Raw genomic sequence first — 108,997 nt, 5'->3', positions numbered from 1 at the left:
TGGCACAGTTCAGGCAATGACATTGATTAAGAGACTTTGTACAAAACAATAATGGCGTTGCTGTTATGCAAAATGTGTAAAATAAGGAGTAACATTTTTTTTTTGTCATTCTAATATGTAACAAAGTATTTAAAGCATTTAAACTGTCTTTATCGCTTTTATTTTTTAAAATATATATATATTAAAAATAAGAATGTATCTCCATTAAACCCTATGGAGCTCAACATGTATCTCCTCTCAAAGTGTTTAAACTAGACAATCCAAGCTCCATTATAGAAGATATAGACCTCTTGTTCTGTATCTAATTTGCTACAAATTATAAGTATAGTTTAAAAACAACAACCTCAAAGCCATTTTTCTGCTTTTGGTCTTCCTGGTCTCCTTTTTTTGTAATAATGCATGTACAACCTCAACACTGTAATACACAATCATGTTATTTACAATCTCCTTTTTTCATGACAAACTGAATACGTAATGTGAGTGACTGGACCACTGGGGTAGAGGTACCATAAAGATGGACAGAGCCTGATGAGTGATGAGATGCAGGTGCGTTCAATCAGACAGTAACCAGGAACAGGAGTGGGGCCACGCCCACACACACACACACACACACACACACACACACACACACACACACACACACACACACACGGAGAGGGAAAGACATAGGGAAAAAACACGGGCAAAACAAAGTAGCTTCCCAAAACACTGCCTGCATCATTACCATAATTATTATATTATGGTAACCTGTGGTAGAAAGTCAAAGTCGAAATAATAAAAATAAGAGAATGACCCCCCCCCCCCTTCCGTCTGGAAATAGAACTGGTAGCTGCATCGTGTTGAATGTTGTCAGAAACACAGCAGCAGCAGAAGCAGTCTGCTATTCCTGGACCTGAGTGTCTGTCAGTCACGCTGGACAGCGCGAGGAGCAGAGTCCTCGTGCGACGCTCGTGTCTCTTCCCGCGTTACAGATATTACACCTGGATCGATATCACACACAAGTAAGTAGGCTCCTCCCTCTAATGTTGTTGAGTATTTATTGTGTAGTATTTCCAAGTCTCATCGTTAAGGCCAAACGCGTGTCCTGAACATATTAGTGTAGCACTAGAGACTTAAACCTTCACAATAAAACTATATTTGAATCTGTGTCGCTGAGGGAGCAAAAAAAGCAACAGAAGTAAATTAATAAATAACAGGTTGCATTTTATCACACAAGAGAGGTAAATGTTAATAGACTTGGCTTTGTAACTATCAAACAGCACAGAAGAATGTAAAACGTTTAGCTCGCCGTAGGCCTACGTCTGTAAAGTGTTTTGAATTGTAGACAAACGCACTCTTAACAACTGGAAAAGTAAAAACAAAGCTATCTTCCATGAGTATTCATTAGGTTCAGTTGCACTTCCTGCCCTCAGGCCCAACAGCACTTCACCCAGCCATGTTGTCCCAGTACAAGCCAGTACTTTCCTAATTATAAGCTCGATATACTTCATTAACCTCAACAAAAGTAATTGCCAGAACCAGATGTCCCTCGAAAAAGCATGTTTTAACATGAATTTCCAGCCGTTCATGTTTACAACTGTGGCGGCTAGGCCAATGCAATATCAGGAAGAGTTCAGTTGCAGCTGGACCAGTGCAGGAGCTATTTACGTTGACATGCCACTCATCCAGCTAAAAATAAACGCACATGTACACTGCCTCTTTAAAATGTCCTAGAAAACAACCTCCCCGCAATCAGTGACTTAAAGCACAAACTAGCTGCCGGACCCGAACAGCTGGTGAACTCTTGTTTCAAATATGTAAGCACCATTGAAGAACTCAGTCCATTTTTGAAAGTATGCTTCTTTTTGTTGTTGTTGTTGTTGTTGTTGTTGTTGTTGCAGCTTTCACCCTGAGCGCTGCTGCCATCCGGGCCCATCTTCAGCTGTGCTCGGACTCTTCCTGCCCCCATTAAACATGTCATCTTCATATGCCGCCGCTATTACGGCCCTTCATTCCGCCAGCTCTTCCAATCCGCCCGACAAACCGAGGCCTCCCCCCTCCCCAGACACGGGAGGGAGACCTAAACCTTCCCCCACCTCCCACTGCTCTCCAGCCGCACAGACGCGTCCTCGTTCACCGGAGCCTCTGGGACCCTATGAGGAGCAGGAGAACCCTGCAGACTATGGCGTTGGTAGGCGGCACCCCAACACCAAACTCAAACACACTGGTGGAGATGTTTTCGGCTGATGCCGGGGCGGTACATTGTGTTGCAGGCGGATACTACCCTGTAGAGATCGGAGAGATATTCGTTGACCGTTACCAAGTGGTTAAAAAGTTGGGATGGGGTCACTTCTCTACTGTATGGCTCTGCTGGGATATGGTGTGAGTACATGTTTGATCTTTTGACTTTCCATGTATGACATAATAATGTAGAGATATTCTAATACGATGTAACCGTAATAGTAGCTGACTGCCATAATTGTTTGCATGCAGGAAGGGGCGCTTTGTGGCTCTGAAGGTGGTGAAGAGCGCTGAAACGTTCACGGAGACGGCACTGGACGAAATCAAGCTTCTGAAATGTGTCAGTGTTACCGCGTTGCTTTTGTTTCAAATGCGTTTGTGAGTGTCTGATCAACACAAAGAAAAAAACTGTCTATTCTGATTATATTAGAGATGAGGGGAGAAATAATGCACCGTATAGTTCTCAGTCTTGGTCAAATTCACAGTGGTAGCTTTTTTATAAACGCCAGTACGATTGTCTTCATACATTTTTTGGGGGGATATTGTAACGTGTTCTGAAAATCAGGTGAGGGACAGCGACCCCAGAGATCCAAAACGCGAGGCAATCGTGCACCTTATTGAAGACTTCAGGATCACTGGAGCGAATGGAGAGCGTATCCTTTACAATAACATCTGTAATCGCCAACTTGTTGCGCAGGTGTGTCTTTTCTCGCAGGTGTTATTAAATTGTTGTTTATACACAGTCAGACTGATGCCACCATGACAACATCCTTATATCAAGGTGGACTATGAGACGTAAAGATTGTGTCAATGTGTTTTTGTCTCCTCCAAATACCACAAAAAAACCCCTCTATGTTCCCAAGCTGTACAGCATGAGACAAGGTCCTTAATTGCTCCCCAGATGTGTGCATGGTCCTGGAGGTGCTGGGCCACCAGTTGCTCCGGTGGATAATCAAATCCAACTACTCTGGCCTCCCGCTGCCCTGCGTCAAGAGCATCCTCAGACAGGTGCCGTGCAACCCTTCATTCCGTCTTCAATCATCTTTCCCTCTCTTTCACCACGGACTGAGCTCTGTTTTTTTCCGAGCGACCACCTTCTATTTTTGCTCCTTCGCTGACATGCACTGCCTTGACAGTGACTGTATTTTCATTCCTTATCACAGGTTCTGCAGGGTTTAGATTACTTGCACACCAAATGCAAAATTATCCACACCGACATCAAGCCGGAGAACATCCTCCTGAGAGTGGACGAGGTTTACATTCAGAACCTGGCGGCCGACACCAAGCTGTGGCAGCTGCCCGTGTCCTCCGCTTTCACCGGCTCCACAGGTTAGTGACGCCTGCATAAAGCAGTCACGCGTATGTCTATTTAAAAAGTGTCACGAGGAATCTGCGAGTAAACTGAGGCTGATGTTTTATCACTTATTTTCACAATGTGTGCCTCTTCTCCCCGCTGATGTTTTTGCTTCCTGCCAGTGAACAGAAGCTCCCGAGAAAAACAGGTGCGCAACCGGAAATGTCTTCTTCTGTTCAATATATATTCACTTGTTTCATTAGGATGGTTGTGTTTTGTTATAGTTGTAATTATGACGTCCGTATTTCTGCTATGACTTCCTTTAGAGTTTGTCCAACTTGTTGGGGAAGCTGACTGGGGTTTTCCACACTCTTGGGGAGTGGGTAAGACGCATGTCGTGTTTTGCTTTTACACTTTTACATCTACAGCCTGAAACTCCCTGTAGGACAATGTCATAGACAAGCACAGTGCGTTGATTCGGATTGAAATAATCGTGACTGTGATGCTCAAAAAGGATACAGATTTATGGCGTTAATATTACAGCTATTTCACCCTATTTCCTGCAGTTATACGAGCAACACGACTCATTTTGACAAATCATTTTGTTGTCTAATCAGGAAAGGATTGGGTGACTGTGGCGAAGTGGAGAGCAGGGCTGCCTTTCAATCAGAGGGTCGGCGGTTCGATCCCCAGCTCCAGCTAGTCTCATGTCAATGAGCAAGACACTTAACCCCAAAATTGCTCCCGTAGCTGCGTCTACCGTAGATAGATACTGAATTGTAAGTCGCTTTGGATGAAAGCGTCAGCTAAATGACTGTCATGTAATGTAATATAATGTAATGGATTTGTGTGTACAGGGAACTCCTGGATGTGCACTTTAGGAGTTTGGGTGACATAGTAGTTGTCCACCATTCTCATTCTGCTGTACTTTGACCCTAAAGAGACAGTGGAAATCCCTCAACAATATTGTACAGTTTGCAACTCAACTTAAAACTTTTTAAAAGCACCTTCTTTGTGGTCAAGACGAGGGAAGACATTTCCAGGGTAGAAACAAACTTTGTTAATTGTACTGGATGGCTCTCACTGTATATCTCAGGATAAACAAGTATCTATACGTATCACAGTTTTGAGTTGTCACTAACAGGCTCCTGTAGCTCAAAGGGAACGGACAAAGTAAGGTGCTGGTTGTTCTTCTGTAAGAGGATATAACTGCAGATTTTGATGTCCTTCCAACTACCGCTGTTGTGGTTTCAAAATAGCTTGTTGTTAGCAACTTAATGTTTACTACATGTAGAGGAACGGCTTCACAATATATTCTTAAGATATTAATACATATACGTGTTATTGGTTTATGGCAGCTACAGACGATATGCATACAGATATATTGGTAAAAGCAGTTGATAAAAGCTCACAGAATATGGAATGTTCCTTTAATATATGAACTGTTATGTCGAGGGTTCAAAGTCAGATATTTTAAAGTCCTACACATAGTGGCTTTAGTTCCCAAAACAGGCATGAAGTTGTGATAATGCACTCAAGAATTCTTTCATTGTTTAACTCGGTGCTCGCCTCTGATTGTTTCCCACAACTGGTTGCACCCCCCTGCAGTCCAGCAAGGTCTCCAAGAGCCCCATTAAGCGACTCACAAGAAAAGACAGGGGTCGACGAGGACAGGACCACAATCCGAAAGACAAACTTCATGTGTCCTTCTCTGATGTCGCTGCTCCCTCTAGCACCCGTAGCTCCACCTGTCCCTCTAAGCTCACAGGTCCTAACCTCGCGTTGAGGAGGCGGACGCTGCTGTTGGAAGACGGACTGGACTGGACTCCGCACAGCCCCAGAGAGTCCATCTGCTCGTGGCCAGACCTCAACACAGATGCTCCTGTTTCTGGCTCTAGATCAGTGTTATTACATCAGACTGCAGACAAAGAGCCGCCTCCTCCTTCACCATCCTCTCCCCGTGGTCAGTTAATGTTTACAGTTTGCCACAAATCTGCGCTGTTGTTAGTATCATCGGTACACTCAGTCTATCCCGGTCTGATCTACTTAACGATCACATTATTTTATGTTAATTTAGGCATCAGTGACTCGGATGTACTTCTGGACCTACTAAAACCCCAGAATGCTGATAAAATCCTCATCAAGATTGCTGACCTGGGCAATGCCTGTTGGGTGGTGAGTGATTATTCCAGGCAAACTAAACCTGAAAACCTACAAGATTACAACTAAATAGTTTCATCTTCAAACTAGAAAGCTGTCAGTAAGTGCGCACCTCCCTCGTGGCCTCATCATTTATTTTGGTAATAGAGCTTTTTAGCCAATCTTCATTTGGATCTTGATTTTATGCATTGAAATACACATAGTGAGAATCATGCTGATTGGCCAAGACTTTGGGGAATACCTGAATGAATCTCGCTTTAGACTCTTAAGTTACATTTGTTTATATTTATCATTAAAAAAAAAAAAAAATGCTTTGAAAGAAAACAGCAACATGCTTATAACTAAAATGATTTTAAGTTCAGTGATTTATGGAAAAGTGATGGGGAGCAAGTCGGAACTGGAGTTACTGAGGTTCAGTGTTCCAGTACAGATAACAGGTACAAATGGCTGGAAAGGCAAGGCACGAAGCAACATTCACAACCTAGATGGGGTTGGGTGGAAATGGGCCGGTAAATATACTGCAGGGCTGATGGGGGAGCAGGTGGTAGTGAGAGTCAGGTGACCAGGTCAGGTGGGAGAGGGCGTCTGGTGGATGGTTGGGCTGGAGGAGTCCCCAACGGGAGGGACTGAGGGACAGAATAGATAAAACGGGACTGAGGCAGTCGTTAAGATGTCTAGTTTGAAAAACACATCCAATCTATCGTTTTTACTGAACCAAATGAGACGGTTGCTTTCTGCAGAGCACAGTAGCCATGTGCACCGTGCCCTCCAGTGGAAAGCACAACTGCCATGTGTTTCCAATGTGGGCTGATTTTAAATATAGCTTGGTGGAGTCAAAGAAAGAGACAATGATGTCATATCCTCTGACGACATTTCCCTTTTAAAAAAAAAAATGTTTATCCTCATCTTGCAGCTTAGTTCTATGTTTGGCAATCTCCATCACTAGTGGATGGATTGCCATGAATTTGTGTGCAACATTCATGGTCCCCAGAGGATGAATCCTAGAAAAATACAGATACTTTTTTTTTTTTTCTCTACTCATAGATGCAGGTCATTTAATAGTGGAACATTAAAATCTCGTCTCTTGTCGTCAGCACAAACACTTCACCGAAGACATCCAGACGTGTCAGTACCGCTCTGTGGAGGTTCTGATCGGCGCTGACTACGACACACCGGCTGACATCTGGAGCACCGCCTGCATGGTGAGAGGAGCACCGAGATGTGTATTTAAAATAAAAATAAAAAAGCAATTCTTCATCTGTCAGAGCCTCTTTATTTCTTCATGTGTACTGTAGGCTTTTGAGCTGGCCACAGGGGACTATCTGTTCGACCCCCAATCAGGAGCCTCATTCACCCGCGAGGAAGGTGAGTGTTGTTCACAGCATCCCTTCTGTCCTTGATTAAACTACATGGGCTTGACATGCAGTGTGCTTCGTGTTCTCTCAGATCACATCGCCCACATCATTGAGCTGCTGGGATCCCTTCCATCCCAGTTCGTCTTGTCAGGGAGAAACTCCAAACAGTACTTCAACCATAAAGGTATACCAGTATACTAAATTATTCACAAATACAGTAATATTTTAGAAATGCTTATTTGCTCATTATACTGCCAAATTACCTGCATCTGAGATTTGGACATAATAGTCTACAACTTGTAGTCAGACTCATATTTGTGCATGCTTGAAAAGGATTTTGTTTCATGAAGTTTCAGATAAATGAACAATTTATACAGTGTACAATAACTGGAAGTAGACAAAAGCATTGCATCAGTCCACTTCTTTACCCTGTGCAGGACAACTGCGACACATCTCAAAGCTGAAGCCGTGGACCTTGTTTGAGATCCTGCTGGAGAAGTACGAGTGGCCGCGGGAGGAAGCCACCAACTTCAGCTCGTTCCTGTTGACCATGTTGGAGCTGCTGCCGGAGGAAAGAGCCACGGCTGCCCGGTGTCTGAAACACCCCTGGATCACCTCCTAGTCGCACCAGTTCTGTCTTGTTCAGAGCCCAGCGGACTATACTCTCTGTTCAGGTGCAGGCTGGCACACATTGCACCCGACACGGGACACCGGGCAGCTGTGGGATATGCAGCAGTAGTCTAGTGCTGGCATCGTGAGCTCATAGATATTTATTAGCCTGAAGAAGAGCCGTTTCCCACTGGGGTTGCTTGGTCTTTTAGTATTTTAATGACAGTTACATCCAATTCAGGCATTGCAATGACCAAAGAGAATTTTTGTCTTACTGGAAAAAAGTTCTTGAATTTCAATAAATTGACAAAAGATTGCTTTTGTTCTCCATTAGTTATTCACAAGACGGCTAAATGAAGGCCTCACCTTGAAGAATTGCCAGTTTAAGTACTGAGGAGTTAGTGGAATACCAGTCTGAGGTTTGAGATGGATTTACTCAGACAGCACTCGGTCTCAGAAATGTCAACTTGAAGGAGTACCGTGACTCACCACAAGAAAAAGCCGTACAGGTTGTAATATTATAAGCAACAAAAACTGCAGGATGTGATAGTAGCCTCATTTCAGGTAATACAAATAGAAATGAGATACATAGAGTTTGGAGGTATTCATTGAAAACAAACATCTACACGTAACGGATAGTAGTGGATGTAACAACACCCAAAGTGAACCAGAGGAAATCATCAAATGCCAAGCAGGAATAACCCCCTTTCTTCTTGCATATCCCCGAGCGTGTGCATGTAAGCATGTGTGTGTGTATGTGTGTGTGTGTGTGTGTGTGTGTGTGTGTGTGCGCATGAGAGCGCATGGGGGATTTGGTGTGATGCGCATTCCTCACATTCGGCAGGGGGTTTAGGGGTGGGGGTGGAAGGAAAAGAGGGAAGGAGGAGTCAGAATAAACAGGCATATGTCCGCCTGCTAGAAAACCCAGATTTTCCTCTAGCAGCAGCGAGAGGAGGTGCGAAGAGCACAGGGAGCGCCGCCTGCCCGCACATGTAAGTCTCCTGTTTTCCGTTAGATTTTAATGAGAGACCCTTTAAGAATGCATGAGGTGTTATTTCGGTGCCTAACAAGTGTTTGTTCCTGTGTTGCCCAAGAGAGACCATGGCTCAGTCTGCTTTTAATTCCTGTTTTGGACTGAAGAGTGTGTGTGCAGGTGGTTTAGCAAAATAGGGGAGATTAGATTTATTGTGTCAACCTGACAGTTCCGGTGATGCTCCTCAGTTATTCCGTTTTTCACAACAAATAATGTGCCATGTCTCCAGTAATGAACATTCATCTTCCGGCTTGTCCTTTCTGTTCTTGCATTTAAAAACTTTACACGATGTGATTTGAATAATGCTCCTTAGTATTGTGCAAGTGAGTGAGTGACTCGTGACACAATGATACGAGTGATAAAGAGGAAGTGTGTTTACCTCGGCCGTGCCAGAACTATTCTGCTTTTCTCTTGGTTGTGTGTATGTTAGGAGGAAGACAAAGTAAAGGTTAAGGTCCCGGTGCGCTGCCTTTTGCGACACAGCTCTTAACCCCCAGCCAGTTGCCATGCAACTCAAACTCCGAATCAAAAGGAATTACCTCAACCACCACTGGTCTCTTTCACAGTCGCATTATTAGAGCAAGGTGAAGCTGTTTCCAGTCTCTGCTTTCCCACAGAAGGAGCCCTTGTTTAGGATTTTGGCTGTGCTTCTCTCCTTTTTTTTTTTTTTTTTAAATTGCTCTGTTCTTCCCAATTCATCTGTGCTCAACATATCTGAAAACAGTAATTGGTTGTGTGAATGGAAAAAGCTGATCACACAAAAGGACTGTGTTGTGCATTCACCAAGTGTGTATTGCGGTTGATATTAAATGATATCCTCCAGTGATATCGGCACATTGAGATGCCAGTGGGTGTGCAGCTTGGACCTGGCGGCAGCAGCAGCAGCAGCTGATAATGAAAACAGGAGCAGGAACAGTATTGTACCCTGCATAGTAAACACCCATCTCATTAGTCCTGCTCAAAGGGGAGAGGTAGAGTAAGGGGGAGATTTGAGAGCTCTCGTTTATCGCATGTAGATTGTATTGTTGTTGCGCAGAGTGTGTGTGTGTGTGTGTGTGTGTGGTTAATTTCTCTCTGCCTCTTTATATATATATATGTATATATATATATATATATATATACATATATATATGTATATATATATGTATGTATATATATGTATATATGTATGTATATATGTATATATGTATGTGTATATATATGTATGTATATATGTGTGTGTGTGTGTGTGTGTGTGTGTGTGTGTGTGTGTATATATATATATATATATATATATATATATATATATATATATATATATATATATATATATATAAATAAATAAATAAATAAATAAATAAATAAATAAAACCATGCTGCACTGATTGTCTCTGCGCTCCCTGTCTTGGTTGCAGGATGTGGCTGACTCTTCTTTACAGCTGCAGCGGTGGAGCAGCTCTTCTGTATGCTCTGTACAGATGGGTGATCCCCGCCGCTGTGCAGTATCATGGAGGACTGGCGCTGATCTGGCATGATGTCATCGTGGAGCGGATGCTGGACACGGTGACCCAGTCCACACGTCCTCAGGTGTGCCTCCCCATACGCAGTATTCACCTCTTAGAGTAACACACGAATGACCAGGATGAGTGTGGCGCAGTCCTGCAGGTGTGAGAGACTGAGAAAATAATGCATATAAATAATAAAACAAAAAAATGACATGCACATTGGTATAATCATAAACTTAGCATGTTCATACATGCTCTAATACAGATTAAATGAAACTTTAATTATGTATGCAAATCAGCTATGTGAGCCTTTATTAAGGCACAGCAGTGCTTTAGCACTAATTGCTATAACTTCAGCGCACTTAAAGTGACAATGTTAACATTCTGATGTTCAGCAGGTGTAACGCTACCATGTTCACCATCTTAAGTTAGGGTGTTGGCATGCTAACGTTGGTTAATTAGCACTAAACACAAAGCACATCCGAGGCTATATCTTTTTTTCATTATCAATACATAAATAAACTGGAAAAACTAAATGTTTTTTTTTTTCTTCTTTTAAATCATGACCTCATCATGTTGCACATTGAAAACACTGTTGAACAAGTCAGGTGCAGGTCAGGAGGAGATTGGCCTGACGTGAAACAATAGAAGTGGTACTAATAATCAGGTGTCCCACTGCTCTACTACTGTGCATGCTGGTCCTCTGGGACACCGTAGCAGACGGCCATCGTTAACAATATTAGTGACACCTGTGCGTCTTAACACACTGATGGGCACAAAAAAAAAATCCTCTTTTGTCATTAACACTGGCTGCTAAAGTAGATGGTCAAAACATGCAGTTCAATTTAGCATTTTATATCTATTGATGACATTTTGCCAAGGTGGTGGGAAGAAAAAAAAGGACAATGCAATTGCAAAGTTTCATGGGTAGATGTCCCAACATTCATGATAGATGTACTTTGCCTTATACTGCGGGTCTAATAAAGGATTATCTTATCTTATCTTAAATACTGACAATATTCATATACATAAATGATCTATTATCTCTGTACATTGCACTTATTTATTTCATACTGTGAACTATATTAATATTTCTTGGCTTATGTAGCACTAAAGCGCTTTTATTTTTATATTCTCTTACTCTGCTTATTGCCAACACCAAACGACGAAGCACATGCCTTGTATGTGAAAATCTACTTGGCAACAAACTTTCTGATACAATACATTTTATAAAAGGGAGCCAGATAACAAATATCTTTTTTTATTAAGTACATGAAGCCTTTTATATAGTTAGATCAGACACATTCACACAATAGGCGTGCATGCGTGTGTACAAATGTGTGAATCCACACTTGTTCATTGTTTCCTGGGAAGAGCTCTTTTTGTGCTAATTAACAAGGGCTGATGCTTCTTCATCTGTCCCTAATTAAAGCAACCACACACACACACACACACACACACACACACACACACACACACACACACACACACACACACACACACACACACACACACACACACACACACACACACACACACACACACAGAGGCATGCGCACACTCACACAATAGATTGTTCTTTCATTTACTGAATTGCAAGGGGCTTGCATACACACACACACACACACACACTCACACACCATTTCAACGTGTTTTAGGTCTTGTTATCTTTGGAGCACAACGTGTTCACAATGTGTTTTAGTAAATTAACAGGTGATAACAGCAGAAAATGTACAAACCTTAACTTTAAATATTGTAACCTGCTCACATTTTCTACGCACACTTAGCCGGGTTGCTTACAGCCAAGAAGCAAACAGTTTACACTATTTCCCATGAAACAGTTTTCTGTTTTTGGATTCCTAGATGAAGGGCAGGATGTAGCTCACATGTTGCTAGTTGAAATCCCTGGAATAATGCGCAAAACTTTTTGTATTTTCATCTACCTAGAAGGGCTTGAACTCTAAAACAACTTTGAGAAGGTGCTGCTTATGAAGTACAGATTACTGAGGTAACAAGAGACGGCTGTACAGGCGGGCAGCAGGTCACGGCGGTGATGAGCTGATTGCAGCCAGGAGTGCAGAAGCAGAGGACAGGACTAGTCAGACAAATACATATACACTACTCTGAAACTACTGGCCTCTTGAAATCTTGATCACCACTGCAGATCACGTTAAATCAACAAAACTGACTTGCAGCAGCCTTTTTCTACCAAAAACTTTTTCTAATTCTGATTTCTATTTTGTTGAATCTTCTCAAGAAAATCCCAATTAAAAGAATTTGAAGTCAAAGAGGATGGACACCAACAAATGGGGACTGTCGCTTGAATGCGTGGTCACAACGTGGCAACTCAGGAGTTTAAATGCTTATTGATCATTTAAAAGCTATAATGGGTGAATAATTAATGACACTTAGAAGACTGAACATTAAAAAACAAAGCCCAACTGTACAGTTTTTGTAATCCCTTCAGCGGCTCCTGGGTGCAGTACAGAAGAACGCCACTAGAGGGGACCCTTGCAGCGTGGTCCAGGCCATAGATCACTTCTGCAGAAACAAGGAGTGGGCTATGAATGTGGGGGATGAGAAAGGTACTGACTTCTCATTATATGAAGTGTGTTTTATGTAGAATCCTTACCTTATGTGACTCAGCTGTGTCTGTTTGTGTCTTTCTTTTTTATTTCCACAGGCTGCATTCTGGACTCAGTGGTGTCTGAGGTAAACCCAGCCACGGTGCTGGAGTTGGGAACCTACTGTGGTTACTCCACGGTGCGGATCGCCAGGCTGCTTCCACCTAACGCCAAGCTCATCACTCTAGAGTTCAACCCGGACTTCGCCGCAATTGCTCGTCAAGTCATTGCTTGGGCAGGATTGGAGGAGAAGGTAAAGCCAGCTGTCTCCACGCAAACTGAAAACCAATCATTTGCTCAGTGTGTACGGGTCAGAAGACAATATGTTTCTTCTCTCTAGGTCCAGTTAGTTGAAGGTGCATCTGGTGACTGGATCCCCAGAATGAAGGAGCAGTTCGGGGTGAAAACATTTGATTTGGTTTTCCTGGATCACTGGAAGGACCGTTACCTTCCCGACACAAAACTGATGGAGGCAAGTGTGTTATGCTCGTTTTTATATTGATCAATCTCTTTTCTTTTTCTGCCGTGATGCTCTTTGCTTTTTTTTTCACCAGGAGTGTGGCCTCCTCAGGAAAGGCAGCGTCCTGCTGGCAGACAACGTCGTCTGCCCCGGAACTCCCGACTACCTGGAATTTGTCCGGAGCAGCCCGCGATACGAGAGCCAGTACTTCAAATCGCACCTGGAGTACACCAAAGTGGAGGACGGCTTGGAGAAGTCCGTCTTCTTAGGGTAGTTTTTCACAAAAAAAATGTATTGTTTTACACAAGTACTAGCCGACCTCTGACCTCTGTTGTCTTGGGTTCACTGAGCAGACTTAAAATCAGGAGTTAAATCTGTTTTTTCTAATAGGTCTACAAACTTGAAATTAAAAGTATGTTGAAGGATTTCATGTTGTGTGCTGTATTTTATTATAACACCACATAATGTAAGTCTCAGTACTTGATGCGTTGTTGGTACAGCAGGAGGCAGTAGTGCTACTATATTCAAGCATCTAATTGACAGAAGATGAGCTGCAAACTGCTTTTCCCAGAGCTTCAACTCAAATCAATAATAAATCTAATCCAGCTGCATTCTGTGGTGACGAAAGCTATTTTCTGCTCTGATATTCTTCACCATTGTGCCAGTGTTAGACAGGTGTGTGAGAAGAGAGAGCGTGTGAGTCATGTTAGTGTGTGTGTGTGTGTGTGTTTGTGTGTGTGTGTGAGTGTGTGAATCAAATCACTGCTCATCTAATCTCTCAAAGTGAGTTTCATCATACTGGGGGGGGGGGTTCTGCATTTGGTTCAGCTGTATAAAAAAAAAGTGGGCTAGTCCACCTAGTGCTTTCTTCACAGACTGCTGCATGATAATCCCAATCTGTGGCCATTAGTGCACTGAGAGAACGAGCAAGGATAGAGTTCAACAGAGAAAGCGAGAGAGAGAGAGAGAGAGAGAGAGAGAGAGAGAGAGAGAGAGGGAGTGGGGGGGGAGTGCCTGGACAGAGATGCACACAGAGGGAAAAGAACGAGAGAGAGAGAGAGAGAGAGAGAGAGAGAGCTTTTAAGGGATTTGGCAGTGATTTGTAGAATCTCACTGCTGTAATGTTGCTCTTTTCCTCCACTTTTCTCTGGTTCTGCCATGATACTGCACACTGAAGCCTCAGAAGTCAGTGTTTTCATTTAGTCCTTTACGAATCACAACTACTTCTCTTTTCGACCATCGTTTTTTAGCGTGTTCTGCTTATTTCTGAGAGTGCACTGCGGCCGTCTGAGATGATAGAGGATTTACCTTTGGTGAGGAGAGGAGAGCCTTGCCTCTAGAAATTTAATCCCATTTCGGACCGTGGATGGAGGCCTGTTTGGAAGAGCTCATGTGATGGATAAAATCCAGACTGGTCAATGAAGAATGGGCAGGTAAGAAGTGACTTTACAGGAAGAAATGTCTTTACTTGCAGGTTGCCTGTAGTGTATATAAAAGGGGAAATTGTCTGCAGCTGTTTTGTGATTTTTACAAATTTACATTCTGCTCTTATTTTGAGAATCTTCTCATTTCCATCCATCCAACTTCAATTTGCAGGACAGAAAAATAGAAAGATTCAGCATCATAAATATGAGTTTAATTATGTATGTATTGTGTGTGTGTGTGTGTGTGTGTGTATATATATATATATGTATATGTATATAGATATATATATGTATGTATATGTATATATATATATATGTATGTATATATGTATATATATATATATATATATATATATATATATATATATATATATATATATATATATATGTATATATATGTATTGCAATTTGAAATAGCATGCAAACTGACATATATAAGGTTTTATTTGCATTAGACACTAAAATTAAGTTATCCCATAATAAATATTTTCTATTGTTCAAATTATGCCTTGCAAAATTAAATATGTTTACACTTTTAACCCAGATGTGGGTTGTGTCAATGAGCGTCATGCAGATAAAATGAACCTGCTCCAACTTTTGGAGCATGAAATGCTGCGACGGTCCAGTTGATGTTTTCTGTTTTGCAAAATTTATAGAGTTTTCCATCATCGGCTCTCAGCTCTCTGTGATAAAAGCTATTCACTCTGTGTCATCCTGCATGCGGTCTAAAATCGTGTCCTCAGCTACAGCTCTTGTTCAATGGTGTATACATGTAAAGCTTGTATTTTGTATTTTTCCCAGCTTGGATTAAATACAACAACAACAGATTGAAAGCAGAACATTTGCATATAAAAATGTGCATATATGTATATATTAAAAAAAAAAAAATTGCATATATATTTGCATATACAAAATTGCATGTTGTATTTAAATATTTCACAGTCACATACAGTAGCTTCCCTGATTTGACAGAGCAAACCTATATTGGAGACTGATTCAAGAAGGTAATCAGTTTGCAGCCTTCTTCTTCTCTGAAAGGAGACTGAGACCACATAGTGTCATTACGAGGAGATGCTAATCGGACCTCTCTGACCGCCCTCAGGTGTCAAAGGTAGAGGGAGTGGCCCGGTGTTGTCAGTACCTCTGCTGGTCCTCATCATGACATCAGAGGCCCGCTCCTCACGTCGGTGCTGCTGGCTCACTTCGCCTTTCAGATACCAAACATGGCTTTGGCTGACGTTGACGCTGCTGGTGGGTACTGGCCCGGGCTCCTGGGCCCAGCAGGGCACCCTGCCTCAGTCCATCAAAATCGAGGGGGACATCACCTTGGGCGGGCTGTTCCCCATGCACTCTCGGGGCCCTGCCGGCGTGCCCTGCGGGGATATCAAGAGAGAAAAGGGGATCCATCGATTGGAGGCCATGCTGTACGCCATGGACCAGATCAACAGCGACCCGGACCTGCTGCCTAACATCACTCTGGGGGCCCGGATCCTGGACACCTGCTCCAGAGACACCTACGCCCTGGAGCAGTCGCTCCTCTTTGTCCAGGCCCTCATCCAGAAGGACACCTCAGATGTGCGCTGCTCAAACGGAGAGCCTCCCATCATCCCCAAACCAGAGAGGGTGGTCGGCGTGATCGGGGCGTCTGGCAGCTCGGTGTCCATCATGGTGGCCAATGTGCTCCGATTGTTTTCGGTGAGTTTTTATGTCTCTTTAGAGAATTCTTTTCTTCTGTAAGTAAGCAGATGGGATCCACCCAGGTGAAAGCCGTGTATTCCTGACTGTCTTCTTGTTTTAATCTATTCAGGAAGGAGAACATACTTGCATATGAGCTAAAGCACTGGTTCCCAACCTGGGGGTTGGATCTCCCGGTCCAGTCCCATATATCTAAGGGGTCTTCATTTTTTTTTAGATTAAGTTACTTCCTCTTATCTTTGTTTCTAACTTTGAATTGCTGTTGGTTGAGTAGTTAAGACATAATTCACATGACTGCAACTTTACCAGTTTGATTACAGCCAGGAACCCCCCCCCCCCCCCCCCGTGTTTCCTGTCTCTCTGTTCAGTAATGCCATAAATCTTAAATAATATATATATTTTCTGGATACTTTCACGTCTTTGTGTCTCAAAAATCCTTTAACCGAAATAAGTGATTGGGGGTCACAAGTAGCATTGCGTCATTTTAAGGGGCCACAAACCCAAAATGTTAGCCGATGACTTTTAAACTAAGAGGGACTGAGCCAAAAAGTGTGCAACTCTCAGCAATACACCCCTAATTTTTTGTGCGTTTAGTTTTGAAAATCTTTTCGTGACATCAGTGACTCAGAAAGCAAACTTCCCATGTGTCCGCTGTTCATGTAGAATTATGGCTCAAACTAGCTGATTACTCTGATTTAATGAACGCACGTATCCATGCTTGTACTGTTAAATTAGCTCACGGCTGATCTAGTTAAGATGTACCGAAGCGCACAATGGTCCTACTCATTTAGTCACTTTATCCACTCTTAGATGATGAATGGGGCAATCATTAAATTTGGATTTCATTCTGCATCATGAACACTGTGACTTTTAATTGCAGTTCACCTGTGAATTTCACAAACCTAATTAAGAGTACTCCTCACATTTAATAGCATCTTCTCATTGGATATTTTGATTGATTTTATTGCACATATCCCCGTATTGCTGATCTATAGACAAATATTCAGCACATATATCACCCAATATGATTTTGAAACAAGTCATTTAATGGATGAATAATTTGAATGAGCCTCTCTGTACACGTCACAGGATTTTGAATCCATTGTCATGCGTCGCCTCCGCAGGCTAATCCCTGTTATGTGTTCATTGTTGTTTTTATTTCATTATTTTACAGATGATTGACCTTTGATGATTGATTACACTGCTCATAGCGATGATGGGACATTGAGGCTGTGTAAATCCCACATTATGTCATGTTCTCATTGACTTAGCGACATAGTCTGCCAGAAATCTATGAATATCTAAAAATAGGCACCAGTCTGGGTTTAAATTGGCCACAAAATTGGCCAAAAAAAAAAAAAAAAGAAGAAGTTTCTACTTGTTGCTGTATTCTTTATAGTGAGGATGTTGATTTGAGAGCCAAGGAAGGGCAGCTTTCATAAAGGGCAGATGTTAACTACAGAATTATAGATCCCACCCTCCACTAAGCCCCTCTCAGCAGCTCAGGACCCTGCGCTGAAAATAGAGCATCGGGGCAGCGGGATGACAGCAACGCCTGGACGGCGTGGAGTAGATTTAGTTAAATGGTATGTTTCCTCCCGCTGTGGATACTTCTGTACATTGAACATCTGCTCTTAGCCAGAGCAGGAGATGTTTCAGCATCTACCACACATGCTGTTTTAACCTATTTTCTTTTTCTGCAATAAATGACAACTGGAGGTGTAGAGCATTTTATATGATAGAATATATAATTTATGATGTGGGTATCATCTCAATTTGTATTGTAGTCAGCACTTCAGCTTGTTAAATAACAGGATGTACAGTACATCCAAGAGTAGATTCACTCTTTTCTGTACAAAACCTTTAATAAATTACCTTTCAGGGCTGAGATGTTAAATCGATCAACAGATTATTAACTGACTAGTACTCCAACATTTTAAAATGTGAGGCTTTATTGCTTTTCTCCCCTTCTACATTATGTAAATGTAATATCTTTGGGGTTTTGAACCATTGGTCACCTAAAATGAGCAATTTAAAAACGTTGGTGATAGCAGTGGACATTTTTCACTATTTTTGACATTCCATAAAGTATACAATTTCTTAAAAAAGGAGCTTTACAGTATATTAAGATATTAAAATCGGTTTTAGTTTTACCTCTATTTATAATGATGCAATTTATTTAGTATCATTCAATATTTCAACCCACTGTCATAACCTGAATCATCAGTCTAAAGACTGAAACCTCAAAGCGATAATAATTAAAATTGTTACAAAAGAAAAATTTAATCCATCTATTAAATTTCCCTGCACCTTTAAGAGCACATTTTAGAATTAGAATAAAACTTTGATCATTCTCTAACTCACATAAAGTTAGAGAATGATCAAATGACCCCTGCATATCATACTCATCTTGTACCTGCGTACACTTCTGTTTAGCATTTGGTAGAGCTTATTCAGACCATTAGGTCCGGGCTAAACCACAATCCTATTCCCTTTGCTTGGATCCTGGAACATCTTGGACTGTTTCAAGCATTTACTGATAGTTAGAAGATTTCAGCGGTACGGGATTGTAAGTGGATACTGACAGGGCTCATTGATTTTGAAAAGTGAATTGGTGCAGATGCTTCTGTGGGAGTAATTGGAGAGGATTACGTCTTCTTCACTACCAATTTGTATGCAAACAATTGAATCATCTTTCTGACACTGACACGTTCTCCTCTGGCCACTTGTGTCAAACAGCAATTTCTTTGGGGAGAAAGTTCACATCTGGTTGAGGATGCGGTCTGTAAAAAAAAGGTTGACAAGTAAATTTGAGTTTGACAGGGTTAACACACAGCAGCAAACTGAAGCTGCATGTGGCCATCAGAATTAAATATATTGTATGGCTTACAGCTGAGAAATGCTAACCTTTTTCTAGTCTCTTGATCTCTGTCTCTCCCTCTGTGCTTAACATAATTTGGCTAAAACCCCTATAATCCTTCTAGATAATCTGTGAAATGGTTCTCTCGGTCCGCTCTCCTTCACTACCCCTTGTGTCTACCTTTCTCTACTCGTCCCCTCCAGAGGGCCCTACGTTAAGCCACGCTGGGGGACCCGCATTAGCAGGGTTGGGGTTGAGATAAACTGTCAACATCAACTATGTCATTAAAGAAGTAGCACACCAGTAAATTAATCTTCTCATCCTTTTTTTTTTTTTTTTTTTCAAACAAATGCTTTTTACAGCTGTGGTTTTTACCATCTGTATTTCTCTGTGACGTTGTCCATATCCTCAGCACAGACCAGCTCTGGACAGATCGCACTGTAAAGTTGCGTCAGTTCTGAGAATTGCTGAGAACACGGGCTGTTCAAGAGATGATCGCTCTCTGTGATAGCCCAATTTTGGGATTTTAATGCACTACAACTTGTTTAGTATCAATGTGGAAGGCCTCCATTTAGACACTGTTAAGGTTCTGTCTGTGAGGAAGTGGTGCATCATCCTCTGATATGGTTCACTGCTTCTTCTAGTCATTCCTTTCTATCACATATTGGCCTCATTGCGCTGCTCATGTTTTCCCCTTGACCCGACCCTTTCGTCATCGCTGACCCATCCCCGTGTCTCAGATCCCCCAGATCAGCTATGCCTCCACTGCCCCGGAGTTGAGCGACAAGAGCCGCTACGAGTTCTTCTCCCGTGTGGTGCCTCCTGACTCCTACCAGGCCCAGGCAATGGTGGACATAGTCAAAGCCATGGGCTGGAACTACGTCTCCACGCTGGCCTCCGAGGGCAACTATGGAGAGAGCGGCGTCGACGCCTTCCTCCAGATATCCAGAGAAGCAGGTTGTGTTTCTGGCTGTGTGGTTGTGAATTCATCGCCGGGACAATAAGGGATTACTCACGTATCAAGCCGTGTTGTTCTCACTCATTAAAAGGCTAAAATAGGAAACAAAAATCCTCTAAAACACATGAACTAACAGGGCAAACAGAAGTCACCGCCTCATATGGGTTTAAAAGCTCAAATGATGTTACTCGGGTTCAGATTTCATATCATTATGGTTTCACATAATGCATCAACAATTGACAATGCTGGACCGCTCACTGCTATAGCAGCATGCTGACCGCGGTCGGTCCATACTTAAATATCTTAACAGCTACTTGATGGATTGCCATTCAAATTTGTACAGACATTCATGGTCCCCAGAGGATGAAACCTAATGAATTCGGTGATCCCCTGACCTTTCCCCTAGTGCCATCATGAGGTTGACATTTGTAGTTTTGAGAAATATGCCTCTATTATAATTATTGTTATTATCTAGTATTTGATGAATTGCCATGTCTTTGGCACAGACATTCATGTTCCCCTCAGACAGACATGTAACTCCTGACTTTTCATCCGACACAATCATTAGTTTAAAAATTTTATTTTCTCTTTGGTTTAGACCAAATTCCTGCAAAACTGACATTCCCATCAGCTCCAGCTGTACTTTCTGTTTAGTGCTGATTTGCACTAAATGATAGCGTGTTGACACACTAAACTAAGATGTTGAACGTGGTCAGCATTAAACCTGCTAAACATCAGCATGTTAGCAATGCCATAGTTAGCATAGCATGCTGACATTCACGAGTCTAAAAGCTGCTTGCATGTCTGTAGACTCTTAGTCTTGTTTTATTTTTGTATTAATCAATTTTATTAATGTTCCACGCAGTTATTTAGACATGTTTCCTACTTTAAATATCAGCTTAGATGCTTTTCATCTAGAAACTAACAAGACTGAGTCCTCAGCCATGCTAGCAGCTCTGTGAGGGGCTGTACTTATGCACAGCGGTGCTTTGAGCTAAATGCTAACATCAGCAGGACAACATGCTCACACTGACAATGCTGATGTCCAGCAGGTATAATGTTTATCATGTTAACCATCTTAGTTTAGTGTGTTAGCATGATGCTAACATCTGCTAACTAGGCAGATAGGAAGGGAAATGTGAAGTTTTTGTATTATCAATGCTATATCTCAATTTTCATAATCTAAAATAACATTTCTAAGATTCAGTTGTGAAATTAATTATTAGTATTATACATACCTAATTGATGGGAGAAAACAGCAATGTACAGCGATGCCAATGCATTTCCAATATGATCTCTGACACAGGTGGGCTGTGTATTGCCCAATCCATAAAGATTCCCAGAGAGCCCAGACCGGGCGAGTTTGAGAAGATCATCAAGAGACTGATGGAGACCTCCAATGCTCGGGGCGTCATCATCTTTGCCAACGAGGACGACATCAAGTGAGTCAAGTTTTGCTGCACGTTATATTAGAGAAAGGAAATCAGTCAGATGATGCTGTTTTATATTGAGTTTGATGATAACACAGAGGAGTGAAGTGGAAAGTGTGTGATAACGATAATCTGTTCTCTTTCAGACGGGTGTTGCAGTCTGCCAAAAAGGCCAACCTCACCGGCCACTTCCTGTTCGTTGGCTCCGACAGTTGGGGGGCCAAAAGCTCCCCCATTCAAGACCAGGAGGATGTGGCTGAGGGCGCTGTCACCATCCTGCCCAAAAGAGCCTCTATTGATGGTTGGGCAAATTTATTAAATCAAAATATTAAATCTTACTCTAACCAACTGGATGCAATATGAATTGCGACAGTTGACATTGATGGATGAGTTTTAATACCAACGCAACAAATAAAGGAAATTAATGATGTTTGATAAGTCTGCTACTGATATTTCCAACCTGTCACAAAACATTGTAAATGAGCAAAAGAATTAGATTTTTTTTGCTGATTTCAGCACCATGTTATTATTGGAACACTGATATCAATCACTGTGGTTTTAATACATACATGGCATTTTTATGAAACATTAAACAAAATCTGGTTTGCAAAATGATTCAGGGTTCGACCAGTACTTCACTTCGAGATCTCTAGAAAACAACAGAAGAAACATCTGGTTTGCAGAATTCTGGGAGGACGACTTCAAGTGCAAACTAACCCGCCCGGGCATAAAGTATGAACTTGGTAGAAGAAAATGTACAGGTAAGCAGGCTGCAGTTCAACATAAAGGCAAGTCCTTGATAATGAAATGTGAGATAATGTATCTTAGTATCATAATGTATCATAATGTGCTTGTGAGCAGTTTTGTCTTTTCATTATTTTGTGAGTTACGTTGTATTCATCACTTTTTGACACTTCTGTCATCTGTCAGGCGAGGAAAGAATCAGTCACCACTCTCAGTACGAACAAGAGGGCAAGGTGCAGTTTGTGATTGATGCCGTGTACGCCATGGCCCACGCATTGCACAGCATGCACATAGACCTGTGCCCTGGCTACATGGGTGTCTGCGAGAAGATGGACCCTGTGGAAGGACAGATGCTGCTCCAATACATTCGTGCCGTCAGCTTCAATGGTGAGCTTTTGATCGTCAATCTCTGTTTTTGCCTCCTGTCTCATGCAATGTGTTATGATTTAGATATATATATATAAAAAAAAGTTTCACTTCTTTCATCAAACCGGACGAGAAACCTTGAGTGAGATCTGACATTTTCGCTGGCAAAAAACATTGTGTTCGAACCGCTGCTCCTCATCACTGCAGGTTTGAAAAGAAACACATTTTGAAAAGAAAACAGTAAAATGGAGGTCAGCTCTAAGTCAGAAGCCTTGAGATGTTTCTGCTAATGTACCTATAGCTACAGTACACAGCACATTTCTTTAGAGCACGCCCACCCCCCTCTCCCGAGGGCTGCCTCCTCGCTCTTTCCTTTACACTCTTTTCATCCTGGTCTTTCATAAAAAAAAAAAAAGAAGTCACAGTTTGGATAAAGAAAAGAAAAATGTTCTATGAGAGCATCCTATTTACTGCCCTCCTCTTGCTGGATAACCTTGGCTTGTATGGAAGACTTTCTGATTGAGCGCCTACAGGGACCTGAGAGGAACATTCAATCATGTTAGGCCAGCGGAGCAGAGTGCACTGAAAGACTGAACTCGTGGAGGAGAGCCTTCACTAAAGAGCACTCAGCTTTCACATGATTGCACAAGACTGAAGAAATCAAACATAAGCTGTATTCAACAGCGTGTGGGTGTTTTCTCGGACACTAAAAATGAGGGTTATGTCTCCAGCTTTAGAAACCTGGAAGTCCTTTTTCGCCTTTGACTCGCTAATATACTTTTTTTGATCATTAAAAGTCTGTCTCCATCTAACAGGCAGCGCAGGAACTGGAGTGATGTTCAATGAGAATGGAGACGCTCCTGGTCGTTACGACATCTTCCAGTACCAACTGTCTAATGTCAGCAACCCCGGCTACAAGTGTATCGGCCAGTGGACAAACCACCTTCGCCTCAATGTAAATATTTGCTCTGTTCCTTTTGAGGAAGAACTTGAGCTTGAACATATTATATCTTCTTTGTTCAATCCGTAGAATAACCAAAGTGTTAAGACATTGCGGACTGTTTTCAATGGCCAGGTGCCGTAGCTTCCTTGAATTAGCAGCTCACGGTTTCCTTGTTTCCAGTCTTTATGCTAAGCTAAGCTAAGCTAAGTAGCTGCTGGCTCTAGCTACATGGTTAGCATACAGACATGACAGTCGTACTGATCTTCTCACCTAACTCTCAGCAAAAAAGCACATTTTACCAAAATATCGAACTACTTATAATTAATTAATGTGTGAGTCATGTCCCTTCTTCTCTTAGATTGTGGTTCCTCTATAACAGAGCAGACACTGTGCGTCTTACTCTTAATCACCTTTTAACGGCCTTTCTGCATGTCAAGACCCTGCACTGATCAATTGACATGGAACCCCTGCTTAGTTTTATCCACCAAGAACTGTAATAAAGTTAATTAAAACAGGACTATGGCGTCTTTAACGATGTTGAAAAAAAGTTACAAAATTAAAAATAGAGCTGTTTGGTTTTATATCGTGTCAGTCTTAAGACCACCATTTCAAAAAGCTCACTATAGTTTACAACAAATCTTTTGACAGCAGCCATTTGGGAATATGGACCGTTGATGGAATGATAACCAATTTGGGCCCATTTCTAAAATTAGTCGTGGACGACCAATTAGTGGCTCTGTGCTTAATCAGAGCAGTGTCTCTCCGGCTTAATGACAGCAGTTTTTTTTGGGTTTTTTACATTTTACAAAGTCTTAGCGAGTTCTTACAATACATCAGACATAGTCAGACAATGTTTTTGTGTTTGTACATCCACCCTAGTCGGAGGAGATGCAGTGGTCGGGTGGTGACCGTAAGATCCCAGAGTCGGTGTGCAGTTTCCCTTGCGAGTCCGGAGAGAGGAAAAAGATGGTGAAGGGCGTTCCCTGCTGCTGGCACTGTGAGCTCTGCGATGGCTACCAGTACCTGCTGGATGAGTTCTCCTGCGACATGTGCCCCTTCGACATGAGGCCCTTTAAGAACCGCACGGGCTGCCGGTCGACGCCCATCATCAAGCTGGAGTGGAGCTCTCCCTGGGCCATCATCCCCGTCTTCCTGGCCATCCTGGGCATCCTGGCCACCACCGGATGCATCGTCACCTTCATCCGCTTCAACGACACGCCCATCGTCCGGGCCTCCGGCAGAGAGCTCAGCTACGTGTTGCTGACGGGCATCTTCCTCATCTACCTCATCACCTTCCTCATGATAGCCGAGCCCAGCACGGCCGTGTGCGCCTTCCGTAGGCTGCTGCTGGGCCTCGGCATGTGCATCAGCTACTCTGCCATGCTCACCAAGACCAACCGGATCTACCGCATCTTCGAACAGGGCAAGAAGTCGGTCACGCCCCCGAAATTCATCAGTCCTGGCTCTCAGCTGATTATCACCTTTATACTCATTGGGGTGCAGGTATGCATGGGGATGCTTCTTTCACACACACACCCCATAATTCTTTCCAGCACTCTGACTCACGCTGCTTTCTCTGCAGTTACTTGGGGTGTTCATCTGGTTTGGTGTGATGCCCCCCCACACCATCATCGACTACGAGGAGCAGAAGCCCCCAAACCCAGAGTTCGCCCGCGGAGTCCTCAAGTGCGACATGTCCGACCTGTCCCTCATCTTGTGTCTGAGCTACAGTATCGTACTGATGATCACCTGCACCGTGTACGCCATCAAGAGCAGAGGAGTTCCCGAGACCTTCAACGAGGCCAAACCCATCGGCTTCACCATGTACACGACCTGCATCGTCTGGCTGGCCTTTGTGCCAATCTTCTTTGGCACAGCGCAGTCTACGGAGAAGGTGGGCAATTTAACATGTTTTTAGTTCACTTCTCCTGGGACTGGAGGGTACTTGTACTTTACTTAAATACTTTCATGCCCCTTTATGCTTCTACTCGACTGAATTTTAGAGGGAAATTACCAGTTACCTTAAAGATCCATATTTTGCATACAAAAAATGGTCAACTTCTAGATGTATTTACAGACTGAACTACCCAAAAGCATACAGAGTAGTTCAAACTGGCTCCACCTCAACCAGCTAAACTGTCGCTTGCTTCCACATGACTGTATCAGTCTTAAATATTCCATAATATAATAACATTTAATGTTGGCCTGTCTATGATGTGTTGACAAAAACACTTTCTCCTACAATAATTTAAATGTTACATACTTCAAGTATTTTTTCCCGCTAACATTATCATCTATACCTGCAGCACATTTACTTGGAGTATAATTGAGTATTTTACTGTGTGATACTATTGCTTTTACTTAAAAATACATTGCTGCCCAAACTAGGAAAAGTGGACTCAGTAGAGTGCAGATCTCCACCAGGTGTGTCTGCAGCAACCACTGCTGTTATGTCTGATTGAATGAATACAAACAGCAATTGTCTAATCATCTCCATTCTAGACCATAAGCATTTTATATAAATCAAGAGAGGAACAATTCATAATCTGTGACTTCATTTTCTGCTCAGGTAGACAGGTAGCTAATCGTTGTTTGCTGCTGTATTATTGCTCTGAATTGTTGTATATTGCTGCTTTAAATATAAAATGGCAGAAAATTGTGGGAAAAAAAAAATTCCCAAAGCCTAATGTGATTTAAAAGACTCATTTCCATTAAAGACTCACAACCAGGAAATGTTTTGCCGGACTGGTTTTGAGAAAGTTCTCATTTCATTCATCACCTCAATGTGTTGGTCATGTTACCACATGTGTCTGCCCAAACAACTTTAAAGAAGGTAGAAATGAATTATCATCCATTCTGCCTAATGTGCAATTACCAATGACATAACTATTGGCTTTATGGTATAATCTATTAATTAATCGGTTAATAGATTCTTTTGTCAAGTTTAGTCCCTCATTTTGTTATACAATTAGTTATCAAATGAACGTCATTTAAGCAGAAGTGCTTTATTAATCCCTCTTGAGGAAATTCAGTTTTCCCTTAAGGCTCTTTACTGTGGAGCCTTCATTTTATTGGCAGCAATTTAAATCAAACTTTGAATCCAAATTATGCAATACACTGTAACACGCACTAATAGTTAAGAGAGTAAATGAATCCCTCGGATGTTTAAAGTGAAATCTGAGTTTGTTGCCTGTCATGTTACGTTTGCTTCCTGCCGCACTCGCAGGACATCCTGCCTCCACTGTACGGAGAGTTTAATTTAGCTTGTGGGCTACTTCTGTCGTCACAAAGTACGAGGCTGTTGGGGGGGGGGGGGGGGATATTTGAAAAACAGAGATAGGCTTTGACTAATAGAGAGCAGTATTATGAAGCAGTCAGGCTGAAACAATTAAAGCCCGAGGTGCTTTCAGTCTTTTCACCTCCTCCGAATGGAAATGCAGTGAATTAAGAAAAAGGGAGCGAGGGAAAGAAAGGAGGTCAGATGAGCTGAGGGATGGTAGGGACCCCTCGTAGACCAATTCAACCATCCGGTTCAATTAATCATCACTTAGAAAAAAGAGCTAAATATAGACGCTAACTTTTGTCTGGCTTGGGGGAAATGGCGGCTGTTATCCTCCCGTCGTGTGTACGACCTCGTGTAAGAGGAGGTGATTTACCTGCTTGATGTCTGTATTTACATACGGAACAACCATTCACTGTTCCCGGGCCGCTCTCGCCTCGGGCCGAGCACATGAACACAGTCACAGCAGCTCTTTGTGCGAATGGAGAGAGGTCACCGTGAGAAACGCGGTGAAAAAGACAGAGATGATAAAAGAAGCCATACTGTTTGAACATCCCCCTGAGAGAAACCAGGATGTTCTGCTGCTGCTGAGGATAGCGTACAATTTCTGACTTATTTATGGCACAGATATATCTTATTTATGGCACATGTGTCTTTATTTATTGATGACTTATACAGTTTGCTTGAATAATGAGTTCATAATTTATTGGAGTACGATCCAAGGAGAAGTTACTTCTCATTATTACTGTTGGATTTGAAACAAGAGGAAGAGCAGCGAGGAGAAGACATGGCTAAAGAAAGCCCGTAAATAGAGCCTCCTTTCCTGACTACATATCCCAGGTCATACATCATTTATCAGGGAAAAGACACTGCCTGCTGTGCTTTGACATGAACATTATAAAGACTGCATTGTGACAAGCTATGAGATGACATAGTGCATTTTATTGAACTTGTGCAAGATGATATAATCAGGTATTAGGTATACTGAATCATTCCTAAGAAATTAGACAAAATGAATTGATTTTGTGAACACAGGCGTGTGTGTGTGTGTGTGTGTGTGTGTGTGTGTGTGTGTGTGTGTGTGTGTATAGATCTTTCTGATCTGCCGTGTCTCTGTTGCAGATGTTCATCCAGACTACTACCCTGACAGTGTCCATGAGCCTGAGCGCCACCGTGTCCCTGGGCATGCTCTACATCCCCAAGGTCTACGTCATCATCTGCCACCCGGAGCAGAACGTCCAGAAGAGGAAGCGCAGCTTCAAAGCCGTGGTGCAGGCGGCCACTGTGTCCACACACCTGTCCCAGAAGTCCAACGACAAGTCAAACGGGGAGTCCAAGATCGTGCCGGACAGATCACAGTGAAAACAAACCTGGATCCGTGTTTTCTGTCCCCTAATGTCACAAGCACACACTGAAACAGCTGATGGGGGAAAAAGAATCAGCATTTACATTAGCTTTGGCTGGATTGCCCCCCCCACAACACCCCTCCCACCCTTTTACTATGGAAAGAAAGACCAGCAAAGACGTTCCTGGATGTTTTTTCTTCTCACACTTATTTAGATAACTCAGATACACTAAAGCTGGAATGGGGCACAAAAGGAAAAACAGAAATGCTCACCCTTAAAATGGACAGAGTAGCACACTTAAAGGAGAACTGGAAGGACCTTCACAATTCCACATCTCAACCTGACAAGGAGGTGTTTGTTTTTACTTTCCCTGGGAATGCCGTTTAGGAAAAAAAAACAAAAAAAGAAGTTTAAATGGCGACCTTTGCCCTACAGGAAGATGTACATTGATGTGGAATCCCTTGGGGTCAATGAAGGCTTGTTTTACTGGCTCGACAAGCACTGCATGGATTGTGTTTTTATCTGTACATGAATGTTTTAAATTGAAATATTGTTCGTATGGGGTGTCGTGACTATTTCTGCTGATTGCACTGGAAGGAACCGGCTTTTAAAATGCACCATGTCCTGTTTCTATTTCTGATAGAGCCCCCCCTCGGGGAGGCGTAATGAATCACTTTACTATAATCACTCCTAGCAGAGTCATACAATGTCCAAACACTAATGCAACAAAGTGTTTTATTTAAATTAGTGTTATGTATGCAATTATAAAGGCGAACGCTGGCTTTCATCGTGTGAACTGTAGATCCACGAGTGCAGACAGGATACAAGTGATTGTGAGCAGGATACTTATGTTCTATGTGGTACTTTTACTTCTCCACAGAGGAAAACAACGTTTGGTATTTCCCCATATTGTTTGTCACAATATCAAGCGATCTCGTTCATGCATGGGAACCTCGTCAGAAAGCTTCCGATCATCAGTTGCATTAGATTTTGTGCCACTTAAGGTCCTCTGTCATGACAACTTCTCCTTTCTGCAAACCTAATCTATCTAATGAGGTAACTCCTAAAAATGAACAGTCCCTTATTTGCCAGGATATGATTTGCAGTGTACTTTTTGTTACTTGATCTCAGTGTACAACTCAGGTTTTACTGAAGGTTTTTCTTAAAATAACGTTTTTTGCTTAAAGATTTCCTTCTGTACTGGCACAGCCTTTTGAATACAAATGGAGTCGGCGACTCTCACGGTGCAGGGCTGAGACTCATGTCTGCATGTGGGAAAAACACAGTTTGTAGCGCCCTCTGCAGGGGAGCACACCTCAGTGAAATGTTTGTGGATGAAAGCACAAGTCAAGAGGGAATTGTTTGTAGACCCCACACAATCCTTAATAAAAAAAAATATTGTTTATTATTTGAGTTGGTTTACATCTGGCAGGACCAGTAAAACTAAAAAAATACCTCAGGTATATATATATATATATATATATATATCCACATGTTGGTGTTGATGGGTTTTAAATAAGTGCAAAGAAAAAATGTGAAATATTTTTTGGAGTATAGAGAAGAGACATAAAACAGAGCGCTGACATTAGAATGGGCCATAAAGAAGTCACTTTGTCTCACACACATACAGACACCATAACAAGAAGAAAAGGCTCCGACACAAAGCTGCTCTCCACAGTCAAGTCAACAAAAAAACTAAATGTACAGCAGGTTGGCTGACGTCCTCGAAAGCTCAGCATCCGTTGTCATGCAGGAAGTCAGTTACTGCTTTCAAATCAAGTTTCGATCAGAGAGTCCCGTTTGGTGCCGAGCGGCAGAACCGCTGCCAGGCTGGTTCTGTGTGCCGGAGCGGCACCAACAATGGTCCGTCCCACACCAGCTGCAGCATCCCGACCGTAGAGTCCACATCCCGGGGGGGGGAGAAGGAGAGCTCGTCCGTTACTCGAGGAAGCCGTCCAGAGTCAGGCAAGTTGCAATCTTGGGTTGAGGCCTGGTTACCTTCTTCCTCTTAGCTTTCATCAGCGGGCGAATCTCTGATAACGGAGACTGGAAGGAGCGCTCGGTGAAGGAACGATGCAACATTAGTCATGTTTATGGCCATCCGACGAATATTTCAAATATCTGGCTGTGATCTCTAGCTAGAAGCTTATTGTGTCTGTCGACTGATTGGTGCTGGGCAGGTTCATCTACTTTAGTAGTTTGGTTTAGCTCGTCCAAACAAAGCCGAGATAGTCAACACCAAAAAAAAAGGATACAGGTTGGATGAATTTAGTACGTCCTCCTAAGCCATCATAACCAGTTCTCACCTGAAACGAGAAACACCTTTTCATTAAACCACTAAAAGGACAAAGGACACATAAAAAACAGTGGACCTGAAGTGCAGGAGATTAGTGATGTTGTACGTACGGCGCCGAGCTTCCTCTGAGGGTCCAACATGCTACCGAAAGTCTTCTTTCTGAAGAGGATGGAGTTCCTCAAAAAAGGATCCAGGGATCCATCCTCGTCCCGAGCCTGAGGTAAGAAAAACTAACGTCAGACATGTGCAATACATTTCAAAATGAACCGCGTTGAGTGACATTAACAAAGCTTACCTTGCTTACAGATGAACTTTTCTCGTATTGTTTGGACACGGACGACCTGAAAAATAAAGGATTTTACTTAAAACGTTTGAAGGCATTACTACTTGATTCTCTAGTACACAACAACGCAGATTAAACTATGTCATGAACACAATGGAAACAGAACACACACGATCCCACAACGAGCTGCACTAAACGTACGCCTGAGGATCAAGCCGCATCTTCTTGGATTGGAACTGCGTCCGTCTCTTGGACAAATCCTCTGGCGTAGTGACGTCGTACGTCATGTTGAGGTCGATGTCCACGCTGTCTGCCGGCTGGTGGAGGCGAGGCTGCTTCAGCTCCACTGGGGCCGGGCTGAGAATATGGATTCAGAACCCTCATCGGTAAAAATCACAGATGGTTTAAATGTCGAAGCACGTGGGAGACTTCAGTCCGGCGGCCGAGTGTTACACACCTTTCAAAGACGAGCCGACTGAGCGCTTCATTTGTCCGCGTCGGGGTGCTCAGAGTCCTCTGAAGAAACTCCACTTTCTTCTTAAGACTCTGTGGACAGACACACATGCAGGAATCACAACCTCCACTTTCTCCGATACTGAGAATAAAAATGCAGATTTGGCGGATTTGCCTTACAGAGATCTCCTTGTCGGCATTGGCCAAATCGTTCTGCAGAGACTTCATGTCCTCTTTGGTCCGATTCACCTCCACTGTGGCTTTGTGTAACTGAAACAAAACACTTCTGATTTAGAGAGACTCCGCATTCAAGAATGTCTTCCTCCAAATGTGTTGACTTACTGACAACGTTACCTTGTTGTTTGACGTGAGCACTTCTCTCTTCAGCTTCTCACACATGTCATGCGTAGACTTCAGGCTTCCTTTGAGATTATCGTACTCTCTTTAAAAAAGGAAAAGGGGGGGGGGGGGGGGGGGAATGAATGCTTAGTGAGTGAAGACCAGTGAGTTGCACTCATTAGGACCGAGCCTCTAAACGATGTGGTGTCCGTAACGCCGATCAGCTGCTGTTGGGCTCCTTACTTTTTGAGCGAGATGCAGTAGATGGAGAGCTGCTCCACTGCCGCCTGGCTGACACCCATATCTGTGATCATGGACTCCACCTCTGCTCTCTGGCCCTGCAACAACACGTCCAGGCTGGAGCAAACCACCAGCAGCAGCAGTGCAACAGGGTGAGTATGACTTTCTTTTACAAACAAACAAGACAGTTTGATAAATGAATATTGTCATATTAGACTAAATATTAAGAACTCTGACACCCGGCTGTTTTGAGGGAAATGAGCAATGAATTCTTTCTTGCTTGTTTTACAAACTACTAATAATGATTTCATCAAATATTTATCATTTATAGTGTGTGATATTGAAATGTCTCCCCCCCCCACACATGCAGAATAGCTAATCTTGTGGTTAATATATAGTGTGAGCCGACTTTAAAGCCAGCATTTGTATGAATGCAGATACCTCTCGAAGGTTTTCATTCTGGTCCTGAGTCTCCGGGCTTCGTCCTTGGCAGCCTGAGTTTCATTCTGTATCGTCTCAAGGTACGTCATCTGTTTCTGTCAAAAAAAATAAATAAAAAAATTAAACAGATAAACAAAAAGAATCCACAGAGACAAAATGATTCAGTTGAAACAATAGCGAACAGACAGCTTACTCTGAGGGTAGAACAGAGCATCTCCTTCTCCATAATCTCTTTCCGCACACCGTCCAGGTCTCTCCTCTGCTTGTCCACAGTGACTTTCAAATTGTCCATCGTCTTCTGCTTGTCCCGCCAGTCTCGCTCTGCAAAAATCGATCAGATAAGGACGATGAATCGCTGCCGTCTGCTGCTTTCAACAATCGAGCATCGCCGGATCACAACATAGTGACGTTTCTCACCTTTGGTGCTTAAAAGCGACTTCATTCGATCAAGCTCATTCTAAGTTGGGGGGGGGGGGGCACAAGCAAAACAAAATATGAGACGTTATATTAAATCTTGATGACAAGAAGGAGCATCAAGTACAAGATTCTCTGTAAAACAACAACAACAACAACAACAACAACAACAACAACGCAACAGATGCTCCAGGTGTGGTACCTGCAAGCTTTCGGGGTCCGTTGTGCCCTCCTGCTCTTCACCGATGTCAAAGTACAGCTTGTTGATGATGTGTCTGGTGCTGACCTGCGCATACATGGAGGACACAACAGTATTTAAGTTGACGTCTTCCTTCTGTTTGGCAAGTGTAGTCTTCAGTAAAGTACTGCACCTGTTTTCTACACTGTGGACAGGTTTTCGTAGGGGCTGTCTGAAACCACTGGAGAAGACTGAGAAGAGAAGGCGAAAGTGAACAGTTAGACATTCATAACAGAAATGTGAGTGCTGGAGATTTGACACTCTATATCAGATTACCATTCATAGTGGAACGTGTGTCCGCAGTGGATGGCAGCAACATCTTTGGAGTGATCGAAGAAATCCGAGCAAATGGTGCAATACGCTCGGATCGGCATCTTGCTGTCACACGGATCACCCTGTTATGAACGGTGTGCAAAAACCGTTTTACTTGACGTGCGAACAGTATTCTGCTATTCTCTAAGCATAGCTGTATTCGTGTGTGCGAAAACTGCCTCGCTAAAGCTGTGCTGTTAATGCTAACGTTAGCTGTTGTCAGCTGACACGTTACGGGCCCTGCTAACGTTAGCTAGCTTTGGTAAACGTTGGCTGCCTTATCATCAGTCGCCATACTTACGAAAACAAAAAGGAAGACGTTACGTTACTGCGTAGTATTGGAATCACACATCCCTAATGTTGTGTGGGAAATGACATTTTAGTCGAGCTGAACTTAGCTATATCAGGCTTATTCAACACAAACACAATGACGACGGCCCCGTTTCCGCGCTGTACGTTCAAACATAAGCCCCGCCTCTTCACGCTGCATTCAGGTGTTACTCGTATACTTTGGTTGTATTCAATTTAATAATTCTACAACCATTTTATTTGAATTCAAGAAAAAAAGTCTAAAGACAGGAGAAGCTAAAATGTATCAGGCTCTAACAAATAAACTAATCACCCACCACTCTTTGTGCTATACATTATTTTTGGGGGGTTTCATCCGAATAGCACACATGTACATGTGAAAAAATATCACTTTTACTGATGTTTAGGCCAAATCCATTTTTCCCTTCAAATCACATTTTGAGCCCGTTATGAACCCTTTCCGTAAGTCAGCATGGAATGCTGATTTAGCCTAAGGGAATTACCCACAAATCATTGCAATGTGACGTTAAACACGGGGTAACTAGTGGACGCATGGAGACGTAAAAAAAAGGTAAACAAAGAGGACGGCTCACGTGTGTTCAGTCTGTCTTATTAAATTCACTCAGAAACATTAAGGGTTAAAGCTGGAACAAAAATAACTTGAAATCAGAGGATTTATTTATTTATTTATCCATCAAATATTGGATTTTGTCAACGAAGATGTTTTGACAAAAATAAGTAAATAGATTATATGAAATGACCTCATCTTGTGAGGAAAGAGTCTGGAAGACGTTCAAATCAGGGAGTACTAAGTATAAAATAAATACACACAATTATACATCATATTTTTTGTTGTTTTCATGGTAACGTGATATGTTGCAGCAAAGTGCTGTCCCATTCATATTTACACCATTTCGAGCCCTTGCAGCCTCTCACACTCAACCACTTACCAGGTCAATTAAGTCCTTGAGGGTTCAGGACTTAGGGTTTAGGGAGGACATTGGGATTTGGCCTTAGTTACTTTTTTACACCAAGGGTCTATTTTCCTACTTCGAGTATCTTCTAAATGAGCAAGCATGGTTGTCTGATGTCCTACGTGCTTTAAATGCACCATCGATATCAACTAACAACTCTGCTAACGTTACAAATAACGGACCCAGTCATAATAGAATATGCAACATTGAGCTACCAGACTAATCTACAAATATTTCAAAATTAACTTGTAATGTTTTTTTTACTCAAACAGGCCTGTTTACTGCTCCCACAGACTGTATGACTGCTCCATAGTATTTCTCTAGACTTCATTTCCCACAATTCCTGCTTCCTGTAACCTAACCTCAACTGTTAGCGGGGCTTGATGACTAGCAAGAAGAAGTAACGTTACTTCTCTCTGGTCTTGTCCCTGCGTGTTAGCTGGCGTAAAAGTTGCGGTGTGGCAAGCGAATTGTGCTGGAGCACAACGATCAAATGCAGACAGCCCCGGAAATGAAAGGTAATCATTTGGAAGTAACTAAAAACGAGTCACGAGAGCACTTTGAAAGCAGAGCCAGCTAGCTGCAGATACTGTGGAATATCCCGCTAAAGTTAGCTACAAAAGTAGCCTTTAGAAGTTCTCCATCAGCATTACAATCTCTCTGGAACTAAAGGGCGTGGTCAACAAGCGAATAAGTTATTGTAAACACGAAGGAGATATGTCAAAAAGTCTCTTATTTTGAAAAAATATAATTTTAATGACTCGTCATAACAGTAGCACATCGAAACCAGCTCGATCTTCAATCAGTAATCTCAGTCTCACAGTGCTATGTCTGTCTGTCTGTCCTACCAGGTGTGTGTCCACTGCCATAAGTAGCAGTGATGGATGGAGAAGCCCAAAGGTCCAGTGCGTCGTGGGAGAATGCTACTCTGGCTCCCGGGGACCGTGTTCGCTCCGAGAGGGCGGAGAGCCCCATGCCAGGTCTGGTGGAGGGTACGGAACCAGGTGAGGCTGAGCAATTAGCCACTATCAATGGGTTTTTTACTTCTTCTGCCATTTGTTCTCTCGTGCCTATTTAAACCACTGTAGGTCTATCTGGACTTCTTGTATAAGTGGGTATATGTATTTCTCCATCTCCTCCTCCATGGGATTACGAAACATTAAAATTAAAACATTAAAAAATGTTTACAGTACAACAGTGTACGCTACACAAAGAAACGGCTTCAAGTTGGGCCAATCATGCATCAGTTCATAAATAAGTATTGACAAAAACATGCATAAAACACGAGAGTAATTATTGTGTAAAACGACGCACACACACACACACACACACACACACACACACACACACACACACACACACACACACACACACACACACTCTCGAAGAATGAGAATGCACATCCTGTTTTTGCAAAGAAATTTTTAACATGTGATTGCGGTGATCTGTCTTTTGCAATCTGCCCGCTTGTTTGCTGGGAACGCTCTTGTGATAAACATCGCAAGTAATGAATTGAATTGGAGCTCCTGAATGCATCTTTAGTTTTTTTTGGCTCTGTGAGACTAGAGGTTATTAATAGTAATAATCTCTATAAGATTATGTGTCAAAAAACTCCCAACACTTTAGGAATACCTTCCCATACCAACAGTGTAAGAAGTGACATATCCTCTCATAAGAACTATAATAAAAGAGTCGTCTCCAGCAGCACAGATGTGTCACATCCGGCTTGAACAAATCCAAATCTGATTTGCTCTTCTGGTCTAGTCTAGATAAACATGACATTTGTGTAATGTTATCTAGCTGACTCATTATCAGACTTGTCGTATTCTCTATTCTCTATTCTCTATTCCCTATTCTATTTTTTTTTCTTCTCTGACTTAGATAGCTGGTACCAGAGTTTATTCATTTCTCTTACTGTGAATGCTTTGAAACTACCCAAATCAAACATCTGTTATTGAGGCTTTTGCTGAATTCTGGCTTATGTCAGTCAGTGTTATTTCCTTGTGGGTAGTTTTTTCTGTTTTTGTTTCAGCAAAAGGATTAACTCCTACTTTGTAAACTGACATGTCATAATATAGAGTCATCTAAAGCCTTTTTTGGCCGTCATTTCCCCCCCACTTTGGGTCCGTCTCCGCCACTGCGTGGGAGACGGACCTGGATGGTTCCCATAGAAAAGCTTGGGAAAGCAGCTGTGACCTGCTGTGCCGAGGTGGGAGAGTCAAACCTGACACCGAAAACACACTCGTACAAATCTCCCCTTTTGTGAGATGACTCCACACTCTGACGTGGACAAGCCAGTCAAAGGGGAGATGTGTTCGTGGTCGGAAGTGTTCTCAAACAATATATATTTTTTTTACGTTCACAAGAGGAAGATGAGGATGTGGATTAAGGAATTGGTTTTGTAAATGTATAGCGGGTTAACCTCCGCACCTCCATCAAAGAATAGCCACTTCCCTGAGCTTTTCTATAGGAACTCATCAACAGATGCAAAACAACAACAAAAGCAGCCTCCAAAAGGGCTTCATTGTTCTATCGGTGCTCGCTTATGTATTCCTTACACATCCACACAACATACTGAGAAACATTTGACAATCATTTATCCCTACGTTAACACAGGTGCCGGTCAGCAGAGTGCCATGTTCGTCCATGCGCAGTCTTTCGAGGATCTGACCGCTGAGGGAGAGGATCGGAGGGAGGACAAACAGGACAAGTCGGGAGAGTGTGTGGACGAGCTCAAGGTGCTGGTGGGAGAGAAAAGCGTAGAGGAGCAGCACAACGACGACATCCCACCGGAGAGTAGGACCAAGGAGGAGGACGTGTGCAGCGAGGCGTGGAGGAGCCACAGAAAGCACGTGTTTGTGCTGAGCGAGGCCGGAAAGCCGATCTACAGCCGCTACGGCACCGAGGAGGCTCTGTCCAGCACCATGGGGGTGATGATGGCGCTCGTGTCCGTCGTCGAGGCCGAGAAGAACGTCATTCGTTCCATCCATGCGGGTCGGGATGCACTTTTTGGTCCGTGAGTCAAAAAATAAATGTGTCAAAAGTGCATGTTTTAACCTGTGTCGAACGTTTTTGTGTCAGATGGCTGTAAAGTGGTTTTCCTCACCAAGAGCCCTCTGGTCCTGGTGGGCGTGTCTCGGACCTCTCAGACCGACAAGGAGCTGCTGCGGGAGCTGCAGTACATCTACTACCAGATCGTCAGCCTGCTGACCCTCACCCAGCTCAACCACATCTTCCAGCACAAGCAGAACTTTGACCTGCGCCGCCTGCTCGCCGGCTCCGAGTACCTCACCGACAACCTGCTGCATCGGCTGGACCGAGACCCCGGGCTGCTGCTCAGCGCCGTCACCTGCCTGCCTCTGGCCAGCTCCGCCAGGGACGTGGTGTCGTCGGGCCTGCAGGCCGCCAAATCCGAGAGCCTGGTGTTCTCCATCCTGCTGGCAGGCGACCGCCTGGTCACTCTGGTGAGGAAAAAGGACCAGTTCCTGCACCACATAGACTTGCACCTGGTCTTCAACCTCGTCGGCTCCTCCTCGTCCTTCCGAGAGGGCGAAGGCTGGACGCCGATCTGTCTGCCAAAGTTCAACACCGCAGGGTTTTTCCACGCTCACATCTCATACCTGGAGCCCGCGTCCCAGCTCTGCCTCATCCTGGTCTCGACCGACCGAGAGGACTTTTTTAACATGTCCAACTGTAAGCAGCGGTTCCTGGAGAGGCTGAGCAAGCGCAGTGCCTACCAGGCCCTGAAAGAAGCCCTTAAATGTCCCAGCTATTCTGTGGAGCAGGTCGGCATCCCGGAGCTCAGGCACTTCCTGTACAAATCAAAGAGCTCAGGGCTGTACACCAGGTTGGCAGGACGTGTGCTTAAACAGTCTCAAACACGCTTCACAAATCATGTGATGGTTTTCTTGGTGTGGCACTTGACACGATGCTCTTATTCCTTTTCCTCCAGTCCAGAGTTCCCTGAAGTGTACCAGTCTGATGGAGAGCAGGAAAGGCTGATGGGACTGTACCAGGACCTCCACAGCAGCTTGCATCATCCAACCAGACCCCTCCGCTCCTTCTACCGCTGTGGGGAAACTGAAAACCTGCTGGCATGGGTAAGCCCGGCGTTGCGAGATGAGATGCTTGTACTGTCTTTCACCGTATTTTTGTACTGTCTTTCACCGTATAAAAAAAAAATACTGCAGTACTCATTGAGACGGCCTCGTGCTGCTGTGCCTCCTCTCCTGCAGGTGACGAGTGGCTTCGAGCTCTACCTCTGCTTCAGTCCGCTGGGGACCAAGGCCCTGGCCGTCTCTGCTGTCAACAAACTGCTGAAGTGGATCAGGAAGGAGGAGGATCGCCTCTTCATCCTGAGTCCTCTGACATACTGAGCCCCTCGCTGCCGGCCGACCCGCCGAAGCACAATTCATCATCCTGAATCACCGCTGCGGATGATGCAGTAGTTCAGTATTCGCTTCATGATTGTTAGAGCTTTCTTTTCTTGCTTCGGATTCCTCTGATCTAAATCACGGGTTTGTGATGAACTAGATTGAGCAATGACGGTGATTTAATGCTGTATTTTATCTGGCTCGCTTTTTATACAACTTAAAATCTGAATAACAACAGATGAAGCGGCATCATCGACGATGACGCAACAACAACATGAACGCTGTGTTTACATGCTCTCGAAGTTGTTTCATGAACGTCTGTTTTACCGTGACAGGCCTGTAATGCCTCTAAGACTATGAAAGATGCTGTTTTTTTGCTGTTTTAGAAATGCTTTCTCCTCAGTTATTAAAAATCAGGAATAACATTTTAATTTAAAAAAGCTGGAACTTTACTGAGAACCTGCGGTAGAATGTATTATCGTGTTATAAAACAGCTGTTAAAATATGCGTTCAGCACATTCCTGTTGTGTTTTTATCTTTACATGACGACCAATAACTGTAATTGTCATTTTACCTCTATGCACTTTCTTTATGCAAAAGGCGCTCCTGAGACAAATGTGTTCACGAGTCTGTAACCTGACTACTGCTGTCTTTTGTTTGTGTTAATGTTAAGGAATCTTAATTTCACTCGCTTGATCTTCCAGTGTCAATTGGAATTTCCCTTAACTTATCATAATATGTGTATTAGTTAAGAGACGTTTTGTATGAAATTGTACCTGCTGGTGTCTTATCGCAAAGGTTTACTGTGATTCAAGGGGTCCTGCTTTGCTTCAGGAAAACATCGCCACATCTGCCTCCACTAATCATGCCTTAACTAATGGTCCTTGTTCAAAGCCAAAACCAGGTTGTGACAGCGCAGATTTATGGCTGCATTACAACTCTAGAATCATTAGATATAAATAAATCGCTGGTAAAAAAAAAACTGATCATGTGTCTTGCGTGACTTTTATGTTTTCTTTCTTTTAATAGTAGGCATATTAGTTAGTAATAGAAGAAATATTTATGTTAACTAAGTAAAAAATACTATAGCTCTACAAGTCTTTCATTCAAGACTTCACTGATGTAAAAGTGCAAAAATATTAGCAGAAGAAGAATAAAATTCAACTACTCAGATTAAAAGCTACTTTGGTAGTACTTAAGTAAATTAACGTATTTCAACCACTGGTATATATTAGTAGGTTAATATTACCTTGTTTTAAAAACCCTACTTTATGCTCTCATATACAGTATATTACATAATTGCTTCTATTATACACATATCTACAGTATATATATATATATATATATATATATATATATATATATATATATATATATATATATATTAACTGTACCATCATGATTACCGTCATGATTCAGGAGACCAACGTAAGACCAGTAGACATGCTGGTCTGTTGCCTAAACACCAAAGGAACAAACACAAAACCAGTACATGTCGCTCTGATGTCTCGTGCTGTGGAACAGGGGTTACATCTACACTAGATAATCCTCAATTGGTTGCAAGTTAGAAGACAACAACATTGAAAAGGCAAATTAGTTGTAAACAATGTACTGTGCATTAACTGACGGCACATGCACGTCGCCGTTCAATGAGGGTTAATTGGGTTTACTGCTGCTGACTGTCAGAGGAGGGGAGGAGCTAAACCCCATCTGAGGAAAAGAGGACCGACTCAAGCTGCGTGTCGAAGTTAAATCCGAAACCGGCGCAGTTGACGTGTTCCAGCGCCTCGCGAGGACGGAAGCTTTTCAAATTTAAGGGTGGAATCTTGAATCTACCTGAGCGAAAAAAAATAAAAATCATCTCTGCGCTGCTTCCTAGAGTCAGACGAGGAGCAAAGCTGGCAGTAAGAGGACAGTAACTTACCTGCACAGGTGAGCGTTTTTATAACATTTATGTACCAGAGACATTTTCAAACTAGTCACCTGACACTGATAAATATTCAAGTAGGCGCTTGTTCAGATATCATAGCACACCAACAATGATGTTATAACATGTCATACAGCGTGTTAAAGTCATTTTAAAGGTGTTACTGTACGCTGCTTACATTCAAACCAATCTTAGTGTTTAAATAAATAAGAGTTTTAACTGTAATATAGGCTTAGGGGCTGAAACTGTGGCATGCTGTGCTTGTGTGATGGTGAGTGAAGAAGGTGTGCTGAGCTGAGCAGGGATAATAGAAGGCTTTCATTTGCTATTCCATGTCTAATTTTAGAGTGACATCATGAAATATGACAATTACCCTTGTAATTGGATTTATTCTCAGTACAGTTTGTGTAGAAGACCACAGTGCCCGACTATAACCATTCCTAAAGATCACATAGAAAGGTGTTTCCTTGTAATCAAATATGTGGAATGAAGCCAGAATGCACTGGCACGATTTCACTAAACTTAAGATAGACACTGCTAGGATAAGAAACAGGAGCATGAACACGGAGATAAGTCAATAAATGGTAATAATAATAAATAATAAAAATGGTGCAGCTTCTGTGCAATTTTCCAAATTGATTTGATGTCGACTTGACCACTTGGAGGAATCATTTATGAAGAATAAACTTATAGAAATCATCCTTACATGTTTCAGAACAGAGCTGTGTGTCGCTCCACACTGGTGGGTTTTGGCGGATCTGTACTGGTTTGGGAAACATTTCTTGCCGCTGAATCAATACACGTGTCCTTGGGGTACCATGTGTTATTCCCCATTGATTGTTTGCATAGCAGATTGCCTCCTCAACTCCCCATGGATATCTGCGCAGTTATCAATCAAAGAGAGATGCTCTCATTAACTGCCGCCAAAGTGCCCGTGAGCAAGGCACTGATCCGATAAAGCTGTTGCGTACTGCAGCCAACGCCATTGTCCGCATCCCTCTCACTGCAGCCTCACAGGCCATAAGTAAGTGACGGTATAAGGACAACTTGTATATTTGGAAAATTAATATTTATATATTCATATTGATGCTAAGATAAAAAGACATAAAATAGAAGATAGAGTTAATTTAACACTCAGACACTATAAATCAGAATCCTGCATCTTTGATTCACCTGTAAGGGAATGCACTGAGGCAGCCGTCAGCAAAAAACGGCCTGTAAATAGCACAACAGTACAATGAATGGAAACTCAATTTCAACCATTTGCTTTATTAACCATGAAGATGAAGAAAGTCAATCAGTGCCATTACTATGTATGCCCATGTCCTCTCACCTTAACCTCAGTTTCACATGGAGCTGCCAATGTTAAAATGTAACACCACTTTAGTGGGATTCCATGAATTATTGATGCGAAGACAACGCACTTTACTTGGAACTTTTCCGTACGACTCCTTATAGCAACGCTAAGTGACGTTTTTCTTGATAGGGTTTTGGTGAAAACGGAGTTTTCTGTGCCGCTAAATAAAATAATCAGAGTTCATTCAAATTCTCTGGCACGAGCAGATGAGCCGTTTCTTCTTCACCTGGGGCTTAAAAAGGCGCATGACGTCCTTATGACCATCAGACCGTGCACATCTTTCCCCCTGAAAGGCACGTAGCGGTTGTGACAGGAATGCAAAGTGGAGAGGCCGGGGTTCTTTGACACAGCCTTAGCCTGATGTGTCGAGTTAATGATCCACCCAGCAACGTCTGTCCAGAATGAAGACAAAGCTCACAGTTTGAAACGTGGTTCCACTCGGTTTGCTTGTTGTTTGGAGACTGATGAAGATGCTACATTTTTTTGTTGTTGATAGATTTGGTGAGTTTTCTTGGTTTATTACTACCAGTTCTCCTAAATATAAGACCGTGACTCATAATTGGGGGAGAAACAGATGGGATGTTGGATTAACCACAATAAACATCTCCAGACAGATGTAAATGACTTGTGCAGGAAGTCACATTAGGAAAAACCGTTCTATCCACTGTCTACAATGTTGAGCACCAACAACACAGCTCTCTGTTTTATTATGTAAACAGTGAGTCAGAGGAAGCTTTTATCTTTATGACCACATGTGCTTTTATCATCATCTGGCTCAACCAAGATGATGATATTTATCACCTCAGATCTGTCTAGATTCAGTGCAGAACATAATTACGCAGAGTGATTTTTTCTTTTTTTTTCTTTCAGACTAGTGGAAAGAAATCATCCAAAATACACATTAAGGTCTTTATTCTAATACATTTTTTCTATTTACGTCTGTAGACGTCTCCTGAATTCACCAAAAGCTAGCTTTACATAATGCCTTGTCTGCATATTTAAACAAACATTTTCAGAAAACTAGTAATACAAAAAATACTTTGTTTAATGTAAATAATCAACTGGGAAAGATGGTGATATCTATTATAACATTATTACACATGCACGTTATTAAACACTATTCACCTATAGGGTCATATCTTACATATACATATCTTTAAAGGCCTGTTGAGTTTTTGTCATTTTCGGAGCCAGAAATCTTTACTTCAGCAGCATATACATACACCAAACTTTCCAATTTCAGATTTCTGTTCTGAAAATGCAAACTAGCACAATAAGATAAAGCTCATTAGCATATTTAAACATAACATTTGAAAGCTGTGATACAGAAATTGATTGCCTTAATTTAATTAACTGTGGAAGCTTCATGGTGACATCAATTAGTTCAAAAGTTTACCCTATTCAACTGCAGTGTCTCCCCTTAATGATTTAATGACCTATTCTACTTTCTTCCTTCAGATATCAGCGGCTGGTGTTAAGGATGCTTTTGTCCCGACATCTGACCTGGAGGTAACCCCACGTTGTCTGTGCTGAGATGGTCCACTGGACCACACAGTGGGGGACATGTGTCTGTGTCCAGACTCTGCTGGCCTTTGCCCTGGCCAACTGTCCCTCGCTTGCCCCCAGCCCTGTCAACTTCTCTGTGCTTTACACCATGCCCTTCTTCCAGGCTCGGGGCGCCATCCAGAACATAGTCAATAACTCGCTCTACCAGGAGGTGTATGTTGCCTCTCAGAATGTGATCGAAGCTGTCAACAGAAGCTTGGAGAAGGCGTGGGAGCTCCGCACTGGGCCGGTGGGAAGCCCCGAGTGTCACTTGTGCGATTTGTGCGACATTGACAAGGATCCCAACTTCCCGGAGGACACAAACAATCAGGTCTTGCTGTTGGACACTCTCTTCATGTCTTTATACTCTTGTGGAAGTTCTCAGTACGGTGTATGCTATTTCCACCAACTAAACTCAAATGGAAAGTTGCCTTCCCTTTCTAAGTGTTTGTTCAGAAAGGATTCGAACTCTGCTGCCTACTGTCCCGACTGTTTGGCTAGCCCTCTTGGTACCAAAGTCACAATGGTCGAAGAGGGTCAGACCGTCTACTTCTTTGTTGCCACCACTGTCAACGACAGCGTGACCCAGCGTTACGCAAGGAAGTCTATATCAGTACGTCGACCACTGGCCACAGAAGACGGCTTCTACAGCGACGTGCGTGGCCTGACTGTCCTTCCGGGCTTGCGGCGGACATACCATATTGAATACGTCTACAGCTTCTTCACTCAGGAGTTCGTCTACTTCCTCTCAGTTCAGAGAGAGATCCCCGATCAGGACTCCTCTCCGTTTCAGACTCGCTTGGGCCGTCTCCCACGGAATGAATGGGAGATGAAGAGGTACCGCGAGGTGATCCTGGAGTGTCGGTTTGAACCGAAGCGCCGGAGGAGGAACGTAGCCAGCGAGCCCTACAAGGACGTGGTGTACAACGTGGTCCAGGCAGCCCACTTTGGCAAGGCAGGCAGGGAGCTGGCAGAGGAGTTGGGGGCCGAGGAGGAGGATGACATCCTCTACGGGGTTTTTGCCGTCACCGATGACAACGGGGTGACGGAGCATGACTCGGCCCTGTGCGCCTTCCCGATTGACAACGTGAACAAAGCCATCGTGGATGGGGTGGATGACTGCTGCGAGTCTGGACCGGAGCAGCTCTCCAGAGGGCTCTGCCACTTCCAGCCCTGTGAGAGCTGTCCACATGAGGTGAGGCCGTCAGTCCACTAACGCACTGCATTATTCCATAATATGGATGAGCTGATCCATGGGTTTCCAGTAACTCTTCTTTTATAGAATTCCCAGAAAACATCTGAGGTGTCTTCCTAAATGCACCCATTCATATGGATAACTATTTATCCATATTTATCTGACTCAGGGTGCAGGTTTCTTGACAGGGCCTGTTAGAAAATCTCATCACGTGGGTTGTGGAGCTACAAATTACGTCTTCTCTCTTAACATGTGCGTACGTATTGAAGAGATAGTGAGATATCTGGGCACTTGTTGTGACTGGATGAAATCATTGGGAAACCTAATTTGCTTGCGTTGTACTTGAGGATGGCTGCTAGTGGGAGTGGAAAAGCAAGTAGACGTTTATTTTCCAGATAAAAAATGGATTCAGATCAGCCACAAAAAGGAGAAACATGGTGAGAAAATAACCTTTCGTTAATAATCTTTCGTTTTCCTGAAGCTTGACAAACACAAACCAACGAGTTTGCTGTCTTCTAAAAACCATTTCATAACATCTCACCTGCTGTCTGTAACCAGGGAGGATCTCTGGAATTAGAGCCACAGGTGGCATCAATGGATAAATGGTACTCAATTGTACAGAAATGAACCAAATGTATCCCCTCAACAGGCATAATCACACATAAATCACACATATATATTGTTAGTGAAGTTGAAAAACAAGTTAACATTCCCTTCCTTGGAACTGGCTAACATTACAGCAGAAAAAAAACTCAACTTGTGCACACGCCTCCTGTTCAACACTCAAACCTGCACAGTCAGTACACCACCAGGCAGTCAAGGTACTTGACAGGAAGCCAAACAGCCATCGCCATTGTTAATGCCTCATGATTGACTGAGCTGGGACATTCTTATCAAATTTAAAGACGCTTGTCTTGTCTGTGCAATTCTGTGGGGCTTGTCTCTTCTTCTCTCAGTCTGCCAACACCTATTTAAAATCATGGTTAAAAGGCAATCAAGAGTTTGACATGTGTATTTAATGTGTCTTTTGTTGCTGTTATTACACCTGCGCAGAAACTGCAGTTACAAAATGAAAAGAACTGTCTATTGATAATATGCTCTGTCCCTTTAACTGTATAAATAAATAATAACAGGGGAAGTGCAGGCCTTCTTAAAGGTTCAGGCAAGTCAGGGAATAAAGTCCCTCTGCAGAAAACCTGTGTGAGCAGAACGATTAAACACAACGGAGGCGGTTCACGGCTCATATAAATGTCAATCAAAGGAACCTGAGGAATGTGCAGGTTCCTCTCGGCATACATTCCAACACTGACTCGGGGAAATGATGTAATGGGAGTGGAGAAAAGGCTCCATGGCAGCTTGTTTGCACATGAACAAGGACAGATGATATGCAAATAGAAACATCAAATCAGTAGTGTACTTGGATAAAATGGTTTTGGGTAAAAAATGATGACAAGAACTCAACCTTTGTCAAGTATTTTTTTCTTCTGATTATTATGGAAAGATATGATGAAATGATGTAAACCCCAAACCAAAGCAATACTTTAGTCACAATACTGGCAGACACAATGACTAAGGAAATGACAAAATTAAACTTTCATTTTCATCGTAGCATAGAGCTCACTCCAGCTGCATGCGGTCATCATGTGACTCACTGTTATGATTTAAATGAAATCTGTCTGCAGATTATTGTGCAAGCTGAAAGTGAAACCATTGTCATCAGAAATGGGAGTTAAATGTGCCTTTGAGAGATTATTCATACCTTACAAAAAATGCAAACAGCATTTAACTTTTCCTCTTAAGAAATAATTTGACGTTCCGGGAAAACCATTTACTGCTTCATCACCGATTGACCCCACTCTCTCAGTCAGAGAGTGGGATCAATCTTCTCATCTTACTCTCAGCAAGAAAGAAAGCCAAAAGCATATTTCCCCAAAAGTGGAATTATCACTTCATTGACACAGTGTCATGGTGGGGAGGTTTTGAAAGTGATGAGAATTGCTGATAGCTGACACATGGAAATATAACTGAATCTCTCTGGTCATATGGGCTTTTTTATTTCCTTTTTGATTGGACTAATCCTCTTCATCATGTGTCGGATTTTCTAGATTACATGCCCATGAAAAATAAACTTTTTGGGTTTCCTATTAGGTACCATTAAGGCCATTTGCATCCCAGCCGACAGAGGAATGCAACCAGAACCACTCGCATCATCATTCAGTGAGCACTCACTGTTAAATCCAAGAAATCAGGGATACAAATTGCTTTTTGGATGGAAGAATAAGGACGGAAGAAGTCTGTTGGAATGAAAATTGGAGAGGGGCCAGGTGGGAGTGAGGTTTGAGGGCTGCGTCAGTCGAGTGAATTTCTCAGGCCAGACAGGAAGAGGGTATTTCAAAAAAAAAAAGATAAAAAAAAGATTTGATCTCATATCATAAATGTCATGGTGTGAGTGTATTCAGTAGCCAGTTAAGGTCATAGTGAGCATTTGGATACATATTTTTAAACATCTCAGATTAGGACTGCAGTGGTTTCTTGTGTTAATACTCTTGGGAAAACAGTTTTTTTTTATTTCCAGAACCCATGCATATTTCCCATAATGTTATTTTTTTTAAATATTAAGTTATTCTGCGTTGGCAGATGGGGAAGGACTTCTTATTCCCCATGTAGCAGCCGAGAATTAAGTCGAAATCCCAGAACTGAGTTGCTGTTATTGCAGCAGTGATTTCATAGTTTGGATGCGGAGTCGTAGAACTTGTGGCAAGAAAACCACCGAGTTGTGACTCAGAAGCAACACTGTTAGGTGACGCCAGTTGTTCAAGGATAAGAAAAGCTGAAAAATTCCCAACTTGTGAACTGTTCTCCTGAGCCCTCTTCTGTTTTGCTGCGTTTGTGAGTGACATGCCAGCAGGATTGTCCAACATTCTGAAATCCTGGTTCTTCCATTTATCTGCAGATCAAAACACACTTTGGAGAATGATTACATTTAGTAATCTAGAATAATACATTATTCAGTATGTGAGCATGTGATTCTGTTGATCACTTTCAGCTTCTGGGCTCTCACTGAAATATGAAAATGTGTTTTAGTTTGGTTATAATATATTATAAATATTTTCTTGTCCTTCTCTATGTCATTGTCATGGGATCTGTGATTTAGAGTTCAGAAAAACAAATTATAATCAAGGTTTTATGCTCCTCTGGGGTTCGGAGGTCAATGATTTCAGCCAATACCATTGCTGTTTGTGTGGAGCATGGAGGATGCATGTCTCCCAATATTTTTTTGCATCCAATTAATTTATAAATAAATGTATTTCCCAATTACCTGCTTTCCCTTTTATATGACAAGAACACGATTAGAAAGTGTAATATCTTTGTTGTCATATCACGCCCCGATGATATTAACCAGTGTTTACCCGACGACTCCCTCTAATCAAACAGTGATCTGCCCTGCTGTGTGTCTATAGCTACAAGGCAATCCTGCTGTCAGTAGCGCAGCACATAATCACTTATCATGGCCTCTTAAATTACAAAATGATGATATTATAACGACAGATTCACCTTGTGCTTCTGGTGTGCCGGGGACTGGTGATTTCCCTGGTGACCAGTGCGGCTCGTAGCTCGTCCTCCTCGCAAGCAAACAGCTGGGCCTGTCTCACTACATCTGCACGCTTTTAGAAGAAGAAATATTATCGTCTGAGAATGTGGAACTCTTCGAAGAGCAAGCTAATTTGGACGGAAAAAAAAATAAGATCCATCTCCATGACATCTGAGCATGCAGTTGAAAGATTGTTGATTATTTTTTGCTTTTCTGTACCTAAAAGCCTTTAAAAGCTGTTGTAGAGCCTGATGTCAGCCTAGTTCAAACATGTCTGATAATGCTCACTTTCTTCCTCATTGGCTCATTTTCATGTCCTCTGCTGCCTGTTGCCTTGGTACTAGAGCATGGAGAACAATGCCACTTGCAGAGACCATCCTACCATGATGTCGAAGCCCTACTACAGAGTGGACCTCTTCAACAGGCAGATGACAGACGTCCTGCTCACATCTTTGCTGGTCACAACCATAGAGAACAAGACCGTAGCCCATATTGGCACCTCGACTGGACGCCTGCTGCAGGTACACCAACATTTTGGATATTTGTCCTCATTTGACTATTGTATATGATCCATTACTAATGATCATACGTTGTGTCTGTGTTGACAGCTTGTATTGACAAGATCCAGCCCTATTATCTTTGCCAATTACTCTTTGGTAGAGAACCAGAGGGTCTCATCCATTGCCGCTGTTTACTCAACAGAGTATCTTCTCTTTGTGGTTGGAGACAAGGTACAAGAGCACTCCCATGAAATGAGAGTGAAACACTTTCATTTTTATCAATGTAAATGTGTACAATGGCTCTGTGGATATTACTGTCATCTGATCAGGAGGCTCTCAGGGTCAAATTTACTCCCACAGACCAAACACGCAGCTCAGATGACATTACGATACCAAATGAGTTGGGACTGTCACTGGCCCTATGATGTTTTACTGCCCTCTGCTCAGTGCATGCTGGGATAGGTTCCAACCTCTGCAACCCTGAGAATGAACAACGGGCTGAAGCCTAAAGCCAATCGATAAACTTGATGTGACAGTTTGCAGCATTGTCAATATTAGAAGCTGGTGCTGGATCAGTAATCACATGGGTTTTAGGACTACCTTGTGTTATTTGGATTAGAGTAGCGTGTTGGATTTAGCACCAGGAGCTGCCTGCTGAACGAGGCCCAGTATCAGTTTACACGTCATAGTAATAGCCACATTAATAATGAAGGAGTACAAGGCCATACGATTGAATATGTGACCTTTAAATCTCTCTGTTTCAGATGATCCAGGTGCCCCAGAGAGGGCCGGGCTGTCAACACTTCCTGACTTGTGCCATGTGCCTGACAGCCCCGAAGTTCATGGGCTGTGGCTGGTGCTCCGGAGTGTGCTCCTGGGAGAGCGAGTGTCACAGTCGCTGGAGGAACGAGTCCTGCCCGCCGGGGATCACTGGGGTGAGGTTTGTTCTGTAATCCAGGATACACACGTCTCTTCGTGCAACTAATGAAAACATTTAATATCAAGGTGACACTGTGTATTTTGCTTTATTGACTTAGTTCTTTCCACGGACTGCTCCTCCTGATGGTCAAACAGAGCTAACGGTGTGCGGATGGGAGTTCCAGTCTCCCATAAGACCCGCCATCACCTCCAGAACCCACCAGATCCGACTGGGACAGACTGCGTGTACTGTGCTTCCGGTCAAAAGCAACAACACACAGTGAGTATCCGTGCAGGTCTTCTTCTGGTTCCAAGTCCAATCCGTTATAGAAATGTTGTGGAAAATGTACCCTGAGGATTTTGTAAAAATAAAAAGCTAGTATTTTTTTTTTTCCAGACGCCTTCTGACAAATTGAGAAAGCACTAACAGACCATGACTTTTCTGCACTGGGATCTATTGAGGCTACTGTTTGTGAGGAAAAATTAGTCTAGACTTGGAGGGACTGACAAAACTTGCTATGTGCCCTATGACGTTTACTGATGTTACTGATGTGTTGAAATATCTCTGTGTGACACAAGGCCAATAGGTGTAGTTAACCACTACGAGTCTACAGCCTGTCAACTCTGTGAGGCTGTACTAAGACGCTTAAGGCAGCATGCTAACCTTTTCACAGTAATAATGTTAACATGCTGATGTTTATCAGGTTATTTTTGACAATTTTTACAATCTTAGTTTAGCATTTTAGCATGCTAACATTGGCTAATTAGCACAAAACACAGCTGAGGCTGATGGGAATATCATGAGCTTTGTTGAAATTTAACTTTTGAACTTAGTAGTGTGGCTAAAAAGTGTAGTAGTAGCAGTAGCAGTTGGTTGATTGAACTTGAAAGCTGTATTTCAGCAGCACAGCTAACACATTTAACAACTTTAGTCTCCTGACAGAGTTTAAAATCCAACAATTTGTATTTGTCACTGGTGCTGCAGATACTGTCACTCACATACGTGTTTTGTGGTGCTGCTCTTCAGCTTGGTGTGTAAGATTCGCTCTGGGTCCACTGAGCTGTCCAAACCAGTTAACATTACAGTGGAGGTGCATGAGGGCAAGGTGGAGGGACGCTACTCTATTGACGGGAAGGCAGAAATGCCAGGATTCACATTTGTGGTAATCTTTGCTGCTATCATCTACTAATATCCTCTTTACAACATACACGCTGTAAATTATTTGAAATGCTATTTAATCTCGGGAACCGCTTACGTCCCTCCAGATTCCCAACATCTCAGAAATCCAGCCCAACTATGGGCCTCGTGTTGGGGGCACACTCATCACAGTGACTGGGCCGCACTTGGATGCTGGGAGGACCAGGAAAGTCACTCTCAACGACATGCCCTGTCCTATAAAGAGGTTCGAAACACATCTCTCCCTTTCTGTTTTCATCCCATTACCCTCAAATTGTGCGTGGATTAATTATGGCTTGGGAAACCACAGGCTAACCCCTAGACCGGACTTGGCATCCAAAGACTATGTTATCGTATTGAACATGCAACATCAAAAAGCTTTGAAAGCTCTTTGATCCTCTACAGTTTAGCTGTTATGGCATGTAATTCTCATATCTCTGTCTCCCTACAGAGTCACAGAGCCCAGAGGCAATGTGTCTTCCATCATCTGTCTGTCCCAGCCCATCTCAGAGGTGAGGGACGTCCCCCTGAGTGTTTTCATCGACAAGTCTCCAGTCCTCACCACAAAGGTGTTTTACTACAAGGAAAACCCGACGATTACAGCCGTCCTGCCTGACTGTAGCTTTGACAGGTCAGCCAGTGAGACCCCCACCTTTTGTCATCTTTCTTTCTCATCTTTATTGTATAGCAAATTCAAGCTGCAACCAGAATCGATCTTATCTCCCCTGACGTTATGAAAATGTAAACATGTCTCACGTTTGTCTGAATCGCAGGGGGTCGAAGATTGTCATCGGGGGGGAGAACCTGGATTCTGTTTACCGCACCATCATCCGCTTTAAACCCAATGAGAGTCACTTGAAACCTGTGACAAGGGTACGGTGTTCATTGTAATGTACAGTAGATTCATTCAAAAGCATAATTCTGTTAAGTCAGTCTCCAGTTTTTAGAATTTCTTGATTCCCCTCCAAGGTCATTGTCATGACATTTTACTGTGCGGGCCTTCCAGTGATCACACCATCTCGTTTCAGGAGTGCATAGGTAAGTCCTTGCCCACGAGGATGGAGTGTGTCTCTCCTGCGTTCCCCAGGGATGAGACCGAGGAAGGAGAGCTTTCTTTTGACATGGACGGAGCGTTGGGACTTTGGAACAAAGAGTTCTCCTACCACCCCTATGGCGAGCCCATTCCTTTTGAAACAGAGGGACACGTGCTGAATTTGTACCCCGGGTTTGACGAAGTGTCACTACATGTAAGAGATTGCTCTGAGGGTATTCTCCTTTGATTTTAGGACAAAATATATGTGGATTTGTCATATTCATTGTAGCTTTTTCCCCAGAAAACTCATATTTGTCCCATGTCTTGATTTGACCCCCCTGTACACAGCATCAAAAGCTGAATCTGGTGAGCTCCTGTATGACTATCATAATGACGGTGGCGGGAGTTGATTGTGATGCTAAAGTCCTGGATAATGAGATCACCTGCAGGATCCCCAAGAACATGACAATCCCCGGTGAGGGCCTGCCGGTGAAGGTAAATCAGGCCGGAGGTTTAGATCATGATTTACTGACTGGCTTGTACATTGTCAAGCAGCCATCAGATGGGATAGGCTGATAATGCAAAAAAGCTCCACATGTTTTGTCGCAAAATAAATTGCACATTTTATTATTTTCAATGCATAAACCTAGGAAATTCTGACACTTTGGCATGTCTGCATGCAAACTGTTTATGTTACTGTAGCACTCAATGTCAGTAGAACTCTTAAACCATGCTTTAATGAATAGTAATCACTGTGTATGTTGAACTCTGTTCTTTAGATCTCCATCAACGGGCAGGTCCACAACGTCGGTACGGTGGTGAGGGTCAGCAACCACTACATGGTGGGCATTGTCCTGGGGATCCTGGCGGCTCTGGTGGCCGGGGCGGTGCTGGCCTTCGCTGTTATGAAACACTTGAGGAAGAAAAAGAAAGGTGGGCTCCTCTCTGTTAGGTGGACCTTGGTCAGACCTGTTTGTGCAAGTGGAACCAGCTGGTGGGAATTTGGGATGAATTACATAAGTCTTTCAACCAGAACATCTCTGGTGTTGCATGGGATGTACATGTCCTCGGGTTGATGATTAAAAAGTCTTGTGAAATGTTTTTCAGCCTCCATGGTGGAGAGCCGTTTGACCCACAGTGTTAGTCACTCTGGTACAAATAACGTGGAGCTGTCGCCCGTTGGGGACTACAGGAGAGGTGACAGTCTAGCTGAGTACTTATCATACTGCACTGTAATGCTGTATAGCTAGTTTGCTTCTGACACACTCTCAATAATAATAATAAACCCCTCTCTCTGGACTTTTACAAGTAGCAACCCTGAGTACTCCCGTCCAGCTGGGGGGGCCGGTGGTCTTCCCCTGCCGGAGCTACGCTGCAGGCAGCATAGATCCTACCCTGACTCCCCTCATGCCTCCAGAGAAGATCTCCATCTCCAGTTTTAGGCCAGAGCTGCTAGAGGAGGTGAAGGATGTTCTCATTCCTGCTGAAATGCTCATTGTGCAGCACCACCGGATCATAGGGAAGGGTGAGGAGCCCCACTGCCTCTATGTGAAACAAAAAATACTTGTTATGGAGCCTTTTGTGAGCTTTGTCCTACTTGGTAATATAATTCCTGTGTCACTTTGTACCCCCCCTCTCCAGGTCATTTTGGCACTGTCTATCATGGCTACTTCAAAGATCACAACAACAGAGAAATCCACTGTGCTGTCAAGTCTTTGAACAGTGAGTAACATCTATATATTTGCTCCAGAAAGTCTACCTTTAAAAGCGGCATAATAATAATAATTGTGATTCCAGTAGCTTTCGTCCTTTAGATCTGAGTCCATAATTTGTGTGTGTGTGTGTGTGTGTGTGTGTGTGTGTGTGTGTGTCTGTGTGTGTGTGTCATCAGGAATAACAGATGTCGAGGAGGTGGAGCAGTTTCTGAAGGAAGGTATCATAATGAAGGGTTTCCACCACATTAATGTGCTGTCTCTGCTGGGCATCCTCCTGCCACAGGAGGGGCTCCCTCTAGTGGTGCTACCGTACATGAAACATGGTGACCTGCGACACTTCATACGCTGCGAGAAGAGGGTGTGACACCGACATTAAAACAGTGCAAATGAATCATCTGATTTATGTACAGCCATCTGTTTAAAAACTATGTGTTTCTTTTTTTTATGTTTCTCCAACTGTTTAAAATCTGTGTATCTGGGATTTGTTCAGAACCCCACCGTCAAGGATCTGATTGGCTTCGGGCTGCAGGTTACCAAGGGGATGGAGTATTTGGCTCAGAAGAAGTTTGTGCACCGAGATCTCGCTGCACGCAATTGCATGTGAGTCACCGAGACGCGCAGAGAAATCAGCAGTTTATTCATCGCCATAAGGCCTGAATTTCTCTTGGATTTAGTGTGGGGAGATGTTTCATGGTACAAATTTGGTTGAGCTTGATTCATTGTTACATCACAATTCAACAAAACTATAATGTTGTCTTTTCTGTCTTTAGGCTGGACGAGTCATATACAGTCAAGGTGGCCGACTTTGGCATGGCCAGAGATGTGTTTGATAAGGAGTACTATAGTGTTCAGGACCACAGGAAGGCTAAGCTGCCTGTCAAATGGATGGCCATCGAGAGTCTGCAGACACAGAAATTCACCTCCAAATCCGATGTGGTGAGCAAATTAACATCTACCTTATTATAATCAAGATCTGCTGCAGGGCCTTGTTAATGATTCTAGGGGTGGAAATAAATGTTTGATGAATGACACATGTCTCATATGTAGATTGCGAAAAATATCATTATCTGACGGAAGTGTGTCTGGTTCACTAAATTTCAAACATGTTTGTGGTGTTCTCTTTTGTCAATTATCACCATGTTAATATATGTCAATACTAGCCTACATGTGCTGTCATCTGCTGACCTCTACATCATCCCAAAGGGTTGCAATTTAAATGTTAGTGGTCACACAATGATTAACAGGATAGGAAAGCAGAAAAACAAACATTTTTAATCTTTGATTATTTTCCTTGTCAATACTGGATAATTTATCCTTTTTAGGCCTTTAAAATGATTCAATTAGAACAAGAGGAAATGGATGAAATGGTCACAAACAGTAGATCTCTGTAATGATGTAGAGTCGCATGTAGACATGGCTTTGGGCTAAGGGGTCACAAGCCAATGAGTTTGGTAAACACTGCTCCAGCATTTTTATTGATTGCCTTTTGGTTGTGTTATGCACTAAATCTTCTGTATTGCTTTACAGCACAATACTGTACCACTGCATACACTACAATAATAGGAAACATTAGTGTTTCACAAATTGATTCCGCTTCCACCGTCGTAGTTTCGATTCAACATTGACCAACCTCCTGGTCTGTGTTTAAGGCTGTACCGCTGTTCTTGCTCATCTCACAGAGTGAGACACAAATCGCTCCAATTAGCACCTTTAAAAAGCTGTTGTGCATTTATGCTTTTCTCAACACGTGTGCAAGTGTCCTGGTACTCTTTGTGTAACCTTTGCCGCTCCTGATGCAGTGGTCCTTTGGCGTGCTGATGTGGGAGATGCTGACCAGAGGAGCGAGCCCCTACCCGGAGGTGGACCCTTATGACATAACACATTACTTACTGAAGGGCAGGAGGCTTCCCCAGCCTCAGTACTGCCCTGACCCTTTGTAAGTAGTGGGAGTAATAGCATTATGTTGCATCAGTCCATTCTAAAACTTCACATAATTGAGGTCTGCATTGGTACGAATACTGCAATAAAACTAACACAGATTTACAACTACAAGACGGAAGGACAAAGTCCAAGTAGTAATAACATGATGTTCGTATGGTCACTCAGTAGTGTGAGACCCGTAAATTGTCCACTACTTGGTATTCCAACACAGTTAAACAATGCAGTTTGGAAGTTAATGTGTATGTCTACAAAACACCTCTTCTTTCTTCACAAAACCACATAAACACACACACACACACACACACACACACACACACACACACACACACACACAGTGGTCTGACTTTACAGCGAAAAGCTGTAAAGTCAGACCACTGTGTGGTTTTGCTGTTTTAATGATACATCCCTTGGACTGTAGGCTTTTGCACAACGACTTAAAGATTGATGGAGAATAAATCAACTATTCTGTCCTCGTGGAACAAAGCGCTCATGGAAACGTCTTACATGTAGAGGACCATTATAGGATGTTAAAAAGGTAGTTAGAAGGTTTGGGAAATCTGGTTTTTGCTTTCTTGACGAAAGTTAGATGAGAAGATTGATACTACTTTCATGACTGTACACTAAATATGAAGCTACAGCCAACAGCTTAGCTTAGCACAAAGACTGTGAATGGGGGGAGCTAACGTGGCTCTGCTCAAAGTTAATAAAATCCACCTTCCAGATCCTCTACAGCTCACTAGTTAACATGTTAAACGTTATTTGTTTAATACGTACAAATCAAGTGTAAAAACATCAATTTGATATTGTACAGGGAGTTGTCAGTGCCAGACTGTTCCTACTTCTGAAATTTGTAGATATCCCACTAAATCAATTTGCATATAATCCATGTAAGCATGAACCAGGAAGTATAAAGACGGCACTTCCGTAGTTATTTAAATCCAAAACCCAAACCACAATTTATTCCCTAAACCTTACCAAGTACTTTTGTTGCCTAAACCTAAGTAAGTTGTTTCCTGTTAAGATAGAAGTTTATTTATAAAAGACTGTATGCATGTAATGAGTGTTGCCGGACTTTTGTAGGAAAACGCACGAGAAATGAGGAGTAACTTTTTCTTAAGGTGTATTAAACTTATGAGGATACATTAGGCTGCTGGAAGGACACAAAAATGTGTTTATAAAGTGTCTGGAATTTCAGAATTTTGTAACAATGATAACTAAATGTGAAAGTAATTATCAATTATTTTAATGCTAACTGATAATAAAGTGGACTGAGTTGCTTTGCTTGGACTCAGACTCTGTCCGTGTTTTTTCCAGGTATAGCATTATCCTCCAGTGCTGGGACCCTGATCCAGAGTTGAGGCCCAGCTTTGCTACGTTGGTGTTGGCTGTCTCCACCATCCTGTCCGGCCTGGAGGGAGAGCACTACATCAGTCTGAATGTCACCTACGTCAACCTGGACCAGCCGCGGCCCTACCCTGCCCTCACAGAGTCTGCTGACGAAAACGACTCCACGGATGTTGAAGACTCAGGCTCAATCTCTTCCTGATCCGCTCCTCTCTCGACTTTTAAATGGTATTGGTGCTAACGGCAAGAGCACAAAAAACCTCGGCCAAGTCGCGACCGTGTTTCTTACCGCAAAGCATCTGAAACAGAGGCGCTGCCTACTGTTCATTACTGGGCATTTAAAGGGGCAGTAAGACGCTTTCGGCTGGCATATAGCACACCCTCGGGCAGTCATACTGGAGGCCTGTCACTTTTGCAACAATAGCAGGGTAAAGTTTGAGCTTCCAGTCTTAAAAGTATTTCATAGACATTTAGTTATGTTATTTTCCACTGCTAACAGATGTCACTGATGATACAACTAATCAGTTTTGTACTAGATTGTTAGCTAGAGAAAATAAAAACAATTTGTTACATGTCCATTAGAAGCTAAAAGGCATCACGCTGGATTGTTAAATCTGCTTTAAGAGTTTGTTCACATTAACTGAAGTTAAGGTTTTCAATCAGCAAAGTATTGTGCAACTAAAGGCACAGGCTAGGGCTGAATAGATAACCAAGTCTTAGTTGTGCTGAACTGAACTGTTCCCACACAACAGGAGTTTGTTTTTATTTGCTTAGCTGGTATTTATGTAGACATTATAAATTCAAAGTCAGTTCTTCCATGCCCAAGTCTTACAGTGTTGGCTTACGGTGCTGAGGAAAGGTGTCACATTCATGTAATTCATTGACACAATAGCTTTCTTTTACTACCTACATTATAGTGTACTGTTACAGCAGCAGAGCCCATGTGTTCATACGTTTAGGTATAGCGTTCCCACATTTGCTTTTAATCTTTTTGCAATGCAGTGATTGTTCTGTATATTCTGGATCACACTTCTGTCAGGCACAATGACGACCGCAATGTCCTCAAGGCAATCTGACATCACCCCGTTGCTTGCATTGCATTGTATTTCTGACACAATGTCTTTGAGATAGTGTTATAAATTAAAATATTTATTTGTTTATAGAATTGTTCTCATGCTGTGGACTTCAAGTAAATATGAGAATTCATGCAAACTCCGCTATTTACTGTTGATTTTTACACATACATATTTTGCCTTATAGCTGCTACGTCTTTTGTTGCATTCTCCACTAGAGGTCAGCATTCTGTTAGAAGTGCTCTGCGTTGCCACTGATCAGCTCCTGAGGATGGTCCCAGCAACATGGATGCAGCATTCTTTATGTGTGCATCATTTTTGCCGTAGCATAGCAACATGAATGACCCAGGTCTTTCCCCCCCCCCATCTCTGAAAACCAACCAATAAGCCCTCTGGGTGCCACATAAGATATTAAAAGCAGGCAAGAACAGCACAGCAGACAAAGCAGGCGTGTTTTCCTCTTTTATTGCCCTCTTTCATATATTCTGACTTCAGCCGTTTGGCAAAGGGGCAAATGACTGCATTTTCAGTGAAATAAGTTGAAGAAAGAGTCAGCGTAGACAAGCAAACAATCTGTCAATCAAACAAATAAACCAAACAAACGTTTCACCAACATACAGTAGCAACTCCCAGTGCTGTAAACAGACGTCACACACAGCGAGCTCACTTCCCCCACAACAAAAATCCGGAGTCAAATAAAACCAGAGGGAAATAAACATCATAAAGTTTTCTCTTTTTTCATGCAGCCAAGAACAAAAGTTAATCCCCGCGTGGTGGGGCCTTTGATATAGAGAGAGTGAGCCCAGCTTACGTTGTCAAAATGTGTGTGTGAGTGTGTGTGTGTGTGTGTGTGTGTGTGTGTGTGAGGCCACATTTTGCAGAGCAGAGCCCACAGAATCAAGGCAGCCATGATCCCCCCCCCCCCTCTCTCTCTCCCTTTCTCTTGTTCCCTGTTGTATTATCTGGGCTATAAAAAGTGCAGAACCTGCGAAGAGTGCTGCTGTCAGCTGTGTGACCACCTCAAGCTTTACAGCTTTTCTCCTGTGCTGGGTTCACCGTCAGGTCCCACACCATAGGACTTTTGTAATATGTCTCATACACATTAACATTCATTTTCCCCGTCCACTCTTCCATTAGGAGTATTTGTGTGGACTTCAAACCAATACAGAGATGAGACAGTTGATGCTGGTTCATCTCGGTGCAGGGAGCGTGCGCGGCTTATGTCTGTATACTGCACATTTTATATGGCAGCCTCATTAGAGGGAACATGAATAACCAGTGCTCGAGTGCTGTGTCAAGTTTGGAAAGAGGGAAAGCAATCTGTGAGATTGGCCATCTGAACAAGTATTTTTTTGAAAGCGATAGGCTAATTATTTCCATTGCTAAGGGATGATGGCAGACCCTCACAAATAAGTACTGGGGCCGGACTAGGAGCTCTTGGATTCTGTTCCAGTATAGGATCTGGCATAAAAGAAGTCCTGTGAAAAACCCTATGTGGAACCAGTGAAGCAAGACTCCTATCATATCATATTTTTTTTATTACACATTCAGCTTATTTTGCCCTTGTGGTATTAACCTCATGTACCCTAGAAACCCAGCATGAATACTGTCAGAGTCTCTTTTCTTTTACAATTCATACTGAATTCATCCATCCTGTGCAGCAAAGTGCCAGAGTGACATTACTGTTAAATTTTGCAACGTTGCACTTTCGGCCTCAAACGACTGACCGAATTTACGAGAGACTCACAGAAATCATTCAACATAATTAAACTGCACAGCCTTTGGGCCTTCGTTTTTTTTGTAGTGGCTGTTCGAGGTAGACATGAAGGGGAAAATAGTTTTTGTACAATGTTCAACCATAATTGGTGCATCCAGCTCTCTCTGCTCTCAGCACGTCCTGCTATATTTCAATGCGTTACTTCCTGTGTGCTGAGAGAGACCATCAACTACACAGCATCAATTACACTTAACAAGGTTAATGTATGTCTAAGTATGCGGTCATGGCTGTTCCTTTCAGTAGCAGCATATTTATAGTTTCGAGCACTATTTAATCGTTGCACTTTGCATACATTTTAATTTCAAAGCTCCTCTCATAATGCGGCTAAAAGGGCTTCACATCAAATTATTTAAAGATATAATAAACAAACAGGCAGTGGCTTTGAGTATAAAGGGAGAGCTGGAAAGCTGGCTTGGCTCCGTCAGAGTTTTAAGACTTCTTAGAATTTTGTCTATTTCAGCAGCTACTGGAGTTGTTCCAATACCAGTACCAGAAATGCCTAAAATGCTGGATCAGGCGAGTCAATGCACCAATCCGATATCACGTTATCATATAATTTATCAGCTCATATACGTTACACAGGAACACAACTACACATTTTCACTTGATCCATACTGTGGATGTATAAAGAGAACTGGATACAACGGACGCGGGGCCTCGTTCATTCCTTTGAAAGTTGCTCAGTGGCACATGAAGATAAAAAAGTTTGACTTCCGAGTATAAAATTCATATGAAATTACTCAGGTCTTTCGGCAATCTTCCGCATCCAGGGCCCCGTAAGGCAAAGGGCCCCCACATTTCCTTTAACTCCGCCTCCCAGCCAGTGGTCAAGTCTATCCAAATGATGGAAGTAGCTAAAGAGTGAGCATTGTCAAGCGGAAGCATTTAATAAATAAAAAGCAGTGGACTAAGTAAGTAACCCTGTGGAACACCCTATGAAATGGGTATTTGAATGATGCTCACCAGTATTTGCAAAGAACTGTTGCCCTGTTAAATAGCACGCATTAACATAACACATGGTTTAAGAGAAGTCAGGATTTGCATGTAAGTGTTGACCTGATTGGAATCGGTAAGTACAACATTATACTCTTTTGACTGTTCCTAAAATGCCTCTTGACCTTTGGTGTTGACCTGTTTGTTATGAATCTGTGCAACAACCGCACTATGCAAGTGAGTTGCAGTTATGCAGCCTATAACCTGCCAGTGTGGATTTGAGCCGTCCATCAGCAGCCTGGGCCTCTGAGCAGTCATGTCTAACTCTGCTGAATGGAGCCCCGCAAGCTGCAGCAGATGAGAAGAATGCAAACTGTTGTAAGGCCGATGTCAGTTCTGTATCGGGAAGAGAAACTTCACTCCCTTGAGAGTTCTGGCCTGTATCTGTAATACAAGCCATTAATAATTTACCCATCTTCTTTTCTCTCTTTTTTACAGGGAGTAGAAAAATCTAACTTTTTTCTCCCTAGCCTATGTTGTCAGCAGAGAGGACGCTCCGTCAAGCTGATATTGGTCGAGTACCTGAGCTTGAAATATAGTGATGTTAAAAGCTATTGATTTTATAGCATCATGCCTGACTTACCCAGGAGGTAGAGTGTGAGGTGAAGACATACTACTGATGTTTTTTATCTGGAGGGACTTTGCATAGATTTGAAGAAGGTGAGGGAAAAACTAATGTGAAAGGTGTTTATATCTCAAACAATTCCAAACAAACTTTGTCCACCACTGGAAAAAAAAAGGGAGAAAATGTAAACTCAAGCAAATTCAGTCTGTCCCAAAGTTTGAGTAAATTATATCTTCCTTGTGGTCATTAATTTATTTTACAAGCGCCTGTGAGTATACATCATACTTTGGGAAAAATGTGCCGGGCTCCTTCAGCAGTTTTCAACTCATCTATTCTTTTTCATTGCAAATCAAAATAATTGAAAATAAGATTGGATTGCCCCCTATACTTCTTAACACTTGGTGTGGGACTTTCAGCTATGTACTGATCGAAAATGGTAGGAGGGGATTAATGATTTCCTGCCTCCATTAATCTCTATCAAGCTGTGGCAGGCTTCTCAGTTGTCCCTAGGTAGTAGTAAATTGTCAACAGGACAGCAGAGAAGAGAGTCCTTCAGGTCCATTCACACCTCTATGCTGGGGTGCAGAGCGTATTAAATCACTGAAGTGGGAACTGTTCATTAAAGTGGTCTTGGGGTTCCTGGAAAACAGAAATGACTGATAAATGCATACTGGGTAGGATTAATCTGAACGTTTTGGTTGCACCAACAATAGAAAAGTATTCCTATATAGTCTCATAAATAGTGTATTATATAAAGCATTCTGACAACATGACAGTACACTAAGCTGGAGAAACACGAGTTGAAATAAAATAATGACTGTGAGGTTGAAGCACTGACCTTCTTTAATCTTTCTTTATTTTGACAACTACCACTGAATGGATCACGATGATATTTGGTACAGATATCCACCGTCCCCAGAGGATGAGACATAATGACTGTGATGATCCCCTGACCTTTCCTCTAACACCATCAGTAGAGTTTTTATTTATCCTGTGAAATAACTCAATGTCTCCTGGATGTCTTGGCACAAATGTAGGTATTCATGGTTTCCACAAAATACACTCTAATGACTTTGGTCACGTTACCCCCAAGATCATAGACTGCATAAAGAGGAAGTGGACAAAGTCCCTGTGACATCACCAATTGGTTTGTGAACTGCCGTTTTGAAGCCTGAAGTTAATTTTCTGCTGTCGGCACTTGGTTTTTTGCAACTAGAAGTGACACGACAGAGTGGCAATCAACGAAAATTAACTTTCATGAGCTGAAAACACAACTGTGAAAGGGTTCAAGATGTAAGGCAAAAACACTGATAACACCTAGAGCCTATAACCCAGCGGTAGCGATCTGTCAATCCCAAGGTAGCCAACCACGAAACCGAAACCTGCTTTATCGTCTATTTTACTCTAAATGGGAACCATCATTTTAGAAATGAACATCATGCTGTATTGAGGAAGACTGTAAACTAGCAACGGAGACCATAAAATCATGTTTGCAATGTCATGAGGTAATAAAGCAAATGAGAAGTTCATACAACCGGATTTCTTTTCACAACTAGAGGAGTCGCCCCCCTGCTCACTATCAGTAAGAATGTGATTTAAGGCCCTACCACTTCGGCGGCCCTTTTCAGACCAGAAGATTGCCTTCCCGTAATCATGAAACTACTTCACCGATAGGAGGGTGGGCGGCGGCTCCAGAAGACAGACCTGCAGTTAACGGTTGTAGCGACTCACTATCAGCCAGCACAGACCCCAGCGCCGGGGGTTTGTTGACTGTTTAGATTGTATGGACCCAGTAGTAGAGATGAAATGCCGACCCCAATTTCTTTGGAGCATGTGGCTACATCCTTCATGTTGTACCTTTGAACTACAGTTTGAAATGATGGAATTCAAGTAATTGAAGATTTACATCATAATCTTGTTTCCAGTAGGGCACCTTCACCTGCATGACATCAGCAACAGAAAACTGCATAAGAAGATGATCAAACAATATGGAGAAAACTGATAGTGATTTACCTTCTATTCAGCTAGTTTGTTATTTATGAATCATATTTGAAATAGATGGCTGCTCTGTGCTAACATGAGGATGCCGTAGTTCAGTGAATACACTACTAGTGACCCTAGGATTTACAAGAGCAAGAGAATATATGAAGATAAGATCAATACACGATGAGTATTACCATCGATATTTACTGACTTGTGCTTCGACTTGCAGTTGGTGACCTGACATGCTTTCCTGAGCAGATACCTCTCATGTCTCGGGTGGAAATGGTTTTAAGGTGATTTTTCTGAGCCAGTCTGATCATCGTGTTTTCAAAAATGGCATGATGGGGTTGGCACACTGACTCATACAACCTGCAGAGCTGTCTGCATCTTGTATTTTAGTTGTATGGACTAAAAGAAAGCTAAAAAAACCTGTGTCTGCTCACTGCCCAAAACTCCATGTCTATTAAGATTACTGCAAGCAATATGCAAGACAAAGTCCACATGAGGTTTTTGTAAAATTGCGTATTATTTGAATAATTCATTGACCCAAGCAAAACATGTATTGAATCTGATCTCGATTAGAGTCTTCTCCTCTCCATTAGGGCCTTCATTTCAAAGAGGCAGAGAAGAAATCACCTTGAGGAACATTGAAACGAGAATTGTTTTTTCTTCGTCTACCCGTTTGGGACACAACGAGATTATCACTTTGAAATAGACTGGAAATCCCTGTGGCAGGTTTCTAGGACCTCCTTGAGTCCAGGTTTTAAATCATTCAGAAGGCAAAAGGAGCTTTGACTTAGTACGATCAAGATGAACCTAATGAAGTGGAGTTTACCACAGTGTCACAACCCTGAACTACTGTCAAAGATGAATTTCTTGCTGGTTAAATATAGGCACGTGTCCTCGTCCAAGGTTGGAATAAGTAGTCTTGGAAGGTTAATCAGTCGTTGCAGTGCAGGCGTTCGGTGGGTAATGCTACCAGACCAAGGCTGACCTGAGCAGTGGCGGCCTGTGTATATGTGGAGGCTGAAGGAGTGGAACGCAAGAGGATGCAGAACGAAAACAACATCTATGGTAAATCTTTCCTAAGCAAATAAATATTGAGAATATTGTTCGCATAATAATACATTACAGCGTTCGCAACATATTGAATTAATGATACCTCGCTTAAAGCAGAGGATGTTTAAGAGTTCTGTTCTTCGACCATTTTTTCATCTCATTTGGTTGTCTTATCCTGGAGGCAGAACAAAAAAAAAAGATCCTGCTTATTATCATTATTATGAAACAGAATGTCAGATAAAGTTCTATTTATCAATGGTAGCAAAGAGCGCAGTGAAAACGAGGCCACAGGATAATGAATAGGTCGACTTAAAGAACATGTAGATTCTCCTAAGACTCGGCCTGCCAGTTTTTAACTCATTACATCTATCTTCGGGGGTCAAGGAAAGTTCAACCTTTCCACTAATGCTAACGCTAATTCTTTTCATTAGTAGTAATGCAGTTAAATCGTTAGGCCCTTTGGCTCTAACAGCACATATAGTGTTCTTCAAAATAAACTGCCATCAATATTCCTCTCAATAGCCCTCCTCCTAACAGACACAGAGCTGGTAAGCAGCTATGCATGACAGTTGAGTATCAAGCCAAACAGCATCCAGAAATAGCCACTGCGTTAAACATTTAGCCATTCGCTGTCCCACCAGTTATTTTTGCTAACCTAAACGTCTACGATGTGCTTTGTTTGACCATCAATATAGGAGCGAGTCACAGAGAATAGCATCCAGTGGGACAATAGTCTGGTACCGGCAGCCGAAGGCAGAGCTCAATTATGGCGGTCTTTGTGTGAGTCCTCTTCCTTGAGTCTTTGTATTGTATTTCTTCTCCGCACATAACAAAATGAAGATGATAAATCCATCTTTTTGGACACCCGTGTCACTAATTTGTGCCTAGGGGTGCACAGGGTGATAACACTGGAACACAATGGGAGGCGAGAGAGAACACATATTTGGCCCATCCGTATAATTGTCACACTTGGTAATGGAAGTTCTCAGCTATTGTAGCCTGTTTGCTTACTTTGATGGAATTTTCTTTTCACTCTACGCCCTTTATCTTATAGGGAACTGATGGTGTGATAGAGAGCCCAATTTCTCCCACTAATCATATTATCATAGCACATTAATCAGTGGCAGCAGAAGGGGTCATGTGTGAACCTGTTAGGCTGGTTTGGGTTGATTGGTTGGGATTTTAGCCTCTTGGATAGAGCTCGTGTAAACTGGGGTGATGGGGCTCAGAAATCTGGATATGGTTATATGCTGATCACATATGCACATCAACATACACTGAATATGATTGTACAGCACAGTAAATCAAAGTGTTGCCAGTGGAATGGATTCATGGATTTTGGTGGATTTCTTTAGCAGTGAAAAGTAACTCAGTATATTAATTTAAATAAGTGGCTAGAATAATTCATGATTATATTTTTCATAATAATACTGTAAATTGCAATGTGAAAACAATGGTATGATGCGAAAGTTACTTTTAGTGATGAACCTACAGAGAACTATTGCAATAATCAGTTATTGCAGGTTTAAGTACAACGTTTAGAGTATTTTCCTATCATACTGTTTTACTTTCTTGCATAGGCCTATTTGTCAATTCTCTCTCCAGTACATTCGTTTGACTGCCACACTAGTTACTTTGTAGTTAGTCATGTGATGATTTGGGTGTTTATTCATTCTGTCTTGTCATTTGTTTATCATTGTTCTAACCCTGCTGTCGTTTCAGACCCGGCCACTCCCTCCAGCCAGCCTTCTGCCAATATAATCACCTCACCTGCTCTGCTCCACTCACCTGGTTGTCGTTCCCTCATCAGCTCCCTCGTGCTTATATACCGGTTCAATTCCTTTGTTCTCTGCCAGATTGTCTTTGAGCCTTGTGCCATAGCGCTCCAGTGTTCTCAGAGACTGTCAGTTTCTTTTGTCCTGATCCTGTAGTGGGACCAAGCCTGATTATTTAGATTTAGCCTCTGTCCAGCCCATTTTAGCGACATTGTTGCCTGCCTGGATTTTGTATCCTTTTATTTTTATCAGTAAATATTCTTGCACTCCTACCTTTGCCTGCTGAGTCATGCATTTGGGTTCTATTCTGCTTTTTTGTGAGCTTTGAAAAGTGCAATGTCAAACATGTAGTGTCATAACAGAAAAATATAATGACAAGTGCAACAAACAACAGTAAAAGCTGATAAATGTTCCCGTGGGCCTTAAAACCAAAACAAGTTAAATCACAATATGAATCTCCTTACAGCTGCAGGGAGATTCAGAGTCGCTTGGTCCGTCGGTATCCTAACAATATTCATTATAGTTGCTAACAGTACGTTTACTCAATTTGACCACAGTTTAATGACAAATTTGAACGTATCTTGTATTCTATACCCTCCGATTACTATTTAAACTGAAAAGCAAGGATCTGAGTAATTCCTCACCACTGGACGTGTGCATGTCTTTGTTTGTGCCACAGTTTTGTCCTTTTTGTGTGTTTGAGGCCAGTACTGCAAATATGAAATATCTCTAGAAATGCGTATTATGTCTGTCTGAGTCAGCATTGCACCACATTTTGTGATGTTCCCCCTCTAATCAGAAAGAGTTTGTGTGAGAGTGTGAGATCTGCATAAACAAACTGCCAGCGCCAGCTGTATTTCTCATGCATGGAAGCTGTCCTCTCCTCAAATCTCACACATGGAAAAATTTGATAATGAGGCACTATTTCCTATTCATGCTGTCATACTTTATATAAGTCCGCCAGTATTCAATATTTTAGAGATCACATCTGAACAAGTTCCCATTTATCATCAGGTACACTATGTGTGTGTTTTTTTTTTCCTGCTTAGCCGACAAGCACAGGATACGAGCTTCGTAAAGAAAGCATCAATCATGCAAATCCTCTCTGGGGACCAGCCTGTCTCTTAGCACACTCTGCTCACTCATCATAATCAATAACCCACCAATGAGTGCCACATCCTGTGACAGAAATCTTTTTTTACACGAGTGTGTTATGGTAGCATCATGCTGACATTCTCTCTCGCATCAGCATCCATTTTTAATCATGGTATCTGGCCTCTCTGCTGCTCGTCAAGTGCATCAGCCTCCTGTCAGAGTTTGGGCTTGCAGAGAGGGTTGAGAGCTCTTACTGGCTGCTATGTGGAAATAGATGTGCTGGAACAACTGCCTACCTCTCCTGGACCATCTGTGGAGTGGCAGTGCTGGGTGACTGTTACATAAGGCGTTCACAACAGGCCCTTTCTTTCCCACGTTATGCTAACGAGTCTCGAAATGACTGTAAATGTGTTTTGTTATTCAGTGTCTAGTTCTTCCGGCTCAAACTGTTCTCCTTTTTGGTTGATGTCTTGACTGTGGCAGATTTTGCAGGTATGTTTACATTATTTTTGACTCTGCAATTCCTTTACAGTAAATATGGAATGACACAGTAACTGTATTTAAATCAAATTGCTAAACTGGTATTAAGATACAATTCACAAAATTGTGTTTTTTGTGGTCTTTGACACATTGAAGACTTAAAAAGTGCCATGTAGCAGGCGTATGCTAGTTTCAAGCTCAAATGAGAGTTCTGTACAAACTGACTTAAACCTATAAATAACTTCTTTTCAAGGTAGTAATGTAAGTCCAACATTCATTCCTTTTACCTCTGTTTTTCAAAATGATGCAGTGGGTGGCTAATTGCCACATTTGAAATGCCTCTATAAATCTGGATCTTACCGGTACTTTCAAAATTAGAATATATATATATATATATATATATATATATATATATATATATATATATATATATATATATATATATATATATATATATATATATATATATATATATATATATATATATATATATATATATATATATATATATATATATATATATTTGGACTGCAACAGGAAAATAAATTGGGACATATTTTGGAATGGTTTCATTTACAGCTAGGTTTATAGAATCCCTCAACTCATTTTAGGGATGTTGGTTTTCAGGCCCACAACTTGTTTTGGTACCTGTCACTGTTCCCATAGTGTCCCATAGTGATGGTCTCTACCAACTCCTGAGGGCAATGTCAGGCTCTTTAGTTGTTAAATGCTCCACTATGTTCACCAGCTGGTCTCTAGTTTATCTGCACTTTAGTGCTGAGCAGGTAGTTTACATTGGGGTTTACAGCTTTAAGGCTGAAAACGGCTACCTGCTGTGGCTGAACATGACACTATGGGAACAGTGACAGGTACCAAAACAAGTTGTGGGCCTGAAAACCAACATCCCTAAAATGAGTTGAGGGATTCTATAAACCTAGCTGTAAATGAAACCATTCCAAAATATGTCCCAATTTATTTTCCTGTTGCAGTGCAAATATATATATGTATATATTCTAATTTTGAAAGTACCGGTAAGATCCAGATTTATAGAGGCATTTCAAATGTGGCAATTAGCCACCCACTGCATCATTTTGAAAAATTCAAAGAAAGTGGACAAGGGGCTTAGAGATAAAACCATGCCCACTTCTGACACAGCGTTGACAAACATGATAGCTACAGTCACGGTAAAAAAGCAATATGACATGGATATACTGTTTATGAGATCACAAATGTGAGAAGAATTACATCCCTCCGCTCACTGGGAGACTACTTCGCCGTCAGCTTTAGAATGTGCGAGTAGGGAGGTCTGATTAGAGGGTGCTAACATTCTTTATTTCAAGGTGTATATTAGTTTCAAATGGTCGACTCTGTGTCAGAATCTAGTCTTCATGATTTGGGCTGATTTTAATACAGTAGATGGCATTTTGAGCCATTTTCAACCATGAAATGCCAATTTACATGATTTTGTACAGAAATGTCAATATTAACACCAGCTTTGAATTGCACAGAAAAGTCAAATAATTTAGTGTATGGCCTAAAAAACATGTTTAAGTGTGCAGTAACTCTTTAAATAAACATAATGACCCTTCCTTCTTTCATATATCTCTTGTTGCAGTGTGGTGAATGACATCAGCTGACAGGAAGTAAACATGGACCCAAGCCAATGCAATTCTGTCTATTAAGCTCACTTGAGCTGATAGGAGTTACAGAGCTGTGTTGTAATTATCTTTAATTATCTGCTTTTTAAGTATTTACTGTCATATTTCGTCTTTGCTTTTGATGGAGGAAAGCTGTTTCCCTCCGTCGGCTAAGCTCGGCTAAACACATGAAACTGATATTAATATTGTCATGTAACTCTCAGTAAGACGGCAAACAAGCAGATTTCCCAAATCACAAGAGTCATTTTTTGGATGTGATACACTTTAAAGCAAATTCAGTAAAAAAAATTCAGTACAAGTCGTAACATGAGTCCCATATGGTCGTCATCAGCTATCACTGATTACCAAATTATTTTGGTACTAAGTAGAATCAAGTGAGTCATCGCAGGGTGGTCATTAAGTTGAGAGTCAATTACTTATGTTTGTTTGTGAGTGGTCCCACAACCATAAAGGTTTACAGTTGGAGTGATCTCTCCAACCCACAATGTCTGTTGCCAACTGTTAAACATGGCGGTGGATCTGTAATGATACGGGGAGCCATCTAGTGAGTCATTTTTATATCATAATTACACTGCTTAGTTGTATATCAGCCGAGGAATATGAGGCCATTTTACACATCCAGTAGCACCCTAGGGTGCAAACACTTCCCTCATGATGGTCCCATCTTTCAGAGGATAATGCTCCCATACAAACGGCAAAAGTGGTTTCCGGGAACACCACAGTAATGGCTCTGGAGGGTTTTCTTCTTGATGAAAAGGTTCGGTATTCACTACACACAGTGCAGGATGTTGTGTGACAGCTGCACAAGGCAAATGGAGGAAAATTCTATCCAATTCCCAACTGCTAATTTCTTATTTCAACAAGATCAAATGCAAAATCACAAATTAAAATAGTCTACTAACTAAAAAAATGGTTAATGATACTAAATCCATAAAAATAGTTTTTACTTTAAGCCTCAATTTACCATCCTCTAATGCATTTCACAGTACATTAACGTTGAGCTGGACAGCAAAAGAACAAGACCGCCACAGTATTTATTGATTCACTTTTTAAACTTATTACTCATTCAAACGTTAAGGAGATGGCTATAGGGAGCTAAAAACAAAGCCAAGGAAGTAAACATCCATGCTTGTTATGAATTATTTTGCCCAGAGCTGTTTCAGACTGACAGTTTACCAACGAGTCGACTGGGAGAGAAGAACGTCACAAAACAGAGAGTGTAATTAAAAGAACGTCTGTCAAGCGTTATAGGTGCCATCATGCCAATGCAGCTGAAGCAAGAGACGGCAGCGGGAGTCATGGAAACAGCTGATAGATGGAGACAGGCAGCATGAACGGGAAGATAAAGACAATGACCTGTCAAAGGGCTCTGGGGTGTTTGTGTTTCCTCTCTGGCTACATAGTGATGTCAACCTAGACGACAGCAACAATTATGTGCAACCAATGGCCAAACATGGACATCATCTTTTTGCTTTTTTACAAATTCCTTCATTTCTTTTACATTGAAGCTGCTTTGACTTTTGACCTCACAACAACAGCCAGCTGCATCATCAAAGCTTGGAGAAAGGACCATGTACATATTGTAGATGCTCTTTCTGCTCCTTGGAACCAACAGTGCTTGCCCACGTCTGTGTTAAAGAAACGAAAAACATTTGTGATTCATCGATACACGAGATTAGACATACGAGGCTTCCACCCCTTAAAAATTAGCACTCATCTCCAAAACTAATGAAAACCTGAAGCTCCTCAATCCCTGCAATGGCAATTTGCATAATAATTACAACATGGCAAAGACAGTGGGGGAGGACAGCACAACAAACCCCTGCCGTCTAAATAAGTATAATTCAGCATACAGTAAAAATAGCTGTGTCTTCTTCCTAATGGAGTCAGGCCTCCGTATTTTATCTCATTATTACACACACTACAGTCATTCACGAGTGTCTGAAGGGATGTTCATGTCACTCTAGAGTTTACTTCAGAGATTTAGTGTTGCACTTACAGGTGCAAGGACAGATTTTAAAAAGAATCGTCAAAATCAATTCACCGAAGCCAGAAGTATCCTGACTTTTAATGCAGAGTGTGGCTCCAAAAATGCTGGATCCTACACTCCCCACATGCAAGACACGTTTTCGAAACTGCAGAAGTAAAAAACTAATGTTAGCTAAAGCTATAAACGAATGTGAGTTTACAGAACGAGGCTGTGAAGCCAAGCCAGTCAACATTATGACGTTTTTCTCATTTTGCCACTTGTTAGCAACCTTCTTTCTATGACACATAAAAAGCTTCAAAATTCACAAGAGGGGTATTTACTGGCGTACTTTATGTCGCAGAACAAAACCTTAAAATCTCTAAAGCTTGTGTTAACCACAGACCTTATTTCAGGCATCTATACGAAAAACCCAATCAAAAAATCCTTCTAAACAAGGTAACAGGAAGTTAAAAAATGCTAACTCATTTCCGTGTTTTAGGACTTTTTCCTGTACTACTGCTACTGAATGTATACACACAGTGCTTTCGCTTTTTAGTGATTGTAACAGTGAATAAAAACAGACTCTCCTCTAAAGGAACAGTCTTGTTCCTTAATTTCCTTGTCTTCTGTCTCAGTCGACAGGTGATCTGTCCCAGATATAGTTTGACATCCCAGATATAGCCTACAAAAAATATTGTAGACCCTTCTTCTCTCTGAAATCGCCTTTTTTTGTTTTTCCAAAAATTTGATAATATTTCTTCAGGGGGTGCAGTTAGTGACAGTGTGGGCTCCATGGTAACGTAGCTCGGTAACCAGCTTAGTGGTGACTTTTTTACTGTGCCAAATAGCTGGCCAAATGTAGATGACATGTTGTCAGGTCCACATACTCCTATAGCTGAGGTACAATAGAATCTGCCAATAGAAAAATAAGATTGATTAATCATCAGCAGTAAATGTCAAATGTTGTCAGACGTAGCGAATCACAGAGAGTGATGGCTTCTTTCCAAGCTCACCATTGCCAGTGCGAAAAGTGTATTGTTGAGGAGACAGATGGAACAATTCACACATCAGAGACTCAGAGGACCAGAAGTTTATCTGTAACAACCAGAAAAGCTCAATTCACTGTCACCATACAGTCTTTCTACCTTCAAATATAATCGAAGAAATACAATTCAAAAAGCTCATGCCTGTTTGTTGCTAAAAGGCATTCTGGGTAAAAAAAAATCATGAACAAAAGCCAAACTAGAGGAGGCAGGTTGAGGGAAAGTGTATTGTCAAAAACATAAATCACACAATATCAAAAGAAGGGTCAGCATACGAATATGAAACATGTCCTGTGTCATAGATCTATAAACAAAATGAAGTTAAAATCTTTCACTGACCACATGAACCAAACCTTTCTTACAGTCAACTGGCATTAACTTAGATGACACCAGATGGTTTACATTAATTCGTGATGATCATCACCTATTAACTGCACAGCAGGACAGACAGACAGTCCAGCTGCATTTTCCTGTGGGTGCTGCGTTGGCAGCATCGCCTCTGTTAGACTTAATGTTCCAGCTCCACTGACACCTTGCTTCACACAGTCTCACCTCTTATCTCCCACTGAAAACCCTCCCGTCAATCACCACAAAAGGATGAGTAGCTGGGCGCTCAGCAGCCGCAGCCTATATAAAAAATCCCCCGTCATGCCTCCTAATCTAGGTTTCAGACGCTGTCTCTGTTGTACCAGATTTAAGCAAAGAAAACAACAGTTGTTAGTTATTCAGTAGGATTTGTCTAAATGCTTGTGTTTGATCCATGACTCATCTGCTGTTATTCTGAAAGGAACGTGTATACATAGCTCTGGCTTTCAAAAAAGTCCCAATTCCCAACATTTTTACAGACCATAACGTATTTGAGGATCTGAAGATTTCATTTTGTAGTGAATGGACAAGCAAATTTCCTTCCTGGCATCAGTTTTATTTTCAATAAGCTGTGCATTTAAAAGTGACAGGGGAGTCACAGTTAGTCTGCAGCGCTATAGGATTTAGCAACCTTAATACATTTATACTGTAAACATGATTTAAAGCTGCACTGATCATTTTTATTATCTATTATTATTAATAACAATAGAGCAATGACTACTTGAATGTGAAAGGTTTTTGCTCATAGTGACGAATCCAAAGAGAGTCGTCATCTTACTCTTAGCTCTAAGGAGCGTTTTAGCCTTTTTCAGCTCGTCGTTTTGGTTTTGGTGCACACAACTTTGTTGTTTGGGTTCAGTCTCACCACTCTAGTCAACCTCATTTCCAGCAGCAATCAGCTGTCACAGCAAATTTTTTAGCATACATGGATGCTAATGTAGCTTGTCCCCATGCCCCCCAAGTGCCAAGTAACGAAGAAACAAACGCAACACTAAAAAGGATAAAATTGTGACGCTGCTTTAAACAACGATTGTGTGTCTATTTGCTTTTAAAGCTATACATACAATGCATGTTGACTGCACCGCTGGCCCAAACTCTTTACAGATTAGCCTTAGTTTCACGAAATAATTCTTTGAGACTCAAGTTGAAAACACTACGGTTTAAACTAAAAAATGAGACTCAGACACAAGGGCTTTAACAATATCAACAGAGAGTTCAGCGCAGGTCTTGCCTTTCTGAATAGCTACAGTATGTAACAATGATGAAATAGCCCGGTAATATTCCCAGCAGCAGCAGCTACTTTTTCATTAACTCCACATTAGTTTCCTACTCAGCAACCAGCGCAGATATCACAAAGAAACGAATAATGGAGAGATGAACATTCAGTTACTAGTTTATTAGGCACACCTTGCTAAAAACGAAAAGTCTCATTGTCTTACACAACAGCCCTGTAATAAATCCTGGAGGTTATAATGTCGAGTCTACCTTGTCAGTCCTCATTTGGGTTTCTAACTGTACACTTGCCGACTTTACTCAACTGTTTGAAAGCCGTCCTGCCACTTTCTCTGCCACTTCCACCACTGATGCTCACAGCTTTGTATTAAACTGAGGCATAAGACAGTAAAGAATGATTTTACTGAGTCTAGACAAAGCAACAGGCTTCCACACTTGGCAGTCCAGCCAGTTCCTCTTGTTAATTCAAAGATGCCTCGAGCGATTTGTGAATCTGGCTGCTGATATGTTACTTAGAGAGCACAGGGAGTTTGTGTTCATCTGCCTGCCTGCTTCTCTCTTGCATAAGCCAACAAAAAATAAAAAAAAACATTTGAGAAGGAAAACAAAAAGTGTAATGATAATGCAATGCCGTTCTCTACCTCCAGCTTGTAACAGCTTAGCCAAGAGTAAATAAATGTACCTGTGGACAAAAAAAGCAGACTTCAAATTGTCATCTGTCGTCACCAACTTAACTCATTTTGTATGGTGGTGAGAAGGAGAGGAATGTAATTGAGCTTTATTTTTGGTGCGCTGCTGACTGGAGTCCTAAAGTTTGTCATTGTCCTCGTGTCAGAAGATGAGGTCTGCTAGACGCAAGTTAATCTGACCATTTCAAATGATACGGGTTTGTCATTGTGCTGCAGAAGTCCATGGCTGGTTCTTCTTTCCGAGAGGATGAATTCAGTTTCACTGGGGTCTCTGGATTCAAGCTCCCACGAGCTGGAAATCAAAGAGCTGGGAAACATACATTTTTCAAGGGAGGAAAATCTGTTCTGAGAGGCTTTGCCTTCAAAAGGTATCACACTGTAGATGTTGAATATGAGCAGTGCCTCGTTATTCACTTCATTTCTCTCTCCATCTTTCCAACAATGGGCTTTCTTTTTTGATGATTAGGTGGGTGTTGAAGTTGCGCTGGTCAAAATTCTTACTGTCACAAGGAGTCACCTGCCCTCTCAGTCCCTCTCAGCCCTGCTAAGCATTTTAGCGCCTCTCAACAGGTTTTTTACGGCCGACAACTGTTTTTCACCAGTCTCACCTTCGTCATTCAACGGAAGCAGGGACCAGTTTGATCAACATCGCCTGGCAGAGCCCCGAAGAACTGACGGAGTTAGCAACTAGCGAGTGAACACAGTTTAGCAGCTAAAGAGCCTGTCGAGTTACTAAACGAAAAGCCAATATTAAGTGCAAAACACTGAAACAGTTATGACGCACGGAAATAAAGCAATCTCTCAGTTGTTATTATAACTCATGACATGCATGTTTAATTTTGAAGATAGACTACTTATCTCTAAAATATTCTAACTGAAAAAATGAGTCTTATTAGCATAATGAGTCTTTCAGTAATAATTCAAGCGCTAAACTGGAGAAAGCTGAACTTCATTATTTGCAGACGGTATTATTGTAAATTATGCAAAAATTTTTTTTTATGTTTGGAAACTATGAGTGGTGCTTTATGCATGTCAAAATAGTTCATATAATGAGGCGTGGAAATATAAAGGACTTTCTCTAGGAATTAACTAAAACCGTAATATATTCAGTGGCAATCTGGCGCTGATGTGTCAGTCTGAAAAAAGTTTTTTGCTCAATCTAACAGCATGTGGTTACAGCTCATCGAGCATGCCATTGCACAATATTGAAGTGTGTGCCCTATATTCAGTAATGATTACTGTAAATGTGGATGCTTAGTGCAGACTAATGTAAGAAAATCTGCTTCATTAACCACAAGTGAAGATGAGACTTTATTTTGTGACGCTGTTAGACAGACAAAAAGCTAATGGGTTGCACCGTGAAATGACATTTCTATGAGAAGCTGATAAATCCAATCTAGAGGCTCTGTGCAGAAAACCCATGAGAATCAGTCCCTGGCTTCGTCGTTGCAATACTGCAGGACGGACTGGCAGATGAGATCATGGGAGGCGATGTGCCGCTTGTCCCCTGTCGCCACAGGACGGATTCGTGGAAGACATCTCCTGAATAGCTTTGGACATTTGGGCGTCTCAGTCCCCAGAGGGCTTTGCTTCCTGGAAACTGTCTGCAAATGTGAAATGTCTTCTCAACATATTCTTTATAACCTGTTCATTGATTCCTGACTTTATTAGTTTCTATCTATCTGTCTTTCCTTATCATTGATGATCTTCTGCCTATTAAGAAGGACAGGGAGAATGCTGAGATTAATCACACTTTATTAAACAATGCTCAGACTATTTTCATGGTACTTCATTGGTCTCTTTGATTTTTAAAAATAACGCTTGTATGGAAAATTCACAAGTTTTTGTATCAAATTAATTCATCTTGTTTTGGGGCCCAGAGGATGGTGATTTCAAATTCAACAGTCATCATATACATAGTATATGTCAATCATAATTAATAATATGAAAGACATGCTGGCTAAGGCTTTCAGTAAAATTCTAGAGCCGATCTGTTACATCAGTGCATTTTGGCATCTGTTTGTGTTTTTCATATCCAGACAAATTGATTGTTTACAATAAATATTTTCTGAATAACCCCCTCAAAAGTCTCTTAGGTCAGCCATATGTCACGAAAACAACCCTTCACATCGTGCAAATGTGCCGTGCAAACACTCCCTTTTACTGTAACTTTTAGCTGCCGAGGTGATCATTTTGTCTGCTTACAGACTCAGCGTTGTGCCTTTGCATCACCTTCTGCACAAACAGAGCCCACATAACCAGCTTGTAGTGGGACTAATGAATGAATTACAGACAAACCCACAATGAGCAGCTGGCACAATATTAAATAGAAAATACATTTCTCAAATCACAAATCAAATTAAAGCTGCAAGCAGCATTGATCGGGCCCTCGCATCTTCACACATGTCGAGGGTACTGGCAGGACTCTGGTTGATGTGAGCATTCAGTTCTGTGACCATCATACACTGCATGCACGAGTTAGACGCTATTTCCTGTGGTACCAGCGGCGTAGCCAGGTCATTTTGTCAGGTTTTAAGACTTGATTGTTTTGAGTGTATCTTCAAATACCATCCTAAATCTAAGCCTGTAAAGATTGACAAGAAGATCATTGTTTGTGAATGCACTTTAGTGTAACATAACAGACTGTCAAAGTAAATGCAGGTCTCAAAACCGACTGTCTGTTTGTGCAGGTAGCTCTGACAATCATTGCTGAGTGACTCAAAGCGGGAACAGTCCAGAAGAAATGGCCGAACGTTCTCCAAACATCTCACTTTGCACATATTTAGATCAGAGAAGTCTTATTTTCTGGTGCTGTGCCCAGGAATATTTAATAAGTTCATTGTTTGGACAGCTGTAATTTTAGAGTCCTGCTTACGGCCATGGTTGCCAGAAGGTGGCGCTATGAGCTAATATTGGCATGCTGAAGTTCTAAAGCCATGACAGTCATCAAGCATGTCAAGTTTGGAAGAGTTTTGAAAAAGTACAGTCGAGTTACAACAGCTTGATGTATGCTGGCGAACCATGTAAAATGGCCGCCACACCACGTTCTCAACATTCCATGAAACCTCAAGCTTTTTATAGCTTTTAATCACTAAGGTCTTTAGATTGTTCTGACCAAATTCTGAGTTGATCTGATTAATTCCCTAAGAGGAGTTCGGTAAAGTAGAGCGCCTGGAAATGACAAAAAAACCCACGAGAAATTTACACAAAATTAAAAATGGCTGACTTCCGGTTGGGTTTAGGGCATGGTCCCAGGAGACTTTTTTTCAGGTCCACATGTGATACATGTGCCTACCAAATTTAGTAAATCTATGTGAAATGTACTGCGAGGGCTGCATCATCATCGCAAAAACGACACTAAAAATTCATACTACATTCAAAATGGCTGACTTCCGGTTGGGTTTAGGGCCCTAATAAACATTAGAAGAACAATAGGTCCTCCGCTCCGACTACATCGGTGCTCGTGCCCTAATTAACATTCATGAATGCTGTTTGTCCAGTGAACCCTTTTTCCCTAGTGATGATTTTTCTTTTACATCCACAGGAAATGCCATAATGTGACCAGCATACTGGTTTTTCATTTTCAGCACCACGGACAGCTCCACATCTCTTGACTGTATGGTGATAAACAAAACGTAGGAAGAGAACAAACTGCTCTGTCTCATTTGTATATTCCAACTCAACCTGCTCCCTGTGCTTCCACAATGCGTTGTTGTTTTCCTCATGAGCCAATTAAAACTCTACCTTTATCCCAGCCAGTGAACTCAACCCTTCCACCAGCTGCTGTGTTTACTCACATAGCAAGCTCCATATTACATTTGCAGTTTTTAGTAGATGCATTCTCTCATATTCCTATGTATTCCAAAGTCAAATGTGACTTTAAAGATGCTGTGTTGAGTTAGATTCACCAGGACACTTAGTGGAAAGAGCAAGATAACAAAATACTATGTAAAAAAAGGAAATACAATGCAGCTTTGTATCCTGATAGACTCAGCAGCAAAACAGAGGGATTTTCTCTCAATGTTTATCTTCAAACATTGACCTTTTAATCTCAGTTATATTCTGCTTCCAGATAAAGTTCACTAATGTTGTGCTTCCACCACACAAACATGCTGCATATTTTGGTTGCATTATATATGTACTGTATATTCACCTTTCTTTTGTTTTAAAGAATGCTTCCAATGTGTCTCTCTCTTTACATCTTTCTGTAAGTAGAACTGTTCTAAACCTGTTTGTCTGTCCATATACCAACATGCTTCCAGTGTGCTTCCAGCTGGATCAAGTCAAATTACGTCCAAACAAGACGTAAACTTTTCGTATACTATGCATCCTGGTATGGTCACATTCACTGTATGCAGAACCACAACATGATTGTATTGGATGACAGCTTTTGCACAGGGTAATTCTACATGTTGTCACTGTCATAAAACCAATTTAGTCATGTCGTCAGGGGCTGAGGCTTAGACTGTAAATCATTTTACTTCCTCAGACTGAAAGCCTCTGATTACTGAGATACAGCTTGGGATTGGGAGACGCATCCAAGTGTGACAGACTGTTTCAGAAAAACAAACCGGCACCAATTTAAAACCACAATTTGTAGGTATATCAGTTCCATAGTTACGTGTTTCACTCTATAATTTCTTAACTTACTTAATGAACTTCTACTGGCGTGTTTCAGGGAACATTAGCAGGTGCCTGACAAATCATATGGTGGCCTTTAATGGACACATTTAAAGTCACACATTGACAATATATTGACCGCACAATAACATAGAACAGAGATTCAACTGTAATGTCTGGCAAATAGTTCACACTGGGTGAACAACAACTAATACATATTTATGTAACAATTCTTGTTCTTCAGTTGCCAAGTATTCTGAGTGCAAACCAAAAGGTGTGTTTAACCCAACATGTACAGTAAAACCATCAAAAAAACAAACCAAACTAATGGATACATAACTGCACTTCTTTAAAGTTGGGGGACTCACAAGAGGTCAAAATCTGTGCCACATAATATAGTCTGTAGTATGGGTCGAGATCACTAAACTGGATATTCCCACAATGCTGTTCAAGAGCGTAATTTGTTAGATTCTCCATGCCTTCGTCTTACAAACTCCTGAATTGAAGAATTTAAAGCCCAATACAATGTAAAAGTAACCCTGACGACATCCTCAGGGTTATTTTTTCAAGCTCACTCCAGAGCTACAGAAGACATTAAACAACTGTTTCCACAGGCTGAGTGGTACTCCCTGTGAAGCGTAAACTGATCTTGATGTGTAAAAAATCGGTGCATCAGTGGCCCCCTTTTAAAATGAAGTCATTTGATGTGAACATGAAAAGAAACAAAGATCAACATGCACATTTTCTACTTAATATTTGTATTGCGAGCAAAAGCATGTATTGACACTATAACGCCTCGGAAACATAAGATATCAACATGAAAATGATAACAAAGCTTATTTCAAAAAATTGCCGCTAACTCGGAAAGAAAAGACAAAAAAATCCTCCTTGTGACAGGAAGATGATATTAGGCCCAAGATGTACTTTCTCAGTGATCGAGTGTCCACAGACCAAATCCTGTTTGCTGCATAGAGGAACAAGGCTGGTGGTAATCAGATTTTGGAAGGGCTCTGTTCCTTCCGGCATACAGAATGTAGGTCGTCAACATTTGTCCGAGGCTGTTTCTGCGGCATGAGGCCGCTGTCATGGCTCCCTTGTTGCTGGCACACATGTACACACATGGTCCACAGCATGTGATGGGCCTCTAATGAAGCCCAGCACACAGCACATGTTCCAATCGTCCTCAGCTGGAGTTTGACGGTCTGAGTAGAAACCACAACAGCTTCCTGGCCTGATACTGCTGACAGATCCAGGAAGAAAATTCCACCTTTGTACTGTATGTCACCAAAAAACAAAAAGCATCGCACTGCAGCCTTTGACAAATATAAACCGCAAACACAGTTCCTTCTGTCTTCGCTGCCCATTGAAACAGTGCAAGTTTAAATTTGGGATTTTTTTTTTCTTTTTCTGTTGGGATAACAGCTTTAAGATCTCCTCTGAAGTTTTCCATTACTAAATAAAGCTAACAGCTGTGACTGCACGGGAACATCTGTTGGCTCAAGAGAACAAACTCATCCAATTACCCACATAAACATTGCTCCAGGCATATATGTAGAGGGGAAAACACTGACGAGCGGTTACATTGTCGAGGAAATTTTTCACTACATGTTGTTTATAGTCAATGCTATTCACTAATTCTATGGAAAAGCTCCAGTGAATTAAAACTGGCTTGGTTGGTGGGAATTACATCTCTGTGAGCTATGTGTTAGAAGAGACGGAGAGGTGTCCATGTAACAGAACAACCTCCATGGTTGTTGCTGTGGAGATGTTCAAGATTGCAGCAAGAGTGGCTGTACAGTAAATGTCCTTGATTATGTAAATCTACCCCAGCCTCCACGGCACAGCACGATATGTTTGTCTCCTAAGATGCCCTTATTGTGGTGTGCTTGTTACCAGGGTAACTGCTGTTTTCACAATGGGAATGTGTAGGATGCCAGAAGCAATGCCAGAATTTGGTTCAGTATAGATAACCCGTGCAGGCTGCACTTGCACATTGCAACGGATTTGTAAAAAAGGGATATGAACTACAAATGGCTCCAGTTATAGTAAGGACACGCAGCCAAGTCAGTTGACTTGCGAAGGAGATTCTTCCAAAAACAGATAAAAGAAGACTGCTTCTGTGAGAGGGAGGAATGTTGTGAATAATGAATTGGGAGGAGTATGAGACTGTATATTGTGTGTGCTTGGACAATCTGAACCCCAGGCAAAATCCTACCTCTTCTGAAATGCTGATGTTACATAAGCTCCGTTGGGTCATGAAATGTATTTTTTTCCCCAAGAAATGTGGAATGAATTGGAATATGACGTCGCAAACAAAGCGGTCCAAGAAGTTGACATGTGGCAACGTCTTTGTGGTACTGTTGTCTGTAAGTGGTCATAAATTATGAGGACTGAGAAAAACAACAATTGGATTCTGGACTGAAGGAACTGGCTGTATTGATGTACAGCCCAAAAGCCATACTTTGGTGCAGATTTCAATGACTTTTCATTTCACAGGCTTCATGCTAAAAATAAAATCACATATAAAATTGTGCTCATTATTTCCACAGCAGCTACAAGTCAATAGTTTTGGATTAATGCTAGTTTGACATTTTGAGAAACACGCTTATTCACCTTCCCGAAAGTTAGATGAGAAGATCAATACCACTCTCAGGGTTGCCCCTGAAATACAAAGCTATAGCCAGTAGCTTAACATGTAGACTGGAATGCAGGGGAAACAGCCTGGCTCTCTCCAGAGTTCCAACATACCATCCAGTTACTCAGAAGCGCACTAATTAACATATCTTTGTTTGAAGGTCAAGGGTGTCCAATCTGGCAGCATCCAGCGGTGAGATTGCATTTTGCAAACCAACTGAATTGTCTCACGTGTGCCTATTCCGTGAAGGAGAAGTACAGTGGCCGATGTGAAAACGTGAATGGCCCTAATTAGAGCCAGTGTTTGGTTTGTCCATTCTGGGCTACTGTAGAAACATGGTGGCTTCTGTATGTAGATATAAATTGCTCATTCCAAGGTAACGGAAACGATTCTTATCTGCAGGTCATTATACACTTAGGACAACATGCTTATGAAAATAATATTCCATTTCTGCCACTAGATACCTCTAAATGCTACACACTGTTTCTATACTCAACAGCAATGCAAACAATGAAGTTGTGGTTTTATACAGAGCTGGAACTCTGACATAAAATCAACAAGATAGTGACTTCCTGTGTACTCTCTGTGAAAGCCACAGTCATGGGCTCTTGTTGTATTCAATAATGCCCAACCAGTGTGCGTGTTCACCTGTGTATTGTGTATTGTCCTGCTAGAAACAGGACATTTGCTACAAGCTAGAATAAGCTAGCTGGTATATTTCCCAAACTCCCTTCAACTTCTATTTGGCTTTTATAAGTAAAACCTTTACTATTATCTGTTGGTAAATAGGCTATAACTTTTTTTTAGTTAAATTAGCAACACTAACAGAGGAAACTTTCTCCTACCCAAACAGTCGTGGGCGTACCATTCTTGGGCATGCGTCTGGTCAAAGGCTAAACTAGTCCGTTGCTAACATTTAAGCTGGGTAACGCACCTATATAATCCAAGTAGCTGCTTTTGAGATTGCAAGTCAATTTGACTGTAAAGAAGTAAACACGTACCCATTTTGTTTTTTACATGCTTTTTGGCTGGTGTTGTGTGTGTGTGTGTGTGTGTGTGTGTGTTAATAGACTGTTAACAGTGTTAATAATGTCAGGAGACATTTAGATACAAATCAGTGCCAGGTTTAATGAATGGACTTTGTGGACTAAAAGGCATCTTGTCTTTTATGATTCCAGTACTTTTGACCCTTGTCTTCACATTTTATGCTTAAACGGTTTCCCAATTCACCGTATCCATCTACGTTTTACCAACCACTGAATAACCCACAGCTACTGCAGCTGCCCATGTAATCACATAGACTCAGGCCTGAGGACCAAACCAACAAGGAGGTACTTACCCACAGAGGACGAGTGATTCACTGAATAATTCAGCTCAATCAGGCCAGTTTAAACATTAATGGGTGAGTGGGAGTTCCTCTCGGCACCTCCCTGGTGACATACAGTAGTTGAGGAGACACTAATTGCTAACTCTTGTCCAGTAGAGGTCTTTAATTAAAGTGAGACGAGAAGTGCTGGAGCTTCCTTGGTGCTCAGCTTGTCGACCCTTTGGAGAGTGACATGCAAAGTGGTCCCCCTTTGGCCAACTCCCTCACAGCCCTGTTAAAATTGCATGGAGGGATACTGCCCTTGACTACATTAAGGCATATTAAGCGAGTCCCCGCCGATTTGTTTGAATCCACTCGCATCAAGTATCATTATGTGACATGTGGCTCCAGTTGGTGAAAGGCAAATCCAAAGGTCGTGAAACATAATCTTTGCCTCCCTTGATGCCAATAATGGCAGTCTATCTTTTCAAGGCTTGCTTTAGAAGGGTGAAATAGATCTATCTTCATACATTGATATTGGATTTGGATTTTATAGTTATTAAAGCATTTACAAATAACAGAAATGGCTCCAATTAAAGTAGTATCATATTGAAATGTAGAGTTCTGGCCAGCAGTGCAGGCCTTTATGTAGGGGTGGTCTATACCACAAAATGTGGTTCCAATTTGATAGCAAGTAATACCAGGGCCAGAATCACCAATATCGATATAAAATACTTTATTAAAAATGTACTATCATGTAGGAAAGAGACACGGGTTATCATTTATGAGGTAAATTGACTCAATTTACAATGCACCCATGGCACCGGAGGCACTAGCAATGATTTTTTGAGAAAATGTCCAATGCTATAAACTGGGGGAACTTGAAATCATGCATCGCTAAACTCCTAGAAATGTATTGAGAAATGAGTGTGGGAGAAAAAGCTTGAAAAAAATAAAACTCAGTGTCTCTGCCCAGTAAAGTGATTGACAGGCCGAAGCATCATTCAGTGAATATCTCATGGCTAAACCAGGTTACATCTTTTAAAAATGCCATTAACAGCACAAACCACAGCTCATAAATTAGACAGCATTCGAAGCGAGAAAAATGAAATGGCATTTTTTGCTGTGAAAAGAATCCCATCTGGTAATGGCAAATCAATATACCGACCACAATCACTGCACATAGCTGAAAGGGAAGCAATGGTTGCAGGATATAACTAAAGAGGGGTAAGAGTTGCAGGGGTAGGCATTTGTCAAACATTATTGCTGCAACACCGCATCACAAGAATGTGCTACTTTGCTAATTGGTGAAAGCTGTGTTGGAGGCACTGAATAAAATATTAAAGGATGGTAGGACTGTGATAGCAGAGAAATAATTATTGGGATGCGAAGGGATCATGTAACTCCCTGTTCAATCATACTGGTCCTAGGTCCAGATAGATTTTTTTTCGAGAATATTTTAAAATAAGATATATGTTTTATGGGGCTTTCGTAAATCACATTACCACAGTCATATTTAAATCAAGCCCTAGATTTAAGATAATAAGCATTGGACGTAAAAAAACATTTTTCCCACAAAGTGAGTTTGCTTTTGACGTTATCCTCAAGATAAGATAATTTCAAGTCACCCACTAACACACCTATTTGCAGAATGGCTATAATATTACCCAACTATATTATTATTATCGAAGTCGTGTCACCATCTGGACTTCACAGCAACAGGACCACCGCATTTAGCATTCAAGCCTGAGTGGCGGTTTATGTAACTGTGTGGACTAACCTGAGTAATCATGCTGTGAAGTCATTAAACAGACAGAAGTGCAATGAAGGGCCCTCACACCAACCCTTCCCCCTCCTGAACAACCATTAGCGCCACAATCACCACCTCCGCTCCGCAGGTCTGCCTACCGTCGGATCCACTACCCACCCACCTGCCCACCCACCCCACACCTTGTTGCATTTTTGACCCCGCTGACGTCAGCTGTTGCCGTGGCAGCGTGCAGTGAATTACACGCAAACCGAATCCATTGTTGTGGAATTTATTGATCACCTTCATTCTCATCATCCATACCATCATCATCATCATCATCATCATCCTCTTCTCTTATTCTATATGTGGGCTTAAGATGACACTCATCTGCTGTCGATTTTGAGAGGCCACTTTGTTGTATGGGCTGATCTGAGAGCCTCTTGTGAACTGAGGAAATGATCACAGAAAATTGATGCTCGGGAGAAGCTTTAGGGCCCTTGATTACGGATGCCTCTCCAACGGTACAGCAGAGGTCATTGAGTAGGGTCGTGAAGTCCCCGGTTGGTGCAGTGTGTGTGTGTGTGTGTTAGAGGAGCTGGAAGAGTCGTCCAAAATAAATGATCATTCCAGAATGAGATGGCCACCTATGCACAAAACACACAATGATTGTCAATGAGATTTCTAGTTTGTTTGTTGGTAGTTGCGACAACAAATGCACAATTGGTTGACTTTTTAAAGGATGTATTTTACCTTGAAAAACTTTCAACAAATTCAACCTTTATTTTTCCAGATCTCTTAAGTTAGGAAAGATAAGTACAGGATTGTGCAAGGAAAAAAAATGGAGGAAAAATTATAATTTGTGTTTCTGAATGAAAAATTGTACTGTAACAAATTTGTCATGTTGAGATCAAACTAAAGATGATTACAGAAAACAGATTCAGCGGCTGTACCGGGTGTGTTGATGCTGTTTGAGTCTCGGTAGTGATCAAACTAAAACTGTCAGGAGCTGCAACCTTCGATCATGCGGACAAATTATGTACGTCATACCCAGAACCTGCATCAATTTTGATGAAAGTACTTTGTTTTTTTGCACTCACATCTTGAGGGGTAAACACTCTCCTCCTGTACCAGTGAACATCCAGATAATGGACATTGAGATTGTGAGATCTTATAAGTACCTGGGTGTTCACTTGAACAATAAACTGGACTGGACTGACCACACGCATGAACTCTACAAAAAGGGTCAGAGCAGACTCTATCTGCTGAGGAGACTGAGGTCCTTTGGAGTGCAGGGAGCACTCCTGAGGACCTTCTTCGACTCTGCGGCGGCATCAGCCATTTTTTTATGGAGTGGCCTGCTGGGGGAGGCTGAGGATGATGGCTAAGCTTTCATCCCTGATGAACAACACCTCCCACCCCATGCGGGACACCTTGGCAGCTCTGTGCAGCTCCTTCAGCCACCGGCTGATTCACCCCCGGTGTGTGAAGGAGAGGTACCGCGGGTCCTTCCCTCCTGCCGCTGTCAGGTTGCACAACCAGCTGTGCGCCCAGTAGACCACCAAACACAAAAAAAAATATCTGTGCAAAATAAATACACTGTGCAATACATCACTTATTCTGTCTCATATTTTTTTGTTACAGTTATATTTTAGTTATTGTGGATTTTTACATTTTTACTTAGATAATATCCTTTACTGTTTATTACTTTTGATACTTGTTTTGATACATTGTTACTATGTCTCTTGTTTGCACTATGCTGCTGTAATCCTGTAAATTTCCCCACTGCGGGACTAATACAGGATTATTTTATCTTATCTTGACGTGAGCTACAGAGACACTTTAAACTAGATTCTTTTATAAACTTGAAAGATTTTAAAAAGCAGGATCGAGGACTATTTGAACACTGAATGTACTTGTCCTGTTACTGCAAATTCATTAGTCTGTTTTATCTCTTTTAAGTGAAACATTTATGCTGTTTTGTTTTCAAGTGTGTGATTTGTGATTTTATGTCTGAAACTTTTACGGTGCCGTCTTGGCCACGACTCCCTGAGATTTTAAATCTCAATGGGACTACGTACCATGGATAAGTAAAGGTTAGATCAAATAAACGTAATCAAACTACTGTTGACGTTTGCATTGAGGCCTGCAGGTCTCAACAGAGAGAACAGCCAGTAGAGACTAAAGTTAAGCATTTACAAATTGCTCTTTACCTACACAGAGTGCCCCACTTCCATCAGCACAGAACATGAAGCACAAACACATTGTTTTTCTGCTATAATGTGAATACATCAGATGTCTGTAGGCATATTTTCGAACTTTGGAGTGAGCCAGGCTCACTGTTTTGTTTTATCCCAAGTTAAAAGTGTCTCTTGGCTCCAGCTCTATACATCATGCACAGACATAAGAGTGGTATTGATCTTCTCATCTAACAGTCAGAAGACAGTGACTGCACTCTTTTCCTGAAGTGTGGAAAGCGTTTTTTATTCTTCTTTTGCCTAAAATGCACCAATAATCCCAGATTTTCTGATACATGTAAAGCATTGAATGGTAATTTACTAAACACATCATCCATACAGAGAAAAAATGAGAACAAGTGTATTCATGTTGACCACCTCCAGCTTTGCAGATCTGCCTTATATCGAACAATGTTCTATCTGTGTCAAGAGGATTGGGTTGCAGATTACTCTATTGTTATTCATTTCACACACAGAACAATTGGTTCTCAATTAGGCATGGTTATCAGTTTCAAACATAAGTCTGAAATAATAAAAGAGGCGGTGGGCAATGTTTGATGAATCATGTCATTTGAATCTTGGATTAAGGACACAGTTCAAAATATTGCCAATATATATTTCAGTGGAAGCAGGGCATTCAGAGTTCTTGTTTTCAGCAAATGCACTCTCTGTGTACTCTCCATGTGGCCAAAAATACACCAACCTATTAATGAAATACTAAGTGGACAGCGTCCAAAACTACGACTCAAGTGATGTATTCATGCAGCCATGTAATTTTTGCATCCACCGTCTATTGTCTTTTTTTAGGCAGGATGTTATTAGCATACTCTGCTGTGCATGCACGCTGGCGAGCTCAACGCAGGAGGCTTGTTTTGTTCATTTATTAATAATTTCATCATTCAGCTGTGTTTTTCCACTGCCTCCCATAACTATGGCAACCAGCCGCAATGTCTTGAGGAGAGTCTGGGTCTATTGTACGGAAGAAGGAAAAAAAATGTTTTCTACTATTCTCTTACAGCAGATGTTCACTTGTGACTTTTGGCTGTATGAAGGCAGGACATCTTCCCAGTCAATGGAGAGCCTCTCATCTCCTTGAAAAAAAGAAAACGTACAGACAATCTGCCCACGAGTGGACGTCAACCACATCTCACCACCTACCAGCTGCTTGTAATGCAGACACTGTGTGGGGTGCGGCGAGCAGCAGGCTAGCTTGGGAGGCTTAATTCACATCTCAGCTCGGTTTCCACTCATCATTACAATACATCTCATCTCCCCACAATGTCGATTTTTCTTGCCTCTCATTTCATGTCAGCATCCCACATCACCCACTGAGTTGTTGCAGGACTTCAATGGGTTTTTTGTTCTCCGTGGTAGTGGATATGCTCAACACTCGCAGTACATAGATATGTAACAGGCTTACCAGGTGCATGGCCCCAAACCCTAGGGCATGAGACTTCAAAGAGATGCAAAACCCCTAAAAAAGACATGTGCAACAACCACAAATAGATGTACGACGATCACAGGGGTACATTACAAAGCGACGCAAAACAACTGCAAAGGGATGCAAAGCAACCACCAAGAGGACTGAAACAACCACAGTGAGACACAAAACACCCACCAAGAGAAGTAATATTACCAGGAACAGACTCAAAATGACTTTAATGAGATGCAGAGTAACTACAAAGAGACACAAAACAGCCACAAAGAAGCACAAAATGACTTCAAAGAGACGCAAAAACAATGGCAAAGAGATGCAAAACAACCACAAAGGGATGCAAATGTATCAACAGTCTATAATGTGACACAAAATGACTATACAGATATACAAAGACTATAAAGAGAAACAAAACGACAACAAAGGGATGCAAAATGACTAAAATAAGGTTACATTTACGGAGGCTTTAAGGAGTCGTTTGCGTCTTTTTCAGTCGGGGTGTCTTGCTTCTCTGTAGGGGGCCTTTGACGTTGTCTCACAGTCTGTGTTTAGAGGGGTCTGGTAACATTCAGCCACTGATGCACGTCAGAGATCTCACAGGTGGCAGGGGGTCCACACGAACATCCTCAGCGGATGAACCCAGGGAGGCTCGCCATAGGATCTAAATCCATACCTGAAGACAGCACCCCCTGTGGATGCCATTTGTGTGTTTGTTTATCTTAATAGGTCGCTGGCCTTTTCCCTGCAGGGTTGAAAGTGACAGCGCGGAAGTCAACTACTTTACAGATTTAAGGTATAGGTAATTTACTTGCAACACAAAGAGTGGCCCTGGAAGAGACACAAACTACACTGTACTGGAATTCTACATTATACTCAAAGGTCACAGCAGAGTGGGCGGCGTACGCAGTGATGCAGGTTAGCGCGATGCTGTGTGACTCAGATATAATCATTGCTTTTGTTTTACTCGTGGTTTAACTCCTCCACCTGTATCATCAATATTCATTTTATGTTAAATATTTTACTGTCTCTTTTCCAACAGATCTGTTTTTTTAAGCCGGAATTTTTTTGCTGCAACAGCGCAACAAATGCTCAAATCCTTATCTCCTGCCCACGAGTCTGGCACTGTCTCATGAAAACAATTTGCCCATTAGTCGTAGGTATTAAAAAGGCAGGATGCGTTTTTTTTTTCTACTTCAGATCTGGAGCCTCTTGTGTTTACCTCATTATAAATCCTTGCAGTTTACATGTTAACAGCTTTAAGCTTATTATTTCAGAGAGTTGGATAAAGGATAAAAGAGTTAAGATGCTCCTTTATGGTTTGGTGTGTCTGCAGCTCAATTGATTATGTTTATGCACTAGTGCAACGCGCTTTGAAGAGAAGGTTGAATAATATTCCATTAACACGTATCAAAATGTGATGATTACACAAACACAACATCCCACACTATAACCTTAATCTTTTTCATCAGCTCTTCCTTTTTTTTTTTTTGCCTCCGTGGTAAAACAAAAACGATAAAACTGGACGTGAGCGCAGGCATTAAAATTTCATGGTCAGCAGCTCTAGGCGGGGTTGTATTTGCTGGCTTTCTCGTATTCCTAATGGTCGACACGTTGAGACATTGGCAATGTTTGTGTTCACTTGTTGCTTAATGTTTACACCAATATGTTCAGTGTGCTGCCATGATCTAACCTGACCCGCCAGATGGTTTGTTACACAGAACCATCTGAGAAGCCATCGGTGGAAACAGTATTGGAAAAGAGCAGGCACTTTTCAACAAAGACGTAGCAGGTGATTGGATGAACCAACAGCCAAAGTCTTGCCGTAGCGAGTCGGGAGAAAAGCAAAAACATCTTTTCCATCAGTGCCGTTTTTTTTTTTGCTCTTCTGCCACTGAAGAAATACTCTCTGGTTTGGATAGAACCGATGCTATTGCAGCATCTATGCTGACCTCTTCAGGTGCTGCCATTTTTGTTTTGAACGAACAGTCACCTCTGTAATGGGAAAAATATATTTTTGTATTTTAAAAGATGTACAACTGAAAGGGAAAGTGAGGAACACAAACACTGACAAAACACAGCAGTCCTGCAGAAGTAGTTAATCAGTTTTATTGAACACAGCGTCGTGTTTCTCACGGCTGATCACACACTCCCACTTCAGAAAGAGAAAGTGAAGACACAGTGTCTTCTTTGTCTGTATGGCAAGTTTGAGACAGACCGTAAAACCATCACTGACTCCCAGTAAACACACTTGGCATGTGTTTAGATAAGAACGATAGCCAGGGTACGAAAAGATCTACTCCCTGTCTATGTTTATCCCAAGGTGTGAACTCATGTGTGCATAAAATGGTTTGGTATCTTGTACGATGTTGAACTTTTCACCACAGACACTGACTGAGGTGGCTGTGGTGCATCTTTCCCTTGCAAGCGAAATAAATAGAACCGGACAACTTTGAATCATTTGAAGACTTCATTATTTTCTTTTAATTTGTGAACAAAACTCTTCTCACAATTCATCATTAGAAGTTTTTCCAAAACACCTCTCTGAGCCATCTCACACACCTAAACCATGCCTCTAGCTGCCAGCAGGACGCTGATTGGTCCATGCTCTGGCTTGCCGGACACAAACGCATTTCTTGACCAGACAGACTTTCATGGGATAAGCGATCCAGTGATTCTCGTATGATCTCCGTACTTTGCGAGAATCCAGCTGCCGGGCAAAGGTAAATCATGATCTGCCTCTGCCCAATGTTGAGCAATGCAAGACAAAAGGTGATTCAACATAACGCATCATGTGACTAGTGCTGTAAGCAAAAATATGTTTGAAGAGAGCAACGTAGTTTTTTTTCCCCCTCCACCACCAACACCAGCCATTGAGCAGCTGCAGCCTCAAGGGATAAACAGCATTCAGTGTCCAGAGGGTGACAAACAAAAGCAAAACACAAGTCAACTGGGTCACAATATCAGCAGAACAGTAGCAAATCTGTATTTGTTGTGAGGCTTAATATAGATTCTGCAAGGGAGCAAGGGGTCAGAAAGACAAGTGAGGTGATGTTGTATGTTGGCGTTGGCTCGTGGCAGCAATAGACGAAGAAAAGAGCAGCGCATTAGAAAGAGATGCTGGCTAATGGATGATGTTTCCCTGAAAAATGTGTAATAACATTGCTGTTATTGCACAACCTGCAATATGAATGGTTTTGTTCGGTGTAGCTTGTTCATTAGAAGATCCTGAGGCGATCTCAGAAAGTCGAGAGAATACGGAGAGTCAGCGTTTGATTTCTTAAAAAAAATGTGTAGCCTTTTTAAAATAAATAACAGCATGAATGTATAGTTACAAATTAACCAAAACCATTTTTGCAAAAACCTTAACAATAATCACTCTCTCCCTCCTCCACGAGTAGAGGTGCGAGTGAGTGTGTAGCCACGAGGCCGGTTTCTCTAATGTTCCCAGTGGGGAGCGCTCTGAGGTCCAGTGGCTCTCTGTGGGGAGTTGGTGACTGACACTGCTCACCCTGGGGCTTTTGCTAACCGAGCCATTGTGCTCTCCGCCTCCTGGGGCTACAGTCTCTGCTCTCAGTGATTCCTCTTCCTACTGAGCGGAAATGTGATGCCACAAGCGTCACTTAGCACATGAAGGAACAGTGCGCAAGCCGCCAGGTTCAAGACATCAATAATTATGTTCAGCATGAAGGCAGGAAATGCGATGACCTTATGATTGTACTCTCCGGTGACAAATGGAAATGCTATAGCAGACAAGGCTTTTTTTTCTATACAACAATCAAAAAAGCAATTCTATGTGAAGGATTGCAATATGTGTGACCGGCCAGCAATACGACCCACTATGATCCAACATTACAGTGGGAGCTGAGACAGTCAGCCTTAGAGGTGCTAATCACGAGTCACTCTGCTTAGTCGTTACGTTTTGTTCAGTTCAGGTCAAAGATTCGTAGTCACTGACTATGTGGTTCATTCACTTTTTTTCTTAACTTAAGGGGACAAAAACACAAACAAATTAAGAATCTTCACCACTTTGAAAACACATGGGCAGCATTTAGAAGAACCCCCCTGCTGCAAATAGAGAAAAACAATAAATGACAAAAAGTGATGCACACGGCTGAGACACGCTTGTTGTTGCCATTGGTTTTGGTTTGTGAAGTGTCCAATGCTGGATTAAGGGGGACTGTGTCCAACCATTCCTGTAACTTTCCAAAACCGACGATACGTCATTCAAGCTTACCTCGCTTCCTGATTGGCTGGCTGTGTGGATTGTAAAAACTTTTGATGGATCTGGGGGAACAGCACATCGTGCAAACCAATTATTTTCATTTCAACTTGCCCATACTGTTATCTATTGCATCTTGTGCATGTGTAAAACTGGTGTAAAAAGGGTGTAAAAAGGGTGTAAAAAGGGTGTAAAGATGGATAAATGCTCAGGGGGGATTTCGTTACATGAGAATTGAAGAGGTTGGTAAATGGTGTTCACCTTCTCTACATTTCCTGGAGCCATGTAACGTTCATATAGTGATCTCTCCAATCGTTCGTTATTAGACTTTTACTCACGTTGGCACTTTCTACTTCTTTTTCCCATGATGTCTTTTTCTAACCTTTAGAAAACACATGCAGGACGAACATCTGAAAACTATACTAACCGTTTCTGAACACCGTATCCGTCTTTCTTGGCGGGTTGACAGTTTTGAACTCTTCCATATTCTCGCCCGCTGCCAGGTCCTGCACTAAAGGCCTTCTGTATTTTGGAGAGCTGCACTATCTCACTGAGACATTTGGCCGGAGGGAGTTTTGAGTTTTACTGTACAGTCTGCTGACATAAGGTAAACATCTTGGACTTCTGCTGGACGGAACAATCGCTGAGAATGCAAAGCGGTTAAGACAGGTTTCCACTGACTCATGTGGATTACTAGCAGATGTGTGATGAGAATGGGCTTTATTTGATAAGAATGTATCCACCAGACTTGCTGTGGGAAGGCTATACATCTGCCCTGTGGGTATAGATATTTCCTTTATCAGATATCTCAAGCAATGTCAATTTGGCAAAAATATCCAGTTTATATTCGTTGTCATTTACAGGGACTGCTTTCGTTGACACTGGAAGATTGTATTTAAGAAATGCATAGATATACATTGCATAGTTATGTGTGTGTGTGTGTGACCATTTGACCTAGGAGACCCGTGGGATGTAATCTCCTTTCTTCCTGCTCCAAGCTCAATGTGATTGGGATCAACAAGCCAACAAAAGTTTACAGATGGAATAACGGCACTTCACCTCATCATGCCTGGCTGCTATCGGAGGATGTGCATTTATAGATAGAAAGTCCCATTGTGAGCAAGCATTGATAGACGGGTTGTGGTAAAATGAAAGATGCTCGCTCCCTTAAAAATTCAATTTCCCTGATATCTGTAGGAATACAATGAGGGATTGCTGCTGCTTTCTTCTCTTCCTCTGTGTGTGTGTGTGTGTGTGTGTGTGTATGTGTGTGTGTGTGTGTGTGTGTGAGCCAGTAAGGATCAGCAGTCAAGCTATCTGAATCGTACCTCAAGGGGATGTGTTTATGAAATTGGATTTAGCCTGTTATTTGATACATTATCTTCAGCGCAATTTGTCCGCACACTGATTCCACTTAGGGCCATATTGAATTTGTTTAAGTGTGAAATATGTGTCGCGCTGACCTTGTCGCGCAACACATATTGGAGCATCCGGAGTAAGCTGAAATGCATCCTGCAACAATCTGCGCACACACATTCATGTGTTTAACCGTTAACTGCTTTCTAATGAGACCCATTAGGCACCGTGAGATGCTAAATATAAGAAGTAGCGGAGTAGCAAGTGTTGATAATCCAGCTCCACATGCGGGAATCATTTTTGACCCCCTAATCACTGTGAATAAAATCGGCAATCACTCTCCATGACATCCGTCCAATGTTCCCCCATCACTGAGATGGTTGACAGTCGGGTCGGTTCTCCAGCTGCTGCAGCATCATTGGAAGATGATGGGGATAAAGTGCTGATCCAGTTTGCCTTCCCAATTCCAGGTCATGACACATACCTCACACGCCACTGAAAGTTGGTGAAGAATCCTATTTTTCCAACAGGGGCATCATTAAATGTGGACGTCACAAAGGGCTGAGGGTGCGTTTGTTTCCGTGGTACTGTGCTGAGTGGACTGGAGGAGGGGGGGGGGGGGTCTGTGGAGCAAGAGAAGAAGCCACAGTGCTTGCGGCGCAGATGAACTAACTGATCTTTTCTCTCTCCGGAATTGCTGGTAATTAAGAGCAGAGAAAGTGTCCTCCTCTGAGGTCAGCTCCTCTGCTCTCTGTTTCCCTCTCACCCCTTGTCTCTGCTCCAACACACACACACACACACACACACACACACACACACACACACACACACACACACACACACACACACACACACACACACACACACAAACACACACTGTGAGGCTCGCCTCTTAATAACTGCATCTCCCATAGCTTGCTGTGTATATTGACTCAATAAATCCAAGGAAGAATAATTTGCCTACGTTGCTGAAAAACAGAAGTAATCATCACGGTAAAACCTTTGAATCGCAGAAAACGTGCAATTTGTCACCATTAGTCTCCAACTTTTTAATAGACTCCTTGAAAGCATGTAAATGTGGCTGTCTTTTATCGTGATTCATCACAGGCTTTATTATGAAATCCATGCAGTGTCTCTAACAGGGAACGAAATGGAAATCAGATTTCAAATGGGTGAAGTGACGGTCATGTGTTAGAGGGAAGGCGATGCATTTTAAAGTGACATTTATACTCTAATTCTTTGCACCCCCATCCCCCAACACCCACCCACCCACTGCCACCAGCTCTCTCTCTCTCACACACACACACACACACACACACACACACACACACACACACACACACACACACACACACACACACACTACTTTTCCTCATGTCGCTGTTCTCTCTTCTATGTGCCGCACGGCATTGCGTAAACGGACAGAGCAGTTGGAAAAACAAAAATGTGACTCAGTTCAAACATTTTATTAAAGGAGCACCAGATGGCTTTGACAGAAGCTAAACTCTCTCTGCTGCTCAAGTCTGCTGGAAGTAGTTTGCAAAGTTTTTGGGCTAATCCACCCTGAACACACACACACACACACACACACACACACATGCAGATGGAAACTGGCTGTAAATTTGTGGGCTAATTGTTTTCACTGTTATCTTGCTCTGTTCTGTGTACAACGGATGGATAACATGATTGACATACCGAGGGAAGGCCAATTTTATAAGCAGACTAATTCCTGTCCGAAGTGGAAACAGCGGTTGATCTTTGACCCCTTTTTCCCTTCAGGCTCTCCTGTATCACTTTCACCACTCTCACCATTAAATGCCAGCATTTTTTTTTGTATCTGCCTAAAACACATTACGTGAACATTCACTGCAGGTACAAAGATATAAAGAGGAACACATCAAAGCCAAGGTTGAGAGCATTATGCAACCAGGCTGCCTAGTCGCAGCGGCGACAGCCTATCAAGATGCTGGATCCTATTCTCCAGGTTGCCATGGTTGCATCAGTAAAGTTGTGTCATCCGATCTGTGATCATTGCATTTACTGTAATAAATGAATAAAAGATAAGAAGTTGTAAAAGAATGCACTTTTTGGAATTACTTTTCCGTCTTACGAGCTTAACCGACCCATTTATCATCACATTTCTGCAGAGCAGACTATCACGCATCACACATTGCTGTCATTCACCCTGATTCTATTTATTTTGACAGCGCATTAGTAGCAGCACCTTGATATGAACGCTGTGCACACCGCACGCAATTGGACTTTGATTCACAAAGACACAATTGCCCTCCACCTGAAGAAACCTCCGTCATTCTGCAAAACTGACGTCCAAATTGCACAAAGCAGTGGTAGAGTTGCTCTCACCAGCCTATGACTTATTGAGTAGGTGGCTTTTTATTCCTCACTTTTGATCGCTTTGAGAGGGCTTATCAAATAATGTTGTCATGGAAACCATCACCGTCTGTGAACCACCTCTGTTGGCGATGCGGCTGTGATTCAAAAGTAGTTCACAGTAGGGCAACACAGATCACCTGCCTATGAATTCATACGTGACTTCAGGAGTGTCAGCTGTCATACAGCAGACTTTCTGCATGTAGTAGCTGCATGTACCAGAGTTTGATTACAGGTTTGGTTGGAGGTTGTACGCTGATTAAACTCTTCTTACGTTGTTAGTCAGATTTAAGTTGGACCTTCCCTCAAAGTTAAACTTAGACTTTTTACTGCCATCACACGGCCCATTGAGCATGACTTACAGTAGGTGTCATGTCAATTTATAATGAACATTATTAGTGACACCTCCCCACTTTCACCACCTGAATTCATTAAAATTGGAACAAAAGATACCTTTGTACTCAGATCACCAAACTACAATTCGGTTCAAATATATTGCCAAAGCTATCTTATGTGGAATGTGTTATTTTTACAAATGTAAAATGCTCTGATTTCATCACTCCCCTAAGGAAGCATCAAGATCAGCAAAGCAGGGAGTGGGGCGTGACGATGAAGACTTCCCTCCCTAGACTCACAGTTGGATGTTTCGGTGAAGGTTGGGCTTATACTACATGAACAATGGCAGTTGAGGCAAGTGTCAGCGGAGCTGTCAGGTGAGCAGAGCGTCACCAAAAGGGTGAGCAGAGCGCTGACAACTTTAATGCATCGCCGTGATCAAACGGGTGCGTTGGATATATGTTGCAGTGAGACAAGTATGCCACAAGTAGAGTGGTGAGTTCAAGTCGGCTGCCTGGATGAGCTCGCCGGCTTCGCTACATTAAATCAAATGTGTTAAAAACGATGCAGGGTTGTCGAGCAGAAAAATGTAACCACATTTGCAAATCCTGTTTGAATACTTAACGTCACCGCCGTCTATTGTAGATAGACTAATTGTGCTCTTTGGAACACAGAACCAAACTGGAGGTGCTGTCGGTAGGCGGGTGTTTTGCCCCTGACCTCTTGATATCTTCCATTGATGGATGAAGCTGTGAAGTCAGGAAGTGACAGCTACACGTGTTCCTCTGCCTTGAGCAGTGCTTTGGCAGCGAGAAGCAAATATCACTACATGTTTGATCTGTTCTTCGCCATAGACCCTTGCGTACGGTCGCCTCCCAGCCATAAACACCACTTCTTCCTCACAGACAAACCCTTTCAAAGGAATTCTGCAAATTCATGTTAGAGTAAGAGGATGGGGAGCTTGGAAGAGTTTGTGATCTCGGCAGATCTGCTCAAATCATTGAACTGACTGCACAGGATTGAGGAAGTTGGTGGACTGGGACCTGGTCACATGACCAGAACAGCAGATGATGAGTAGTAAGGGCTCATGAGTGTGTACCCGGTGCATTCAGGCTGCTCAGCAATGATAATCGAAGCATTTGGTCATTAAAACGGTTGTAGTAAAGGGACTTTTTGGATCCATTAATCAATATTGGTCTTGTGTTGCCAATTATCTTACTGAGGCATGAGATGTAAAGCAACAAATGGCCATTCTGTACCCCCTCAACGACGGCGGAGTTGATTGTCTGTAAAGCCTTTATTTGGTCACTGAGTGAAAATCAATACGATGTAATATGTATATAAAACAATAAGCATCTTTGTCTTTTTACTTCCTTGCACACGACAGGATTACAACAATGTTGGCATCCTTCCGACCTCGTGGTATGATCTCAGTCTGGCAGATGGACCCAAGAGCCTGGCACGAGACACTGCAGATGACTTTTACAGTAGCTCAGCAAAATTGCAGGAGAGAGTTCAAAATCTAGACGTGACTCATCTAGCCTCCTTATCTTAGCTAACGTATATATAATATATATATATATAGCTGAAGGTTGCTGTCTGCCACAGCGAAGTGGACCTCAATATATATATATGTGAGGAATGAAAGAAAATCTGCCTACCGGCACCTTGCACAATAACTAATACATAATATCTAATTTGTTCAGTCTGTACAGGAACGACAAGGTAAAAGATATTTTACGAGGGGTCATGTGCGGCAATATGTCTCGGCCATTAACTTCACAGTGATGACTGACAAGACGACAAGACCGTGTTAATTTGTGAGCTTTACATGTGCTGGTAGGCAGGTGTTGTTACCTTTGGACAGAGAAAAGGCTGTTTCCCTCTGTTTCCAACTGTCTCTGTAGCTTCTCGTTAGGCGTACAGGCATAAGGGTGGTGTCAATCTCTGCAATAAAACGAATAAGGGGATTTATTAGCGTAGATTAATCATTTTCACTTACTGTCTTTCTCTCTGTTACAGTTATTGCAGAAGTAAATCTGTGGAGCTTTATCAGCACAGTGACCGTGGGTATTCATTCATAGAATCTAAACTAAGTCCTAACAGTCTTTGACAAAAATGAGCTCACAGTGTTATTTCAGGAGAGCCAGAAATAGCACAGGGAATCTTGGCAAGTACTAATATACAGTACCTGCTATAAAAAAAAACAGACATGAAGACATTTGAACAGCTCTTCCACTTGGCCGAATTCCCGCATCGAAAAATCCACTGAGCTCCAGCACTTAAGTTCAATACAAACACATTCACCTTCTGGAGGGTAATCATCTTCATAAGAGAGGAATGGTTTGTAATACTCTCTTTCATCAGCTTTTTGTTTCAGCATAACTAAATTCTTTTGTCCCGATCTAATATTACATTTCCACACATTCATCATTTATCCGAAGTTAGAATCTCTTTGTTTCTGAGGAAACACTAGATGTTCTGGGACACTCTGGGGTTTGTTCAGTGTTCAGAGACATTGAAGAGTTGCCGCGTCTAATTCATTTAAAGGACTAAAAAGATATGAAAGAAACGCCCTACATTTCTATTTTACATTTTAACACCAGTCGAAACACAGTCAACTAAAGTCTTTTCTATTGTATTCACTGTAACTTCATAACAGGGAAAACAATATCCGTCATGAGTTCAGCCAGTTCTACCTACAGTACACTAACCACTCATATTTTGTTCCTTTACTGAAAATTTGAGGGGTTATTTTAGTTCAAGAGCACACTCATCTGATGTATTTTATACATACAACAGATCCACTATCTGCAGCCTCTCTGTTGTTCTAATTTTAATTTCAATTTCACCGCTGGCTATGATTCTGGATGCTAAAAAAGTCCCGTCAAGGGGGAAGTGGATGAATCTGCAGGCTTTAAAGAGGCCTCTGAGTGCTGTGATGGGCTGTAATGGGGAAACATTCGCCCTTCCTCTGGATAGATGTGACTCGCAATAACAACGTCCGTGTCATGCGATCATATAAACTCTTATTACGGCCTTTTCTCCCAGGAATAACGATACGAGCTTCTGTATGCTGACTGAGAAAAGGGGAAAGAAAGACTATACAGCTATTTGGTGAGTATGAAGCCTCAAAACATGTCAAAGCTGAGAGACAGTGATGACGTGTGTGTGTGAAAGAGACACATACACACACTATTAGTTAAAAACATTCTTGAATAAACCCTTTTACTGTTAAATAACGTTCTGCGTGTGTCAGTTGTCATGAAATAAACCCCCTTTAACATACATTTACCACATATTGTAATCCTCATTTTGCTGCTGATGCCTCCGGGTCTGACCTTTTTTAAAAGTGGCAGTAAAGTGTCAGCAGCAGCACTCCCTCTGTACGGGCGATATCAAATCGCGCTGTTCCCTTCATGATTTCACATGTCAGGAGGGCTCCTCTTGAAAAGCTTGATTCAGGAGATGCCGTCATGCAGTGGGCCTCTGCCAGAGGAGCCATCCGTTCATGGATGATCACCAAAAGAGGAGGGACAAATTTGATTTCTGGCACGTTTCCGTAACGAGGGGACAACAACAGGCTGGATCATTTCTAAAGCCTGGTGTTGCGGTGGTGGAAGAAGAAGTCGGATGTTTAACTTAGAGGAGAAAACACTATTGTCTCCAACTGAAGTTGAAGGGAAACATTTCCGTTTTTTCAACTCCACTTTGTATCGTTACAATGAGCTCCCTGCCAACAAAAGTTGCCATTTTTGGGCTGTTGGTCGAGATTGTACTTTTGCATGCCTGCTTCCACAGAGCGAGTCATTGTGTAATGTTCTAATCAGACATATAGAGCCAGAATAGAGTGCGGAGGGACTTGCGGTGTTTGGACGAGGAAGCGGCCGCACTACCTTAGTGCAAAAATAAATAAATAAAACCAGCCCCTTTTTCTCGGGCCATGAAGCATCAATTCATAAAATGTGTGTGCCTTTCTACTGCATATGCCTAGTATTATGAAAAGAACATATTTCCAGTAGTGATATACTTATTTAAGTCAAATAAACTGGAAGTACAACACTGTACAGTTCTTGTGTAAATGTACTTAGTAAAATGCTATCCAGCTGGCGACTGATTATAAAATCATCTTTTCCCCATCACCTCCTCAATATGTTCACAAACACAGAAAAAAAAATAACCCCTCTCATCACCGGTTGCTATAGCAACTCCAGCTCGCGCGCTGTGATGCTACAAGGCCATGGATGTCGTTGTGATATCAGGCGCTTGCAGTGAAACAACACAGTCTGTCTGTGACCAAAAGTACCGGGGACGCTTTAAAATCAAAAACAAACAAACAAACAAGAGAAGCTTTGGGAACAGAAAAAGAAAAAGAAACAGCATTTTCAGGTAAAACATTAACAGCACGTATAAATCATGTAATGTAAACAGACTAAAATCTCCTGTGAGGAAACACAAAGAGCTATGTGCATACACTCTGAGGATGGACAGGAGACAAAACCATCACATCACAGCCATGTGGCCACAGAGAGGGCGCTCCGTCCACAGAGGCATCGCAGGTTGTCCTGCGAGACACAACTGTCGGTAAGCCCCTTGCGCACGTCATCCCGGTGACAGATCCCCGGCTGTCTCCGCTGTCCCGGCGTTGGGAGATGGCAGCTGAGCCGACGTTGTGCAGTAACTACTGCTTGCTTCATTACATCACTGATATAGTCGTGACAGGAGACAAAGTGACTGACTGCGAGCGCTGAACACATCAGACGTCGCTCGGCGAGCACTTTTCAACTGTTCCCGAGCACTTGGGCGTTGCTAATCTTGCCTTGTTTCACGCCTGTTACAACTCTGCCAGTCTGCTGTACATTCACGCTCGTCTTGTGGGAAGACAGCATTGAGAGGTGCATTTACTGCTTAAATTGCAGTGCGTTATCATCAACCCCATATAAATGCCATTGTCATCACACATTTACTCCTTTTTGACTGTTTTGATTCACGCAAACAAACCGAAGGTTGACTAGAGTCAGTAGTAGGCAACTGAAAAGTCCTATTAAGATGTTGAAGACTGATTAGGATTCTGATTAAGATTTAATTGTTAGTATTTTAAGAAATAGCTCAACAAAAGCTATTTGGTTTCTTGTTTAAAGTTAGATGAAACGATTGACACCATCAGTATTGGTGAAGTTCACACATCACAAAAGCTATAGCTCAAAGTTAACTTAAGGTTCACACGGATTAAAATCAACTAGTTCACTTGAAAGTTCACAGTCCCAAAATATGAACTAGTTCAATTCTTATGTTTCGTAAAGATAAAAAAAGAAAAAATGGTCGGATGACACGGACGTGATACGAGAGATAACGACCAAAAACGTGTGTTGATCTTCGTTTCTAACTTAAAGCGAGAAAGCAGAAGTTTAACAACTCCTTCCAACTTGGACCCCTTTGAAAAGGATGAGTTGGAGATGCTGCGATGCTCTTCTCCCCCTCATGGGTGACCAAGCCTGGCGAGAGCCCATCGTGAGCAGCTGAACGAGCACGATCCCAGTTGGAGCGTGCCGTAAATGGCCAGTATGGCAGCTTGGCTTCTCCCGGTGGTTGCAGATGGCACCCAGCGACACCGGGGTCAACGCTCTGTCTGTGCCCCGCCAAAAATACTCGTCCCGGGTGGGAGGCTCCATCTCCACCTGCCTCAGCAGATTTCAGCACATGTGGGTGAGGAGGCAGCAGTGTTCGGAGGAGGGATGCGCTTCTGTCTGGAATAGAGACGTTTTTTTTTTTTTTTTTTTTTTACTTTTGAGCTACTCTAAGCTTGTTGGGGACACACTTTGAAAATAAAGACTTGGCCATTTATAATGCTTTCAGATCTGTTATTAGAAAACCTTAGTGTGTTTCTATATAGCATCTTTGATTTCATCTCTCCGAACATATGTGGGGCATCGTACAGTATCTGTCACATTGAGGAAAAAACCATCTGCTCTCTGAGTGTCTCAATCAATGAGCATCCACTGTTTTCACTCCCTAGTATCATCTATATGTTTCCCTTTATGCTTCATTTACGATGTGTGTAGACATGTGGACCCTTGAGCGGTTTGGATAAATCGCAGAATGTTAGAGCATCATTTTGTCTCCAAGGACAATCAGAGGCCAGCTGCAGATGCTTGAAATGGCAGTAGGGTTGATTCACCCGAATTACAGGAGAAAAAAACCCACATATATTCTCATGTACAGCTTGGACTTGAGCTGTGTTGATTTGGGCTTTATTTGCCCAGGTTTTGAGATATCCATCACTGAGATTTATTCCGCCACACCAGCACTGGCTCAAATTGATGTACTTCCTCCGTGAAAATAGTACCTATAAAAAAAGGTTTGCAGCTTGTATATCCAGGGTAACATTCAGGCACCTTTTCTGGAAAGAGATGTTTCAGGCAAAAAAAAAACAATTCTTCAGGCACCACCTGGTATATCATCCTACTGATATCTGTCCATGCATCTATCTGCACATGTAGGGTTGAATAAGAAAACCTTTTTTTTCTTTCCCACATTTTTTTCTCTTTCTGTAGTTTGGAATGAACCAACCATCAAAGCAAGTCAGGGTGATCTGGCACAAGAATCTTACCACAAACAGCTGCAAAACGCGTATCTCATTATTGAATTTGCCAATCAGAAAAATGAATTCTTCAAGTCCAGCCTACAGAGCAGCAGCATCTGATTGGCCAGCTGCTTTTTTGGCAACACATGTACACTTACTCTCCTGCCCTTCCCTGTATCTCTCCATTTTGCAGACTTGCATGCCTTTTATACATCTGTTGTTGCACTCCCTCCATTGTTGATATGATGAAGTGTTACGGCACATTGTGAGAGAAACAACTAGGGCACTTTAACCACTCGGCCAGCCCCGTGTTGAGCTGCTCTCAACCTCCAGGGCTGCTTTTATACCCTAGTCCATCACCTAACACAGACTACGGTGGAGTGAGTCATATAGAATTGCAGGCGGCCTATTAATGTACGGGTAAATATGAAATCAGGCAAACTATAATGTCCAGGATGCAAATGTTCACGTTAAAATTCTTCTTTTTAGGTACAACTCTTGCAACACATATGGCACACATTAGACACTGTGTGTACTATTGTACACTTTTTTCTAAACCGAACCAAGTAGTTTTAACCAAAGTGTGACTGAAAACTAAAAATCTTAAATGATGCTGGTTATGTACGTTTTTGTTTTGTTTATTACTGTTATAATGTCATCTCTCTGCCTTGTTTATGTTGTTCTTGCTTAAATTGTTTCTGTTTTTACCATGTAAAGTGTCTTTCAGTACCTTTTTAAAGTGTTATACAAATAGAATATATGATTATTATTAAATAAAATAAAATAAAATTACAAGTCATGTGAGAAAATAGGCTTCTCCCCATCTCCTGGGTGGAAGTTCTAAGTTTGATTCGTCCACCACCACCTCCTCCCTGCATGCACCTTGTCGCTCTTTAAACTCTCTCCTATTACTGTGAAGAAAGCCTTTCGACTAGCTAACTATTGCTAAATGAAGTTGCACGTTCAACTTGGCCGGGTGCCAATAGACACTCCGTAGTGTGAACGGAAATGTTGAGATTCATCTTTAATCCTCGTTTTACCGCACAGGTTAAAATGGTGGGGAAAGTGAGCGCGAGCGTACAGGTGCATCCTCCGCCATCAGCGAGAGCCCGCGGGCTGCACGTCGCGCGCTGATTCTGCGGAGGATAACACACAGTGGGCTGGGACTTGAACGCGCTCAGATTGTCTCTGACCCTTCTCCTGCTGTCCTGTCCTATCCGCTGTGCGCTCTGGACACTGGACCCCCCCCCCCCCCACCTCGCCTCTCCTCCTCACCGCGCAGAGCTCGACGCGCGCAGGCACAACAGATGGTACAGTACTACAGGCTGCAGGAGCGCAAGAATTTGACGAAGAAGTACTTTCATTCCTCTCAACTTCACAGGGTCGTTTAGTATAATAGGAGTAAGGGGGGTTCTCCGAGGACAAACTCGACTTTGACAGTCACTGGATCCTACGTTTAGAGGCGGAATTTGCTGTCAAGGTAAGTTGGGATGCTTTTCTTTTTCTTCTTCTGAATAATCGATCAGCAACAGAATGCTGATAAAAAAAAGCACGAAACACGACGACTTCAAATGCTCCCCCCCCCCTTCCGTTATCGATGTATCTGAGACTATTTCTAAAACTAAGCATTTAAGTTTGTTACATAATATTGTGCAGAATGAAGACCACATGGATTGATGCCTGGCGTCAATCAACCCACCATTAGATCTAATGCCTAAAACAAACAGGAATACTTACACCATTAGGATGGAGACAAATCAGTTTTTAGATATAGATGTATTATTTTCACACTCCATTCCAACAAAAATGTTCCCTAAACTAAAAACGTGCCTAAAATCATTTCTTGCAATTGAGACAAATTGACACCAGTGAGTTTTCTTTGTTTTCGTTATTGGTGCTTGGCAAACTTTATAGTTGCAGCATGAATGCAAGAATGAATAGAAACATCGGAGCTCCTCATCATCCTGAATTCCTATACAGGAATAAGACTCTTTTAGTTCTTATATCCCAGGAGTTTATAGCCGACAGCACTAAGTCTTCACCGGCTCCACAGGCACGCATCTGTGTGAGTGCTGATGCTGCAACTCTGTGGGGATGCTGATGCCACAAACACTTGAGCGACATTCAAACACACAACGATCATTTTCAGTGACTTATGTTGAGCCTCCCACAGGGAAAACTTTGAATGCGAAAAAAACCATACAGGCACCATTGTGTCAAAGGTCGGTAATGTTCTGTGACGTTGTGTTTTTTTCTTCTTCTCCTTTTCTCCTGAGAAGTGGCTGGGATTAGAAAGCAGCAGGCTTTAAAACAGGGCAACCTCACTGCTCAACAGCGGCTGACGATACAAGACTTTTAAATAGAAATGCAAGACATCTAATTATGACCTTAATGGAAATTAAATACCCTTCTCACCCCACCTATAATGTGTCCTTTCCATTGAGAATTTCTGAGGTTAATTTTTTTTGTTTGTTATACAAAACACACACGCGCCGATTGACCTTTTTACACGTTCAAATTAATTACCCATTTGGAAATGTGCCATAATCAGGGTTTTGCATTCTGCAACGGCTCCGGTTCATAAGGAAGAACTCCTGCTACACACCAGCATGCAGTGAATAGATAAGGCTTTTACTGTAACCGCCTGCGAGACACTGACACTAATCTCTCTGAACTCCTGCATGCTCCCTGCCTCAGAAGAACATTAGAGAGAGCGGGCACTCTGACATTTAGTTCTAGGATTTAATAAGACTTAGACTGGCCTAATCGAGTCTCAATCTGCCTCTTGACATTCATTATTATGAATCCACCATTTAGATCGAAATTCAGGTATGTACCTTATGTAACAGCAAGCCAGCTGAGCCACAAACTCAGATTTGCCCATGGGGTGGGAAAAACCCCCCACTAGGGGAGCATTTCTACCTTATAGGTGGATGCCAGTCATCCATATGTCTTTAAAGGCCCTTTAAGATGAGGGATGCACTCAGGGTAACCACTGAGCTGTATGTACAGTAATGATTTGTTCAGTCCCAGAAGAGGTCCAGACCTGCGGTGGACCCCAGGTGTTCCCGTGGCCTGCAGCAGCTACAGGGAAAGCGCAGCAGACCGCCACATAGCCTCGCAATTTGCACACAATTAGATCCCCGGGGAGAGTCACTCGAACTCTGTGTTGCATCTGCTCTCTGTGTGAGCCGCTGGCACGACAGTGAGAAGAACTCGAGATTGCTTTAAAAAAAAAAAGGCGACTGCAGACGAACAAATGTGCTAATGCTGGTGAAATAATAGGGGTAACAGTGACGTTGCAAATGAATGGAAATAAGGCCCTCCTGTATAAAATAGCTGTGGGATCAATTTCTGAAAGTCTCATAATTCCATGCTTCCTCTACTGCACCAATCAATGTTGTTTTTTTACTTTCTGCCTTCACTAGTCCTGTGGTTCTCTGTATGCAATGCACATTGCACTGCGCCAGCATCCTTTGTTTTTAAGATATTATACTTTTCCTCTTTCTTGCGTGTGGCTTCCTTTGTGCTCATGAAAAACGTTATGGGTGCTTTGAGAGTCCTCAAGACACTAATGCTGCTGTGCAAGAGCCACGCGACAAACTTCACGCGTGCTCCTACACACATCGTCGTAAGTACACGATGCCGAGTACACGTACTAGATCAAAACACACACACACACACACTGAGCAGCAATATTGAGGCATAAATTGGCATATACTGCAGCGCAGATATCATGTGGAGAGCCAGAGAGATTATCCAATACCTGAGATACTTCTACTTTTCATTTATAGAGACTGTGGATGCAGCGATGCCATTTGTGTGCCTAACTTTAACGTGTCAGCCTGAGAGGACATGGTCATTTTTTCCTATGTGGAGAGCAAAGTACACATTTTGACACCGAAGCAAAGGAATTGTCACTGAGCGGAGGCACCGCTGCTGACATTATTGGAGCGCCAGAGATGCTCCCAATGTGGTGTTTCATTATATTGTCGCCAGAGTTTGTGAAAATAAGAGTAGAGGGTCTTTGAGTATGAGTGAGGGACCTGTATTCTACAAGAGAGGGGGGGGGGAGACAACATCCCTCAAGTGTGGAAGGGTTAGATCTAAAGTAATAAGATAGGACTGTCTCCTTTTATGAGAACTGTAGTGTGTGGACTGTGGGTGTAGTCTCTCGCTTTGAAGAGGGGAATCAAAAGCATGTGGAAACTCAGCCACTGCAGAGGCTGAATGTTGTATTGACTTAACTTCACCATTGTTGGCATGCAATTATATATATTTTTGTATGTCTTCTCTACACTCAACAGCCAAACATAACATGAAATAACACGATACACGCTTTCTCCTTTCCAAACAGCCTGCAGATGTATTCTGCCTCATAATTGTGACGTCTAGCAAATAGGAATATGATGCCTTGAATATCGGTTCTAGCAGAGCAAACGCAACCTGTAAACTAACAAAATCGATCACGTCGACATTCAGTACCGCATATGTTTACGGCTACCACCATTACCTCTGATTCAGTGCTGGATTTTTTTTTTTTGGTTAATGGGCTGTCCGTCCATCCAACCCGGGCCGACGTTGTCCTCACATGACTGAAGCCACCAAGCAGAAATAAGTGATGGCACGAAGTCCCGAGACTAACTGCAGCAACACATTTATAGCTGTGTGTGTGTGTGTGTGTGTGTGTGTGTGTGTGTGTGTGTGTGTGTGTGTGTGTGTGTGTGTGTGTGTGCGCTCTTACAGTCAGTGGATCGATATCGTGCTGTGAGTGAGGGTGAAATGAGAGGAATACTACAGTGAATAAATCCTGCAGTGATACCTGTAGCAGTCGTGTCATGCAACATCCGACGGTATGGGCTGCTAATCTCAACATGAAAGAGACGAGGCTCTCATTCGTGACAGAGATGATGGATGCATTCAAAGTGAACACTACACATCTACACATACAGCGTATATGCATACATTAGTGGATGATTGTCAACATCCTTATAAGAGTTCATTCATGCATAGTGAGCGGTTCCCTGCCGGGTTCTTTTTAATCACAATACCATAAATGTAGTAGTCGATTCCAATACCAGTTACATTTCATGATTCTCGATACCCAAAAAAAAAAAAATCCCTTGTGCTTCAATACACACTCTTTTGTTTCTCGCTAAAAACTCAAATTTAC

At 42.1% G+C, this 108,997-nt stretch overlaps 7 protein-coding genes across 9 annotated transcripts in view; 6 read left to right on the top strand and 1 right to left on the bottom strand.

The window, feature by feature from the left end:
• Positions 1-867: 867 nt before the first annotated feature.
• On the top strand, positions 868-7,955 carry LOC137879571 (SRSF protein kinase 3-like). The gene is made up of 15 exons (XM_068720379.1): positions 868-1,001; positions 1,881-2,170; positions 2,253-2,361; positions 2,473-2,560; positions 2,786-2,873; positions 3,122-3,228; positions 3,384-3,549; positions 3,697-3,722; positions 3,841-3,897; positions 5,123-5,477; positions 5,592-5,689; positions 6,769-6,876; positions 6,970-7,039; positions 7,121-7,213; positions 7,467-7,955. Exons 2-15 carry the CDS (start codon positions 1,954-1,956, stop codon positions 7,649-7,651), a joined length of 1,767 nt encoding a protein of 588 aa, XP_068576480.1. The 5' UTR covers positions 868-1,001; positions 1,881-1,953; the 3' UTR covers positions 7,652-7,955.
• A 562-nt stretch (positions 7,956-8,517) lies between these two features.
• On the top strand, positions 8,518-13,665 carry comtb (catechol-O-methyltransferase b). Its single transcript, XM_068720169.1, has 6 exons — positions 8,518-8,630; positions 10,066-10,237; positions 12,623-12,740; positions 12,839-13,032; positions 13,120-13,251; positions 13,334-13,665. Coding segments are annotated over exons 1-6 (798 nt in total). The 5' UTR covers positions 8,518-8,628; the 3' UTR covers positions 13,514-13,665.
• An 879-nt stretch (positions 13,666-14,544) lies between these two features.
• Positions 14,545-29,630, top strand: grm6b (glutamate receptor, metabotropic 6b). The gene is made up of 11 exons (XM_068720167.1): positions 14,545-14,672; positions 15,766-16,358; positions 19,959-20,175; positions 21,483-21,618; positions 21,753-21,907; positions 22,227-22,367; positions 22,537-22,737; positions 23,532-23,671; positions 24,539-25,162; positions 25,242-25,553; positions 28,062-29,630. The coding sequence occupies exons 2-11, from the start codon at positions 15,822-15,824 to the stop codon at positions 28,299-28,301; spliced, it is 2,703 nt and encodes a 900-aa protein (XP_068576268.1). The 5' UTR covers positions 14,545-14,672; positions 15,766-15,821; the 3' UTR covers positions 28,302-29,630.
• Positions 29,631-29,705: 75 nt separating this feature from the next.
• On the bottom strand, positions 29,706-33,743 carry traip (TRAF-interacting protein). Its single transcript, XM_068720168.1, has 16 exons — positions 33,603-33,743; positions 33,266-33,384; positions 33,123-33,180; positions 32,954-33,037; positions 32,755-32,794; positions 32,531-32,658; positions 32,338-32,432; positions 31,900-32,013; positions 31,672-31,759; positions 31,498-31,587; positions 31,322-31,410; positions 31,066-31,221; positions 30,877-30,922; positions 30,692-30,796; positions 30,541-30,591; positions 29,706-30,331 (listed from the first exon to the last, which is right to left on the bottom strand). The coding sequence occupies exons 2-16, from the start codon at positions 33,361-33,363 to the stop codon at positions 30,224-30,226; spliced, it is 1,350 nt and encodes a 449-aa protein (XP_068576269.1). The 5' UTR covers positions 33,364-33,384; positions 33,603-33,743; the 3' UTR covers positions 29,706-30,223.
• A 1,221-nt stretch (positions 33,744-34,964) lies between these two features.
• mon1a (MON1 secretory trafficking family member A) lies at positions 34,965-39,943 on the top strand. Its single transcript, XM_068720519.1, has 6 exons — positions 34,965-35,102; positions 35,436-35,588; positions 37,201-37,578; positions 37,666-38,431; positions 38,537-38,684; positions 38,820-39,943. The coding sequence occupies exons 2-6, from the start codon at positions 35,465-35,467 to the stop codon at positions 38,958-38,960; spliced, it is 1,557 nt and encodes a 518-aa protein (XP_068576620.1). The 5' UTR covers positions 34,965-35,102; positions 35,436-35,464; the 3' UTR covers positions 38,961-39,943.
• Positions 39,944-40,813: 870 nt separating this feature from the next.
• Positions 40,814-58,361, top strand: mst1rb (macrophage stimulating 1 receptor b). Of its 3 annotated transcripts, none has more exons than XM_068720177.1 (21): positions 40,814-40,889; positions 43,700-44,981; positions 48,918-49,094; positions 49,182-49,304; positions 49,838-50,008; positions 50,111-50,271; positions 51,019-51,154; positions 51,258-51,394; positions 51,620-51,799; positions 51,942-52,041; positions 52,197-52,415; positions 52,550-52,696; positions 52,981-53,134; positions 53,309-53,398; positions 53,514-53,726; positions 53,843-53,923; positions 54,093-54,274; positions 54,407-54,516; positions 54,687-54,852; positions 55,716-55,852; positions 57,172-58,361. In XM_068720177.1, the coding sequence occupies exons 2-21, from the start codon at positions 43,776-43,778 to the stop codon at positions 57,401-57,403; spliced, it is 4,122 nt and encodes a 1,373-aa protein (XP_068576278.1). In that variant the 5' UTR covers positions 40,814-40,889; positions 43,700-43,775; the 3' UTR covers positions 57,404-58,361. The 3 variants fall into 3 exon arrangements, with proteins under 3 accessions (XP_068576278.1, XP_068576277.1, XP_068576279.1); XM_068720176.1 differs by having other exon boundaries at positions 53,511-53,726; XM_068720178.1 differs by lacking the exon at positions 55,716-55,852 and having other exon boundaries at positions 53,511-53,726; positions 57,172-57,216.
• Positions 58,362-105,078: 46,717 nt separating this feature from the next.
• The window catches only part of LOC137879580 (caM kinase-like vesicle-associated protein), a 36,089-nt gene continuing 32,170 nt past the window's right edge, over positions 105,079-108,997 (top strand). Inside the window, exon 1 of the mRNA XM_068720395.1 lies at positions 105,079-105,304. The gene's annotated coding sequence lies outside the window, so the exon portion shown is untranslated. The remainder of the gene's footprint in view (positions 105,305-108,997) is intronic.

The sequence above is a fragment of the Cebidichthys violaceus genome, unplaced genomic scaffold, assembly GCF_023349555.1.
Source record: "Cebidichthys violaceus isolate CVI_PGR_0920_01 unplaced genomic scaffold, fCebVio1.0.p SCAF_25, whole genome shotgun sequence".
NCBI lineage: Eukaryota > Metazoa > Chordata > Actinopteri > Perciformes > Stichaeidae > Cebidichthys > Cebidichthys violaceus.
Note: the sequence above shows the minus strand (reverse complement) of the source record. Positions and strands in the feature narration are given on the sequence as shown.

Excerpts from the sequence above, each read along its gene's own strand:
- traip (XM_068720168.1), bottom strand. The coding sequence starts at position 33,363 with ATGCCGATCCGAGCGTATTGCACCATTTGCTCGGATTTCTTCGATCAC. Across the intron at positions 32,014-32,337 it reads AGAATGAAAACCTTCGAGAG|CCTGGACGTGTTGTTGCAGG; the intron begins GTATCTGCATTC and ends GGTTTGCTCCAG. Across the intron at positions 30,797-30,876 it reads AAAGTTCATCTGTAAGCAAG|GCTCGGGACGAGGATGGATC; the intron begins GTAAGCTTTGTT and ends TTCTTACCTCAG.
- grm6b (XM_068720167.1), top strand. The coding sequence starts at position 15,822 with ATGACATCAGAGGCCCGCTCCTCACGTCGGTGCTGCTGGCTCACTTCG. Across the intron at positions 20,176-21,482 it reads CCAGATATCCAGAGAAGCAG|GTGGGCTGTGTATTGCCCAA; the intron begins GTTGTGTTTCTG and ends TCTCTGACACAG. Across the intron at positions 25,554-28,061 it reads CAGCGCAGTCTACGGAGAAG|ATGTTCATCCAGACTACTAC; the intron begins GTGGGCAATTTA and ends TCTCTGTTGCAG.
- mon1a (XM_068720519.1), top strand. The coding sequence starts at position 35,465 with ATGGATGGAGAAGCCCAAAGGTCCAGTGCGTCGTGGGAGAATGCTACT. Across the intron at positions 38,432-38,536 it reads AGCTCAGGGCTGTACACCAG|TCCAGAGTTCCCTGAAGTGT; the intron begins GTTGGCAGGACG and ends CTTTTCCTCCAG. Across the intron at positions 38,685-38,819 it reads CTGAAAACCTGCTGGCATGG|GTGACGAGTGGCTTCGAGCT; the intron begins GTAAGCCCGGCG and ends CCTCTCCTGCAG.
- comtb (XM_068720169.1), top strand. Across the intron at positions 12,741-12,838 it reads GAATGTGGGGGATGAGAAAG|GCTGCATTCTGGACTCAGTG; the intron begins GTACTGACTTCT and ends TTATTTCCACAG. Across the intron at positions 13,033-13,119 it reads GGGCAGGATTGGAGGAGAAG|GTCCAGTTAGTTGAAGGTGC; the intron begins GTAAAGCCAGCT and ends TCTTCTCTCTAG.
- mst1rb (XM_068720176.1), top strand. The coding sequence starts at position 43,776 with ATGGTCCACTGGACCACACAGTGGGGGACATGTGTCTGTGTCCAGACT. Across the intron at positions 51,395-51,619 it reads ATGCCCTGTCCTATAAAGAG|AGTCACAGAGCCCAGAGGCA; the intron begins GTTCGAAACACA and ends GTCTCCCTACAG. Across the intron at positions 55,853-57,171 it reads CAGTACTGCCCTGACCCTTT|GTATAGCATTATCCTCCAGT; the intron begins GTAAGTAGTGGG and ends TGTTTTTTCCAG.
- LOC137879571 (XM_068720379.1), top strand. The coding sequence starts at position 1,954 with ATGTCATCTTCATATGCCGCCGCTATTACGGCCCTTCATTCCGCCAGC. Across the intron at positions 2,362-2,472 it reads TGGCTCTGCTGGGATATGGT|GAAGGGGCGCTTTGTGGCTC; the intron begins GTGAGTACATGT and ends GTTTGCATGCAG. Across the intron at positions 5,690-6,768 it reads TGGGCAATGCCTGTTGGGTG|CACAAACACTTCACCGAAGA; the intron begins GTGAGTGATTAT and ends TCTTGTCGTCAG.